The following is a 144,179-nucleotide window of genomic DNA, read 5'->3' on the forward strand; positions in this document are numbered from 1 at the left end:
CTCCTCACTGTATATCACAGGGATGTCTTCCTCACAGTCCAAGACATATAAGCACTCTCCATAGTTCACCACAGGGATATCCTTCAGACTGTTCACTACAAAGAATTCCTCCACACTTTCCACCACATGGAAGTCCTCCCCAATATCCACCACAGGGAACTCGTCCTCAAATTCCTCCACAGGGATGTCCTCCTCACTCTCCACCAAAGGACATTCTCATGTGCATCAGAGCAATGTCCTACCCATGGGCCAATACAAGGACGTAATCCCTAATGTCCACCACATTTGAATCCTCCCCACTGTCTACCACAAAGACATCCTCCCGATTTTTCACTACAATGATGTCCTCCTCACTGTCGACAACAGGGGAGTCCTTTCCACTGTCAACCACAGTTATGTGCTAACAAGAGTCTACCACAGGAAGGTCCTCCCCAATGTCTACCACAGGGAAGTCTTCCCCACTGTCCACCACAAATATGTCCTCCCCACTGTTCAACACAGTTATTTCTTTCTCACTGTCAACCACAGGTAAGTCCTACCCACTGTCCACCTGAGGGACGACCTTCCACTCTCCACTACAGAGATGTCCTCCCCACTGTCCAACACAGGTATTTCTTTCTCACTGTCAACCACAGGTAAGTTCTACCCACTGTCCACCTGAGGGATGACCTTCCACTCTCCACTACAGAGATGTCCTCCCCGCTGTCCCCCACAGGGTCATCCTCCCCACTGTCTACCACAGGGATGTCCTTTGCACTGTCCACCACAGGGATGTCCTCCCCACTGTCCACCATTGTGAAGTCCTATTCACTGTCCAATATAGTGAATTCCTCTCCATTGTCCAAAACAGAAATGTCCTCCTAATTGTCCACCACAGGAACATCCTCCCCACAATCCACCACAGAAAATTCCTCCTCACTGTCCACACCGAAAAAGTACTCTTCATTGTCCAACAATGGCAAGTCCTCACCATTCTCCACCAAAGAAATGTCCTTCTCACTGTCCACCACATGAATATCCTCCCCAATGTCCACCACAGAAACATCCTCCTCACTGTCCACCACAAGGACATCCTTCTTACTTTCCACCACAGTGAAGTCCTCCCTACTGTCTACCACATGGAAATTCTACCCAATGTTCACCACAGAAACATCCTCCTCATTGTCCTCCACAGGGATGTCTTCCTCACTTTCCACCAAAAGGACATCCTCCTGTGCATCAGAGCAACATCCTACCCACTGTCCAATACAAGGATGTAGTCCCTAATGTCTACCACATTTGAATCCTCTCCACTGTCTACAACAAAGAGGTTTTCCCCACTGTTCACTACAGGGATGTCCTCCTCCCTGTCAACAACAGGGAAGTCCTTTCCATTGTCAACCACAGGGACATGCTCTCCACTGTCTACCACAGGGAGGTCCTTCCCAATGTCTACCACAGCGATGTCCTTGCCACTGTCTGCCACAAAGACTTCCTATTCACTGTCCACCACAAGGAGGTCCTCTCCAATGTCAACCACAGAGATATCCTTCCCATTGTCCATCACAGGGACATCCTCCCCACTGTCCACCACAAAGATGTCCTCTGCACTGTCCACCACAGGGAAGTCCTCCCCATTTTCCACCACAGGGATGTTCTCATCACTGTCCACCAAAGAAATGTCCTTCCCACTGTCCACCACAGTGACATACTCCCGACTGTCTGCCATTAAAACTTCATCTTGTATCCCACAGAGATGTCTTTTCCATTGTCCACCACAGAGGCATGCTCCCCATTAACACCACAGGGATGTCCTCTATCCTGTACAGCACAGGTACTTCCTCCCTGCTTTGCACCACAGTGATATCCTCCACACTGGCCAACACAGGAATGTCCTATACACTGTACACCATGGGGACATACTCCTGTATACCACTGGGGCGTCCTCCCCACTAACCACAACATGGACGTCCTCCACACTGTCCAAGACAGAAATATCCTCCCGGTTGTCCACCACAAGGAAATCCTCTCCACTGTCTACCACCTGGAATTTCTCCCCACTGTCCATCACAGAGACATCATCCTGGCCACCATAGGGACATTCTCCCCACTGTCCACCACAGAGGCTTCCTCCCCACTGTCCAACACAAGGTCTTCCTCCTGTGCAAGACAGGGACATCTTCTGCACTGTCCACCACAGAGAAATCTGACCCACTGTTCACCACAGGGACATCCTACCCACTGTCAACCACAGGGATATCCTCCTGTACAACACAGGAATGTCCTCCTCACTTTCCACAAGGGCATCCTCTCCACTGTCTACCATAGTTAAAAACTCTCAACAGCCTACCACAGGGACATCCTCTCCATGGTTCACCCAAGGGATATTCTCCTCACATTCCACCATAGAGATGTCCTCCACACTGTTCACCACAGGGATGTTGTCCCCACTGTAAACAACAGGGACATCCTTTCCACTGTCCACAGCAAGGATGTCCTGCTTACTGTCCACAACAAACTAGTCCTCCTCACTGTCCACTACTGGAGTGTCCTCCACACTGTCCACAACAGGCATGTCCTCCCTACGGTTCACCACAGGGACATCCTCCTCAATGTCCACATTAAAGACATCCTCCTCAATGTCCACCACAGGGAAGTCCTCACTTTCCACCACAAAGATGTCTTTCCCACTGTCCACCACAGAGAAGTCCTCCCCACACTCTACTACAGATAAGTACTCCTCAATGACCCCTACAATAATGTCTTCCTCACTGCCCACCACAGGGATGTCTTCTTCAGTGTTCACCACAGGGAAGAAATCCCCACTGCCCAACAAAGGGATGTTCTCCTCAGTGTCCACCACAGAGAGATCCTCTACACTGTCCACTAGAAGGACGTACTCCTGTGCAACACAGCAATGTCCTCCCCACTGTCCACCACAAGTACAATCTTCTGTGCATCACAGGGATGTCCTCCTCACTGTCCACAACAATGACATCCTCCCAGTTGTCCACCACAAAGACATATTCTTCTCAGTCCACCTCAGGGACGTCCTTCTTAATATCAGCCAAAGAAATGTTCTCCTCACTGTCCACCACAGGGACATCCTCCTCAATTTCCACCACCAAGAAATCCTCCCCACTATTGACCACAGGGAAGACCTCCCCACTGTCCACTACAGGGATGTCCTACTCACTGTACATCACAGGGATGTCTTCCCCACAGTCGAAGATATACATGTAGTCTCCCCAGTCCACCACAGTGACATCCTTCCCACTGTCCACCACAGAAATGTCCTCCCGACTGTCCACAACATGGAAGTCCTCCCCAATATTCACCACAGATTCCTCCTCCTCACTGTCTTCCACAGGGATATCCTCCTCACTTTCCACCAAAGGGACATCCTTCTGTTCATCAGATCAACATCCTACCCATGGTCCAATACAAGGACTTAGTCCCTAATGTGCACCACATTTGAATCCTCTCCACTGTCTATGACAAAATGTCCTCCCCACAGTTCAATACAGGGATGTCCTCCTCAATGTCGATGAAAGGAAAGATTTCCCACTGTCCACCACAGGGACCTTCTCCCCACTGTATACCACAATGAGGTCCTCCCTGCCCAATGTCTACAACAGGGAAGTCCTCCACACTGTCTACCAAAAAGACATCCTCCTCACTGTCCACCACAAGGAAGTCCTTTCCAATGTCCACCAAAGGGATGTAATTTTCACTGTCCACCACACTGATGTCCTTCGCACTGTCCACCACAGGGTGTCCTCCTCACTGTCTACCAAATAAACGTCTTTCTCACTGTCCACCACAGGTACATCCTCCCCACTGTCTGCCATAAAGACCTCATCTTTTGTACCACAGAGATGTCCTCCCCACTGTCCACCACAAGGATGTCCTCCACACTGTCCACCACAGGTATGTCTTCCTCACTGTGCACCACAGTGATGTCCTCCACATTGTTCACCACAGCGATGTCCTCCACACTGTACACCATGGGGATGTACTGCTGTATACCACAGGGATTTACTCCCCACTGTCCTCCACAGAAAATTCCTCACCACTGTACACAACAGGGACATCATTTCCACTCTCTGTACACCACGGGGACTTACTCCTGTATACCACAAAGACGTCCTCCCCACTGTCCAACACTGGGGAGTCCTCCCCACTAATCACCCCAAGGACATCCTTTCCACCCTTTACCACAAAGACGTCTTTTTCACTGTCCACCACAGGGATGTCCTCCACACTGTACTCAACAGGGTTTTCCTAATCACTGTACACAACAGGAACATCCTTTCAATAGTCCACAACAAGGATGTACTTCTTACTGTCCTCCTCAGACAAGTCCTCTATACTGTCCACCACAGGAAATCTTCCACACTGTCAACAAAAAAAAATGTTTTCTCCACTGTTCACCACAGAGACATCCTCCCAACTGTCCATCACAAGAATGTCCTCCTCAATTTCCACTACAGGGATGTTTTCCCACCTGTCCAACATAGGGAAATCCTATCCACTGTACACCACAGTGACGTCTTCATGTGCACTACAGGAACATCTTCCCAACTGTCCAACAGAAGGACATCCTCCTCACTGTCCACCACAGTGAAATCCTTCCAACTGTCTACCACAGAAACATACTTCCCACTGTCCACAAAGACGTTCTTCCAACTATTCACCACAGTAAAATCTCCCAAGTCAAATACAGGGACGTCCTTTCCACTGTCCACCACTGCTACGTCCTCCCCACAGTTTACCACAGAGTCGTCCTCTTCAACATCCACCTCAGGTATGTCCTACACACTGTCCACCACAGGGACATTCTCCCCAATATCCATCACAGGGACGTCCTCCAGTGCATTACAGGAACGTCCTCCGCATGGTCCACCACAAGGACATCCTCCATGCTTTCCAGCACACTTAAATCATCTCCACTGTCCACCACAAAGACATACACAGAACTGGCAATCACAGGGATGTTCTTCTCATTGTCAACCACAGGAAAGTCCTCTCTACAGTCTATTACAGGGATGTCCTCCACACTGTCCACCAAAGAGATGACATCACCACTGTCCACCACAGGAACATTATTCCCACTCTCCACTACAGAGATGTCCTTTCAACTATCTACCACAGTGATGTCCTCCCCATTGTCCACCACAGGGACGTACTCCAGTGTACCATAGAAATATAATCACCACTCTCCAGCACAGGGGTGTCCTCCCCACAAACCATCACAGGGACTTTCTCAACATGGGCCACCACAGAGACATCCTCTCCACTGTCTACCAAAGGGACCTCCTCCACACTTCCCACCACAGGGAAGTCCTGTGCACCACAGGTACGTCCTCCCAACTATCTACCACAAAGATGTTCTCCCCACTGTTCCACAGTGATGTCCTCCCCTATCCACCACAGGGAAGACCTCCCAACTGTCCACAACAGGAATATCCTCTACAATGTACACCACAGGGATGTCATCCCCACTGTCCACCTCAGGAAAGTCTTCCCCACTGTCCAACAAAGTGATTTCCTTTTCAGTGTCCACCACAGTGATGTCCTCCCCACTGTCCACCACAGAGATGTCCTCCCCATTGTCTACCAAAGAAAAATCCTTCCTACTGTGCACCACAGGGACGTCCTCCTCATTGTTCAACACAGGGATGTCCTCCACACTCTCCATCACAGAGATGTACTCCCCACTGTCCACCACAATGATGTCCACCACACTGTCCACCAGAGAAATTTTTTTCTACTGTGCACCACAGGACATCCTCCTCATTGTTCACCACATGGATGTCCTTCTCACTGTTACAACAGTGATATCCTCTTCACTGTCCTCCACAGCGATGTCCTCCCCACTGTCCAACACAGGGATGTCCTCTCCATTGTCTACCAAAAAAATCCCCACTGTCCACCACAGAGGCCTCCTCCACACTGCCCACCACAAGAAAGTCCTCCTGTACACCACAGGGATGTTCTTCCAACTATCTACCACAAAGATGTTCTCCCCACTGCCCACCCCAGCAACGTCATCCCCACTGTCCACCACAGGGAAGAACGCCTCACTGTCCCCCACAGGGACATCCTCTTACTGTCCAGCAAAGGGATGTCCTCCTGTGCACCACAGGAACGCCCTCCTCACTAGTCACCACAAGGATATCCTCGACACTGTCCACCACAGTGAAATCCTCCTCACTGTACACCACAGGAACATCCTCTCCAATGTACACCACAGGGATGTCCTCTTCACTGTCAACCTCAGGAAAGTCTTCCCCACAGTCCAACAGAGGGACGTTCTCACCACTGTCCAGCACAGGAATGTCCTCTTGTGTACCACAGGGACGTCCTCACCACTGTCCACCACAGGGGCATCCTCCCCACCGATCACCACAGGGACAACCTCCACACTGTTCACACAGAGATATCCTTTCCACTGTCCACCACAGGGAAATTCTCCCCACTTTCCACTACAGGGATGTCCTCCTTACTGTCCACCAAAGGGACATCCTCCTGTGCATCAGAGTAACGTCCTACCCACGGTCCAATACAAAGACATATTTCCAATGTCCACCACATTTGAATCCTCCACACTGTCTACCACAAAGACATCCTCCCGACTGTTCACTACAAGGATGTCCTCACTGTCAGCAACAGGGAAGTCCTTCTCACTGTTCACTACAGTTACATGCTCACCACAGTCTACCACAAGAATGTCCTTTCCAATGTCTACCACAGAGAAGTCCTCCCCACTGTCTACCACAAAGATATTCTCCCCAGTGTCCAACACAGGGATTTCTTTCTCACTGACAACCACAGCTAAGTCCTACCCACTTTCCACCCAAGGGATGACCTTCCACATTCCACTACAGATATGACCTCCCCACTGTCCACTATAGGGTCGTCTTCTCACCTGTCTACCACAGGGATATCCTTTAAACTGTCCACCACAGTGATGTCTTTTGCACTGTCCACCACTGGGAAGTCCTATATAGCAAAGTCCAATATAGCGAAGTCCACCTCATTGTTCACACAAGGATGTCTTCCTAATTGTCCCCCACAGGGAATCCTCTCTGCTGTCCAACACAGGGAAGTCCTCCCTACTGTCCCCCACAGAAACATCTTCCACACTGTCCAACCCACGGATTATCTCCCCATTCTCTACCCCAGGGACGTCCTCCCCACTGTCCACCACAGGGACGTCCTTATCACTGTCCACCACAGTGAAGTCCTCCTTACTGTCCACAACAGGGGCGTTGTCCTCACATTCTGCCACAGGGATGTCCTCACCACTGTCCACCAAAGTGTTGTAATCCCCACTCTACACCACAGAAACTTCCTCCCTACTGTTCACCATAGAAAATTCCTCCTCAATATCTACCACAAAAAAGTCCTCCCCACTGTCCACAAATAGGAAGTCCTCACCATTGTCCACCATAGGGATGTCTTTCTCATTGCCCACCACTGGAATGGCCTCCCAACTGTCCAACACATGGAAGTCTTTCCCGCTGTCCACCACAGTGATGTCCTCCCCACTGTCCACCACTGGGAAATCCTCCCCACTCTCCAATATTGCAACATCCACTTCATTTTTCACACAGGCATGTCTTTCTAACTGTCCACCACAGAAATGTCTTCTTCAGTTTCGACCACAGGGAAGACCTGCCCACTGTCCAACACAGGGAAGTCCTACCCACTCTCTGCCACATGGACATCCTCCTCATGGTCCACCACAGGCTAGCCTTCCCCAATGTCCACCACAAGAATGTCCTCTCCACATTCCACCACAGAAATATCTTCCCCACTGTCCATCACAGAGACATCCTATCCACTCTTCATCACAGGAAAGTCCTCCCCACTGTTTAATATGGATATCCATCTCATTCTCCACCACAGAAATATCCTTTTAACTGTTTACCACAGGGATGTCTTTTTCAATGTCCACCACAAAGAAGTCCTCCACACTGTTCAACAGAGGGATGTCCTACTCTCTTTCCACCTCAGGGACTTCCTCCACACTGTACACAACAGTGAAAAACTCCTGTGCAACACAGCAACATCCTCCGCACCGTCCAACACAGGGAAGTCTTCCCTATTGTCCACCACAAGGATGTCCTCCCCAGTTTTCACCACAGACACAAGCTCCCCACTGTACACCACAGGGATGTCCTCCCACTGTTCACCACAGGGACATCCTCTCCACTGTCCAATATTGGGACATCCATCTCATTGGCCACCACAGAAATGACCTCCCCAATGTCCATCACAGGAACTTCCTTCTCACTGTCCACCACAGGGATGTTATCCCCACTCTCCACTTCAGGGACATCCTCACCGCTTTTTAATACAGAAATGTTCAGTGCAACAAAGAACCTACTCCCCATGGTTCAACACAGGAACATCCTTTACACTTTCCATGACAATGAAATCCTCCCTACTCTTCACCACAAAGAAGTCCTCTTCACTGTTTACTATAGTCATTTTCTCCCCCTGTCAGCTACAGAAAAGTCCTCCCCTCTGTCCACCAAAGGGACATCCACCCAACTGTCCACCACAGGGACATTCTCCCAACTGTCCACTACAGTGATGTCCTCCCAGCTGTCTACCACAGAGATGTCCTCTCCTTGGTCCACAAGAGGAACTTTTTTCTCACTGTCCATCACAGGGATGTCCTCTCCACTGTCCACTACAGTAAATTCTCCCCAATGTCTACCACCTGAATGTTCTCCCCACCGTCCATCACAGGGACATCCTCCTGTGCACCATAGGGATGTCCTCCACATTGTCCACCACAAGGATGTCCTCCCCACTGTCCACCACAGGGGTTTCCTCCCCACTGTCCACCACAAGGTCTTCATTCTGTGGACAACAGGGACGTCTTTCCCACTGTTCACCACAGGGATATTCTATGCACTTTCCAGCACAGGGATGGCATCCTGTGCAACACAGGAATGTCCTCCTCATTTTCCACAAAGGCATCCTCTCCACTGTCTATCATAGTTAAATCCTTTCAACAGTCTACCACAGTTATGTCCTCCCCACTTTGCACCACAGGAACATCCTTGTCACCTTCCACAATAAAGATGTCCTCCCCACTGTCCACCACAGAGAAATCCTGCCCACTCTCCAGTACAAGGACATCCTTCTCAGTGTCCACCACAGGGATGTTCTTTCCACTGTACACAACAGTGTTGTCCTCCCCACTGTACACATCAGGGATACCCTTACCACTGTCCACAACAAAGATGTCCTTCTTACTGTCCATGACAAAGAAGTTCTCCCCACTGTCCACCACAGGAAAGTCCTCCACACTGTCAAGAACAGGGATGTTTTCCCCACTGTTCACCACAGGGACATCCTCCCAACTGTCCACCAAATAGATGTCCTCCTCAATGTCCACCACAGGGATGTACTCCCACCTGTCCAACATAGAGAAGTCCTATCCACTGTCCACGAGAGTTACATCCTCATGTGCACCACAGAAACATCTTTCCAACTGTCCAAAAGAAGGACATCCTCCCCACTGTCCACCACAAGAACGTTTTTTTTGTGCACCACAGGAACATACTTCCCACTGTCTACAAGGACGTCCTCCCCACTGTTCACCACAGTAAAATCCTCCCAAGTCAAACACAGGGAGGTCCTCCCCACTGTCCACCACAGTTGTGTCCTCCCCACTGTTTAACACAGATTCATCCTCCTCAATGTCCACCACAGGGATGTCCTACATACAGTCCACCACATTGACATTCTCCGCAACGTCCACCACAGGGATGTCCTCAAGTGTATTACAGGAACGTCGTCCCCATGGTCTAACACAAAGATGTCTCTTTGTTGTCCACCACAGTTTAATCCTCTCCACTGTCCACCACAAAGACGTCCTCTGCACTGGCCATAACAGGGATGTTCTTCTTACTGTCAACCACAGGAAAGTCCTCCCTACTGTCCACTACAGGGATGCATTTCCCACTGTCCACCAAAGGGATATCCTCCCAAATGTCCAACACAATGACATCATCCTCATTGTCCACCACAGTGAAGTCCTCCCTAACTTCCACCACTGGGACGTCCTTCTCATTGATCACTATGGGAATGTTCTCCCCACTGTCCACCACAGGGATGTCCTCCCCACTGTCAACCATAGAGAATTCTTTCCCATTGTCCACCACAGGGATGTCCTCTTCACTGTCCACCACAGGGATGTCCTCCTCACTGTCCACCACAGTGATATCCTCCCCACTGTGTACCACAGGGATCTCCTCCCCACTGTCCAACACAGGGATATCCTGTCCACTGTCCATCACAGGGATGTCCTCCTCACTGTCAACCACAGCGATGTCCTTCCCACTGTCAACCACAGGAACGTCCACATCATGGTCCAACACTGGTATGTCCCCCCAACTGTCCACAACAGACATGTCCTATCTTCTGTCCACCACAGAGACATTTTCCTGTGCACAACAGGAAATGTTATGCCCATGGTGCACCACAAGGACATTCTCTCCACCACCCAATACAGTGAAATCCTCCCCACTGTCCAGCACAGAGACTTCCTCCCCACTGTCTATTACAGTGATGTCCTTCTGTGCACCACAGCAACATCCTTCCCATAGTCCACAAGAACATTTTTGCCACTGTCCACCACAGTGAAATCCTTTCCACTGTCCACCACAAAGACTTCCTTTCCACTGTGCACCACAGGGATGTCCCTTTGTTCACCACAGAAATGTCCTCCTGATTGCATAGCAGAAGGATGTCCTTTTTACTGTCCACCACAGGGACATCTTTCCCACTGTCCACCACAGGGATGTCTTCCCCACTATGCATCACAGGTACATAGATTGTAATTTCCACCACAGTGATGTCCTTTTATCTGTCCTCCACAGGGATGTCCTCCCAACTGTCGACAACAGTGAAATTTCCCCCTGCTCTTCAACACATGGAAGTCTTCTCTACTGTCCACCACAGGGTAGTCCTCCCCACTGTTCACAAATGAATGTCTACCCTACTGTAGACCACCCGGATGTCCTCCCCACTGTTTACCACAGGGATGTTCTTCTCACTCTCCACCACAGTGAAGTCCATGCCACTGTCAACTACACGGACGTCCTCCCAATTCTCCACCATAGGAACATCCTCCTCACTTTCCACCACAGAAATGTCCTCCACTCTGTCCACCACAAGGACATCCTTCTCACTGTCCTACACAGGGACATCCTTCTCACTGTCCACCACAGGGACATCCTTCTGTTCACAACAGGGACATCCTCCCAACTGTCTACAAAATACATGTTCTCCCCACTGTCAACTACAAAGATGTCCTCCCCATTGTCCACCAAAGAGATGTCCTCTCCATTTTGCACCAAAGGGGCCTCCTCCCAATTGACCACCACAGGGACATCATCCACACTGCCCACCAGAGAAATGTCCTTCCCAATGTCCAACTCAGGGATGTTCTCACCACTGTCCACCACAGGAAAGTCCTCTTGTGTACCACAGGGATGTTCCCACCACTGTCCAACACAGGGGCATCCTCCCCACTGACCACCACAGGGACGACCTCTACACAGTGCACCACAGAGATATTCTCACCAATGTCTACCACAGGAACATCCTCCACACTTTTCAACCAGAGATCATTCTCCTGTGCACCACAGGGTCTTCCTCCCAAAAGTAAAGAAAGAGAAATGTCCTACCCACTGTCCAACAAAGAGAAATTCTCCACAATGACCACCACAGGGTCTTCCTCTTGTGCAACACAGGGATGTCCTCCCCACTGTCCACCACAGAGATATACTCCCCACTGTCCACCACAGGAATGTCCTTTTGTCTACCACAGATATGTCCTTCACAGTGTCCACAACAGGGGCCTCCTACTTACTGACCACTACAGGGATGTCCTCCAAACTGTCCACCAGAAAAACGTCCTCCTCACTGTCCACAACAAGAACATCTTCCTGTGCAACACAGGGACGTCCTCCCAACTTTCCAACACAGGAAAATTATTCCCACTGTCCACCACAGAGATGTCCTTTCAACTATCTACCACAGGGATGTCCTCCCCATTCTCCACCACAGGGATGTACTCCAGTGTACCACAGAAATGTCGTAACCACTCTCCACCACAGGGGTGTCCTCCCCAAAGACCAACACAGGTACTTTCTCAACACTGGCCACCACAGATACATCCTCTTCACGGTCCACCACAGGGACCTCCTCCACACTGTCCACCACAGGGAACTCCTCCTGTACACCACAGAGATGTCTTTCCAACTATCTACCACAAAGATGTTCTCCCCACTGCCCACCACAGTGACATCCTCCCCACTGTCCACCACAGGAAAGACCTCCCCACTGTTCATCACAGAGATGTCCTCTTACGGTCCACTATAGGAACGTCCTCCAGTGCACCACAGGAATGTCCTCCCCAATGCCCATCACAAGAATGTCCTCACCACTGTCCACCACATTGTAATACTCCTCACTTCCCACCAAAGAAACATCCTCTCCAATGTACATCACAGGGATGTCCTCCCCACTGTCCATCTCAGGAAAGTCTTCCCCACTGTCCAAAAAAGTGATTTTCTTTTCACTGTCCACCACAGTGATGTCCTCCACACTGTGCACCACAGAGATGTGCTCCCCACTCTCCACCACAGGGATGTCCTTTCCACTATTTACCAAGAAATATCCTCCCCACTATGCACCCCAGGGACATCCTCCTCATTGTTCACCACAGGGATGTCCTCTTGTGTACCACAGGGACGTCCTTCCCACTGTCCACCAAAGGTTCGTTGTCTTTACTGACCACCAGAGGGACGTCCTCCTGTGCACCACAGTAACGTTATTCCCACTGCCCACAACAAGGACATCCTTCCCACTGTCCACCACAACGAAAACCTCCCCACAGTCAACCACAGGGACATCCTTCCTACTGTCCACCACAGGGAAATCCTCCCCATTGTTCACTACAGGGACAACCTCACCACTGTCCATCACAGAGACATCCTTCTCCTTGTCCACCACATGGATGTCCTACCCACTGTCCACCACATGGATGTCATCCCACTGACCACCACAGAAACATCTTCCTCACTGTCCACCACAGGGATGTCCTTCTCACTGTCCACCTAAGTGATGTCCTCCTCACTGTTTACCACAAAGATGTCCTAACAACAGTCCACCACAGGGATGACCTCCACACTGTCCACCACAGAAAAGTCTTCCCCACTGTCCACCAAAGGGACATCTTACTCACTGTCCAACACAGGGATGTCTTCCCACTCTCCACCAAAGAGATGTGCTTGCCACTGTCCAAAACAGGGATGTCTTCCCCATTTTCCACCACAGAAAATTCCTCCACACTGTCCTCCACAAGGACGTCCTTCTCATTGATCACCACAGATATGTCTTCCTCACTATCTCCACAGGGATGTTCTCTTCACTTTCCACCAGAGGGAATCTCCCCACTGTCCACTACAGGGGAATCCTAATTACTGACCACCACAGGGACTTCCTCCCCACTGCATACCAACAGAATGTCCTCCCTACTGTCTACCACAATGAAATCCTCCTCAATATCTACCACAGGAACATCCTCTCCAATGTACATCACAGGTATGTCCTCCCCACTGTCCACCTCAGGAAAGTCTTCCCCACTGTCTAACAAAGTGATTTCCTTTACACTGTCCACCACAGTGATGTCCACCACACTGTCCACTACAGAAATGTGCTCCCCAATCTCCTCCACAGGGATGTCCTCCCCACTGACCACCACATGGGCATCCTCCCCATTGACCACCACAGGGATGTCCTACACACTGTACACCACAGGTATGTCCTCGCCACTGTGCACCACAGTGATGTCCTCCACACTGTCCTCCACAGCGACGTTTTCCACACTGTACACCATGGGGACATAACCCTGTATACCACAGGGATGTCCTCCCCACTGTCCACGACAGGGACATCCGCTACACTAACCACAACAAGGACATCCTCCACACTGTCCAAGACAGGGATATCTTCCCCCCTGTCCACCACAGGTAAAATCTCCTCACTGTCTACCACCTGGATATTCTCCCCACTGTCCATCACAGGGACATCCAACTGTGAACCATAAGGATGTTCTCCAAACTTTCCACCACAAGGATGTCTTCCTCAATGTCCACCACAGGGATGTCCTCCCACCTGTCCAACATAGTGAAGTCCTATCCACTGTCCACCACAGTGACATCCTCATGTGCACCACAGGAACTTCTTTCCAACTGTCCATCAAAAGGACATCCTCTTCACTATCCACCACAGTGAAATCCTCCCCACTGTCTACCATAGGGACATTTTTCTGTGCACCACAAGAACATCCTTCCCACCATCCACAAGGACGTCCTCCCCACTGTTCACCACAGTAAAATCCTCCCCACTGTCAAGCACAGGGACGTCCTCCACACTGTCCACCACAGGTATGTCCTCCCCACAGTTTACCACAGAGTCGTCATCCTCAACATCCACCTCAGGGATGTTCTACACACTGTCCATCACAGGGACATTCTCCTCAATGTCCACCACAGGGACATCCTCCAGTGCATTACAGGAACGTCCTCCCCATGGTCTACCACAAGGACATCCTCTGCACTGTCCACCACAGTTAAATCGTCTTCACTGTCCACCACAAAGACATCCTCAGCACTAGCCATTACAGGGATGTTCTTCTCACTGCCAACCACAGGAAAGTCCTCCCTACTGTCTAATACAGGAACATCCTCCCCACTGTCCACCGAAGGGATATCCTCCCATCTGTCCAACACAATGACATTGTCCTCATTGTCCACCACAGTGAAGTTCTCCCTAACTTTTACCACTGGGACGTCCTTCTCACTGATCACCATGGGGATATCCTCCCCACAGTCCACCACAGGGATGTCCTCCCCACTGTCAACCACAGGGAAGTCTTTCCCACTGTCCACCTCAAGGATGTCCTCCTCACTGTCCACCACAGTGATGTCCTCCCATCTGTGCACCACAGGGATATCCTCCCCATTGTCCAACACAAAGAAGTCCTCCCACTGTTAACCACAGGGATGTACTCCCCACTGTCCACCACAGGGAAATCCTCCCCACTGTCTACAACAGGGATCCTTTACACTGTCCACCAAAGAGTTGTCCTCCCCACTGTCAACCACAGGGACATCCTTCTCATGGTCCAACACTGGGATGTCCTCCCAACTGTCCACCACAGACATGTCCTTTCCACTGTCCACCACAAGGACGTTTTTCTGTGCACAACAGGAACATTCTGCCCACTGTCCACCACAAGGACATCCTCTCCACTGTCCTCTACAGTGAAATCCTCCCCACTGTCCAGCACAGAGACATCCTCCCCACTGTCAATTACAGGGACATCCTTCTGTGTAACACAGAAACATCCTTCCCATAGTCCACAAGGACGTTTTTGCCACTGTCCAACACAGTGAAATATTTTACACTGTCCACCACAGGGACGTCCTCCCTACAGTGCACAACAAGGACGTCTTCTCCACTGTCCACCATAAGGATGTCCTTATCATTGTCCAACATAGTAACATCCTCTAAACTGTCCACCAGTTAGACTTCCTCCTGTGCAACATAAGAAAATTCTTCATGACATCATTCTGGTGGACAGTTGGGAGGACATCCCTGTGGATGACAGTTGCAAGGACTTCCCTGTGATGGACAGTGAGGAGGACATCCCTGTGGTGGACAGTGGGTAAGATGTCCCTGTGGTGGACAATTGGACAGTGTGTAGGACATATTTGTGGGGGGCTGTGGAAAGGATGTTCCTGTGATTGACAGTGGAAAGAATGTCTCTGTGGTGGACAGAGGGGAGGCCTTCACTCTGGTGGAGAGTGGGGAGGATGTCCCTTTGATGAACAGTAGGATGTCCTTGCTGTGGACAGAGGGGAGGATGTCCCTGTGGTGGACAGTGGAAAGGACATCTCTGTGGTGGAGAGTGGGGTGATTTTGCTGTGTTGCACAGTAGGTCATCACTGTGGTGAACAGTGTGGAGAATGTTTCTGAGGTGAACAGTGAAAAGGATGTCCCCATTGTGGACACTGGGGTGGACTTCCCTGTGGTGAACAGTGAAGAGGACATCCCTCTGGTGACAGATAGGAGGATATCCCAGTTGTGGTCAATGAGGAGGACGTCCCTGTGGTGGACAGTAGTGATGATGTCCCTGTTGTGTACAGTCGTGCGGACATTTCTGTGATGCACAGAAAAACATCCCTTTGGTGGACCGTGGGATGTATGTCTTTGTAGTGGAGAGTGGGTAGGATATCTCTGGGGTGGACAGTGGTGAGGAAGTCCCTGGAGTGCACCAGAGGATGTTCCTGTAGAGCAAAGTGGGGAGGATGTCACTGTGGTGAACAGTGAGAAGGACATCACTGTACTGGAGATTGGTGAGAACAACCCTGTGGTGGACAGTGGTAAAGACATCCCTGTACTGGACAATGGGGAGGAACTTTCTCTGGTGTACAGTGGTGAGGACGTCCCTGTGATGGAGAGTGGAGAGGACGTCCCTGATGTGAACAGTTAGAAGAACATCTCTGTTGTGGGTTGTGGACAGTTGGGACAACCTCCCTGTGTTGGAAATTGGGGAGGATGTACCTGTTGTGTAAAGTGGAAAAAACGTCCCTGTGGTGGACAATGGGCAAGAAGTTTCTGTGGTGGACAGTGGAAAAGACATCCCTGTGGTGGACAGTGATGAGGACATTTTTGTGGTAGAGAGTGGAGAGAACGTCCCTGTGGTCTACACTGAAGAGGACCTCCCTGTAGTGGACAGTGGGAAGGAAGTCCCAGTGGTGGACAGTGGGAAGGATGTCACTGTGGTGGACAGTGGTAGGACGTCCCTTTGGTGGACAGTGGGAAGGAGGTTTCTTTGGTGTACAGTGGATAGGATGTTTCTGTGGAGGACAGTGGAGAGGATCTCCCTGTGGTAAACAGTGGTTAGGAAGTCTCTGTGGTGGACAGTGGGTAGGACATCACATTTTTGAACAGTTGGGGGGGACGTTTCTGTGGTAGACTGTGGGAAAGGTGTCCCTGTGGTGGACAGTGGGTAGGATGTTTCTATGGTAAACTATGGAGGGGACGTCCCTGTGGTAGACAGTGAAGAGGATCTCCCTGTGGTGGACAGTGGGATGAACATCCCTGTGGTAAAAAGGGGAGAGGATGTCACTATTGTCGACTTTAGGAGAATTTTTCTTTTGTGGACAGTGGGAAGTATGTCCCTTTGGTGGACAATGAGGAGGACCTCCCTCTGCTGGACAGTGGGGAGGACATCCTTGTGGTGGACAGTGGGAAGGATGTCCCTGTGGTGGACAGTGGATAGGATATACCTGTAGTGGACAGTAGGGAGGACATCCCTGAGGTTGACTGTGAGGAAGATTTCTTTGTGTTGTACAATGGGGAGGACATCACTGTAGTGCACAGTGATGAGGACAACATTGTGGTAAAGAGTGGGGAAGACATCTCTGTGGTGGACAGTGAGGAGGACTTCTCTGTGGTGGACAGTGGGAAGTTCTTTCCTGTTGAGGACCATGGGGAGGACGTCCCTGTGGTGGACGGTGGAGAGGACCATACTGTTGTGGACAGTTGGAACAACATCACTGTGGTGGACAGTGGTTAGGGTGTCCCTGTTGTAGACAATGGGAAGGACGATGCTGTGGTGGACAGTGGGGAGGATGTCCTTGTGGTGGACAGTTTGGCAGATGTCTCTATGGTCAACAAATGAAGGATGTCCCATTGTTTGACAATGAGAAGGAGGTCCCTGTGGTGGACAGTGGGAAGTACGTCTCTTTGGTGGACATTCAAGAATATGTCCCTATGGTGGATGGTGGAAAGGATGTCCCTTTGGTGGACAGTGGAAAGGACATCTTTGTGGTGGACAGCAGGGAGAACCTCTCTGTAGTGCACAGTGAAGAGTACATCCCTGTTGTGCACAGAAGGATGTCCCTGTGTTACACAGTGGTGAGGACTTCCCTGTTGTGCACAGGAAGATGTCCCTATGGTGCACAGTGGGGAGGATGTCCCTGTGGTGAACAGTGGAAAGGATATCACTGTGCTGGACATTGGTGTGGATGACTTTGTTGTGGAGAAAGGTAAGGATGTCCTTGGGGTACACAGGGGGGCGTCCCTGTAGTGGAAAGTGAGGAGGACCTTCCTCTGGTGAACACTGGGTAGGAAGTCATTGTGGTGGACAGTGGGTACAATGTCCATGTGGTGGACAGTGGGAAGGACATCCCTGTGGTGGACAGTGTGTAGATTCGTCCCTTTTGTGGAGAGTGGGAAGGATGTTCCTGTGGTGAACAGTGGTGAGGAGGTCCTCATGGTGGACAGAGGGAAGGACATCCCTGTGGTAAACATCTCTGTGGTGGACAGTGGGGAGGACGTTTCTGTGTTAGGCTGTGGGAAGGATGTCCCTGTGGTGCAAAGTGAGGAGGATTTCTCTATGGAGGACAGTCAGAAAGATGTCCCTGTGGTTGACAGTGGTGAGATGTTTCTTTGGTGGACAGTTAAAAGAATGTCCCTGTGGTAGACAGTGGAGAGGACCTTCCTGTGGTGGACAGTGGGAAGGATGTCTATGTGGTGGACAGTGGGAAAGATGTCACAGTGGTGGACAGTGGAGAGGATCTTCCTGTGGTGGACAATGGGAAGGACATCCCTGTGGTGAGCAGCGGGGAAGACATCTCTGTGGTGGACAGTGGGAAGGACATCCTTGTGGTGGACAGTGGAAAGGTTGTCCCTGTGATGCACAGTGGTGAGGACGTCTCTGTTATGCACAGGAGGATGTCCCTGTGGTACACAATGGTGAGGATGTCCCTGTTGTGCTCAGGAGGATGTTCCTATGGTGCACAGTGGGAAGGATGTCCCTGTGGTGGACAGTGGGTAGGAAGTCTCTGTGGTGGACAGTGGGGAAGATGTCCCTGTGGTGGACAGTGAGAAGGATGTATGTTTGGTGGACAGTGGAAAGGATGTCCTTGTGGTGGACGGTGGGGAGGACATTCCTGTGGTGGAAGGTGGGGAAGACCTCCCTGTGGTAGACACTGGGTAGGACATCCCTGTGGTGGACAGTGGGGGGAAGTCTCTGTTGTGGACAGTGGAAAAGATATTCCTCTGGTGGACAGTGATGAGGACGTATCTGTGGTGGACAGTTGAAAGGACATCACTGTGGTGAACAGTGGAGTGGACCTTCCTGTGGTGGAGTGTAGGAAGGATGTCCCAGTGGTGGACAGTGGGGAAGACATTCCAGTTGTGGACAGTGGAGAGGACCTCCCTGTGGTGGACAGTGAAAAGGATGTCACCATGGTGGACAGTGGTTAGAATGTCCCTGTTTTGGATAGTTGGAAAGGCATTCCTGTGGAGGAGAGTGGGGAGGATGTCCTTGTGGTGGACAATTTGGCAGATGTTCCTGTGGTGGACAGAGGGAAGTAAGTTCTTTCGTTCAAGATGGGAAGGAGGTCCTTGTGGTGAACAGTGGGAATTACATCTCTTTGTTGGACATTCGGAAGGACGTCCCTATGGTGGACAGTGAAAAGTACATCCCTGTGGTGGACAGTGGGGAGGACTTCTCTGTGGTGGACAGTTGAGAGGACGTCCCTGTTGTGGACAGTGGACAAAATGTTCCTGTAATGCACAGTGGTGAGGAAGTCCCTATTATGTACAGGAGGATGTCCCTGTGGTACACAGTGGTGAGGAAGTCCCTGTTGTGCACAGAAGAATGTCCCTCTGGTTCACAGTGGGGATGATTTTCCTGTGGAGAACAGTGAAAGAATGTCACAGTGCTGGACATTGGTAAGGATGAGACTATAGTGATCAGTGGAGAGGAGCTCCCTGTTGTGCACAGTGGTAAGGACATTTCTAAGGTGCACAGGAGATCATCCATTTGTTGGACCGGGGAAAGTATGTTCCTGTAGTGGAGAGTGTGTAGGACCTCTTTGGAGTGGACAGTGGTGAGGACGTCTCTGGTGTGCACAGGAGGATGTTCCTGTGGTGCACAGAGGTAAGAATTTCCCTGTTTTACACAGGAGAATGTTCCTGTGGAGCACAGTGGGAAGGATGTCTCTGTGGTGGACAGTGGAAAACATGTCAGTGTGGTGTTCAGTTGAGAGTATGTCCCTGTGATAGACAGTGGGAAGGATGTCCCTTTGGAGGACAGTAGAAAGGATGTCACTGTGGTTGACAGTGGTGAAGACATCCCTGTGGTGGACAGTAGGGAGGAAATCTCTGTGGTGGACTGTGGGAAAATATCCCTATGGTGGACAGTGAAGAGGCTGTTTCTGTGGTGGACATTTGAAAAGACATCACAGTGTTGGACAGTGGAGAGAACCTTCCTGTGGTGTACAGTGGGAAGGAAGTCCCAGTGGTGGATTGTGGGGAGGACATCCCTGTGATGGACAGTGGAGAAGACCTCCCTGTGTTTGACAGTGGGAAGGATGTCCCTGTGCTGAACAGTAGTTAGGACATCCCTGTTTTGGACAGTGGGTAAGATGTCCCTGTGGTTGGCAGTTGGGAGAATGTCCCTCTTTTGGACAGTGGGAAGTACATCCCTTTGGTGAACAGTGGTGAGGACATCCCTGTGGTGGACAGTGGGGATGACCTCACTCTTCTGGACAGTGGGGAGGACGTTCCTGTGGTGGACAGTGAGGAGTATGTTCCTGTGGTGGACAGTGGGTAGATCATCCCTTTGGTGGACAGTGGGAAGGATATTTCTTTGGTGGACACTGGGGAGGACATCCTCATGCTGGACAGTGGGGAGGAACTCTCTCTTGTGGACAGTGGGAAGGACATCACTGTGGTGGACAGTTAGGAGGACATCCCTGTGGTGAACAGAGGGAAGGATGTCCTTGTTGTGGACAGGTGGGAGGACACTCTCTGTTGTACCTGTTGTGGACACTGGGCAGGATGACCCTGTGGTAGACATTGGGGATGATGTTCCTGTGTTGGACAGTTTGGAGGATGTCCTTGAGGTTGAGAGTACAAAGGATGTCCCTTTGGTGTACAGTGGAAAGGATATCCCTATGTTGGACAGTGGGGAGGATGTCCCTGTTGTGGACATTAGGAAGGACTTCCCTGTGGTGGACAGTAGGAAGGATATACAATTGGTAGACAGTGGGAAGGACATTTATGTGGTGGACAGTGGAGAGGAGGTTTCTGTGGTGGACAGTGAAAAGAATGTTTCTGTAGTGAAGAGTGGGATAAATGGCTCATTTGTGGACAGCGGGGAGAAGGTTTCTGTGTTGGCCAGTTGGAAGTATGTCACTGTGGTGGACAGTGAAGAGCATGTCCCTGTAATGGACAGTACAGAGGATGTACCTGTAGTGGACATTGTGAAGGACATCCATGTGGTGGACAGAGGTGAGGATGTCCCTGAATTGGACAGTGTGGAGGATGTCCATGTGGTGGACAGTGGTGATGAGGTTTCTGTGGTGGACAGTGTGTAGGATCTTCCTGTGGTAGACAGTTGGGAGGATATCTCTATGGTGGGCCGTGGGTAGAATATCCCTGTGGTGGACATCGTGGAAGATATTTCTCTGGTGAAATGTGAAAAATACGTCTCTGTGGTGGTCAGGAGGGAGGGCCTCTCTTTGGTGGACAGTGGGAAAGACATCCCTTCATGGACAGTGGTGAGGACCTCCCTGTGGTGGATAGTGGGAAGAACGTTTCTGTGGTGGACAGTGGGCAGGATGTCAATATTTTGGACAGTGGGAATGACATCCCTGTGGTGGACAGTGGGGATTACCTACTTGTGGTGGACAGTGGGGAAGACATAACTTTGGTGGACAGTTTGAAGGGCGTTCCTTGGTGGACAGTGGGGAGGACGTTTCTATGGTGGATATTGGAAAGGACATTTCAGGGGTGGATGGCAGAAAGGACAGTGTGAAGGACAACTTTGTTGTGCACTGGAGAATGTCCCTGTGTTGCACAGTTGTGAAGACATTTCTGTTTTGCACTGGAGGATGCCCATGTAGTGCACAGTAGGGAGGATGTCCCTATGGTGAACAGTGGGAAAAACATCACAATGCTGGACATTGGGCATGATGACCCTATGGTGGACAGTGGTAAGGACGTCCTTCAGGTACACAGGAGGATGTCTTTGTCATGGACAGTATGGAAAATATCCCTGTGGTGGCCAGTGGGGTGGACATCTCTATGATGGATGGTGGGACGAAGGTACCTGTGGTGGACATTGGGTAGGATGTCCCTGTGGTGGACAGTGGAAAGGACGTCCCTGTGGTGGACAGTGGGGAGGATATTCCTGTGGTGCAAAGTTAAGAGGATGTCCATGTGGTGGACAGTGGGAATGGCATCATTGTGGTGGACAGTGGGAAGGAAGTCCCTCTTGTGGACAGTGGAAAAGATGTCCCTGTGGTGGACAGTGGGAAGGATGTTTCTTGGTGGACTGTGTGAAGGATGTCCCTTTGGTGGACTGTGAGATGGATGTTTCTGTGGTGGACAGTGGGGAGGAGGTTTCTGTGGTTGACAGTTTGAAGGACGTCCCTGTGGTGGACACCAGGAAGTGCATCTCAGTGGTGTAAAGTGGAAAAGACGTCCCTGTGGTGGACAGTGATGAGGACCTTCCTGTGGTAGACAGTGGGAAGGAAGTCCCAGTGGTTGACAGTGAGAAGGATGTCACTGTGGTGGACAGTTGGAAGGATGTCCTTGTGGTAGACAGTAAGGAGGACATCTCTGTGGTGGACTTTTGGGAGGATGTCCCTGTGGTGGACAGTGGAGAGGATTTCAATGTTGTGATCAGTGGGGATGACGGGCTTGTGTACAGTGGGGTGGGCGTTCCTGTGGTATACAAGAGAACATCACTTTGGTGGACAGTGGTAAGCATGTCCCTGTAGTGGAGAGAACAGAGGACATCTCTGTAGTGGACAGTGGTAAGAACATCCCTGTTGTGCACAGGAAGATGTCCCTGTAGTGCACAGTGTGGAGGATATATCCGTTGTGCAGAGGAGGATGTTCCTGTCATGCACAGTGGGAAGATTGTCCCTGTGATGAACAGTGAAAGGGATGTCCATTTGGTAGACATTGATGAGGACGACCCTGTGTTGGACAGTGATAGGGATGTCCCTGTGTTGGAAACCAGGGAGAACCTCTCTAAGATGAACAGTGAGAAGGGTTTCCCTTTGGTGGGCACTGGGAAGGACATTCTTTTGTTGGACAGTGGAAAGGATGTCCATTAGTGGACAGTTGGGAGGACATCCCTGTTGTGGGAAGGTGGGGTGGACCTCCCTGTGGTGGACAGTGGGGAGTCGTCCCCATGGTTGACAGTATGAAAGATGTTTCCATGGTGGACAGTGGAGAGCAAGTCTCTGTTGTGGACAGTGGGAAAGACATCCCTGTGGTGGACAGTGATGACGACATTTCTCTGGTGGACAGTAAAGGGCTTTCCCTGTGCTCGACAATAAAGAGAACCTTCTGTGGCGGACAGTGGGAAAGAAATGCCAGTAGTGGACAGTGGGAAGGACGTCCCTGTGGTGGATGATGGGGAGGATGTCCCTGTGGTGAACAGTGGGAAAAACATCCCTGTTGTGGACAGTCGGAAGTACGTCACTGTGGTAGACAGTGGAAAGAATCTTCCTGTGGTGGACAGTAGGGAGGCTGTCCCTGTGGTTGACAGTGGGGAGGACATCCCTTTGATGGACAGTGGAAAGGATATCCCTGTGCTTGACAGTGGAGAGAACCTTCTGTGACAGACAGTGGGAAGGAAGTCTCAGTGGTGGACAGTGAGGAGGACATCCCTGTAGTGGATGATGGGGAAGATGTCCCTATGGTGAACAGTGGGAAGGGCGTCCCTGTTGTGGATGGTCAGAAGGACATCACTCTGGTGGACAGTGGAAAAAATGTCCCTGTGGTTGACAGTGGGGAGGATGTCACTTTGTTGGACAGTGGGAAGGGCATCTCTGTGGTGGAAAGTGGGAAGGATATCCTTGTGGTGGAGAATGGGGAGGATGTCCCTTTGTTGGACAGTGGAAAAGATGTCCCTGTTATGGACAGTGGGGAGGATGTCCCTGTGGTAAAAGTTGGAAAGGACGTCCCTGTGTTGCACGGTGGGAAAACAATGGGGTAGACAGCAGGGAAGAAATCTCTGTGGGGGACATTGGGAAAGACATCCCTGTGGTTGACAGTGGAGAGGACCTTCCTGTGGTAGACAGTGGGAAGAAAGTCCCAGTGTTGAGGATGTCTCTGTTTTACACAGAAAGATGCCCCTGTGGTACACATTGTGGAGGACATCGCAGTGGTGGACAGTAGGGAGCATGTCCCTTTGGTGGACCATTGGAGGATGTCCTTGTGGTGGACAGTTGAAAGGACATCCCTGTGGTAGACAGTGAAGAGGACATTCCTTTGGTGGACAATAGGAAGGAAGTCCCAGTAGTGGACACTGGTGAGGACGTCCTTGTTGTGGACAGTGGAGAGGACCTCCCTGTGGTGGACAGTGGGAAGGACGTCACTGTGGTTGACAGTGGTTAGGACGTTTCTCTTGTGGACAGTTGGAAGGACGTCCCTGTGGTGGAGAGTGGGGAGGATGACCTTGTGGTAGACAGTTTGGCAGATGTAACTGTGGTGGACAATGGGAAGGCAGTCCCTGTGATGGACAGTGCTATATTCGTCTCTTTTGTGGACAGTGGAAAAGATGACTCTGTGGTGGACAGGGGGAAAGACATCCCTGTGGTGGACAGTGGGGAGGATGTCCCTGTTGTGGTCAGTGGAAAGATGTCGTTGTGGTGGACAGTGTGGAGGATGTCGTGGTGGATAGTATGGCTGATGTCCCTTGGTGGGCAGAGGGAAGGACGTCCCTTTGTTGGACAATGAAAAGGAGGTCCTTGTGGTGGACAGTGGGTAGTACATCTCGTTGGACAGTTGGAATGATGTCCCTATGGTTGGCTGTGAAAAGGAAGATCCTGTGGTGAAGAGTGGTGAGGAAGTCCCTGTGGTTGACTGTGCTGAGGAAGTCTCAGTGGTTGAAAGTAAGTAGGACATCCCTGTGGTGGACAGTGGGTAGGACCTCTCTGTGACGGACAGTGGGAAGAACATCCCTGTGGTGAACAGTGTGGAGAATGTCCCTGTTGTGGACAGTGGGAAAGACTTCCCTCTGGTGGACAGTGAGGAGGCAGTCACTGTGTTGTACAGTTGCGAAGACATCCCTGTGGTGGAAAATGGGTAGTACATCCTTTGGTAGACACTCGGAAGGATGTCCCTGTGGTGGAGAGCAAGGAGGATCTCTCTATGGAGGACAGTGGGAAAGATGTCCCTGTGGTGGACAGTGGTGAGATGATTCTGTGGTGGAAAGTATAAAGGACTTCACTGTGGTGGAAATTGGGGAGGACGTCCTTGTTGTGGACAGTGGGAAGGGAGTCCCATTGGTGGACAATGGTAAGGATGTCGCTGTGGTGGACAGTGGAGAGGACATTTCTGTTTTGGACAGTGGTAAGGACATCCCTGTGTTTGGCAGTGGGAAGGACGTCACTGTTGTGGAAAGTGTGGAGGATGTCCCTGTGGTGTTCAGTTGGGAGGACGTCTCTGTGGTGGACCTTGCAAAAGATATCACTCTGGGGTACAGTGATGAGGACATTTCTCTGGTGGACAGTTGAAAGGATGTCACTGTGGTGGACAGTGGAGAGGACCTTCCTGTGGTGGACAGAGGGAAGGAAGTTCCAGTGATGGACAGTGGAAAGTACATCCCTGTGATGGACAGTGGAGAGGACCTCCTTGTGGTCGACAGTGGTTAAGATGTCCCTGTTGTGGTTAGTGGGAAAGATGTACCTGTGTTGGACAGTGGGGAGGTTGTCCTTGTGGTGGACACTTTGGCAGATGTCCCTGTGGTGGACAGAGGGAAGGATGTTCCTTTTTTGGACAATGAAAAGGAGGTCCTTGTGGTGGACAGTGGGAAGTATATCTCATTGGTGGACAGTTGGAAAGATGTCACAATGGTTGACTGTGAAAAAGAGGACCATATTGTGAACAGTGGCAAGGACGTCCCTGTGGTGGACAGTGGGAAGAACATCACTGGGATGGACATTGGTTTGGACGACCATGTGGTAGACAGAGGTAATAAAGATCCTGTGCTACACAGGAGGAAGTCCCTGTCATGGACAGTGAGGAGGACCTCCCTCTGGTGAACAATGGGTAGGAAGTTTCTGTGGTGGACATTAGAGAGGATGTCCCTGTGGTAAACAGTGGGAAGGACGCCATGGGGTGGATAATGTGTAGATGGTTCCTTTGGTGGACAGTTGGAAGGATATCCCTGTGGTGGACAGTGTTGAGGAGGTCCTCATTTTGGACAGTGGAGAGGATCTTTCTGTGGTGGACAGTGGGGAGGACATCCCTGTGGTGGACAGTCAGGAGGATGTCCCTGTTGTGGACAGTGTGAAGGAGTTCCCTGTGGTGGACAGTGGGGATTATGTCCCTGTGGTAAACAGTTGTGCTGGCTTCCATGAGGTGGTCAGTGGGAAGGATGTTTCTTTGGTGGACAGTGGAAAGGACGTCCCTGTGGTGGAGGTGGAGAGAAAATTTCTGTTATGGATAGTGAGAAGGACGTCCCTGTGTTGGGTAGTGGGAAGGACATCTCTGTGGTGGACAGTGAGGAGGATGTCCCTGTGGTATTCAGTTAAGAGTACGTCCCTGTGGTGGACACTGGGGAGGACATCCCTGTGGTGGAAGGTGGGAAAGACCTCTTTGTGGTTCACAGTGAGGAGGATGTCCCTGTGGTGAACAGTGGGAAGAACCTCACTGTGCTGGACATTGGTGTGGATGACTCTGTGGTGGACAGAGGTAAGGACATCCCTGTGGTGGACTATGGGGAGGACGTCCCTGTGGTGGACTGTGGGGAGGACGTCCCTGTGGTGAACAGTGGGAAGGACGTTTCTGTGGGGAAGAAATCTCGCAGGCGGGGGGGAGGGAGTTCGGCGGCAGAGTCCCAGGGCGGTCCGACATCAGGGTCCCGGGCGGGCTTCCTGTGCCGCCAGCGGAGGATCCCACATTCATGCAGCTGTCAGTGGATGGGCCAGCGGCTGCATCGGCAAGGTTCCAGGGTTCCAAAAGCTGGGAATCAGGCGGAGAGACCATGGACACATGGAGTCCGGTTTTCCAAAGCTTTTATTGTTCATGGCATGGTGAATGGACGCAAGTGGTATACGCTTCCCCCGCCAAAAGCCAGGGGAGACCAATCTTATAGGGAAGGGAGAAAGGGGAGGGAATAACTTAATTAGCTATGCCCCTGGCCTTTTGATAATTCATTAATATTTAAATCTCTGGAGGTGGAGACTTGTTAGTCACGCCCTCTACCTGTGCCCTACGTGACTGAAGGTAACAGGTTAAATGGTGTTATCTCGTCCAAGGCCCAACACGTTTCTGTGGTGGACAGTGGAGAGGCTGTCTCTGTGGTGGACAGTTAGGAGGATGTCCCTGTGTTGGACAGTGGGGAGGTTGTCAATTTTGTGGACAGTGAGAAGGGTGTCCCTGTGGTGGACAGTGGTAAGGAAGTCCGTGTGGTGGATATTTGAGAGGACCTCCCTCTGGTAGACTGTGGGGTGTATGTCCCTGTGGTGGACATTGTGAAAAACATCCCTTTGTTGGACTGAGAAAGGAAGTCCCTGTGGTGGATAGTGTGGAGGACGTCACTGTGGTGGAATGTGGGGAAGACCTCACTGTGGTGGACAGTGTGGAGGACATCACTACTGTGGACAGTGAGAAAAACGTCCTTGTGGTGGACAATGGGGAAGAAGTCATTGTGTTGGACAGTGGAAAAACATCTCTGTGGTGGACAGTGATAATAATGTTTCTGTAGTAAAGAGTAGAAATAACGTCCCTGTGGTCAACAGTGAAGAGGACCTTTCTGTCATGGACAGTGGGAAGGATGTACCCGTGGTAGACTGTGGAAAGGACATTACTGTGGTGGACTGTGGTTAGGACGATCCTGTTGTGAACAGTGGGAAGGACGTGCCTGTGTTGTAAAGTGAAAAAGATGTCCTGTGTTGGACAGTTTGGCAGATATCCCTTTGGGGGACAGTGTGAAGGACCACCCTTTGGTGGACAGTGGGAAGGAGGTTCCTTGGGTGGACAGTGGGAAAGACGTCACTATGGTGGACAGTAGAAAAAATAATGCTGTTTAGACAGTGGGGAGGACATCCCTGTGGTGGTCTGTGGGGTGACCTCCCTGTGGTTGACAGTGGGTAGGACGTTCCTGTGGTGGACAGTGGGAAGGACCTCTCTGTGGTGGACATTGGGGAGGAAGTCTCTGTTGTGGACAGTGGGGAGGATGTCACTGTTGTGGACAGTGAGAAAAACTTCATTGTGGTGGACAGTGGGGATTATGTCTCTGTGGTGACCAGTTGCGAGGATGTTTCTATGGTGGACAATGGGAAGGACATCCCTTTGGTGGACAGTTAGAATAACATCCCTGTGGTGGAAAGTGGAGAGGACATTTTTGTTGTGGACTCTGGGAAGGACGTCCCTGTGTAGGGCAGTGGGGAGAATGTCCCTCTGATGTTCAGTTGGGAGGACGTCCCTGTGGTGGACAGTGGTAAGGATGTACCTTTGGTGGATAGTTGAAATGTCATCCCTCTGGTAAACAGTGGGGAGGACATCTTTGTGGTGGAATGTGGGGAAGATCTCCGTGTGGTACACTGTGGGTAGGACAGCCCTGTGGTGGAATGTGGGAAGCACGTAACTGTCATGGACAGCAGGGAGGAAGTATCTGTGGTGGACAGTGGGAAAATATTCCTCTGATGGATAGTGATGAGGACGTTTCTGTGGTGGACAGTTGAAAGGACGTAACTGTGGTGGACAGTAGAGAGGACCTTACTTTGGTGGACAGTGGGAAGGACATCCCTGTGGTGGACAGTGGAAAGGATGTCCCTGTAGTGCACAGTGGTGAGGACGTCCTTGTTTTGCACAGGAGGATGTCCCTGTGGTACACAGTGGTGAGGACGTCCCTGTTGTGCACAGGATGATGTCCCTGTGGTGAACAGTGGGAAGGACATCACTGTGCTGGACATTAGTGTGGATGACCTTGTGTTGGACAGAGGTAAGGACAACTTTGTGGTACAAAGGAGAACATCCCTGTCATAGACAGTGATGAGGACCTCCCTCTGGTTAACAATGGGTAGGAAGTCCCTGTGGTGGACAGTGTGGTAGACATCCCTCTGGTGGACAGCGGGAAAAATGTCCATTTGTTGGACAATGAGAAGGAGGTCCCTGTGGTGGACAGTGGGAAGTACATCTCTTTGGTGGACAGTGAAAAGGACGTCACTTTGTTAAACAGTGGGAAGGACATCCCTGTGGTGGACAGCGGGGAGGACATCTCTGTGGTGGACAGTAGGGAGGACATCCCTGTTGTGAACAGTGGAAAGGATGTCCCTGTAGTGCACAGAGGTGAGGATGTCCCTGTTGTGCACAGGAGGATGTCCCTGTGGTACACAGAGGTGAGGACTTCCCTGTTGTGCACAGGAAGAGTTCCCTGTAGTGCACAGTGGGGTGGATGTCCCTGTGATGAACAGTGGAAAGAACATCACTGTGCTGGACATGAATGTGGATGACCTTGTTGTGAAAAGAGGTAAGGACGTCCTTGTAATTCACAGGAGGATGTCTCTGTTTTGGACAGTGAGGAGGACTTCCCTCTGGTGAACAGTGGGTAAGAAGTCCCTGTGGTGGACAGTGGGGAGGATGTCTCTGTGGTGGACAGTAGGAAGGACGTGCCTGTGGTGGACAGATTGTAGATCGTCCCTTTGGTGGAGAGTGGGAAAGATGTCCCTGTGGTGAACAGTGGTGAGCAGGTCCTCATGGTGGACAATGGAGAGGATCTTTCCATGGTGGGCAGTGGGGAGGATGTCCCTGTGGTGGGCAGTAGTGACAATGTCCCTGTTGTGGACAGTGGTGAGGATGTTTCTGTGGTGCACAGGTAAATTTCCCTTTGGTGGACTGTGGGAAGTATGTTTCTGTAGTGGAGAGTGTGTAGGACATCTCTGGGGTGGACAGTGTTGAGGACGTCCCTGGTGTGTGCAGGAGGATATTCCTGTGGTCCACAGTGGTAAAAAGTCCCTATTTTGCAAAGGAGGATGTCCCTGTGGTGAACAGTGGAAAGAATGTCCCAGTGATGAACAGTGGGGAAGACATCCCTGTGGTGGAAGGTGTAAAAGACCTCCCTGTGGTAGACAGTGGTTAGGACATCCCTGTGGTGGACAGTGGGAAGGACGTCCCTCTGGTAGACAGTGGTGAGGATGTCCCTGTAGTGAACAGTGGTGAGGAACTCAGTCTGGTGTACAGTGGGAAGGACATCACTGTGGTGGACAACGAGGAGGACATCCCTGTGTTGAAAAGTGGGAAGGATGTCCCTGTGGTGGACATCAGGGAGGAAGTCTCTGTGGTGGACAGTGGCAAAGATATCCCTCTGGTGGACAGTGATGAGTATATTTCTGTGGTGGACAGTAGAGAGGACCTTACTGTGGTGGAAAGTGGGAAGGAAGTCCCAGTGGTGGACAGTGGGGAGGATGTCCCTGTGGTGGACAGTGAGGAGGATGTTCCTGTGTTCGACAGTTTGGAGAAAGTCCCTTTTGTGGACAGTGGGAAATTCGTCCCTTTGGAAGACAGTGGTGAGGACATCCCTGTGGTGGACAATCAGGAGGACCTCCCTCTGCTCAACAATGGGGAGGACATCCATGCTGTGGACACTAGGGAGGAACTCCCTCTGGTGGACAGTGGGGAGGACATCACTGTGGTGGACAGCAAGGAGGACATCGCTGTGGTGAACAGTGGGAAGGATGTCCCTGTTGTGGAGTGTCAGGAGGATGTCCCTGTGATGAACAGGTGTTAAGATGTTTCTGTGTTGGACAGTTTGGAGGACATTTTGTGGTTAAGAGTGGGAAGGATATCCCTTTGGTGGACAGTGGAAAGGACATCCTTGTGGTGGACAGTGGAAAGGACCTCTCTCTGGTGGACAGTGGGAAGCACATCCCTGTTGTGGACAGTGTAAAGGGTATCTCTGTGACTCACAGTGGTGAGGGTGTCCTTGTTGTACACAGTAGGATGTCCCTGTGGTTCACAGTGGGAAGGATGTCCATGTTGTGAACAGTGGGAATGATGTCACTGTGTTGGACATTGGTCAGGACGACCCTGTGTTGGACAGTAGTAAAGAAGTCCCTGTGGTGGACTGTTGGGAGGACATCCCTGTGGTGGACAGCAGTGATGATGTCCCTGTTGTGCACAGTGGTGAGGATGTTTCTGTGGTGCACAGAAGAACGTCCCTTTGGTGGACCTTGGGAAGAATGTCTCTGTAGTGGAGAGTGTGTAGGACATCTCTGGGGTGGACAGTGGTGAGGACATCCCTCTTGTGCACAGGATGATGTTCTTTTGTTGCATAGCAATAAGGATGTGCCTGTTTTGCACAGGATAATGTCCCTGTGGTGTACAGTGGGGAAGATGTTTCTGTGGTGAATGTGGGAAGGACATCCCTTTGGTGGACAGTGGGAGGATGTCGCTGTGGTAGAGAGTGGGGAGGCCCTCCCTCTGGTGGACAGTGGGGAGGATGTCCCTGTGGTGGACAGTGGGTAGATCATCTTTTTGGTGAACATTGGGAAGGACGTCTTTTGTGGACAGTGGAAAGGACATTCTTGTGGTGGACAGTGGGTAGGAACTCTTCCCGCTTGGACAGTGGGAAGGATGTCCCTGTGGATTACAGTGGAAAGGATATCTCTGTGGTGAACAGTAGGGAGGATGTTTCTGTAGTGGACAGTGGGAAGGATGTCCCTGTGGTGAACAGTAGCGAGGATGTTTCTGTGGTGATCAGTGGGAAGGACGTCACTGTGGGGAACATTGGGAAGGACTTCCATGTTGTGGACAGTGGAAAGGATGTCCCTGTGGTCCACAATTGTGCTGACATCCCTGTTATACACAGAAGGATATCCCTGTGGTGCACAGTGAGAAGGATGTCACTGTTCTGGACATTGGTGAAAATGACCCTGTAGTGGAGAGTGGTAAGGAAGTCCCTGTGGTGGGCAGTGGGGAGGAACTCCCTCTGGTGGACACTGGGGAGGACATCCCTTTGGTGAGAGTGGGGAGGACGTTCCTGTTGTGAACAGTTAGAAGGATGTCTCTGTTGTGGACAGTTCAGAGGATGTCCCAGTGGTGGACATGGGAAAGGATGTCACTTTGGTGGACAGTGGGAAGGGTGTCCCTGTGGTGCACAGTGGAAAGGACATCCCTGTGGTGGATAGTGGAAAGGATGTCCCTGTGGTGGACAGTGTGGAGGATGTTTCTGTGGTGGACAGGTTGAAAGACATCCCTGTTTTTGACAGTGGGAAGGACGTCCCTTTTGTGGTCAGTGGAAAGAACATCCCTGTGGTTTACAGTGGGGAGGACCTCTCTGTGGTGAACAGTGGGACAGATGTCCCTGTTGTAAACAGAGGGGAGAACATCAGTTTTTTGGACAGTGGGAAAGGCATCTCTATGGTGGACAGTGTGAAGGAATTTCCTGTGTTGGACAATAGGGTGGACCTCCCTGTGGTGGACAGTGGAGAGTATGTCCATGTGGTGGACATTGGAAAGGACATCCCATTGTTGAACAGAGAAAAGAACGTCCCTGTGGTGGACAGTGGGGAGGACGTCCCTGTGGTAAAAGGAGGGGAAGACTTCCCTGTGGTGGACAGTTGGGAGGACGTCCCTGTTGTGTACAGTGGAAAAAACATCCCTGTGGTGGACAGTGGGGAAGAAGTCTCTGTATTTGAGAGTGGGAAGGAAGTCCCAGTGGTGGACAGTGGGAAGGATGTCACTGTAGTGAACAGTGGTTAGGACGTCTCTTTGGTGGACAGTGAGAAGGACATACCTTTGGTGTACAGAGGACAGGACTTTTCTCTGGTGGAAAGTGGAGAGGATCTTCCTGTGGTACACAGTGGGTAGGAAGTCCCTGTGGTGGACAGTGGGGAGGACGTCCCTTTTTTGGATAGTGGGGAGGACATTTCTGTGGTAGACTGGGGAAGGATGTCCCTGTGGTAGAAAGTGGTGAGGATGTCCCTGTGGTGGACAGTGGTGAGGACCTCCCTCTGCTGGACAGTGGGGAGGACGTCCCTGTGGTGGACATTGGGAGGAATTTGTCTGGTGGACATTGGGAAGGACATCACTGTGGTGGACAGTGAGGAGGACATTCCTGTGTTGAAATGTGGGAAGGATGTCCCTGTGGTGGACAGCAGGGAGGAAGTCTCTGTGGTGGACAGTGGGAAAGATATCCCTCTGGTGGACAGTGATGAGTATGTTTCTGTGGTGTACATTTGAAAGGATGTCACTGTGGTGGACAGTGGAGAGGATCTTACTGTGGTGAACAGTGGGAAGGAAGTCCCAGTGGTGGACAGTGGGGAGGATGTCCCTGTGTTGGACAGAGGAGAGGACCTTCCTGTGGTAAACAGTTTGTAGGATGTCTCTGTGGTGGACAGTGGGGAGGATGTCCCTGTGGTGGACTGTGGAGAGTCCCTTCCTGTTGTGGACAGTGGGGAGGATGTCCCTGTGGTGGACAGTGGAGAGTCCCTTCCTGTGGTGGACAGTGAAAGGATATCCCTGTGGTGGACAGTGGGGAGGATGTTACTATTGACGACAGTGGGAGAACTTTTCTCTTGTGGACAGTGGGAAGTACATCTCTTTGGTGGACATTGATGAGTACATTCCTGTGGTGGACAGTGAGGAGCATCTCCCTCTGCTGAACAGTAGGGAGGACATCCCTGTGTTGGACATTTAGGAGAAGGTCCCTTTGGTGGACAGTTGGTAGGTCATCACTCTGGTGGACCGTGGAAAGGAGGTCCCTGTGGTGGACAGTGGGGTGGACATCCCTGTGGTGGATAGTAGTGATGATGTCCCTGTTGTGTACAGTGGTGAGGACATTTGTGGTGCACAGAAGAATGGCCCTTTGGTGGACCTTGGGAAGTATGTCCCTGTAGTGGAGAGTGCATGGGAGATCTCTCTGGTGGACAGTGGTGAGGATGTCCCTGGTGTGCACAGGAGGGTGTTCCTTTGTTGCACAGCAGTAAGGATGTCCATGGTGTGCACAGGAGGATGTTCCTTTGTTGCACAGCAGTAAGGATGTCCCTGTTTTGCACAGGAGAATGTTTTTATGGTGCACAGTGGGGAAGATGTTTCTGTGGAGAACAGTGGGAAGGACGTCCCTCTGGTGGACAGTGGGGAGGATGTCCCTGTGTTGGACAGTGTGACGGACGGCACTGTGGTGGACAGTGTTTAGGATGTCCCTGTTGTGGTCAGTGGGAAAGACATCCCTGTGGTGGACAGTGGGGAGGTTGTCCTTGTGGTGGACACTTTGGCAGATGTCCCTGTGGTGGACAGAGGGAAGGATATCCCTTTGTTGGACAATGAGAAGGAGGTCCTTGTGGTGGACAGTGGGAAGTACATTTCATTGGTGGACAATCGGAAAGACATCCCTATGAGTTATTGTGAAAAGGACGACCCTATTGTGAACAGTGGCAAGAACATCCCTGTGGTGGACGGTGCGGAAGACATCCCAGTCGTTGACAGTGGGTAGCACGTCCCGGTGGTGGACAGTGGGTAAGAGCTCTCTGTGATGAAAAGTGGGAAGGACATCCCTGTGGTGGACAGTGAGGAGGAAGTCCCTGTGGTACACAGTTGCGAGAATGTCTCTGTGGTGGACAATGGGAAGGAGGCCCTTTGGTGGACAGTGGGAAGGACATCACTTTGGTGGACAGTGGAGAGGACGTTTCTGTGGTGGACAGTGGAGAGAATTTCCTTTTGGTAGACAGTGGGTAGGAAGTCCCTGTGTTGGACAATGGAAAGGATGTTTCTGTGGTGGACAGTCGGAAGTACGCCCCTGTGGTGGACAGTAGGGACCATGTCCCTGTTGTGGACAGTGGTGAGGACGTTTCTGTCGTGCACAGGAGAATGTCCGTTTGGTGGACCGTGTGAAATATGTCCCTGAAGTGGAGAGTGTGTAGGACATCTTTGGGGTGGACAGTGGTGAGGATGTCCCTGTTTTGCACAGGAGGATGTCCCTGTGGTGCACAGTCGGAAGAATGTCTCTGTGGTGGACATTAGAAAAGATGTCAGTGTGGTGTTCAGTTGGGAGGATGTCTCTCTGGTGGACAGTGGGAAGGCTGTCCCTTTGGAGGACCATAGAAAGGATGTCCCTGTGGTGGACTGTGGGAAGGACATGGCTGTGGAGGACAAGGGAAAGAACCTCCCTGTGGTGAACAGTGGGGAGGAAGTCTCTGTGGTGGACAGTGGGAATGATATCCCTATGGTAGATAGTGATGAGGATGTTTCTGTGGTTGACATTTGAAAAGACATCACTGTGGTGGACAGTAGAGAGGACCTTCCTGTGGTGGTCAGTGAAAAGGAAGTCCCAGTGGTGGACAGTGGGGAGGATGTCCCTGTGGTAGACAGTGAAGCAGACCTCCCTGTGGTGGACAGTGGGAAGGATTTCACTGGGGTGGACAGTGGGTAGGACGTTTCTTTGGTGGACAGTGGGTAGGACATTCCCTTGGTGGACAGTGGGAAGGATGTCACTGGGGTGGACAGTGGGTAGGACGTTTCTTTGGTGGACAATGGGTAGGACATTCCTTTGGTGGACAGTGGTGAGGATGTTCATGTGGTGGACAGTTGGGAGGACCTACCTCTTCTGTACAGAGGGGAGGATGTCCCTCTATTGGACAGTCGGGAGGATGTCCCTGTGGTGGACAGTGGATAGATCATCCCTTTGGTGGATAGTGGGAAGGATATTTCTTTGGTGGAGAGTGGGAAGGATTTCCTCATGGTGGACCGTGGAAAGGAACTTCCTCTGGTGGACAGTGGGAAGGACATCACTGTGGTGGACAGTGGGGAGGACATCCCTGTGGTGAACAGTGGGAAGGATGTCCCTGTTGTGGACAGTGGGGAGGATGTCCCTGTGGTGGACAGTGGGCAGGATGACCCTGTTGTTGACATTAGTAACGATGTTTTTGCGGTGGACTGTTTCGAGGACCTCCTTGTGGTTGAGAGTGGAAAAGACGTCTCTTTGGTGGACAGTGGAAAGGACATCCCTGTGGTGGACAGTGGGGAGGACCTCTCTGTTGTGGACAGTGGGAAGGACGTCCCAGTTTTGGACAGTGGAAAGGATGTCTCTGTGATCCACTATGGTAAGTACATCCTTGTTGTACACAGAAGAATGTCCCTGTGGTTAACTGTGGAGAGGATGTCCATGTGGTTAACAGTGCGAAGGATGTCACTGTGCTGGAAATTGGTGAGGATGACCCTGTGGTGGACAGTGGTAATAAAAGGCCCTGTTGGGTGACAGTGGGGAGGGCATCCCTGTGGTGGACAGTAGTGACAATGTACCTGTTGTGGACAGTGGTGAGGATGTTTATGTGGTGCACAGAAGATTGTCCCTTTGGTGGACCGTGGAAAGTATGGAGAGTGCGTAGGACATCTCTGGGGTGGACAGTGGTGAGGATGTCCCTCTTGTGCACAGGAGGATGCTCCTTTGTTGCACAGCAAAATGATGTGCCTGTTTTGCACAAATGATGTCCCTGTGGTGCACAGTGGTGAAGATGTCCCTGTGGTGAAGAGTGGGGAGGATGTCCCTGTTGTTGACAGTGGGTAGATAGTCCCTTTGATGGAGACTGAGAAGGACATCCCTTTTGTTGATAGTGGGAAGGACGTCCCTGTGGTGAGCAGTGACCTGACCCATGGGCCTTAGTAATTCGTGGGCACAAGGAGGACATCATCCTGAAAAAAGAACGGGCAAGAGAGAGAATGGACTCAGGGAAGCAAATGCTTGTCAAGAGTCATGTATTTGGGTGAACAGCGCATTTTTATACCTCAGTTTACAAAGGGAGAGGTAAGACGGATCCAGGTGGTGGGAAAGTACAGAATCTTCTCGGCCTGTGCCCTGAAACAATGGCGGTCTAACTGCTTCTCTCAGAAGACACGGTACTCTGCTTTGAATCTACCTGCAGTTGCCAAGCAGGATCTTGTGGTTGCTAGGCAGGATGAAGCTGCAGGGGATATTTTGCAGGTGGGGAGAAGTAGGGGGTGAGGGTAAGAGGCGAGGGTCCTGGCTTCTGATGTTTCTGAGGGGAATGATGTTTCTGAAGGGAGGATGTTTCTGTAGTGGACAGTGGAAAGGACGTCCCTGTGGTTACATTGGGAAGGACGTCCCTGTTGTGGACAGTGGAAAAAATGTCTCTCTGGTCCACAGTGTTGAGGACGTCCCTGTTGTACACAGAAGGATTTCCCTGTGGTGTACAGTGGAAAGGATGTCCCTATGGTGAACAGTGAGAAGGAAGTCACTGTGCTGGACGCTGTAGGATGACCCTGTGGTGGACAGTGATAAGGACGTCCCAATGGTGGACAGTGGGGAGGAACTCCCTCAGGTAAAAAGTGGGAAGGACGTCCCTGTTGTGAACAGTTGGAAGGACGTCCCTGTTGTGAACAGTTGGGAGGATGTCCCTGTGGTGGACAGTGGGAGGGATGTCACTTTGGTGGACAGTGGGAAGGGCATCCCTATGGTGGACAGTGGGAAGGACATCCCTGTGGTATACAGTGGGAAGGATGTTCCTGTGGTGGACAGTTTGGAAAACATCCTTGTAGTTGACAGTGGAAAGAATGTCCCTTTGGTGGACAGTAAAAAGGACATCCCTGTGGTGGACAGTGGGGAGGACCTCTCTATGGTAGACAGTGGGAAGGACGTCCCTGTTTTGGACAGTGAAAAGGATGTCCCTGTGGTCCACAGTGGTGAGGACATCACACTTTTACACAGAAGGATGTCACTGTGGTTGACAGTGTGGAGCATATCCCTGTGGTGAGCAGTGGGAAGGACGTCACTGTGCTGGACATTGGTTCAGACGACCCTGTGGTGGCCAGGTGTAAGGAAGTCCCTGTGGTGGACAGTGGGGAGGAACTCCCTCTGGTGTACAGTAGGGAGGACGTCGCATTCGTGGACTGTGAGGAGGGCTTCCCTCTTGTGATCAGTGGGAAGAATGTTCCTGTTGTGGACAGTAGGAAGGATGTCCCTGTGGTGGACATTTAGGAGGACGTTCCTGTGGTAGACCATGGGGAGGACATCAGTTTTGTGGACAGTGGGAAGGGCGTCCCTGTTGTGGACAGTGAGAAGGAAGTCCCTTTGGTGGACAGTAGGGTGGACCTCCCTGTGGTGGACAGTGGAGAGTACGTCCCTGTGGCGGATATTGGAAAGAACGTCCTGTTTTTGGACAGAGGAAAGGACGAGTCTGTGGTGGACAGTGGGGAGGACGTCCCTGCGGTTAAAGCAGGGGAAGACCTCCCTGTGGTGTACAGTGAGAAAAACATTCCTGTGTTGAACAGTGGGGAAAAAGTCTTGTGGTGGACAGTGGGAAAGACATCCCTGTGGTGGACAGTGATGAGAATGTTTCTGTGTTGGACAGTGGAAAGAACGTCCCTGTGGTCAACACTGGAAAGAACCTTCCTGTGGAGGACAGTGGGAAGGAAGTCCCAGTGGTGGATAGTGGGAAGTATGTCACTGTGGTGGCCAGTGGTTAGGATGTCCCTTTGATGGGCAGTAGGAAGGACCTCCTTTTGGTGGACAGTGGATAGGACATTTCTGTTGTGGACAGTGGTGAGGACTTCCCTGTTGTAAACAGTTGGTAGGAAGTCCCTGTGGGCGACAGTGGGAAGAATGTCCCTTTTTTGGACAGTTGGTTGGACATTTCTGTCGTAGACTGTGGGAAAATGTCCCTGTGGTTGAGAGCGAGGAGTCATCCTCTTTGGAGGACAGTGCGAAAGACTTCCCTGTGGTGGACAGTGCTGAGATGTTTTTGTGCTGGACAGTTAAAAGGACATCCCTGTGGTGGACAGTGGAGAGGACCTTAATGTGGTGGATAGTGGACAGGATGTCTCTGTAGTGGACAGTGGGGAAGACCTCCCTGTAGTGCACAGTGGAAGGACATTCCTGTGGTGGACAGTGGGGAGGATGTCAATGTGGTCCACAGTTGGGAGAACGTCCCTCTTCACAGTGGGAAGTACATCCCCTTGGTGAACAGAGGTGAGGACATCCCTGTGGTGGACAGTGAGGAGGACCTCCCTCTGATGGCCAGTGGGGAGGGCGTCCCATTGCTGGACAGTAGGGAGGATTTTTCTGTGGTGGACAGTAGGTAGATCATCCCTTTGGAGGACAGTGGAAAGGACGTTTCTTTGGTGGACAGTGGAAAGGATGTTATCATAGTGGACAGTGGGGAGGAACTCCCTCTTGTGGACAGTGGGAAGGATGTCACTGTGGTGGACTGCGGGGAGGACATCCTGTGGTGAACTGTGGGAAGGATGTCCCTGTTGTGGACAGTTGGGATGATGTCCCTGTGGTGGACAGTGGGAAGGATGTCACTTTGATAAACAGTGGGAAGGCCATCACTGTGGTGGACTGTGGGCCTGAATTCCCTGTGGTGGAGAGTTTGGTTGAGACTGGGAAGGATGTCCCTTTGGTGGACAGTGGAAAGCACTTTTCTGTTGTGGAAGGTGGGAAGGATGTCCCTGTGATGGACTCTGTGGTGGAGAGTTGGAAAGATATCCCTTTGGTGCACAGTAATGAGGACATTTCTGTGATTGACAGTTGAAAGGACATCACTGTGGTGGACAGTGGAGAGGACCTTCCTGTGATGGACACTGGGAAGGAAGTCTCAGTGGTGAACAGTGGGAAGGAAGTCCCTTTGGTGGACAGTGGAGAGAACTTCCCTTGGAGAACTGTGCGGAGGACGTCCCAGTGGTTGACAGAGGGTAGGATATTCATGTGGAGGACAGTTGTTAGGAAATACCTGTAGTGGACAGAGGGAAGGACGTCCCTTTGTTGGACAATGGGAAGGAGGTCCTTGTGGTGGACTGTGGGAAGTACATCTCATTGGTGGACAGTCAGAAGGACGTCCTATGGTTGATTGTGAAAAGGACGACTCTGTGGTGAACAGTGGTGAGAACATCCCTGTGGTGGACTGTGCAGAGGACGTCCCAGTGGTTGACAGTGGGTAGGACGTCCCTGTAGTGGACAGTGTGTAGAACCTCTCTATCTATCCTTTGGTGAATGGTGGGAAGAATGTCCCTTTGGTGGGCAGTGGAGAGGACATTTCTGTGGTGGACATTGGGGAGGAGTTTTTGTGGTAGACAATGGGTAGGAAGTCCCTGAGGTGAACAATGGGGAGAACCTCCCTTTTTTGGACAGTGGGGAGGACGATTTTTGGAAGACTGTAGGAAGGATGTTCTTGTGGTGGAGAATGAGGAGGATCTCTCTTTGGAGGACAGTGGGAATGACATACCTGTGGTGGACAGTATAAAGGATGTCACTGTGGTGGACAGTGGGGAGGAAGTCCCTATTGTGGACAGTGCCAAGGACTTCCCTGTGGTGGACAGTGGGGATAATGTCCCTGTGGTGGTGAGTTGCAAGGACAAATCTGTGGTGGAAGTAGGAAGGATGTCTCTTTGGTGGACAGTGGGAAGAGCATCCCTGTGGTGGACAGTGGAGAGGACATACCTGTGCTGGACAGTTGGAAGAAAGTCCCAGTGGAAGACAGTGGGGAGGCCTTCCTGTTGTGGACAGTGGAGAGGACCTCCCTGTGGTGTACAGTGGGAAGGATGTCACTATGGTGGCCAGCAGGGAGGACCGCTCTGGAGTGGAGAGTGGGGAGGACGTCCCTGTGGGGAACTGTGGGAAGGGCATACCTGTGGTGAACAGTAGAAAGGACATTTCTGTGCTGGGCAGTGCAAAAAAATCCCTGTGGTGGACATTGTAAAGGACATCCCTGTGGTGGACAGTGGAGAGGACCTTCCTGATGTGGCCAGTGGTAAGGAAGTTCTAGTGGTGGACAGTGGTTAGAACGTCACTGTGGTGGACTGTGGGGAGTACGTCCCTGCAGTGAACAGTGGGAAGAATGTCGCTGTTGTGGACAATGGGAAGGATGTCCCTGTCATTGACAGTGGGGAGCATGTCCCTGTGGTGGACAGTTTAGAGTACGTCTCTGTGGTGGATGGTGGTCTCTGTGGTAGAGTTGTCTGTGGTGGTCAGTGGAAAAAATGTCCCTGTGTTGGACAGCGGGGAAGAAATCTCTGTGGTGGACTGTGGGAACTACATACCTGTGGTGGACAGTGATGAGGCTATTTCTGTGGTGGACAGTGTAAAGAACGTCCCTGTGGTCAACAGTGGAGAGTACCTTCCTGTGGTGGACAGTGTGAAGGAAGTCCCATTGGTGGATAGTGGAAAGGACATCACTGTGGTGGACAGTTGTTCGGATTTCCCTGTTGTGAACAGTGGGAAGGACGTCCCTTTGGTGGACAGTGGGGATGGTGTCCTTGTGCTGGACAGTTTGACAGATGTCCCTTTGGTGGACCTTGGGAAGGACATCCCTATGGTTGACAGTGGAAAAATATCTCTGTTATGGACAGTAAGGATGATGTCCCTGTGGTGGACTGTGGGGTGACCTCCCTGTGGTTGACAGTGTGTAGGACGTACCTGTGGTGGACAGTGGGTAGGACCTCTCTGTGGTGGACATTGGGAAAGACGTTCCTGTTGTGGACAGAGGGAAGGATGTCTCTGTTGTGTACAGTTAAAAGATTTCCCTGTGGTGGACAGTGAGGATTATGTCCCTGTGGTGAAGAGTTACAAGGATGTCCCTGTGGTGGACAGTTGGAAGGAAGTCCCTGATGTGGACAGTGGAAAGAATATTTATGTTGTGGACCGTGGGAAGGACATCCCTGTGTTGGGCAATGGAAAGGACGTCCCTGTGGTGGACAGTAAGAAGGATGTCTCTGTGGTGTTCAGTTGGGAGGATGTCCCTGTGGTGTACAGTAGGAAGGACGTCCCTTTGGTGGACAGTGGAAAGGATGTCCCTGATGTAAACTGTGGTGAGGACATCGTTGTGGTAGAAGGTGGGGAAGACCTCAATGTTGTAGACAGTTGGTAGGACTTCCCTGTGATGGACAATGGAAAGGATGTACCTGTAGTGGAGAGCAACGAGGATCTCTCTTTAGAGGACAGTGGGAAAGACATCCCTGTGGTGGACAGTTGTAAGATGATTCTGTGGTGGAGAGTATAAAGGACATCACTGTGGTGAACAGTGGGGAGAATGTTTCTTTTGTGCACAGTGTGAAGAACTTCCTTGTAGTGGAGAGTGAGGATTATGTCCCTGTGGTGAAGAGTTGTGAGGACATCTCTGTGGTGGTCAGTGGGAAGGATGTCCCTTTAGTGGACAGTGGGAAGGACATCCCTGTGGTGTACAGTAGAGAGGACATTTCTGTTTTGGACAGTGGAAATCACGTCCATGTGTTGGGCAGTGGGAAGGATGTCCCTGTGGTGGAAAGTGAGGAGGATGTCCTTGTGGTGTTCAGTTGGGAGTATGTTCCTGTGGTGGACAGTGGGAAGGATGTTCTTTTGGTAGACAGTGTAAAGAACTTTTCCATGGTGGACAGTGGGAAGGATGTCCCTGTAATGGACAGCAGGGAGGAAGTCTCTTTGGTGGAGAGTTGGAAAGATATCCCTCTGGTGGACAGTGATGAGGACATTTCTGTGGTGGACAGTGGGAAGGATGTCCCTTTGTTGGACAATAGGAAGGAGGTCCCTGTGGTGGACTCTGGAATTGACATCCCTGTAGTAAAAAGCAGGGAGGACATCTTTATGGTGGACAGTGTGGAGGACATCCCTTTGTGGACAGTGGAAAGGATGTCCCTGTAGTGCACCGTGGTGAGGACCACCCTGTTGTGCACAGAAGGATGTCCTTATGATTCACTGTGTTGAGCATGTAGCTGTGGTGAACAGTGGGTAGGATGTCACTGTGCTGGACATTGGTGAGGACAACCCTGTGGAGGACAGTGGTAAGGAAGTCCCTCGGGTGTACAGGGGAAAGGAACTCCCTCTAGTACACAGTGGGGAAAACATCCCTGTGGTGGACAGTAGGAATTATGTCCCTGTGGTGGACCATGGGGAGGATATCCCTGTGGTGGACAGTTGTGAGGATGTCCCTGTTGTGGACAGTTGGAAGGACTTCCCTTTGTTGGACAGTGAAAAGGATGTCATTGTGGTGGATAGTGGGGAGGACGTTACTCTTTTGGAAGGTGGAGAGGAGATCCCTGTGGTGGAGTGTGTCTAGGACGTCCCTGTGGTGGAAAGTGGAAAGGACATCCCTGTGGTCAACAGTAGAGAGGGCCTTCCTGAGGTGTACAGTGGTAAGGAGGTCCTAGTGGTGGACAGTGGTTAGAACATCACTTTTGTGGACTGTAGGGAGAACGTCTCTGCAGTGAACAGTGGGAAGTAAGTCACTGTTGTAGACAGTGAGAAGGACGTCCCTGTGGTTGACAGTGGGGAGGATGTCCCTGTGGTTGACAGTGGGGAGGATGTCCCTGTGGTGGACATTTGGGAGGACGTCCATGTCGTGGAAATGGGAAGGACATCACTTTGGTGGACAGTGAAAAGGGCGTTCCTGTGGTTGACAGTGGAAAGGACGTCCCTGTGATTGACATTGGAGAGGACCTTCCTGTGGTAGACAGTAGGAAGAAAGTCCCAGTGGTTGACAGTGGTTAGGACATTATTGTGGACAGTGTTGAGGATATTTCTGTGGTGAAGCATGGGAAGGATGTCCCTGTAGTGGACAGTGGGGAGAATGTCATAGTGGTGGATAGTGGGTAGGTGTGGTGGACAATGGGAAGGATGTCCCTGTGGTTTACATTTGGGAGAACGACCCTGCTGTGGACAGTGAGAAGGAAGTCCTTTTGGTGGAAAGTGGGGAGGACTTCCCTTTGGTGGACAGTTGTGAGGACCTCCCTTTGGAGGACAGTTGGGAAGACATCCCTGTGGAGGACAGTGGAAAGGATGTCCCCGTCATGTACAGTGGGGAGGATGTCTCTGTGGTGAACAGAGGGAAGGATGTCACTGTGCAGGACGTTGTTGAGGACTACTCTGTGTTGGACAGTGGTAAGGAGATCCTAGTGGTACCCAGAAGGACGTCCCTGTGTTGGAGAGTGGGAAAAAATTCGCTATGGTGGACAGTGGGGAGGACGTTTCTGTGGTGTATAGTGGGGAGGACCTTTTTGTGGTGGACATTGGGGAGGACATCCATGTGGCAGACAGCAAGGAGGTGCTCTTTTTGGTTGAGAGTGGGAAGGATGTCCTTATGGTGGACAGTGGAGAAGACCTCTTTGTGCTGGGTAGTGGGCTGGACATCCCTGTGGTGGACATAGGAAAGAATATCCATGTTGTGGACTGTAGAAAGGACGTCCTTTGGTGGACATTGCAGAGGAACTCCTTGTGGTGGGCAGTGGGAAAGACGCACCTTTGATAGACAGTGGAAAGGACGTACCTGTGGTGGACAGTGAGGAGGACTTCCCTGTGGTTGACAGTTAAGAGGACATCCCTGTGGTGGACAGTGTGGAGGACCCCCCTGTGGTGGACAGTAGGAAAGACATCCCTGTGGTGGACAGAGGGGAGGATGTCACTTAGGTGGACAGTGGGAAGGATATCTCTGTAGTAAAGAGTGGGGAAGGCTTCTCTGTAGTGAACCATGAGGAGGCCATCCTTGTGGTTTACAGTGCAGAGGACACCCATGTGGTGGACATTGGTGAGGTCATCCCTGTTTTTCACAGGTAGATGTCCTTGTGGTGCACAGTTGGGAGGATGTCACTGTGGTTTACAGTGGAAAGAACGTTACTGTGTTTGACATTTGGGAGGACATCCCTGTGGTAGACAGGTGGGAAGACGTCCCTGTGGTGGACAGTAGAGAGGATTTCACTGTGGTGGACAGTGGGGATGATGGCTTGTGTACAGTGAAAAGGATGTTCCTGTGGTGCACATGAGGACATCACTTTGGTGGATAGTGGAAAGCATGTCCCTGTAGTGAAGAGTTCAGAGGACATCTCTGTAGTGGACAGTGGTAAGCACATCCCTGTTGTGCACATGATGATGTCCCTGTGGTGCACAGTGTGGAGGAAGTCTCTGTTGTGCGAGGGAGGATGTTCCTGTTGTGCACAGTGGAAAGAATGTCCCTGTGGTGAACAGTGGGAAGGATGTCCTTGTGGTGGAATTTGGAGAGGACAACCCTGTGGTGGACAGTAGGAAGGGCGTCCTTGTGTTGGACAGCAGGGAGAACCTCTCTGTGGTGGACAGTGGGTAGGACGACCCTGTGGTGGACAGAGGGGAGGATGTCACTGTGGTGGACTGTGGGAAGGATATCCCTGTGGTGGACAGTGCAGAGGACTCCTCTCTAGTGGACAGTGAGGAGGCCATCCCTGTGGATTACACTGCAGAGGACATCTGTGTGGTAGACAGTGGGAAGGATGTTCCTGTGGTGGACTGGAGAATCTCCCTGTGGTGGATAGTGGGAAGGATGTCCATATGGTGGAGAGTGTGGAAGACATCTCTGTGGTGGACAGTGGTGAGCACATCCCTGGTGTGCAAAGGAGGATGTCCCTGTGGTGCACTGTGGGGAGGATGTCCCTGTGGTGAACAGTGGGAAGGACATTCCTGTGGTGGACATTGGTGAGGATATCCCTGTAGTGGAAACTGAGAAGGATGTCCCTGTTTTGGACTGTGGGGAGGATGTCCCTGTGGCGGACATTTGAAAGAACTTACCTGTGGTGGACAGTGGAGAGGACCTCCCTGTGGTGGACAGTGGGAAGGATGTCTCTGTGGTGGACAGTGGAATGTACATCACTGTGTTGGATAGTGTAGACGATCTTCCTGTGGTGGACAGTGGGAAAGATGTCCCTGTGGTGGACAGTGGGAAAACGTCCCTCTTGTGGAAAGTGGTAAGGACGTCCCGTGGTGGATAGTTGGGAGAATGTCCGTGTGGTGGACAGTTGGAAGGATGTCCCTGTGGTGGACTGTGGGAAGGACGTCTCTGTGGTGGACAGTGGAACGTACATCACTGTGGTGGATAGTATAGAGGATATTCCTGTGGTGGACAGTGGGAGTGATGTCCCTGTTTTGGACAATGTGAAAATGTCCCTGTGGTGGAAAGTGATAAGGACGTCCCTTGGTGGATAGTTTGGAGGATGTCCGTGTGGTGGACAATTGGAAGGATATCTCTGTGGTAGATTGTGGGAAGGACGTCCCTTTGGTAGACAGTGGGAATGACATCCCTGTGGTGGACAGTAGGAAAGATGTCCCTCTGGAGGACAGTTGGAAGGGTGTCCCTGTGGTGAACAGTGGGAATGATGTCCCTTTGGTGGTCAGTGGGAAGGACATCACTGTGGTGGACACTAAAAAGGATGTCCCTGTGATGGACAGAAGGGAGAACCTCTCTGTGGTAGAGAGTGGGTAGGATGTCCCTGTGTTGGACAGAGGGGATGATGTCACTGATGTGGTCCATGGGAAGGACATCCATGTGGTGGATAGTGCAAAGTACTTCTCTCTAGTGGACGGTGAGGAGGACATCCCTGTGGATTACACTGTGTGTTGGACAGTGGGAAGGATGTTCCTGTGGTGGACTGGAGAACCTCCCTGTGGTAGATAGTGGGAAAGATGTCCATGTGATGAAGAGTGCAGAGGACATCTTTGTTCTGGACAATGGTTAGGATGTCCCTGGTGTGCACAGTAGGATGTCCATGTTGTGCACTGTGGGGAGAATGTCACTGTGGTGAACAGTGGGAAGGATGTCCCTGTGGTGGACATTGGTGAGGATGATCTTTTGTGGACAGTGGTAAGGATGTCCTGCTGGTACTCAGGAGGAAGTTCCTGTGGTGACCATTGGGGTAGACATCTCTTTGGTGGATGGTGGGAAGAATGTACCTGTGGTGAACTGTAGGAAAAACATCCCTGTGGTGGACAGTGTGAGGGATGCCCCTGTTTTGGACTGTGGAGAGGGCCTTCTTGTGGTGGACAGTGGGAAGGATGTCCTTGTGGTGGACAGTGGGGAGCATGTCTTTTTTGTGGATAGTGGGAAGGACGTTTCTGTGGTGGACAGTGGGGGAGGATGTCCCTTTGCTGGACAGTTGGGAGTACATCCCTGTTGAGGACAGTGGGAATGATGTCCCTTTGGTGGACAGTGGGCAGGAGGTCCCTTTGGTGGACAGTGGAAAAGATGTCCCTGTAGTGCAAAGTGGAGAGCATGTCCCTGTTCTGCACAGGAGGATGTTCTTCTTGTGCACAATGGGGAGAATGTCCCTGTGATGAACTGTGAGACAGACATCACTATGCTGGAAATTGTTGAAGATGACCCTGTGGTTGAAAGTGGTAAGGACATCCTTGTGGTACACTGTATGACTTCCCTGTGGAGGACAGTATGTAAAACATCACTGTGGTGTCCAGTGGGAATGACATCTCTGGTGGATGGTGAGAAGAATGTACCTGTTGTGGACTGTGGAGAAGAAATTCCTGTGGTGGATAGTGAAAAAGATGTCCTTGTGGTGGACATTGGTGAGGATGTCCCTGTGGTGGACAGTGGAAAGGACATCCCTCTGGTGGACAATGGAGAGAATTTCCTTGTGGTGGAGAGTGAAAAGTATGTCCCTGTTGTGGACAGTGGTGAGGTTGTCCCTGTGGTGGAGAATTGAAAGGACATCCCTGTGGTGGACAGTGGAGAGAAATTCCCTGTGGTGGATAGTGGGAAGGACATCTCTGTGGTGGACAGTGGAACGTACATCACTGTGTTGGATAGTGTAGAGGATCTCATTGTGGTGGACAGTAGGAAGGATGTTGCTGTGGTGGACAGTAGTGAAAATATTTTTATTGTGGAAAGTGGAAAGGATGTCCCTGTGGTGGATAGTTGGGAGGATGTCCCTGTCATGGACAGATTGGAGGATGTCCCTGTGGTGGACATGGGGAAGGACATTCCTTTGGTGGACAGTGGGAAAGACATTCCTGTGGTGGAGAGTGGGGAGGACGTCCCTATGGAGGACAGTGGGGAGGACGTCCATGTGGTGGACAGTTGGAAGGATGTCCCAATGGTGGACAGTGGGAAGGATGTCCCTTTGGTGGACAGTGAGGAGGACATCCCTGTGGTGGACAGGCAGAAGGACCTTTCTGTGGTGGACAGTGTGGAGGACCTCCCTGTGGTGGACAGTAGGAAAGACATCCCTGTGGTGGACAGAGGGGAGGACGTCACTGAGGTGGACAGTGGGAATGACATCCCTGTGGTGGACAGTGGAGAGGACTTCTTTGTAGCGAACTGTGAGGAGTATATTTCTGTGGTTTACAATGCAGAGGACATCCATGTGTTGGGCAGTGGAGAGAAAGCTCTAGGGTAGACAGTGGGGAGGATTTCACTGTGGTGGACTGTGGGGTGGATGTCCTTGTGGACAGTTGGGATTAAGTTTCTGTGGTGCAGGAGAGAATGTCCCTCTGTGGATAGTGGGAAGGATTTCCATCTGGTGGTGAGTGTGGAGGACATCTCTGTGGTGGACATTGGTGAGGTCATCCCTGTTTTTCACAGGAGGATGTTTTTGTGTTGCACAGTGGGAGGATGTCACTGTGGTTTACAGTGGGAAGAATGTTACTGTGTTTGCCAGTTGGGAGGACATCCTGTGGTGGACAGTTGGGAGGACATCCCTATGGTGGACAGTGGAGAGGATTTCACTGTGGTGGACAGTGGGGATGATGGCTTGTGTACAGTAGGGGAGGACGTTCCTGTGGTGCACACAAGAACATCACTTTGGTGGATAGTGGTAATGATGTCCCTGTAGTGGAGAGTGGTTAGAACATCCCTGTTGTGCACAGGAGAATATCCCTGTGGTACATAGTGTGGAGGACATCTTTGTTTTGTGGAGGAGGATTTCCCTGTCATGGACAGTGGAAAGAATTTCCCTGTGGTGAACAGTGGGAAGGACATCCCTGTGGTGGAATTTGGAGAGGACAACCCTGTGGTGGACAGTAGGAAGGACGTCCCTGTGGTGGACAGCAGGGAGAAACTCTCTGTGGTGGACAGTGGGTAGAATGACCTTTGGAGGACAGAGGGAAGGACATCTCTGTGGTGGACAGTGGAACGTACATCACTGTGGTGGATAATGTAGAGGATCTTCCTGTTGTGGACAGTGGGAAGGATGTCCCTGTGGTGGACTGTGGGAAAATGTCCCTCTGGTGGACAGTTGGAAGGAGGTCCCTGTGGTGGACAGTGGGAAGGATGTCCCTTTGATGGTCAGTGGGCGGGACATCTCTGTGGTTTACAGGTGGAAGGACATCCTTGTGGTGGACAGTCTGGAGGATCTCCTGTGGTGGACAGTAGAAAAGACTTCCCTGTGATGGACAGAAGGGAGGATGTCACTGAAGTGGACAGTGAGAAGGACGTCCCTGTGGTTGACAGTGGGGAGGACTTCTCTGTAGTGAACTGTGAGGAAGACATTGCTGTGTTTTATAGTGCAGAAGGACATCCGTGTGGTGGACAGTGAGGAGGAAGTCTCTTTGGTGGACAGTGGGGAGAATTTCACTGTGGTGGACTGTGGAGAGGACTTCCTTGTGGACAGTTGGGAAGAAGTTTCTATGGTGCAGTGGAGAACATCCCTGTGGTGGATAGTGAGAAGGATTTCTGTATGGTGTTGGGTGTGGAGGACATCTTTGTGTTGGACATTGGTGAGGTCATCCCTGTTGTGCAAAGGAGGATGTCCTTGTGGTGCACAATTGGGAGGATGGCACTGTTGTTTACAGTGGGAAGGACATTACTGTGTTTTCATTTGGGAGGACATCCCTGTGGTAGACAGTGGAAAAATGTCCCTGTGGTGCACAGTGGTGAGGATGTCCCTGTTGTGCACAGTAGCATGTCCTTGTGGTGCACAGTGGGGAAGATGTCTCTTTGGTTAACAGTGGGAAGAATGTCACTCTGCTGAATATTTTTGAAAACGTGCCTATGGTCGACAGTGGTAAGGACATCCTTGTGGTATACATGAGGGCAACCCTGTGGTGGAGAGTGGGCAAAACATTTCTGTGGAGTCCACTGAGGTGGATGTCTCTGTGGTGGATGGTGGGAAGAATGTACCTGTTGTGGACTGTGGGGAAAACATCATTGTGGTGGACAGGGGAAGGGATGTCCCTGTAGAAAACATTGGAGAGGACGTCCCTGTGGTGGAAAGTGGAAAGGACATTTCTGTGGTGGATAGTGGGGAGAACATTCTTGGTGTGGACAGTGGGAAGTGCATGCCTCTGGTGGACAGTGGGAAGGACATCAAGGTGTTGGACACTGGGGAGGATGTTTCTGTGGTGGATATTGGAAAGAAAATCTCTTTGGAGGACAGCAGGGAGGACCTCTGTGGTGGATAGCCCTAGCCTCTTGTTGTCATGGTAATTCCACTCCTGGGAGGGGCTAGGAAGGAGGAGTGAGACTTGCAAACCTTCTGTCCAATCAAATTTGTTAAATAAAGGCTACAGCCAGTGATTGGGCAGTGGAAGAGGAGTAGGAGGAGTGAGAGGCAGGGAAAGAGGATAAGAGGAGAAGAGCCGTTGGGGAGTTGGCGGTTAGTGGAAGAAGAGAAGATGTAGAAGACTTTGACCTAGGAAACTGCAAGTTGTTAAGAGCTCTCATAGCCGGGGAATAGTGTAGTTTAATGGTAAATCTGCCGAATCCAGGCATGTAGCATTCACTTGATATTTATTGACTTGTGTCTTTTCATCTATGGACCCCCTATGGGCAAGAGATTTACCGCAACAAATTGGCACCCATCATATTATTTAGAACTCAACTAACTTGAGATGAAATTGTATTGAAAGCTGAATGGGTCTGAGGACCTACAAAGAACAAAAAGTTACAAAGTACAAAAACTTCCCCAACGGACAAGGTCAGGAGCAGCACTCAGCTTACAGCTGGGCTTGCTCACTGCCCTGTGAAAACTGAAAGAAGGGTCTTCTGAAAATTCAACAGTGAAACAAAAGTTATTGTAACCAGACCAGTAGGTCATTTAAATTAAAAAATTAAAAAATTAAATTAAAAAAAGGTGAATAGTCACAAATACATAGATGTAAAAGGTTTTAAAGTTGTGAGGAGTAAATTGCAAGCTGCTCTGAGTCAAGAGAGCCAAACAGATAAATAGAAAGGTTGTAGTAATGAATTGTAAGGAGGGAACTGGTGATCCTAGAACATAACTGCCTGCGAGGTAGTTTTCAGGTAGAAACAGTGAATTGAGGGCTCCAGAGCAGATAATTTTTTAATATAAAAAAAGAAACATATTTTGATACTTAAAGATGACAAAACAATGGATATCTTTTGGGCTTTATATGATGATATTTCAAATGGTTTGACAGAAATCAACTTAGGGAACACTTTATTATTTATCAGTATTGCTATATTTATTTTTTTGATATTCTATGTCTTCTCAAAAGACAGAGCTCTAGATAAAAAATTCTTTGCCTTAGAAAAGATGATAGAACAGAGCATGCAACAGCTCACAGATCAGATGGAGAAACAGATAGAAAATAATGAGGAATGGAAGCAGGGCTTCTAACAGAAGTTACAGGAGCTAGAAAAGATGATCAAACAGAGCATACAAGAGCTCACAGATCAGATGGAGAAACAGATAGAAAATAATGAGGAATGGAAACAATTACAATATAAAGAAACATATGAAGCATGTATACAAACCTTAAGGGAGGAATTTAAATTTTCAGCTGAGGAAAATACTGAGGTTAAGACAGAAGTAAATAGAGAAAATCAACCAAGAGTTATTAGAAAACACACCTTGGTCTATCCGGTTACTATACAACAAAGACCTCCAAACGTAGTTTACCCACAGGGTTATGAAGAATTTGAATGGCAACCTGTGGATGTGTTAGATCTGAGAAAATTTAAGGAAAGTGTGACTAATTTTGGTATGCACTCACCATTTGTTAAACAAATTCTGACTTCTTGGGCTATTAAAAATAGAATAATTACCCAAGACTGGAAAGATATGGCAAAAGCTATATTAGAACCTGCTGCAAATTTACAATGGGTTGCATGGTGGAAAGATGAGGCGAGGAAGATAGCATGACAAAATAGAGCCAGAGGAAGAGAGATTTCCATAGACCAACTGCTTGGTGAAGGTCGTTTTGCTGAAATAGAGGTGCAGGCTGTATATGATGAAGAAACTCTAGCATTGTGTAGATTGTCAGCTTTAAATGCCTGGGACAAAGTTGCAGAATCCAGGAAGAGACTTGAACCATTTACTCAAGTCATACAAGGGCCAAAAGAAACCTTCCCTGACTTTTTACAAAGGCTAACCTCAGCTGTTGAAAGGAGTATATCAGATTCAGTAGCAAGAAAGGCAATAATTGAGTCTTTAGCCTTTGAAAATGCAACTGCTGAATGCAAGGAAGTAATCAGACCACTGAGGGCAAGGTCAGCATCAATAGATGAATGGATTAGATACACAGCTGATGTTGGATCTCACTCAGCTGATATGTCAGTAATAGGAAAAACTGCAACTAGAAACCTAGAGATGACCCAAGATTTCAAATGTTTTAATTGTGGTAAATGGGGTCGTCACAGAAATGACAACAGGACAAATAAAAATAATACTAAATGGGGGCCTAAGCTTTCTGGAATTTGTCAAAGATGTGGCAAAGGCCGACATCTGATTAATTATTGTAGAGCAACAACAGACAAATGGGGAAATACCCTGCCAACAAACATTCAGGGGGCCTCCTGCAGGCCCCAATGCCAGACAAAGAGAGTTCTCTTTCCCAGGAAAATTAAATGTCACTGCTTCAACAACAAATGTTGTAAGAACTGATAAGCCTGAGGAAGGTTTTATAGATAATTCAGAAGGCATCACAGGGAGTCAAAAGCAAATATTTTGGCAAACTTCTATAGAAGATCAAAGACCAAAACTAAGAATACTAGTGAATAATATTGAGATTGAGGGGATGGTTGACACTGGAGCAGATGTCACTGTTATTTCTCCAAATTCTTGGCCTGAAAGTTGGCCACTTTATAAAGTAGACATCCAGTTTCAAGGACTTGGAACTTTATCCAAAATAAAACAAAGCACCAGATGGCTTAAATGTATAGGACTAGAAGGTCAGCTAGGAAAATTGAGGCCATACGTGGCTGATATAGCCATTAACTTATGGGGAAGAGATCTATTACAACAGTGGAAAACCCAGATTAATATCCACTCAGTATCAATGTTTAATCATGAAATTCATCAGGCTCCTAATAAAAATTTAAAATTTGTTAAGAAATATTATTTAAGGCAGTCTCACACTGTCCAAGCTGTTCATAAACAACATATGGTAGAGGCCCACAATTTAGCTCTACCCCAAAGAGCCATTGCTACCAAGACACCAACAACATTATCACTAAAGTGGTTGTCGAATCAACCCATTTGGATTGAGCAGTGGTCTATGACAAAAAAAATTACAGGTATTAGAACAGCTGGTCCAGGAACAACTGGAGGCTCAGCATATTGAAGAGTCTAACAGTCCTTGGAATTCTCCAGTATTTGTCATTAAAAAGAAATCTGGCAAATGGAGGATGTTGAGAGATCTCAGAGCAATTAATAAGATTATTCAGCCTATGGGTTCTTTGTAGCCTGGTATCCCATTGCCTTTCTTGTTGCCTAAGGATTGGCCCATTATAGTGATTGATCTGAAAGATTGTTTCTTCACAATTCCTCTACATGAATGTGATAGGGAAAGGTTTGCTTTCTCAGTACCTACCTTTAATAAAGGTTGCCCAGTAAAGAGATATCATTGGAAAGTCTTACCACAAGGAATGGTAAATAGTCCTACCTTGTGTCAATACTTTGTACAACAGCCATTGGAGATAATTCGCAAAAGGTTTCCCAAATCCATTATTTATCATTATATGAATGATATTTTATTGGCTGATTCAGATATTAATATTGTGGAAAAAATGTTTAATGAAGTAAAGAAATTCTTGCCTTGCTGGGGATTGCAAATAGCCCCCAAAAATACAAAGAGGAGATTCTATTAATTATCTAGGGTATAAGATAAGTCTGCAAACAGTTAAGCCACAAAAGGTACAAATTAGAAGAAACCAGTTAAGAACCCTAAATGATTTTCAGAAGCTACTTGGAGATATAAATTGGCTGCAACCAGCAATTGGCTTGACCACTCAAGAACTAAGTAATTTATTTCAAACCTTACAAGGTGATAAAGATTTAAATAGTCCTAGGAAATTAGCTCCTGATGCTGAGAAGGAGTTAGCCTTGGTAGAAAGAAAACTGCAGGTTACACATCTAGATTGTATTGACCCAAAAATGGCCTGCATCTTAGTTATTTTACCTTCTACTCACTCTCCTACTGGAATTCTTATGCAGAGAGAAAATTATATCCTAGAGTGGATATTTTTAGCTCATAAACAGAGTAAAAAGTTAAAAACCTACATTGAGAAGGTTTCTGAATTAATCCTGAAAGGAAAAATGAGACTTAGACAATTAGTTGGGATGGACCTGGCTGAAATTGTTGTACCTTTTACTAATGCAGAAATTACTTCGTTATGGGCACAAGATGAACATTGGCAAAGAGCATGTAGTAATTTTTTGGGAGAGATTAACAACAAATATCCTAAAGGCAAGTGGCTTCAGTTCATAAAAAGAACTAATTGGATTATCCCTCGTATTTTAAAAGGAACTCCGATATCTGGAGCCCCTACATTTTACACTGATGCTAGTAAATCAGGAAAGGCAGGATATAAATCAGAAGACATAAGTAAGGTGGCTGAGAGTCCCGATAAGTCAGTTAAAAAATCTGAATTATATGCAATAATCATGGTATTGTCAGATTTTCAAGAATCCCTTAATATAGTAACCGACTCTCAATATGCCGAAAGGGTTGTTTTACACATAGAGACTGCTGAACTTATTCAAGATAATTCTGAATTGACCTCATTATTTATTCAACTACAAAAAATTATTAGAAATAGAAGTAACCCAATATATATAACACACATAAGATCCCATACAGGTCCGCCAGGCCCTCTAGCACAAGGTAATAATGATATCAACCAGCTATTGATAGGAAGCATGCTAGAGGCTTCAGAATTTCATTAAAAAAATCTGTTAATAGCAAAGGTTTAAAGAAAGAGTTTTCTATTACTTGGCAACAAGCCAAGGAAATTGTGAGGCAATGCCCTACTTGCTCATTATATAACCAAACTCCATTGCCTACAGGAACTAACTCTAAGAGTACCCAAAGAAATGACATTTGGCAAATGGATGTCTTTCATTTTACAGAGTTTGGTAAACTGAAATATGTGCACCATACTATAGACACATATTCAGGATTTCAATGGGCAACTGCCTTGGCATCAGAAAAGGCTGATTCTATAATTACACATTTGTTAGAAGTCATGGCCATTATTGGAATACCCATACAAATTAAAACAGACAATGGTCCAGAATATATCTCTAATAAGATGAAGAAGTTTTTTACATATTATAATATAAAACATGTTACAGGCATATCACATAATCCTACGGGACAAGCAGTTGTGGAGAGATCTAATTGAACTCTAAAGGAGATGCTTAATAGGCAAAAGAGATCAATAAGAACCCCCCAAAGATAGATTACATAGTGCTTTATTAATTCTAAATTTTTAAATGCTAGTGAACAAAACACCACAGCTGCTGAGAGACATTGGATGGTGGAAAAAACTACTGAACTAAATGAATCTGTTTATATTAAGTATATTATGATGTCAGAATGGAAAGTGGGAAATGTGTTACGCTGTGGGAGAGGTTATGTTTATGTTTCCACAGGAAAAGAAAAGCTGTGGGTTCCCTCCAAGTTGATAAAGATCAGAAATGACAAAGGGAGACCCCCTGAAGCACTAGTCGACACAGAAGAAAAGGGAGACTAACTCAACCAACCAAATGGGTGATGTATATATGGTGTTATGTCTCTTATATGGACTTAACTGGCTGGGACTAAAATGTCAATACAAAGCCAAGATCATTTAATTGGGTAATAATTTCTCATGACTTAATACATGCCATCCTTTATGAGGGCATGTATATAAGTTATATATAGTTTGATTAAGTAATCAAACTAACCTGAAGAGGGCAGTGGCCTTTCTTTAGTGATCTTCATTCACAAAGCTGTGTGCCCTACATGTTCCACGTGAATGTTTTTATAAAACTACCTGTTGCTTTTAAGTTTTATATGTTACAGGATGAAAGAAGAGAAACTCAGCCCTAGCGTGATTTATACTTGGGGATGCTGAGTCTCTGGGACCTCCTATTCCAGCTTTGTGCTTGATTCTACTGCAACTGCATCGAAGCTGCTTCTTTTAAGGACTTGCTTCCAGAACTTTTCCAGAACATCTAGCTTGCCTGTCCAGCCTTTCTGACTGTAACAGTTATGGTGTCAGCTAAACAATGAACTTTCTCAGTACATAGAGACTTCAAGGCAAATGATGCCAGCTAGCTCTCCTTTGACTAAGCCAATTTTCCTGTTTCCCTTTGGGCCCCCAGATGGCAATTCTTCTCCCCAATTCAGCAGGAAGCAGACAAAAGGAGATCATCGCCCCAGTTCCTTATGTTGGGGTGGATGGTTTTGGTTACTTTGTAAGTTATACATGTGTTGTAATTTAAGGAATACTGTACAAATTTAGCTTCAGACAGGAAGGGAATTAGAGAGCTAAATCTCAGGAATTAAGTGGGATTAATATATTATTCTCATGTAGGCATTGTGCCTATATATCTTATTTAGAAATACAAGGCTTAGACCCAGTCCTTTTTAATCAAAAAAAAAAAAAACACCTGATTTTAGTTGGTTGGCTTATGAGTCAGAGGCCTATGGTAATTGCATGGCTCATTGCTTACTGTTAGGATGTTTTCTAGATTTTAATTAGAAATAGTGGAAAGGAATTAACAGACAACTGTTCAGATTGCCTTACATAGTTGATTTTCAAAAATGTCAGAAATCCATAGACTTGACGTTACAAACATTCTTATATAAACATTTATTTTATTGGAGACCTATCTGATCCTGACAGCTTTCCAGTATTGGATTCAAAGAAGAATTTGAGCATCTTTGGAGATACTCCAGTTGTGGTATGACAGCCACTAGGCAAGAATTACCTCTTTTCATCTACAGACAAAATATTGTGCAAAAAAGAAACACACTTGCGGAATAGTCGACTGATTATATCTGCCAAGCAGAGTAATCAGCCCTTAGTAATTCTGCATTACTAGGTCTGTCAGATGATCCTGGGCCAGAAGGCTGAAGACCAGATGCTCCAACGTTTTGAAGTAAGGAACTGTCTAGATGTTCAGTGGTCTATTTAAATTGGTTGAGTTTTAGAAGCCACGCTTTGTGCTTCCCATATCTTTAACTGAGTCATTCTGGATTTCTGATGGGGTTGGAGATTTATAATCTCACAGCCAACCCAGGCTATTTACTTTGAGAGGATGGTTTTCAGATGCTATTCATTCTAAAGACAGGACATAAGCCAGGTTCAGAACTAAGTTTTTTTAATTGAGAGTGATGGCAAGGTTCTACTTAGTTAACAAAAATGATGGACTGGCTATTAGGTTTATCTTGTTCTTTAACAATCACAACATGGTAATACAGTTAGTGTTCAATTAATATGTGAAAAGAAAAAAATTTATTGGACAAAAAGGGCGAAATGTGGTGGATAGCCTTAGCCTCTTGTTGTCATGGTAATTCCACTCTTGGGAGGGGCTTCGAAGGAGGAGTGAATCTTGTAAACCTTCTGTCCAATCAAATTTGTTAAATAAAGACTACAGCCAGTGATTGGGCAGTGGAAGAGGAATGGGAGGAGCGAGAGGCAGGGAAAGAGGATAAGAGGAGAAGAGCCGTTGGGGAGTTGGCGGTTGGTGGAAGGAGAGAAGAAGTAGAAGACCTTGATCTAGGAAACTGCAAGTTGTTAAGAGCTCTCATAGCCGGGAAATAGTGTAGTTTAATGGTAAATCTGCCGAATCTAGGCATGTAGCATTCATTTGATATTTATTGACTTGTGTCTTTTCTTCTATGGACTCCCTATGGGCAAGAGATTTACTGCAACTGACCTCTCTGTGGTGGACTGTATGAAGGATATTCTTGTGGTGGACAGTGGGAAGGATGTCCCTTTTTTGGACAGTGGAAGGATGTCCCTGTGTTGGACAGTGTGGAGGATGTCCCTATGATTGACAGTTGGAAGGATATCCCTGTGGTGGACAGTTGGAAGGACGTCCATGTGATGGACAGTGGAAAGACCTGTCCATGGTCTAGAGTGGGGAGGACCTTCCTGTGGTGGACAGTGGTAGGATGTCCCTGTGGTGAACAGTGGGTAGTACGTTCCTGTGGTGGACAGTGGAAAGGACGTCCCTTTGGTGGACAGTGTGGAGGATGTCCCTTTGGTGGACAGTTGAGACGACATCACTGTGTTGGACAGTGGAGAGGACCTCCATATTTTGGACAGTGGAATGGACATCACTGTGGTGGACAGTTGAAAAGACATCACTCTTGTGGACAGTGGCAAAATATCTCTGTTTTTGAAAGTGAGATGCGTGTACCTATGGTGGATAGTGGGGAGAATGTCCCTGTGGTGGACAATTTGGAGGATGATCCTGTGGTGAACAGTGGGAAGAAAATCACTTTGGTGGACAGTGGGAAGGACGTCCCTGTGGTAGAGATTGGGGAGGATGTCCATGTGGTGGACAGATGGAAGGACGTCCCTTTGGTGGACTATGAGATGGGCATCTCTGTGGTGGACAGTGGGGAGGACATCCCTGTGGTGGACCTTGGGCCAGATTTCACTGGGGTGGATATTGAAGTGGACGTGCCTGTGGTGGACAGTGGTAAGGGCGTATCTGTGTTTCACAGGAGAACTATACTTTGATGTACCATGGGAAGGATGGCCTTGTTGCAGAAAGTGCAGAGGACATCTCTGGTGTGGACAGTGGTGAGGACATCCTTGGTGTGTATTGGAAGATGTCCTTGTGGTGCACAGTGTTAAGGATGCTCCTGTTGTGCACAGGGGGATGTCCTTGTGGTACACAGTGGGGAGGATGTCCCTGTGGTGAACAATTGGAATGATACCCCTGTGTTGGACATTGGTGAGGAAGTCCCTGTTGTGGACAGTGGGGAGGACATCTCTGTTTTGGAAAGTGAGAATGAGGTTTCTGTGGAGGACAGTGGGAAAGACATTCCTGTTGTGGACATTGGCAAGGATATCCCTTTGGTGGAGAGTGGAAAGGACATTACTTTGGTGGAAATTAGAGAAGACGTCCCTGTGGTGGACAGTGGAAAGGAAGTCCCTGTGGTGAACAGTGGGAAGGACATCCCTGTTGAGGACATTGGGAAGGACTTCGTTGTGGTGAACAGTGGGACAGTTTCTCTGGTGGACAGTGGAAGAACCTCCCTTTGGTAGACAGAGGAAAGGTCATCACTGAGATGGACAGTGAGAAGGATGTCACTTTGGTGGACAACAGAGAGGACCTCTCTGTGGGATGATGCCCCTGTGGTGAACAGTGGATGATATCCCTGTGGTGGACAGAGGGGAGGATGTCACATAGGTGGACAGTTGAAAGTACATGCCTTTGGTGGACAGTGGGGAGGACCTTTCTGTGGTCGACAGTGGGAAGGACATCCCTGTTGTGGACAATGGGGAGGATGTCCCTGGTCTGGACTGTGGAAAGGACCTCCCTGTGGTGAAGTGGGAAGAAGGTCCCTGTGGTGGACAGGGGATAGGACATTTATGTTGTGGACCGTGGGAAGGACATCCATGTTGTGGACATTGGGAAGGACCACACTGTGGAGAACAGTGGGAAGGACGTCCCTTTGTTGGACAGAGGGGAGGACATCATTCAGGTGAACATTGAAAAGTATGTTCCTGTTGTAGACAGCAGGGTGTACCTTTCTGTGGTGAACAGTAAGAAGGACATGCTTGTTGTGGACAGTGTGGAGGATGCCCCTGTGGATGACAGTAGAAAGGACATTTCTGTGGTGGACATTTGAGAGGACTTCCTTGTGGTGGACAGTGGGAAGGAGGTCCCTGTGGTGGACCGACATAAGGATGTCCCTGTGGTGGACAGAGGGGAGGATCTCCCCGTGGTGAACAGTGGGAAGGATGTCCCTGTTGTGGAGAGTGGGAAGGATGTTTATGTTGTGGACAGAGGAAAGGATGTCCCTGTTGTGGACATTGGGAAGTACCTCCTTGTGGTGAACAGTGGGAAGTATATCCCTCTGTTGGACATCTGGGAGAACATCCCTGTGGTAGACAGTAGAGAGGACTTACCTGTGGTGGACAGTGGGAAGTTCCCTGTGGTGGATAGTGTGAAGGACATATATGTTGTGGACAGTGAGAAGGACGTCCCTGTTGTGGAAATTGGGAAAGAATTCCTGGTGGTGGACAGGGGGAAGGACCTCCCTTTTATGGTCTGAGGGGAGGATTTCACTGAGGTGGACAGTGGGAATGACGTCCCTGTGGTGGACAGTGGGGAGGAATTTTCTGTTGTGAATAGTAGGAAGGACATCGCAGTTGTAGACAGTGGAGAGCACATCACTGTGGTAGGCAGTGGGGAGGATTTAACTGTGGTGGACAGTGGGGAGGATATTACTGTGGTGCACTGGAGAACGTCTCTGTGGTGCATAGTCGGAAGGATGTCCATATGGTGGAGAGTGCGGAGAACATCTCTGTGGTAGACAGTGTTTAGGACATCCCTGTTGTGCACAGGAGGATGTCCCTGTGGTGCACAGTGGGGAGGATGTCCCTGTTGTTTACAGTGGGAAGGACTTCACTGTGTTTGATACTTGGGAGGACATCCCTATTGTAGACAGTTTGGAGGACGTCCCTGTTGTGGAGAGTTGAGAGGATATCACTGTAGTGGACAATGCAGATGAAGGATTCGTGGACAGTAAGGACAACGTTCCTGTGGTGCACAAGAGAATGTCTCTTTGGTGGAAAGTGAGAAGGATGTTCTTGTAGTTGGGAGTGCAGAGGACATATCTTGGATAGACAGTGGTAAGAACATCCCTGTTATGCACAGGAGGATGTCCCTGTGGTGTGCAGTGCGGAGGATATTTGTGTGGTGGACAGTTGTGAGGACATTCCTCTAGTGGATATTTGTGAGAACAACCAGGTTGTGGACAGTGGTAAGGATGTCTTTGTGGTACACAGGAAGATGTCCCTGTGGTGGACAGTGGGAAGGACATCTATTTGGTGAACAGTGGGGAGGAGGTTTCTGTGGTGAACAGTGGGGAGGAGGTTTATGTGGTAGACAGTGAGGAGGATGTCATGTGGTGGACAGTGGAAAGGACATCATGGTGGTGGACGCTAGAGAGGACCTTCCTGTGATGGACAGTGGGAAGGACGTCCCTGTTGTGGATATTGGGAAGGACCTCCTTGTGGTGAACAGTGTGAAGGATATCCCTCTGGTGGACAGTTGGGAGAACATCCCTGTGGTGGAGAGTGAAGAGGAATTCTGTGTGTTGGGGAGTTGGGATGACATTCCTGTGGTGGAGAGTAGGAAGGATGTCTTTTTGGTGGACTGTGGGGAGGACATCCCTTTGGTAGACAGGCAGAAGTATGTCCCTGTTGTGGACAGTTTGGAGGACCTCCCTATGGTGGACACTGGTAAGGACGTCCCTGTGGTGGACAGTGGTGAGGACGTCCCTGTGGTGGACAGTGGTGAGGATGTTTCTGTGGTGCACAGGAAAACGTCCCTTTGGTGGACGGTGGGAAGTATGTCCCTGTTATGGAGAGTGCAGAGGGCATCTCTGGGGTGGACAGTAGTTAGGACGTCTCTGGTGTGCACCAGAAGATGTCCCTGTGGTGCACATTCGTGAGGACGTTTCTGTTGTGCACAGAAGGATGTCCCTCTGGTGCACAGTGAAGAGGATGTTCTTGTGGTGACCAGTGGGAAGGACACCCCTGTGGTGGACATTGCTGAGGATGCCTCTGTGGTGGAAAGTGGGGAAAACATTCCTGTGGTGGATAGTGGGGTAAAGGTCTCTGTGGTAGACGGGACAAGGAAATCACTGTGGTGAAGAGTGCTGAATACAACTCTGTGTTGGACATTGGTGAGGATGTCCCTGTGGTGTACAGTGGGCAGGACAACCCTGTTGTGGACAGAGGGTAGGACCTCACTGTGGTGGACAGTGGGAAGGACATCCCTGCGGTGGACTGAGGGGATGACATAACTGGGTTGAACAGTGGGAGCGACATTCTTGTGGTGGACAGTGGTGAGGAATTCTTTGTAGTGAAAAGTGAGAAGGACATCTCTGTGGTTTACTGTGTGGAGGACATCCGTGTGGTGGACAGTGGGAAGGACATCCCTGTGGTCGACAGTGGGGAGGATTTCACTGTGGTGGACAGTGTGGAGGACGTCCTCATGGACAGAGGGGAAGACATTATGGTGGTTTACTAGAGAACGTTTCTGTGGTGGATAGTGGGAAGGATATTCATATGGTGGAGAGTGAGGTGGACATCTCTGTGGTGGACAGTGCTGAGGACGTCCCAGTTGTGCACAGGAAGAATTCTCTGTACTGCACAGTGGGGGGATGTCCTTGTAATTTACAGTGGGAAGGATGTCCCTGTGTTTGAAAGTTGAAAGGAAATCCCAGTGGTGGACTGTGGCAAGGACGTCTCTGTGGTGGACATTGGTGATAGGATTTCACTGTGTTGGACAGTGGGGATGATGGCCTTGTGGGCAGTGGGGAGGACATTACTGTGTTGCACAAGAAAACATCTCTAGGGTGGACAGTGGTAAGAACATCCCTGTTGTGCACAGGAGAATGTCCCTGTGGTGCAAAATGGAAAGGTTGTTCCTGTGTTTAACAGTGGAAAGGATTTCCCTGTGGTGGACATTGGTGAGGACGACCCTGTGGTAAACAGTGGTAAGGATGTCCCTGTGGTGGACAGAAGGGAGAACCTCTCTGTGGTGGACAGTGAGTAGGACGTCCCTGTGATGGACAGAGGGGAGGTTGTCACTGAGGTGGTCAGTGGGAAGGACATCCCTGTGGTAAATTGTGGTGAGTACTTCTCTGTAGTGCACAGTGATGAGGACATCCCTGTGGATTACACTGTGGAGAACATCCATGTGGTGGACAGTTGTGAGGACCTCCCTGTGGTGGACGGTGGTGAGGAAGTCCCTGTGGTGGACAGTGGGGAGGATGTCCATGTTTTTGACAGTTGAAAGGATGACCCTATGGTGGACATTGGGAAGGACTTTTTTTGGTTAACAGTGGGAAGGAAGACCATATTGTGGACAGTGGGAAGAACCTCCCTGTGAAGGACATTGGGAAGGATGTTACTGTGATGGACATTGGTGAGTATGTCCCTGTGGTGGACATTGGTGAGGACACCCCTGTGTTGGATCATGCAAAAATCAACCCTGTGGTAGACATTTCAGTGGACATCCCTGTGGTTGACACAGGGGAAAATGTTCCTGTGGTAGACAGTTGGAAGGACATCTTTCTGGTGGACAGTGGGAAGGATGTCCCTGTGGTGGACAGTGGGAAAGATGTCCCTTGTGGTGGACCGTTGGAAGGATGTCTCTGTTTTGGACAGTGGAGAGGACTTTCCTTTGGTTAACAGTGGGGATTACGTCCCTTTGGTGGAGAGTGGGGAGGACGTCCTGTGGTTCACAGTGGTGAGGATGTTTCTTTGGTGCAAATGAGAACGTCCCTTTAGTTGACAGTGGGAATGATGTCACTGTCATGGAGACTGTGGAGGAAATCTCTGGGATAGACAGTGGTGAGGACGTCCCTGGTGTGCACAGGAGGATGTCCCTGTGGTGCACAGTGGAAAGGATATTCTTGTGGTGAACAGTGAGAAGGACATCACTGTGGTGAACAGCTGGGAGGACCTCCCTTTGGTGGACAGTGGAAAGGACCTTTCTGTGATGGACAGTGTGGAGGACGTTACTCTTTTGGACAGTGGGAAGAACCTATCTGTGGTGACAGTCGGAAAGATGTCCCTGTAATGGACAGTGATGAGTATGTTACTGTGGTGGACAGTAGATTGGATGTTTCTGTGGAGGATAGTGGAGAGAACATTCCTGTGGTGGGCAGTGTGGTGGACATGCTCGTGGTGGACAGTGGAGAGGACCTCCCTGTGGTAGACTGTGGGGAGGATGTCCCTCTGGTGGACAATGTTGATGATGTCCCTCTGATGGACACTGAGGAGGAAGTTTCTGTGGTGGTCAGTAAACAGGATGTCCCTGAGGTGGACAGAGGAGAGGACTTCCTTGTTTTATACAGTGAAGAAGAAATTGCTGTGGTTGACAGTGGTGAGGACACCCCTGTGTTGGACATTTGAGAGTAGGTCCCTCTGGTGGTCTGTGTGAAGGACATCCCTGTTGTAAATAGTGGGGAAGATATCCCTGTGATAGAAACTGATGTATGTGTCTTTTAAATAAACAATATGTAGGACTTTTCTCTGGTGCACCGTGGGAAGAAAATCCCTTTGGTGGACAGTGGGGAGGACTTCCCTCTGGTAGACAGTGAGGCAGAAATCCCTGAGGTGGACAGTTGAAAGGATGTAATTGTGGTGGACAATGAGGAGGATTTTAGTGGGGTGGACAGTGGGGAAAACATCCCTGTGGTGGACAGTAGGGTGGACGTCTTTGTGTTGGATGGTGGGAAGAACATACCTGTGGTGGACAGTAATGAGGATGTCTTTTGGTGGACAGTGGTAATGATATCTCTTTGGTGGACAGTGGCTATGATGTCTCTGTGGTGGACAGTGGGGAGGATGTTGCTCTTCTGGACACTGGGGTGTAAGTTTCTGTTGTGGTTAGTAAAGTGGATGTCCCTGAGGTGGACAGTGTGGAGGACTTTTCTGTTGTGCACAGTGAGAAGGAAGTTTTTGTGGAGGACAGTGGGAACAACGTCCCTGTGTTGGATGGTGGAGAGGACTTCCCTGTTGTATACAGTGAGAAGGACATCACTTTGGTTGACAGTGGTGTGGACACCCCTGTTGTGGACAGTTGAGAGAAGGTCTCTATGGTGGACTATGTGAAAGACATCCCTGTTGTAAACAGTGGGGAAGATAGCTCTGTGGTAGACAGTGAGGTATGTGTCTTTTACATAAACAATGTGGAGGACTTTTCTCTGGTGGACAGTGAAGAGGATGTCCCTGTGGTGGACAGTGGGGAGGACTTTCTCTGGTGGACAGTGAGGAGGAAATCCTTGAGGTGAACAGTGGGAAGAAAATACCTATGGTGCACAGTGGGGAGGATTTCAGTAATATGGACAATGTGGAAGATGTCCTTGTGGTGGATAGTGGGCAGAATGTTCCTGTGGTGCATAGTAGAATGTCCTTGTGGTGAACAATAAGGAGGATGTTCCAGTGGTGGACAGTGCAGAGGACATTTCTGTGGTAGCAGTGAGAAGGACGTCCCTGTGGTAGCCAGTGGAAAGGACATCCCTGGGGGGGGACAGTGTGGAGCATGTCCCTGTGGTAGACAGTGAGGAGGTTGTCCCTGTCGTGGACATTTGGAAAGACGCACCTTTGGTGGACAGTGGGAAAGATATATCTGTGTTGGACACTAGGGAGGATATTTCTCTGGTGGACTCAGGGGAGGAATTCCTTGTGGACAACAAGGAGGACATCCCAGAAGTGGACATTTGGGGGGGACTTTCTTGTTGTGGACAATGAGAATGAAGAGGACAGCCTTGTGGTTAACAGTGGCAAAGATACCCCAGTGGTGGACAGTGCAGAGGACATCTCTTTAGTTGACAGTGTGGAGTATGTCACTGTAGTGGTCAATAAGAAGGAAGCCTCTGTGGAGGAAAGTGAAGAGGATGTCTCTGTGGTACACAGGAGGACATCTTTGTAGTGGACAGTGGGGAAGATGTTTCTGTGGTAGAAAGAGAGGAGGACATATCTGTATAAATACCAAAAAAGAGAAAGATATGTACTACATGAGTTAAAGGCAACTGTTAGAGAGGAGAAAACAATAACTGCATGTTATTTTACAGTTAGAGTTAAGAAGTGTTCTTTTATTTTTGTATATACACTTAAGAAGCCAGCCGAGCACTGTGCTTTCTTTTGTATAATATGTAAAATAAGTACCTGTATTGCAGCTTAAATGCATGATACAATATAAAGCAGTTCCCATCTGTATAAATACCCAAGGAGAAAAGAATGTGTACTACCTGAGTTAAAGACAACTATTAGAGAGCTGAAAACACTAAATGCACGTTGCTGGTGCAATTTGAGTTAAGATGTGTTCTTTTGATTTTGGTATAAACACTATTAGCAGGCCATATATTGTCCCTTTGTTGGACAGTGGGAAGGACATCCCTGTGCTGGACAGTGGGTATGACGTTTCTGTGGAGGAATGTGGGAAGGATGTCCCTGTGCTGGACACTGTGGAAGACGTCCCTATAGTGGACAGTAAGGAGGACATCCCTGAGTGTACAGTGTGGAGGACTTCTGTGTTGAGGACCGTGAGAAGGACATTCCTGTGCTGGACAGCAGGGAGGATGTCCCTGTCATGGACAGTGTGGAGGATATCACTGTGGGGGACTGTGGGGAGGATGTCCTTGTGGTGGACAGTGAGGAGGACATTTTTATGGTAGACAGTGAGAAGGATATCCCTGTGGTAAACAGTGGGGAGGATATCACTTTGGTGAACAGTGAGGTGGGTGTCCCTTAGGTAAACAGTGTGTAGAACATCCCTCTGGTGGACAGTGAGGAGAAAATCCCTGTGATAGACACTGGGGTGGATGTCTCTTTGGTGGAGAGTGGGAAGGTTTTCAATGTGGTGGGCATTGAAGAGGACGTCCCTTTGGTGGACAATAAAGAGGAGGTCCCTGTGGTGGATAGTGCAGAGGACAACTCTTTTTTGACAGTGAGGAGGATGTCTCAGTGTTGGACACTGGGGAAGATTTCTCTGTGGTGGACAGTGGAAACGATGTCCTCATGGTGAATAGTAGTGAGCACATCTCTGGTGGACAGTAAGGAGGTGGCACATGTTGTGGACAGTGGGGATGACCTACCTGTGTTGAACAGTGGGAAGGACGTTCCTAAGGTGGACAGTGGGGAAGACTTACCTGTGGTGGAGAGTGAGGAAGAAAATTTTGTGGTGGACAGTGGGGAGGACATCTTTGTGTTAATCAGGAGGACGTCCCTGTGGTTGACAGTATTGAGAATTTCACTTTTTTACACAGTGGGGAGGATGTCCCTGTGGTTGACAGTATTAAGGATGTCCCTGTGGTGGACACTAAGAAGGTTGTCCCTGTGGTGGACTGTGAGGATGACGGGCCTGTTGTGGAAAGTGAGGAGTACATCCCTGTTGTGAACAGTGGGGAGGATGTCCCTGTTGTGGACAGTGGAAAGGACATTTCTGTGGTGGACAGAGGGTATGATGTCCCTTTGGTGGACACTGTGGAGGACGTCTTCTAGGTGGACAATGGGAATGATATCTCTTTGGTGGACAGTGGTTATTACGTCCCTGTTGTGGACAGTGCAGATGATGTCACTCTGGTGGTTACTGGGGAGGAAGTTTCTGTGGTGGACAGTAAGAAGGACGTCTCTGAGGTGGACAGTGGAGAAGACTTCCCTCTTGTGCACAGTGAGGAGGACACCCTTGTGGAAGACAGTGGGGAGGAAGTCCTTGTGTTGGACAGTGGGGAGAACTTCCCTTATGTATACAGTGAGGAGGACATCCCTTTAGTTAACAGTGGCTAGGACAACCCCGTGATGAACAGTCCCTTTGGCGGACAATAAAGAGGATGTCCCTGTGGTGGACCTTTCAGAGGACATCTCTCAGGTCGACACTGAGGAGGATGTCTCAGTGTTTGACACTGGGGAGGACATCTCTTTGGAGGACAGTGGGGAGAATGTCCCTCTGTTGAACAGTGTGGAGGATGTTCTGGTGATGGATAGTGGTAAGAACATTCCATGGGGGGCAGTACTGAGGACATCTCTGTGGATGACAAAGAGGAGGACGTACCTCTTTTGGAAAGTGGGAAGGTCGTCACTGTGGTGGAAAGTGGGGAGGACATCCCTGCCGTGGACAATGGGGAGGATTTCAGTGAGGTGGACTGTGGAGAGGATTCCTTGGGGTGGACAGTGGAAAGAAATTTCCTCTGGTGTACAGGCAGATGTCTCTTTGGTGGACAGTAGGAAAGATGTCCCTGTGCTGGAGAGTTGGGAGGACGTCCCTTTTTTGGAGAGTGGAGAGGACTTCCATGTTGTGGACAGTGAGAAGGATATCCTTGTGGTGGACAGTAGTGAGGACATCTCTGTGGTACACAGGAGGACATCCCTGTGGAGAACAGTGGGGAGAATGTCCCTGTTTTAGACAGTGGAAAGATCGTTGCTGTGGTGGACAGTGGAAATGACGTCACTGTGGTGGAAAATGGAAAAGATGTCCCTGTGGTGGACAGTGAGGAGGCTAGGCCTCTGGTAGACAGTGTGGCAAACATCCCTATGGTGGACAGTGGGGAGGACTTTCCTGTGCTGGACAGTTTCAAGGATGTCCCTGTGGTGGACAATGCGGAGGACATCTCTGTTGTGGACAGTGGTGAGGACACTCCTGTTGTGCACAGGAGAATGTCCCTGTGGTGCACATTGGAGAGGATGTTTCTGTGGTGGACTGTGTGAAGGAAGTCCTTGTGGTGGACAGTGGTAAGGACATCCTTGTGGTATAGAAGAGGACATTCTGGGGGTGGAGAGAGGGGGAAGCATCACTGTGGTGGACAGTGGCATGGACATGTCTGTGGTGGATGGTGGGAAGCACGTCCCCATGGTGCACAGTGGGGAGGACATCCCTAATTTGTACAGGAGTATGACACTGTGGTTGACAGTGTGGAGGACGTCCTTGTGGTGGTCAGTGGAGAGGTCACCCATGTGGTAAACAGTGGGGAGGGTTTCCCTGTGGTACACAGGAGCATGTCACTGTTTAGGGGAATGTGGAGATTGTCTCTGTTGTTTACAGTTTGGAGGACAACTCTGCTGAGGCAGTGGGGAGGACATACTTGTGGTGGACAGTGTGGCGGATGTCCCTGTGGTGGACATTGGAGAGGAATTCTCTCTGGTGAACAGTGGGGAGTACATCGCTGTGGTGCACAGGACACAGTCCCTGTGGTGGACAGTGTGGAGGATGTCACTGTGGTGGACAGTTGGGAGGACATCTCTTTGGTGGACAGTGTGGAGGGCATCCAGTTGTGGTCAATGGGGAGGACGCCACTGTGGAGGAAAGATGAAAAGCTGTCTCTGTGGCATACAGGAGGACATCTTTGTGGTGGACTGTGGTGAGGACGACTTTGTGATGAACAGTGGAAAAGACATATCTGTGGTGGATAGTGAGGAGGACATACCTGTGGTTGACTGTGGGGAGGACATCTGTGGGGGAAATGGGGAGGATGTTGTGATGATACACAGGAGTACGTCCTTGTGGTGGACAGTAAGAAGAATGTCCTTGTGGTGGACAGTTGGGAAAACATAACTGTGGTGGACAGGAGGTCATTTCTGTGGTGGACATTAGGGAGGGTGTCCCTGTGGTGGACAGTGGGAAAAACATCTCTGTACTGGAAAGTGTGGAAGAAGTCCATGTGGTGGTCATTGTTGAGAATGCCCCTTTAAAGGACATTGGTGAGGAAGTCCCTTTGGTAGATAGGAGCACTTCCCTCTGGTAGACAGTGTGGATGACGTTGCTGTGATGGACAGTGGAAAGAATGTCCTTGTGGTGGACAGTGGGGAGAATGTCCTTGTGTTGGACAGTGAGAAGAACTTCACTGTAGTTGACAGTGAGGGGTACATATGTATTGTGGACAGTGGGGGGATGTTTCTATTGTTGACAGTGTTAAGGACATCACTGTGGTAGACTGGAAGATGTCCCTGTGGTGGACATTGGGGAGGTTGTCCCTTTGTTGAGAAGGAGGACATCTTTGTGGCGGACAGTGGGGGAGGATGTCTCTGTGTTGGACAGTGGATAGTAGGTTCCTGTGGTGGACAGTGAAGAGGACTACCTGTGATGGACAGTGAAGAGGACATTCCTGTGGTGGAAAGTGGGCAGGACATTTCTAAGGTGGACAGTGTGAAGGAATTACCTGTGATGGACAGTGGGGAGTATGTTTCTGTGGAGAATATTCAGGAGGAGGTCCCTGTGATGGTCAGTGTTCAGGATGCTCCTTTAGAGAACAGTGCTGAGGAAGTCCCTGTGGTACATAGGAGGATGTCCCTGTAGTGGTCAGTGGGAATGACGTCCTTTTGGTGGACAGTGGGGAGTACTTCCCTGTTGTAAACATTGAGAAGGACATGTCTGTGGTAAACATTGGGGAGGATGTCTCTGTGGTGGACAATTGAAAGGACATCCCTCTTTTGGACAGTGGAGAGGACTTCCTGTGGTGGACAGTGAGAAGGACTTCCCTTTGGTAAACAGTGGTGAAGATATTTCTGTGGTGGACAGTATGTTGTGTGGACAGTGTGAAGGACTTCACTCTGGTGTACTTTGAGGAGGACATCTCTGTGGTGGACAGTGGGGAGGACTTTTCTCTTGTAGACAGTGAAAAGGACATCTCTGTGGTGGAGAGTTGGGATGTTTTCAGTGTGGTGGACACTGGAGAGGAAGTCCCTGTGGTACACCTGGGTATGTACCTGTGGTGGACAGTGTAGAGGACGTCCCTCTGGTTTACTTTGTGGAGGACATCTCTGTAGTGGACAGTGGGGAGAATATACCAGTGGCAGACTGTGTGGATGATGTCCCTGTGGTGTACAGTGAGGAGGATTTTTCTGTTGTGGACAGTGTGTAGGACTTCCCTGTGGTGGTCATTGGGGAGGAAGCCTCTTTAGAGGAAACTGAGGAGGACCGCTCTGTGATGGACAGTGGGGAGGATGTTTCTGTGGTGGACAGTGGGGAGGATTTTTTATGGTGTTCAGTTGAGAGAACATCTCTGTGGTACACAGGATGTCGTCTTTGTGGTAGACAGTGGCGAGGACATCTTTGTTGTGGACATTTTGAAGGATGTTTCTGTGGTGGAAAGTGACGAGGACATACCAGTATAAATACAGAAGGAGAAAAGCATGTGTACTACGTGAGTTAAAGACAATTGTTAGAGAGCTAAAAACACTAAATGCATGATAATTTGCAGTTTGAGTTAAAACATGTTCTTCTGATTTTGGTATAAACAGTGTATTAGCTGGCTATGCATTGTTCATTGTTTTGTATACTATGTACAAAAAAGTACCTGTATGGCAGCTAAAACACATGATACAATATAAGGCAGTTCCTGTCTGTAAAAATACCCAAGGAGAAAAGCATGTGTACTATGTGAGTTAAAGACAACTAGTAGAGAGCTAAAAACACTAAATGTGTGTTATTTGTGCAGTTTGAGTTAAGACGTGTTCTTTTTATTTTGGTATAAACACTGCAGTAGCCGGCCAAGCATTGTGCTTAGTTTTGTATACCATGTACACAAAGTACATATATAGCAGGTAAAAAGCACGATACAATGAAAGGCAGTACACATCTGTATAAATACAAAAAAGAAAAGCATGCGTATAACCTGAGTTAAAGGCAACTATTAGAGAGCAAAAAACACTGAATGTGTGTTACTTGTGCAGTTTGAGTTAAGATGTGTTTTTTAAATTTTGGTATAAACACAGTATTAGTCGGCTATGCATTGTCCCTTTGGTGGACAGTGGAAAGAACATTCCTTTGGTAGACAGTGGGTATGACATCCCTGTGATGGACAAAAGGAGGACATCCCTGAGTGGGCAGTAGGAATAACTTCTGTGTTGAGGACAGTGAGAAAAACATCCCTGTGGTTGACAGAGGGGAGGACGTCCCTGTGATGGACAGTGGGGATGATTTCTCTGTTGTGGACAGTGAGGATGAAATCCTTGGTGTGGACAGTAGAAAGTATATCTTTGTTGTGGATGGTGGAGAGGTAGTTCCTGTGCTGCAAAGTGGGGAAGATTTAAGTGGTGTGGACAGTGGGGAGGACATCCTTGTTGTGGAAAGTGGGGAAGATGTTCCTGTGGTGCACAGGAGGATGACCCTATGGTGGACAATATACAGGATGCCACTTTGGTGGACAGTGTGGAGGACATCACTGTTGTGGACAGTAAGAATGACTTCCCTCTGGTGGACAGTAGGGATCACATCACTGTGGTAGACAGTGGGGAGGATGTCTCACTGGTGGACAGTGAAGAGAATGTCCCTGTGGTAGACAGTGGAAAGGATATCCCCATGGTGGACAGTGGTGAGGACATCTCTGTGCTGAACTGTGAGAAGGGCATATTTTTGGTGGACAGTGGGGAGGATGTAACTTTGGTGGACAGTAGGGAGGATATCCTAAAGGTGGACAGTGGGCAGGACATTCCTGTAGTAGACAGTGTGGAGGACGTTTCTGTGGTGGACACTGGGGTGGACGTTTCTGTTGTACACAGGAGGACATGTCCATGGTGGACAATGGCAAAAATGTCCCTGTGGTGTACATTGGGGATGACATCTATTTGATGGACTGTGGGAAGGACATCCGTGTGGTGGATAGTGGGAAAAATGTCCCTGTGATGGACAGTGAGGAGGACGTCTCTGTGTTGGACAGTGGGGAGGATGTTTCTTTTGTGCACAGTGGAAAGGACATCTCTGTGGTGGACATTGGGTTGGATGTCCTTATGGTGCACAGGAGGACGTCCTTGGGGTGGACATTGGAGAGGATTTCAGTGGGGTGGAGAGTGAGGATGTCAGTGGCATTGACATTGGGGAGGATGTCCCTGTGGTGGACAGTGAGGAGGATATCCTTGTGGTGGACAGTGGAAAGGATATCCCTGTGGTGGCCTGTGGGGAGAACATCCCTGTAGTAGATAATGAGGAGGATATCAGTGGTGTAGACAGTGGGGAGGACATCTCTGTGGTGGACTGTGGAAAGGATGTTCATGTGGTGGACAATAAAGAGGGGTCCATTTGGTGGACAGTGCGGAGGACATCTCTGTTGTGGACAGTGAGGAGGACAGCCCTGTTGTGGAAAGTAAGGAGGACGCCACTGTGGTGGACGGGGGAGAAGATGTCCCTGTGCTTGACATTGGAAAAGAGGTACCCATGGTAGAGAGTGGTGAGGACATCTCTATGGTGGAGTATGAAGAGAACATACCTTTGGTGGACTGTGGAGAGGACGTACCTGTGTTAAGCAGTGGCGAGGCAGTCCCTTAGGTGGACAGTGGGGTGGACATCCCTGTCATACACAGGAGGCCATCCCAGTGGTAGACAGTGGCAAAAATGTCCCTGTGGTGGACAGTGAGAAGGATGTTCCCGAGCTGGACAATGAGGAGGAGAGTCCTGTGGTAGACTTTGAAGAGGATGTCCCTGTGGTGGACTGTGTGGATGATGTCACTGTGGTGGACAGTGGGGAGGACATTTCTGTGGTGGACAGTGAGGAGGACATCTCTGTGGTGAATAGTGAGGAGGGCATCCCTGTGGTGGACTGTGGGGAGGACGTCCCTCTGGTGAACAATGGGGAGGACGTCTCTGTCGTACAGAGGAGGACGTCTTTGTGGTGGACAGTTTGAAGGATGTTTCTGTGGTGGAAATTAAGGAGGACATACCTGTATAAATCCAGAAGGAGAAAATCATGTGTACAACATGAGTTAATGACAAGTATTGGAGAATGGAAAACACTAAATGCATGTTACTTGTGCAGTTTGAGTTAAGACATGTTCTTTTCATTTTGGTATAAACACTGTAGTAGCTGGCCAAGCATTACACTCTGTTTTGTATACTATGTACAAATAAGTACCTGTATTCCAGATAAAAAGCATGATACAATGTAAGGAAGTTCCTGTCTGTAAGAATACCGAAGGAGAAAAGCATGTGTATTATGTGAGTTAAAGATAACTATTATAGAGCTGAAAACACTAAATGCATGTTACTTGTGCAGTTTGAGTTAAGATGTGTTCTTCTTATTTTGGTATAAACACTGTAGTAGCAGGCCAAGCATTGTGCTTTGTTTTGTATACTATGTACAAATAAGTACCTGCATTGCAGGTGAAACACCTGATACAATCACAGGCAGTATCTGTCTGTATAAATACAAAATAAGAAAGCATGTGTACTACCTGAGTTAAAGGCGATTATTAGAGATCTGAAAACACTAAATGCACGTTACTTGTGCAGTTTGAGTTAAGACGTATTCTTTTCTATTTGGTATAAACACTGTATTAGCTGGCCAAGTATTATTCTTTGTTTTGTATACCATGTACAAATGAGTTCTTATATTGCAGCTAAAATGCATGATACAATGGATGGCAGTTCCCGTCTGTAAAAAAATCAAGGAGAAAAGCATATGTACTACATGTACATAGTATATGATTTTCACCTTCTGAAGAAGTTCCTGTGGTGCACAGGAGAACATCACTTGTGAAAAATAATGAGGACATTCCTTTGGTGAACAGTGCGGAGGCCATCTATGTGGAGTTCAGTGACAAGGACATCTCTCTGGTGAACAGTAGGGAGTATGTCATTGTGGTGGACAGTGGGGAGGATGTCCCTTAGGTAAATTGTGTGGAGGATTTTGCTTTGGTGGACAGTGAGGAGGAAATCCCTGTGGTTGACTATGGGGAGGACATCCCTGTGGTGGACAGCAGGAAGGGTTTCATTGGAGTGGATAGTGAAGAGTACATCTTTTTGGTGGAGAGGGGGAGGACATTCCTGTGGTGCACAGGAGTACGTCCCTGTCCTGGACAACTAGGATGACATCCCTGTGGTAAACAGTGCAGAGACATGTCTGCCATCAACTGTGAGGACCACGTTCCTGTGATGGACAGTGTGCAGGACATCTGTGTGTTGGACAGTTGGGAGAATGTCATTCTGTTGGAGAGTGGAGAGGATGTCCCTGTGGTAAACAGTGGAAAGGAGGACCCAGTGGTGGACAATAGTGAGGACATCTCTGTGGTGGACAGTGAGAAGGACTGGCCTGTGGTGGACAGTTAGGAGGACATCACTGTGGTGGACAGTGCTGAGGATGTCCCTGTGGTAGACAGTGGAAAGGACATCACTGTGGTGGACTGTGGGTATGACATCCCTGTGGTGGACAGTGGAGAGGGTTTCCCTCTTTGGGACAATGGGGAGAATGGCCCTTTAGTGGAGTGTGGGAATGATATATCTTTGGTGGACAGTGGGTATGATGTCCCTGTGGTGGACAGCAGGGATGTTGTCCCTCTGGTGGGCACTGGGAAGGACATCTCTAAGATTGACTGTGGGGAGCACTTTTCTGTTGTTGACAGTGAGTAAGACATCCCTGTAGTGGACAGTGGGGAGGATGTCCCTGTGGTTGACAGTGGGGAGGACTTCCCTCTGGCAGAGAGTGAGAAAGAAATCTCTGTTGTGGACAGTGGGGTGGACAATAGGGAGGATGTCCTTTTGGTGAACAGTGGGGAGAATGTTCCTGTGGTGCACAGGTTGAGGTCCCTGGGGTGGACAATAAGGAAGACATTTCTGTGGTGAACAGTGCAGAGGATATCTTTGTGGTAGACTGAGGGGAGGAGGTCACTATGGTGGGCAGTGATGAGGAATTAACTGTGGTGGACAGTGGGGAGGACGTCCTTGAGATGGGACGTGGGGAGGATGGTCCTGTCATGCACAGTGGGGAAGATGTCTCTCTGGTGGAGACTGGGGAGGACATCTCTGAGGTAGAGAGTGGAGAGGACTTCCCTGTTGTTGACAGTAAGAAGGATGTCCCTGTAGTAGACAGTGAGGAGGACGTCTCTGTGGTTGACAGTGGGGAGGACGTCTCTGTGGTTGACAGTGAGAAAGAAATCCCTGTTGTGGACAGTGGGAAGGACGTCTCTGTGGTGGACAGTGGGGAGTATTTCAGTGGGATGGTCAGTGTGGAGGACGTCCTTGTGGTGGACAGTGAGAAGAACATTCCTGTGGTGCCAAGGATTAGGTCTCTGTGGAGGACAATAAAGAGGATGTTACTGTGGTGGACAGTGCAGAGGATATCTTTGTGGAGGGCAGAGGGTAGGAGTTCCCTGTGTTGGGCAGTGGGGAGTAATTCAATGTGGTGGAAAGTGGGGAGGACGTCCTTGTGATGGGCAGGGGGGAGGACATACTTGTCATTGACAGTTGGGAGGATGTGCACAGTGAGGAGGAAGTCAATGTGGTAGACAGAAGTGAGGATGTCCCAGTCATGGACAGTGGAGAGGACATTCTTGTGGTACACAGGAGGATGACACAGTGGGGAGGCTGTCAGTGTGATGGACAGTAGGGAGGATGTCCCTGTGCTAGACTGTGGGGAGGACATCCTTGTGGTGCACAGTAGGATGATACTGTGGTGGAGAGTGGAAAGTATGTCCCTGTGGTGGCCATTGGAGAGGACTTTTTATGTTGTGGTCAATGGGGATAATGCCATTGTGATGTACAGTGGGAAGGACCTTTCTTTGGTGGACAGCTGAGAAAATTTTTCTGTGGTGGACAGTGGGGAGGATGTACCTGTGCTGATCAGTGGGGAGGAAGTCCATGTTGTGGACAGTGCAAAGGACATCTGTGGGGGACAGTAAGAAAGATTTTGCTGTGGGGCACAAGAAGACACTCCTGTGGCAGACAGTGGGGAGGACGTCATTGTGGTGGACAGTGAGGAGCACATCCTTGTGGTGGAATGTAAGGATGACATCTCTGTGGTTGACAATGAGGAGGATATAAGTATGGTGGACAATGGGAAGGACATCTTTTTGGTGAACAATATGGCTATGTCCCTGTGGTGGACAGTAGGGAGGACATCCCTCTGGTAAACAGTGGGTAGGCCGTCCCTGTGGTGGACAGTGGGGAGAATGTCCCTGAGGTAAACAGTTGGGAAGACAACCCTGTTGTGGACAGTGGGAAGAACCTCCCTGTGTTAAACATTGGGAGGATTTCACTGCAGTGGACAGGTGGGAGGACGTCCTTGTGGATAGTGGAGAGGATGTTCCTGTGGTGTGCAGGAGGATGACACTGTGGTGAACAGTGGGAAGGGTGTTTCTGTGGTGGAGATTGTGGATGACATCTCTGTGGTAGACAGTGGTAAGGATGTTCCTGTTGTGCACTAGAGAATGTTCCTTTGGTGCACAGTGGGAAGGATGTCCCTGTGGTGGACAGTGGGAAATATGTCCCATTGGTTGACAGTGGGGTAAATATCCCTGTGATGAATTGTGAGGAGGACATCCCTGTGGTGCACAGGAGGACGACACTATGGTGGAAAGTGAGGAAGACATTCCTGTGATGGACAGTGTGGAGGACGTCCATGTGGTGGACAATGAAAAGAATTTCCCTCTGGCAAACTGTGGAAAGTACATCCCTATGGTGGACAGTAGAGAGGACATCTCTGTGATGGACAGTGAGGAGGATATTTCTGTGGTAGACAGTGGGTGGATATCCCCTTGGTGGACAGTAAAAATGACGTCCCTGAGGTGGACAGTGGGGAGGACCTCCCAGTTGTGGACAGTGAGAAGGACATCTCTGTGGTGGACAGTGGGGAAAATGCCCCTGTGGTGGACAGTGGGGAGGACTTCCCTTTTGTACACAGTGAGGAGGTCATCCTTGTTGTGGACAGTGTGGAGGATACCATAATTGTGGACAGTGAGGAGGAAATCCCTGTTGTGGACAGTGGAAAAGACATCCTTGTGATAGACAATGAGTATGACATCCCTGTGGTAGACAGTGGGGAGGACTTCTCTGTTGTGGAGAGTGAGGAGGACATCCTTGTGATGGACAGTGGAAAGGACATTCCTGTGGTGGACAGTGGGGAGGACGCCCCTATGGTGGACAATAAGGAAGATGACCCTCATTGGACAGTGTGGAGGACTTCCCTGTTTTAGACAGTGAGGAGGACATCCTTTTTGTGGATACTGGGGAGGACATTCCTGTCATAGACTGTAAGGATGATGTCCCTGAGTGGACAGTGCAGAGGACTTTTGTGTTGAGGACAGTGAGTAGGATGTCACTGTGGTGGACAGTGGGGAGGACGTCCCTGTGGTGGACAGTGGAAAGGACTTTCCTGTTGTGGATAGTGAGGAGGACATCCCTGTGGTGGACAGTGGAAAGCACATCCTCTGCTGGACAGTGGGGAGGAAGCCCCAGTGGTTGACAGTTGGAAGAATATCCCTGTGGTGGACAGTGTCGTGGGTGTTCCTTAGGTAAGCAGTTTAGAGGACTTCCCTCTGGTGGACAGTGAGAAGGGCATCCCTGTGTTGGATAGTGGAGTGAAATTATCTCTGGTTGACAGTGAGGAGGAAATCCCTGTGGTGGACAATTGGGAGGATGTCACTCTGGTGGACAGCAGGGAGGATTTCAGTGATATGGACAGTGAAGTGTACGTCCTTGTGGTGAATACTGGGGAGGACCTTCCTGTGGTGGACAGTGAAAAGAATGTCTCTCTGGTGTACAGTGTGGATGATGTCCCTGTGGTAGACTGTGGAAAGGACTGCCCCTTGGTTGACAGTAGTGAGGACATCTCTGTGGTGGACAGTGGGGAGGACGTACCTGTGGTGCAAATTTGGAGGACATCTCTGTGAAAGACAGTGGGGAGGACGTCCCTAAGTTGGACAGTGGGGAGGATGTCCCTAAGGTAAACAGTGGGAGGGACTTCCCTGTGATGGAGAATGGGGAGGATATTTCTGTGATGGACTGTGGGGTGGACATCTCTGTGGTACACAGAAGGACGTCCCTGTGGTTGACAGTGGGGAGAATGTCCCTGTTTTAAACAAAGGGGAGGATGTTCCTCTGGTGGATACTGGGGAGGATGTCCCAGTGGTGGAAATTAAGCAGGACATCTCTGAGGTGGAGAGTTGGGAGGACGTCACTGTAGTGGCCACTGGGGAGGGTTTCTTTGTTGTATACAGTGAGGAGGACATCCCTGTGGTGGACAGTGGGAAAGACACCTTTGTGGTGGACAGTGGGGAGGAGGACCTAGTGGTGGATTGTGGGGAGGATATCTCTGTTGTAAACTGTTGTGGTAAAACTCTAGCCCACTGAAGTCCATTCAAGGAAGACACAACTCAATTAATTACAAATGTATACTTCCAGCCTAGATTGGGCAGAATTACCATTGAACTACTCTATTCCCCAGCTAAGAGAGCTCTTACAACTTGCAGTTTCCTAGGTCATGATCTTTTCCATATTCTGTCCTTCCCCCAACTGCCAACTCCCAACGGCTCTTCTTGCTCTTATCTCTCTTCCCCTGCCTCTGGCTCCTCCCTCTCCTCTTCTACTGCCCAATCACTGGTTCTAGCCTTTATTTAACAAATTTGATTGGAAAGAAGGTTCATAAGATTCACTCCTCTTTTGCAGCCCCTCCCAGGAGTGGAATTGCCATGACAACAAGAGGCTAGGGCTATCCACAACAGGTTGCCATTCAAATTCCTCATAACCCTGTGGGTAAACAAAGTTTGGAGGTCTTTGTTCTACAGTAACCGGATAGACCAAAGTGTGTTTTCTAATAACTCTTGGTTGATTTTCTCTATTTACTTCTGTCTTTACCTCAATATTTTCCTCAACTGAAAATTTAAATTCCTCCCTTAAGGTTTGTATATATGCTTCATATGTTTCTTTATATTGTAATTGTTTCTATTCTTCATTATTTTCTATCTGTTTCTCCATCTGATCTGTGAGCTGTTGTATGCTCTGTTTGATCATCTTTTCTAGCTCCTGTCTCCCTCTTTCATTTTCATTTTTCTGTCTCTTATTCTGATCTATATTTTCTTGTGTCTTCAATTCTACTGTTTCCTCTAAGCCTTGTCGCCAAGTCAAAAGCTTCTCTTTCTGAAGTTCATGCTGCTCTATAATTTCCTGTAACTTCTGTTTTAAGCCCTGCTTCCATAATCTTAATTTCTCATTATTTTCTTTATGTTGTATTTGCTTCCATACCTCATTTTTTTTCTATCTGTTTCTCAATCTGATCTGTGAGCTGCTGTACCAAAAGTTCTACTGTTTCTTGTAATCTCTTTTCCAAGGCAAAGAATTTTTTATCTAGAGCTTTGTCTTTTGAGAAGACATAGTATATCAAAAAATATTGCAATACTAAAAAATAATAAAGTGTTCCCTAAATTGATTTCTGTCAAACCATTTGAAATATCATCATATAAAGCCCAAAAGCTATCCATTGTTTTTGTCATCTTTAAGTATCAAAATATGTTTTTTATATTAAAAAATTACCTGGTCTGGAGCCCTCAATTCACTGTTTCTACCTGAAAACTACCTCACAGGGAGTTATGTTCTAGGATCACCAGTTCCTCCTTATAAGTCGTTACTATAACCTTTATTTATTTATCTGTTTGGCTCTCTTGACTTAGAGCAGCCTGCAATTTACTCTTCGCAACTTTAAAAACCTTTTTCATCTATTCATCTTTTTCTATTCACACACACACACACACACACACACACACACACACACACACACACACACACACACATATATATATATAAATTTGTTTTATTATGACCTACTGGTCTCACTACAATCACTTTTGAATTCTTGGCAGACCCTTCTTTCAGTTTTTACAGGGCAGTGAGCAAGCCCAGCTGTAGGCTGAGTGCTGCTCCTGACCTTGGTTGTTGGGGAAGGTTTTGTTCTTTGTAACTTTTTGTTTTTTGTAGGTCCTCAGACCCATTCAGCTTTCAATACACTTTCATCTCAAGTTAGTTGAGTCCTAAATAATACGTTGGGTGCCAATTTGTTGCAGTAAATCTCTAGCCCATTGATGTCCATTCAAGGAAGACACAACTCAATTAATTACAAATGTATGCTGCAAGCCTAGATTGGGCAGATTTACCATGGAACTACTCTATTTCCCAGCTAAGAGAGCTCTTACAACTTGCAGTTTCCTAGGTCATGATCTTCTCCATATTCTCTCCTTCCACCAACTTCCCACTCCCAATGGCTCTTCTCACTCTTATCACTCTTCCCCTGCCTCTGGCTCCTCCCACTCCTCTTCTACTGCCCAATCACTGGCTCTAGCCTTTATTTAACAAATTTGATTGGACTGAAGGTTCACAAGATTCACTCCTCCTTCGCAGCCTCTCCCAGGAGTGGAATTACCATGACAACAAGAGGCTAGGGCTATCCACAATATTTCCCCCTTTTTGTTAAAAACTCTTTAAAAAACTCTTTTTTCTTACATTTCCCCCTTTTGTCCAATTAAAAGACTCTTTTCTCTAGGATATTCAACCTTGTGACAATCAAAAAGATTTCTAAAGTAAAGAGAACCATCCACCCCAACATAAGCAACTGGGGAGATGATCTCCTTTTGTCTGCTTCCTGCTGAATTGGGGCAAAGAATTTCCATCTTGGGGGCCCAAAGGGAAATAGGAAAATTGGCTTAGTCAAAGGAAAGCTAGCTGGTATCATTTGCCTTAAAGTCATTATGTACTAAGAAAGTTCATAGCTTAGCTGACACCATGACTGTGACAACCAGAAAGGCTGGACAGTCAAACTAGCTGTTCTGAAAAAGTTCTGGAAGCAAGTCCTTAAAAGAAGCAGCTTCGATGTAGTTGCAGTAGAAGCAAGGACGAAGCTGAAATAGAAGGTCCCAGAGACTCAGCATCCCTGAGTATGAATCTTGCTAGGGCTGTGTTTCTCTTCTTTCATCCTGTAACATATAAAACTTAAAAGCAGCAGGTAGTTTTATAAAGACATTCACATGGAGCATATAGGGCATACAGCCTGGTCAATGAAGATTAGTTCAGGTTAGTTTGATCACTTAATCAAACTATAATATAACTTTGTATACATGCCCTCATAAAGGATGGCATGCATTAAGTATGAGAAATTAGTACCCACTTAAATGTTCTTGACTTTCTATAGACATTTTAGTCCCAGCCAGTTAAGTCCATATAAGAGATATAAACAACACCATATATACATCACCCATTTGGTTGGTTGTGTTAGTCTCCCTTTTCTTCTGTGTTGAGAGGTCTTCAGGGGGTCTCCCTTTGTCATTTCTGATCATTATCAACTTGGAAGGAACCCACAGTTTTTCTATTCCTGTGGAAACATAAACATAACCTCTCCCCCAGCATAACACATTTCCCACTTTCCATTCTGAAGTCAAAATATCCTTAATATAAACAGGTTGATTTAGTTCAGTAGTTTTTTCCACCATCCAATGTCTCTCAGCTGCTGTGGTGCTTTGTTCATTAGCATTCAAAAAATTTACGGTTAATAATGCAATATGTAAATAGATTACGTTGGGGGTTCTTATTGATTCCTTTTGCCTATTAAGCATCTCCTTTAGTGTTTGATTAGATCTCTCCATTTTTAGGCACTCTTCCTTCTTCTGTGGGGAGGAGGACCTAGTGGTGGATTGTGGGGAGGATATCTCTGTTGTAAACAGTGGGGAGGATATAACTGTGGAGAACAGTGAGGTGGGTGTCTTTTAGGTAAACAATGTGTATGCCTTTTCTCTGGTGGACAGTGAGGAGGACATCACTCTGGTGGACACTGGGGAGGATTTCCCTCTGGTGTACTTTGAGGAAAAATCCCTGTTGTGGACAGTTGTAAGGATGTCCCTGTAGTAGACAGTGGGGAGGATATCATTGGGGTGGAAACTGGGGAGGATATCCTTGTGATAGACAGTGGGGAGAATGTTCCTGTGGTGCACAGGAGAAAGTCACTATGGTGGACAATAAGGAGGACGTCCCTGTGGTGGACAGGGCAAAAAACATCTCTATGGTGGACAGTTGGGAGGAGGTCCCTGTGGTGGATATTGGGAAGGAATTCACTGTGGTGTACAGTGTGGAGGATGTCCTTGTGGTGGGCAGTGTGGAGGATGTCCCTGTGGTGGACAGTGAGGAGGATGTTACTGTGGTGGACAGTGGGGAGGATGTTTTTGTGTTGGATATTAGAGATGAACTTTCAGTGGAGGTCAATGGTGAGGTCCACTGTGTTGGACAGTGGGGAGGACTATTCTTTGGTGGACAGTGAGGAGGATGTTTCTGTGGTGGACATTCGGGAGGTCATACCTGTGCTGGACAGTGGGGAGGATGTCCTTGTTGTTTACAGTGGAAAGGACATCTGTTGGAGACAATGTGGAGGATGTTGCTGTGGAACACAGGAGTAAATTGCTGTGGTGGACAGTGTGGTGTGTGTCCCTTATGTAAACAGTGTGGAGGACTTCCCTCTGGTGGACAATAAGAAGGACTTACCCATGGTTGACAGTGGGGAGGACGTCATTGTGGTGGACAGTGAAAAGGACATCACTGTGGTGGACAGTGTGGATGGCCTCCCTGTGGTGAACAGTAGGGAGGATGTTCCTCTGGTGGACAGTGGGGAGGACATCCCTTTGGTGGATGGTGGGAATGATATCTCTTTGGTGTACTGAGGATATGATGTCCCGGTGGTGGACAGTAAGGAGGAAGTTTCTGAGGAGGACAGATAGGAAAACTTCACTGTTATATACAGTGAGGAGGATATCCCTGTGGTGGAAAGTGAGGAGAATGGCCATTAGGTAAACAATGTGGAGTACTTAGTTTTGGAGGACAGTGGGGAGGACATTTCTGTGGTGGACTGTGGGAAGGATGTCTCTGTGGTGGACAGTGGGGAGGAAACCTTTGCTATGAACAATCCACTGAACAATCCACTGAACAATCCACTGAACAATCCACTGAACAATGAGGAACATGAGGAATTCACTGTGGTTGTCATTGGGGATGATGTCCTTGTGGTGGTCAGTGAAGAGGATGTCCCTGTGGTGGACAGTGGGGAGAAATTCACTGTGGTGCACAGGAGGATGACATTGTGGTGGACAATGGGGAGGACACTGCTGTGATGGACAGTGGAGAGGAAGTTTCTGTGGTGGTAAATGGGGAGGATGCCACTGTGATGGACAGTGGGGAGGACGTTTCTGTGGTGGACAGTGGGGAGGATGTACCAGTGTTGGACAGTGGGGAGGATATCACTGTTGTGGACAGTGGAAGGGACATATGTGGCAGAAAGTGGTGAGGACGTTGCTCTAGAGCACAGGAGGTCATTCATGTGATGGACAATGGGGAGGACAATCCTGTGGTGGACACTAGGAAGGAGGTCGTTGTTTTGGACAGTGGGGAGAAAGTCCTTGTGGTGGATAGTGGGTATGATGTTTTTGTGTTGGACAGTGAGGAGGATGTACACTGTGGTTGAAAGTGAGAAGGACATAAGTACAGTGGACAATGGGGAGGAAGTTGTAGTGGTGTACAGTAGGACATCCCTGTGTTGAACCATAAGAAAGATGTCCATGTGTTGAACAGTGGGGGGGGGGCATCTCTGTGGTGGACAGTTGGGAGGATGTCACTGTGTTGCACAGGAGGTCATCCCTGTATTGTACAGTGGGGAAGATGTCCCTGTGGTGGCCACTGGGAAAAACATCTCTGTACTGGACAGTGTGGGTTACGTCCATGTGGTGTTGAGGATGCCTCTTTGGAGGACATTGGTGAGGAAGTCCCTGTAGTACATAAGAGGACATCCAGGTGGTGGACAGTGGGGGTGATGTTCTTATGGTGGACAGTTGGGGGGACTTCCCTGTTGTGGACAGTGAGGAGGACATTTCTGTGGTTGAAAGTGGAGAGGACATCCCTGTGATGAACCGTGGGGAGGACTTTTCTGAGGTTGACAGTAGGGAGCATGTATCTGTGGTAGACAGTAGGGAGTTCATTCCTGTGGTGTACTGTAAGAAAAAAACTTTTGTGGTGGACAGTGGGAAAAACTTCCCTGTAGTGGACAATGGGAAGGACATCTCTGTCGTGGAAAGTGGGTAGGATGTCCCTGTGGTGGACGTGTGGAGGATGTCCCTGTGTTGGAAGTTAGGAGGACATTCATGTGGTGGACAGCAAGAGGACGACCCTGTGCTGGACAGTTTGGATGATGTCCCAGTGTTGGTCAGTGGAAAGGACGTCTCTGTGGTGGACACTGGAGAAGACATTTCTGTGGTACACAGGAGGACATCTTTCTGGTGGACAGTGGCGAAGATGTCTCTGTGATGGATAGTTAAAAGAACGTCCCTGAGTGGACAGTGGTGAATATTTCTCAGTTAAGGACAGTGAAAAGGATGTGCTTGTTGTGAACAGTTGTGAGAATTTCACTGTGGTGGACAGTTAGGACATCCCTGTGTTGCACAGGAGGACAACAGGGTGGTGGATAGTGGAAAGGACATTTTTGTGTTGGACAGTCGATAGCATGTCTTTTTGGAGAACATTGGTGAGGACATCCCTGTGGTGGACAGTGGGGAGGAGACCCCTTTGCTGGACAGTGGTAAGGACATCCCTGTAGTACAAAAGAGGATGTCCCTGTAGTGGATAGTGAGTTAAACATTCCTGTGATGGACAGTTGTAGCCTGTCTCTGTGGTGGACTGTTCGAAGAATGTAACTGTAGTGGACAGTGGGGAGGACATCCCTGTTGTGGACAGTGAAAAAAATGTCCCTGTGGTGGACAGTGGGAAGGACATCTGTGTTAAGGACAGTGGGGAGGAAGTCCCTGTCATGGACAGTGTGGAGGACATCCCTGTTGTGCACAGGAAAACAACACTGTGGTGGACAGTGGGTAGGATATTCCTGTGGTGGATAGTCGGGAGAGTGTCACTGTGGTTAACAGTGAAGAGGATATCTCTGTCTAGAAAAGCATGAAGGATGTCCTTGTGGTGTACAGTTGGGTGGACACCCCTGTGGTAGAGGTGGGGAGCACATCCCTGTAGTACACAGGAGTAAGTCCCTGTGGTGGACAGTGTGGAGGATGTCTCTGTGGTGGACAGTGAGGTGAATATCTCTGTGGAGGATGATGTGAAGGATGTCCCTGTGGTGTACAGTGGGGAGGACATCGCTGTGGTGGGCAGTGGGGAGAATTTCACTGTGGTGGACAGTGGGGAAGATATCCTTGTGGTAGGCAGTGAGAAGGATGTATTTGTGGTGGACAGTGGGAAGAACATACATTTGGTGGACAGTGGGGAGGTCGTCCCTGTGGCAGACAGTGGGAAGAATATACCTGTGTTGGACAGTGGAAAGGACTTCCCTGTTGCAGACAGTGAGAATTATGTCCCTGTGATGGAGAGTGTGGAGGAAATCTTTGTGGTAGAAAGGGTGTGGAACATCCTGTGGTGCACAGGAGGATGTCGCTGTGGTGCACAGTGGGGAGGATGTCCATATGTTGGACAGTGGGGAGCTCTACCCTGTGGTTGAGAGTGGGGAGAATACCCCTGTGGCAGTCAGTGCTAAAGACTCCCTGTGGTACACAGGAGAAAGTCCCTGTGGGGAAGATGCTTCTTTGGTGGACAGTGGGGAGTATGTCTCTGTGATGGACAGTGGGAAGAACATACCTGTGATAAACAATGGGAAGGATGTCCCTTTGGCAGACTGTGGGAAGTAGGTCCCTGTGGTGGACAGTAGAGAAGACATCTCTGTTGTGGACAGTGGACAGGACACCCCTTGGTGGACAGTGGGGAGTATGTCCCTTTGGTGCACAGGAGGATGTCTTTTTGGTGGACAGTGGGAAGGACATCTCTGTGGTGCCCAGTGGAAAAGATGTTCATGTGGTGGAAAGTGGAGAGGACTTCCCTGTGGTGGAAAGTGAAGAGGACGTCCCTGTGGTACACAAGAGGACGTCTCTGTGGCAGACTTTGAAAAGGACATCCCTGTGGTAGACAGTGAGAAGGATGTACCTGTAGTGGACAGTGTGGAGAACATACCTGTGGCAGACACTGGGGAGGACGTCCCTAGTGTAGACAGTGGGGATGAATTGCCTGTGCTGGGCAATGGGGAGGACGTACCTTTGGTGCAGAGGAGGACATCTTTGTGATAGACAGCAGGGAGGACTTCTCTGTGGTGGACAGTGTGAAGGATTTCCCTGTGGTGGACAGTGAAGAGGATGTCCCTGTGGTGGGCAGCGGGGAGGATGTACTTGTAGTGGACAGTGGGGAGGATGTCCCTGTGGTGGAAAGTGGAAAAACAGTCTATGTGGTGTAGTGTGGGGAGGGCATTTCTGTGGTGGAAAGTGGAGAGGATGTCCTTTTGGTGCACAGGAGGTCATCCATTTGGTGGATAGTGGTGAAGACATATCTGTGGTGGATAGTGAAGAGGAATTTTCTGTGGTGGACATTGGGAAGGATGTTTTTGTGGTGGGCAGTAGAAAAACATCTCTGTGGTAGATAGCAGAGAGGACGTCCTTGTGGTGGACAGTGGGGAGGATGTCCCTGTGTTGGAAATTGGAAAAAAGTATATGTGATGGAGTGCGGGGAGGACATCTCTCTGGTGGACAGTGGAGAGGACTTCTTTATGGTGCACAGGAGGACATCCCATTGGTGGACAGTGGTGAAGACATCTCTGTGGTGGACAGTGAGGAGGACTTTTCTGTGGTGGACAGTTGGATGGAAGTCCCTGTGGTGCACAAGAAGTTGTCCCTGTGGTGGACAGTGGGGAAGATTTTCTTGTGGTGGACAGTGGGTAGGACATCTCTGTTGTGGACAATGAGGAGAATGTCCCTGTGGTAGATAGTGGGAAAAATGTACCTATGGTGGGTAGTAAAAAGATCATCCTTGTGGTTTACAATGGGGAGGACATCCCTGTGGTGGACTATTGGGAGGACTTTCCTATGTGGACAGTTAGGTAGCCCTCTCTATGATGGACAGTGGAAAAGGTGTTCCTATGGTGGACAGTCGGGCAGATATCCCTGTGGTGGGCAATGGGGAAGACATGATGTGGTGGACAGTGGAGAGGATGTACCTGTGTTGGATAGTGTTGAGGATGTCTGTTTTGTACAGAAAGATATTCCTGTGAAGCACGGTGAGGAGGATGTCCCTGTGGTGGATAGTGGAGAGAAAGTCTGTGTGGTGGACAGTGGGGAGCATGCCCCTGTGGTGGAAAGTGGCAAGGAGGTCCCTGTGGTACACAGGAGAACATCCCTATGGTGGACAATGTGGAAAACATCCCTGTGATGGGCAGTGTGGTGGCCATCTCTGCTGGAGAGTAGAAAGAATGTACCTGTGGTGAACAGTGGGATGGACATCCCTGTGGTGGTAAGTGAAGAGGACACCCCTGTGTTGACAGTGGGGAGGACGTCCCTGTTGTACACACGTGTAAGTCCCTGTGGTGGACAGTGTGGAGTATGTCTCAGTGGGGACAGTGTGAGGACATCTCTATGGTAGATAGTGTGGAGGACATACCTGTGGATGTAATGGGGAGGATACTTCTGTGGTAAACAGTGGGGAGGACATCTCTGTGGTACACAGGAAGATGTCTTTTTGGTGGAGAGTGACTAGGACGTCTTTGTGGTGAACAGATAGAAGGACGTTTATATGGTGGAAAGTGAGGAGGACATGCTTGTATAAATACCCAAGTAGAAAAGCATGTGTATACTACGTGAGTTAAAGGCAAGTATTAGAGTGATGAAAACACTAAATACACGTTACTTGTGCAGTTTGAGTTAAGATGTGTGATTTGATTTTGGTATAAATACTGTATTAGCAGGCCATGCATTGTCCATTTGGTGGACAGTGGGAAAGACATCCCTGTGGTGGACAGTTGGTATCATGGCCCTCTGGTGGACAGTGGGGAGGATGTACCTGTGGTGGACAGTGGGGAGGATGTCTCAGTGGTGGACAGGAAGGAGGACATCCATGAGGTGGACCTTGGGGTGGATTTCTCTGTGGTTGACAGTGAGGAGGACGTCCCTGTGGTGGACAGTGGGGAGAAAGTCCCTGTGGTGGTCAGTGGGAATGACATCCCTGTGGTGGAGAGTGGGGAAGACTCCCCTGTGCTGGAAAGAGGGTACAATGTCCCTCTGGAGGACAGTGTGGAGAAGGTCCCGGTGGTTGACTGTGGATAGGATGTCCCTGTGGTGGACAGTGGGAAGGACTTTCCTGTAATGGAATATGGAAAGGACGTCCTTGTGTTGGACAGTGTGGAGGACGTCATTGTGGTAGACAGTGGGAAGTATGTCCCTATGGTGGACATTCCTGTGGTGGACAGTGGGAAGTATTTTTCTGTGGTGGAAATTGGGGAGGATATCCTTGAGGTGGACTGTGGGGAGTAGGTCCAGGTGGTTGACAGTGGGGAGGACATCCATGTGGTAGAAAATGGGAAGGACTTTCTTGTGGTGCACAGTGGGGAGTATGCCCTATGGTGTACACTGGGGAGGACATCCCTGTGGTGAACAGTGAGAAGGACGTCCATGTAGTGGACAGTGGGAAGAATGTTCCAGTGGTGGACACTGAGGAGGATGCCCCTTTGGTGGACAGTGGTAAGGACATCCTTGTGGTACACAGGAGGATGTCCCTGTGATAAATATTGGGGAAAACATTCTCGTGGTGGACAGTGGGGTAGACGTCTCTGTGGTGGATGGTGGGAAGAACGTTCCTGTGGTGGACAATGGGGAGGATGTCCCTTGGTGAACAGGAGGATGACAGTGTGGTGGACAGAGGGGAGGATTTCCATGTGTTTGACAGTGGGGAAATGTCCCTGTGGTGAACAGTGGAGCAGACATCTCTATTTTGGGCAGTTTGAAGGACGTCCTTCTGGTGGTAAGTGGGGAGGACATCCTTGTGGTGGAGGGTGATGAGGTTGTACCTGTGGTGGACAGTGAAAAGGATGTACCTGTGGTGGTCAGTGGCTATGATGACCTGTGGTGGACTGTTGGAAATATGTCTCTGTGGTGGACACTGAGAGAGGTTACTCTGGTGGACAGTGGGGAGAACGTCATTGTGGTGGACAGTGAGGAGGACATCCCTGTGGTAGACAGTGAAGAGGACATATCTGTGGTACAGAGTGGGGAGGGGTCACTCTGGGTAAAGTGGGGAGGAAGTCCCTGCAGTGGACAGTGTAGATAACTTTTCTGTGGTGGACAGTAGGGAGGATTTTACTGTGGTGGACATTGGAATGAGCTCCCAGTTGTAAATAAAGTGAAAGATATACCTGTGGTGCACGGGAGGAGATCCCTTTGGTGGATAGAATGGAGGACATTGCTGTGGTGGACAGAGTGGAAGAATTCTCTGTGGTGGACAGTGGGGAGAAAATTCTTGTTGTGTACATTGGGTAGGACATCTTTGTGGTGGACAGTGAAGAGAACATCCCTGTGGTTGATAGTGGGAAGGATATCACTGTGGTGGATACTGGGGAGGACATCCTTGAGGTTTACAGTGAGGAGGACATCCTTGAATTTTACAGTATTAAGGACTTTCCTGTAGTGGACAGTGCGAAGGATATCCCTGTGGTGGAAAGTGGAGAGGATGCCCTTATGTTGGACAGTAGGAATGATGTCTCTGTTATGGACAGTGGGGAGAATTTAACTGTGGTGGGCACTGGGGAGGACGACTTGTGGACAGTGGGGAGTATGTTCTTTTGGTTCACAGGAGGATATCCCTCTTTTGGACAGTGGGGAGGACACATCTGTTTTGGACAGTGGTATTGACATCTCTGTGGTACACAGGAGGAGGTCCCTGTGGTGAACAGTGTGGAAAATATCTATATGTTGGACAGTGAGGTGGCCCTCACTGTTGTGGATGGTGGAAAGAATGTACCTCTGGTGTACAGTGGGGAGGACTTCCCTGTAGTGGACATTGGGGAGGACGTCCCTGTGGTGGAAAGTGGAAAGGATGTCCCAATGGTGGACAGTGGGGATAATATCCCTGTGGTGAAGAGTCAGAAGGACATCCCTGTGGTGGACAGTGGCAAGGACATCCATATGGTGACAGTGGAGAGGACGCCCCTTTGGTGGAAAGTGGTAAGGATGTCCTTGTAGTACACAGGAGGATGTCCCTGTGGACAGTGGGGATAACATCCCTCTGGTGGACATTGGGGTTGACATCTATTTGGTAAATGGTGGGAAGAATGTACCTTTGGTGGACAGTGAAGTGGACATCATTTTGGAGGACAATGGGAAGGATATCCCTGTGGTGGACAGTAGGGAGGACGTCCCTGTGGTTGTCTGTGGGGAGGACAGGCCTGTAGTGCACAAGATGATGTCTCTGATGTGGTAAGTGTGAAGGATGTCCCTGTGGTAGACAGTGTGGAGGACATCTCTGTGGTGGACAGTGGTGAGGATGTACCTGTTGTGCACAGGAGGATTTCCCTGTGGGGCACAGTGGAAAGGATGTCTCTGTGGTGGAGAGTGGAAAGACGTCCCTGTGGTGGACAGTGGAAAGGATGCCCCTGTGGTGGACAGTGGTAAGGAAGTCCTTGTGGTACACAGGAGAATCTCCCTGTGTTTTACAGTGGGGAAAACATCCCTGTGGAGGACAGTGGGGTGAACTTCTCTGTGGTGGATTGTGGGAAAAACATACCTGTGGTCAACAGTGGGGAGGACATCCCCATTGTGGACAGTTGGAAGTACATCCCTGTGGTGGACAGTGGGGAGGAAGTACCTCTGGTGGACAATGGAGAGAATTTCACTGTGTTGGACAGTGGGGAGGATGACTTTGGGGTGTGCAGTGGGGAGGACATTCCTGTGGTGCACAGGAGGAAGCCTCTGTGGTGGACAGTAAGAAGACTTTTCTATGGTGGACAGTGTTGTGGACATCTCTTTGTCAGTGAGGAGAACGTCCCTCTGGTGGACAGTCAGTATGATGTCCCTGTGTTGGACAGTGGTGAGGACGTCATTGTGGTGAACAGGAGGATGATAGTGTGGTTGACAGTAGGGAGGATTTCCTTGTGTTGAACAGTGGGAAAGATGTCCCTGTGGTGAACTGTTGAGAGGACATCTCTGTCTTGGACAGTGTGGAGGACGTCCTTGTGTTGGTCAGTGGGGAGGACATCCCTTGGTGGACCATTAAGAAGACATACTTGTGATGGACAGTGAAAATGACGTACCGGTGGTGGTCAGTGGGTATGACGTCCCTGTGGTGGACAGTGGGAAGAATTTTCCTGTTGTGGAAAGTAGGGAAGAATTTCCTGTGGTCGACAGTGGAAAAAAAGATGCCTGCTGTGGACAAAGTGAAGGACATCCCTGTGGTAAACGGGAGGACATCTTATTGGTGGATAGAGAGGAGGACATTGCTGTGGTGGACAGTGGGGAAGAATTCTCTGTGGTCGACAGTGGGGAGGACATCCCTTTTGTGAACAGTAGGTAGAACATCTCTGTGGTGGACAGTGAAAAGAACGTTCCTATGGTGGACAGTGGGAAGAATATCTTTGTGGTGGATACTAGGGAGGACATCCTTGAGGTTTACAGTGAGGAGGACATCCCTGTAGTTGACAGTGGGAAGAACTTCCCTGTAGTGGAGAGTGGGAAGGATCTTTGTGGTGGACAGTGGAAAGGATGTCCTTATGTTGGACTATAGGGAGGACATCCCTGTTATGGACAGTGGGGAGGATTTCACTGTGGTGGACACTGGGGAGGATGTCTTTTTGGACAGTGGGAATGGTGTTCCTTTGGTTCACAGGAGGACATCCCTGTGGTGGACAGTGGGGAGAACGCCACTGTTGTGGACAGTGGTAAGAACGTCCCTGTGGTACATAAGAGGATGTCCCTGTGCTGGACAGTGGAAAAAGCATTCATATGTTAAACAGTGGGGTGACTATCACTGTCGTGGATGTTGGGAATGATGTCCCTGTGGTGAACATTGGGGAGGATATCTCTGTTTTGGACAGTGAGGAAAACATTCCTGTGGTACACAGGAGGGCAACATTGTGGTTGACAGTGTCGAGGACATTCCTCTGGTGGACAGTCAGGAGGATGTCTTTGTGGTGAAGAGTGGGGAGAACATCTCTGTCTTGGACTGTGTGGAGGACATTCTTGTGATGGTCAGTGGGGAGGACACTTCTGTGGTAGAGAGTGGGGAGGATTTCCCTGTGGTGGACTGTGGGGAGGAGGTCCTGGTGGTTGACAGTGGGGAGGACTTTCCTGCTGTGGACAGTGGGAAGAAGTTTCCTGTGGTGGATGATGGGGAAGATGTTATTTTGGTGGCCAGTGGAAAGGACAGCCTTGTGGTGGACAGTGGAAAGCACTTCACTGTGGTTGACAGTAAGGAGGTCATACATATGTCTCTATGGTGGACAGTGGGGAGGACATTCCTGTGGTGGACAGTGAGGAGGACGTTACTGTGGTGGACTGTGGGAGAGATGTTCCTGTGGTGGACATTGGTGAGGATTTCATTGTGGTGGACAGTGGGGAGGATGTCCCTCTTGTGGACAGTGGGAAGGATGTGCCTGTGGTAGACAGTGGAGAGGACATCTCTGTGGTGGACAGTGAGAAGAACGTCCTTGTGGTGTATAGAAGGACGACATTGTGTTGGACAGTGGGGAGGACGCTTCTGTGGTGGACAGTGGGGAAGATGTCCCTGTGTTAAACATTTTGTAAGACATCTTTATCTTGGACATTGATGAGGACTTCCTGGTTGTGGTCAGTGGGGAGGGCATCCCTGTTGTGGACAGTGAAGAGGACGTTTCTGTGGTGCACAGTGACGAGGACGTCCTTGTGGTAAAGAGTAAGTACGATGTCCCTGTGCTGGACACCTGACAGGTTGTCTTTGTGGTGAATATGAGGATGACAATGTGGTGGACAGTGGGGAGGATGTCCCCATGGTGGACTGTGGGGAGAACTTTTCTGTGGTGGTCAATGGGGAGGATGCCACTGTGATGGACAGTGGGGAGGATGTTTCTTTGGTGCACAGTGGAGAGGACGTTTCTTTGGTGCACAGTGGAGAGGACGTTTCTTTGGTGCACAGTTGAGAGGACGTTTCTGTGGTGGACAGTTGGGAGGACATACATGTGCTGCACTGTGGGGAGGATGTATGTGTGCTGGACAGTGGGGAGGACACCCCTGTTGTAGACAGTGAAAAGGACAGCTGTGGGGGACAGTGGAGAGGACGTTGCTTTGGGGCACAGGAGGACGTCCCTGTGGTGGACCATGGGAGGATGTCCCTGTGGTGGACAGTGGGGAGGATGTCCTTGTGGTGGACAGTGAGGAGAAAGTCCTTGTGGTGGACTGTGGGAAGACTTCCCTGTTGTTGACTGTAAAGAGGATGTAAGTATGGTGCACAGTGGTGAGGATGTCTTTGTGGTGGACAATATGAATATGTCCCTGTGGAGGACAGTGGGAAGGACATCCCTGAGGTGAACTGTGGGTAGGCCGTCCCTGTGGTTGACAGTGGAGAGGACGTCCCTGAGGTAAATTTTTGGGAGGATGTCCCTTTGGTGGACAGTGGAAAGAACCTCCCCGTTTTGAACATTGGCAGGATTTCACTGCAGTGGACAGTGGGAAGGATGCCGTTGTGGAAAGTGGAGAGGATGTTCCTATGGTACAAAGGAGGATGACCCTGTTTTGGACAGTGGGAATGATGTCCCTTTGTTGAAGAGTGTGGAGGACATCTCTGTGTTGGACAGTGGTGAGGACACCCATGTTGTGCACACAAGGATGTCCCTGTGGTACACAGTGGAGAGGATGTCCCAGGGGTGGACAATGGAAACTATGTCCCTGTGGTTGACACTGGGGAAAACGTCCCTGTGGTGGATAGTGGGGAAGACATCCCTGTTTTGGACATGGGGAAGGATGTCCATGTGGTGGACATTGGTGAGGACATCTCTATTGTGGACAATAGGGAGGAAGTCCCTGTGGCGAACAGTTGGGAGGACGTTCCTGTGATTGTCAGTGGGGAGGATTTCACTGTTGTTGACAGTGCGGAGGATGTTCCTCTGGTGCACACTGGAAAGGATGCCCTAGTGGTGGACAGTGAGGATGACATCCCTGTGGTGGAAAGTGGGGAGGTTATCCCTGTGGTGCACACAAAAATGACACTGTGTTTGACAGTGGGGAGGACGTATCTGTGGTGGACAGTGGGGAAGATGTACCTGTTCTCAACAGTTGGGAGGATATCTTTGTCTTGGACAGTGAAGAGGACTTTCTTGTTGTGGTCAGGTGGGAGGATGCCCTTGTGATGGACAGTGGGGAGGACATTTCTGTGGTGTGCAGTGAGGAGGGCATCCCTGTGGTGGACAGTAGGGAAGATGTCAATTGCTGGACAGTGGGGAGGATGTCCTTGTGGTGAATAGGAGAATGACACTGTGGTGGACACTGGGAAGGACATCCTGTGGTGGACAATGGGGAGGACGTTTCTGGTGTGGTCAAAGGGGAAAATGCCACTGTGATGGACAGTGGGGAGGACATTTCTTTGGTGCAAAGTGAAGATGTTTCTATGGTCTACAGTGGTGAGGACATACCTGTGCTGGAGACTGGGGAGGGCATCCCTGTTGTGGAAAGTGGAAAGAACATCTTTGGGGGACAGTGGGGAGGAAGTTGCTGTGGGGCACAGGAGGATGTCCCTGTGGTGGACCAAGGGGAGGATATCTCTGTGGTGGATAGTGGGGAGGACATCCTTTTGGTGGACAGTGAGGATGACATCCTTGTGGTGGACTGTGGAGAGTAATTCCCTGTGGTTGACAGTGAAGAAGACACAAGTATGGTGGATAGTGGGGAGGACATCTTTGTGGTGAACAGTATGGAGCATGTTTCTGTGGAGGACAGTGGGGAGGACATCCCTGTGGTGGACTGTGGGTAGGACTTCCCTGTGGTGGACAGTTGGGAGGACATCCCTCAGGTAAACAGTTGGAGGATATCCCTGTAGTGGACAGTGGGAAGAACCTCCCTGTGTTGGACATTGGGAGGATTTCACTGTAGTGGACAGTGGGAAGGAGATCCTTGTGGAAAGTGAAGAGGATGTTCCTATTGTGCAAAGGAGGATGACCTTGTGATGGACAGTGTGAAGGATGTTCCTGAGGTGGAGAGTGTGTAGGACATCTCTGTGTTGGACAGTGGTGAGGATGTCCCTGTTGGGCACATGAGAATGTCCCTGTGGTGCAGTGGGGAGGATGTCCCAGGGGTTGACAATGGAAAGTATGTCCCTGTGGTTGACAGTGGGAAAAACATCCCTGTGGTGGACAGTGGTTGGACATCTCTGTGTTAAATGATGGGAAGAATGTACCTGTGGTGGACAGTATAAAGGACTTCCTTGTTGTGGCCAGTGGAAAGGATGTCCCTGTGGTGGATATTGGTAAGGATGTCTCTGTTGTGGACAGTGGGGAGGATGTCCCTGTGGTGGACAGTGGGGAGGAAGTCCCTGTGTTGCACACAAGGAAGAAATTGTGGTGGACAGTGAGGAGTACATCCCTGTGGTGGACAGTGGGGAGGATGTCCCTGTGGTGAACTGTGGAAAAGACATCTCTGTCTTAGACAGTGTGGAGGACATCCTTGTAGTGGTTAGTGGGCAGGACATACCTGTGGTGGATAGTGTGAAGTATGTCCTTGTGGTGAACAGTGGGGAGGATTTTTCTCTGATGGACTGTGGGTATGATGTCCCTGTGGTGGACACAGTGGAGGATTTCTTTCTGGTGGATACTGGGGAGGATGTCTCTGTGGTGGACAGTAAGGTGGACATTTCTGAGTGGAGAGTAGAGAGGACTTCCCTGTTGAGGACAGTGAGGAGGACGTCCCTGTGGTTGACAGTGAAGAAGACATCTTTGTGGTAGATACTAGAGAGGACTTCATTGATGTGGACATTGAGAAGGACATCCTTGTGGTGGACAGTGTAAAGGACATCCCTGGGTTGGAAAGTGGAAACAACATCCCTGTGTTGGCAGTGGGGAGGATTTCAGTGGGGTGGACAATCGGGAAAACACTCTTGTGGCGGACAATGGAGAGGACACTCCTGTAGTTCACAGGAGGAAGACACTGTGGTGAACAATAAGGAGGATGTCCCATTGGTAGGCAGTGTGGTGACACCCCTGTGGTGGACAGTGAGGAGGACATCCCTGTGGTGGACAGTGTGGAGTATGTCTCTGTGGTAGACAGTGGGGAGGATGTTCCAGGGGTGGACAGTGGAAAGGACTTCTCCATGGTGGAGAATTATGAGGACATATCTCTGCGGAAAAGTTAGGAGGACATACCTGTAGTGAACAGTGAGGAAGACATACCTGTGGTGGACAGTTGGGAAGACATCCCTAAGGTGAACAGTAGGGAGGATTTCCCTTTGGTAGACAGTATGGAGGACATTTTGGTGGTGCACAGTGGTGTGGATATCTATGTGGTATAAAAAAGAACGTCCCTGTGGCAAACAGTGGCTAGAATGTCCCTGTGGTGGATATTGTGAAGGAAGTCCCTTTGGTGACAGTTGGAAGGATGTTCCTGTGTTGGACAGTGAGAAGGACGGGCCCGTGGTTGACAGTGGGGAGGAAGTCCCTGTGGTGGACAGTGGAAAGGACATCTCTGTGGTGGACAGTGAGAAAGACGTCCCTGTGGTCATCACTTGGGAGGGTACCCCTGTGTTGGACAGTGGGGAGGATGTCCTTTTGGTGCATGGCAGAACATCACTGTGGTGGACAGTGGGAAAGACGTTCCTGTATTGCACAATAGGAATTCCCTATGGTGGATAGTTTTGAGAACATCTCTGTGGTGGACAGTGAGGAGGATGTACCTGTGGTCAACTGTGGAGAGGACGTACCTGTGGTGGATAATGGGGAGCATGTCCCTAAAATGAACAGTGGTGAGAACATTCCTGTGGTGGAAATTGGGGAGAAATTATTGTGGTGGACAGTGGTGTGGACATCTCTGTGGTACACAGAGGGACAACCCTGTGGTGGACAGTGGGGAGAATGTCTCTGTGGTGGGCAGAGGGAATACATCCCTGTGGTGGCAGGGATGAGGACATCCCTGTGGTGGACAGTGGGGAGGACATCCCTGAGGAGGACTGTGGAAAAAATATTTGTGGTGGACAGAGGGGAGGATGTCCCTGTGTTGGACAGCGGTGAGGATATCCCTGTAAAGGTCAGTGGAGAGGACACCCCTTTAGTGGACAGTGGGTAGGATGTCCTTGTGGTTGACAGTTAGGAGGACATACGTATGATTGACAGTGGGGAGGGTGTTTTTGGTGTGGACAGTGGGGAGTATGTCCCTATGGTGGACAGTGGGTAGGACATCCAAGTGTTTGACAGTGAAGAGGACATCCCTGTGGTGGACAATGGGGAGGACATCCCTGTCGTGGACAGTGGGGAGGACATTCCTGTGGTGGACAGTAGGGAGGGTATCCCTGTAGTGGATATTTGGGAGGATGTATCTGTAGTGGATAGTGGGAAGAACATAACTGTGGTGGACAGTGAGGAGGACATCCCTGTAGCAGATAGTGGGAAGTATATCCCTTTGGTGGACCGTGTTGAGGATATCTCTGTTTTAGATAGTGGAGTATATGTCCCTGTGTTGGACAGTGGAGAGGATGTTCCTGCGGTGGACAGTGAGGAGAATGTCCCTCAGGTGTACAGTAAGGAGGACGTTCTTGTGGTGGACAGTGATGAGGACATATCTGTGGTGGACAGTGGAGAGGATGTTTCTGAGGTGGACTGTGGAAAAAATCTCTGTGGTGGACAGTGGGGAGGACATCCTTGTTGTGCACAGGAGGACATCACTGTGGTGGATAGTGGGGAGAAAATCCCAGTGGTGGACAGTGGGGAGGATGTACCTGTGATGGAAAGTGGTGAGGATGTCCCTGTGTAGGTAAGTGGAGAGGATGCCCCTTTGGTGGAAATTAAAGAGGATTTCCTTGTGGTTGAAAGTGAGGAGGACATAGGTATGGTGGACAGTGGGGAGGCTGATTTAGGGGTGGACAGTGGGGAGTATGTCCCTATGGTGGACAGTGGAAAGGATGTCTCTGTGTTGGACAGTTGGGAGGATGTCCCTGTGTTGAACAGTTGGGAGGACATCTTTTTCTTGGATACTGAGGAGAACTTCTTTGTGGTGGTCAGTGGGGAGGATGCCCTGTGGTGCACAGTGGGGAGGATGTTTCTGTGGTGGACAGTGGTTAGGATATTTCTGTGGAGGTCACTGGAGAGCATGCCCCTTTGGTGGACAGTTGGGAGGACGAACTTGTGGTTGACAGTTAGGAGGATATATGCATGTTGGACAGTTTGGAGGATGTTATTGATGTGAACAGTAAGGAGTATGTCCCAATGGTGGACAGTGGGGAGGCCATCCCTGAGGTGGACAGTGGAGAGGATGTCCCTGTGGTGGATAGTGGAAATAATGATCCTCTGGTGGACACTGGGGAGGATACACCTGGGTAGACAGTGAAGAGAACACTACTGTGGTGGACAGTGAGTAGGACATCCCTGTGGTGCACACTGGGGAGATTGTCCCTGTAGTAGACAGTGAGGAGGACATCTCTGTGGTATGTCCACAGAAGGACAATACTGTGTTGGACAGTGGGGATGATGTACCTGTGGTGGACAGCGGGGAGGTTGTCCCTGTGTTGAACAGTTGGGAGGACATCTTTGTCTTGGACAGTGAGGAGGACTTCCTTGTGGAGGTCAGTGAGGAGGATGCCCCTCTGGTGGACAGTGGGAAGGATGTCACTGTGGTGGACAGTGTGGAGGAGGTCACGTGGTGGACAGTGGGGAGAACATCCCTGTCATAGACAGTGAGGAACATGTCATTTGGTGGGCAGTTGGGAGGATGTCCCTTTGGTGGACAGTGGGGAGATTGTCCCTGTGGTGGACAGGGCAGAGGACATCTTTGTATTGGACAGTAAAAAGGACTTCCTTGTGGTGGTCAGTGTGAGGATGCCCCTGTGGTGGACAATGGGGAGAAAGTACCTGTGGTGGACAGAGGGGAGGACGTCCCTGTGGTGGACAGAGGGGAGGACGTCCCTGTGGTGGACAGTGATATGGGTGTCCCTTAGGTAAACAGTGTGTAGGACTTCCCTCTGGTGTACAGTGAGGAGGACATCCCTGTGGTGAACAATTGGGAGGACTTTCCTCTGTTGGACAGTGAAGAGGAAATTCCTGTGGTGGTTAGTTGGGAGGATGTCCCTGTGGTGGACACTGTAGAGTATGTCCCTGTGATACATAGAAGGATGTCCCTGTGGTGTAGAGTGTAAAAAACATCTCTGTGGTGTACAGTGTGGAGCACGTCCTTGTTGTGCACAGGAGGACATTGCTGTGGTAAATATTGGGGAGGAAATCCCTGTGGTGGACAGTGGGGAGGACGTTTCTTTGGTGGAGACTGGCGAAGATAATTCTTTGGAGGTCACTGTGGAGGACACCCCTTTGGTGGACAGTGGAGAGGATGTCCCTGTGGTGAACAGTGGGAAGAACATTTCTGAGGTAGACAATGGGAAAGATGTTTCTGAGTTAAACAGTGGGAAGGTCACTGTGGTGGACATTGGGGAAGAATTCACTGTGGTGGACAGTAGAGAGGATGTTCCTGTGGTGGACAGTGGTGAGGATATCCCTGTGGATGTTAGTGGGGAGGATACCCCTTTTGTGAACTGTGGAGAGGACGTCTCTGTAGTGGACAGTGGGAAGGACGTTTCTGTGGTTGGCAGTGAGAAAGAGGTTTCGGTGTTGGACAGTGGAGAGGAGGTCCCTGTGGTGGACAGTGGGGAGGAATTCACTGTGGTGGACATTGGCGAGGACATCCTTGTGGTGAGCAGTGGGAAGGACATCCCTGTGGTTGTCAGTGGGGAAGACGTTTCTCTGGTGGACAGTTGGGAGGACATCTCTGTGGTGCAGAGTGAGGAGGAGGTCCCTGTGGTGGAAAGTAGGGAGGATGTCCTTGTGCTGGACAGTGGGGAGGACGTCCCTGTGGTGGACTGTGAGGAGAAGGTTTCTGTTCTGGTCAATAGGGAGGATGCCACTGTGTTGGACAGTGGGGAGAAAGTTTCTTTGGTGGACAGTTTAGAGCATGTCCCTGTGGTGGACTTTGGGGAGGATGTCCCTGTGGTGTCCTGAGGATGAAACTGTGGTGGACAGTGGGAAGGACGTCCATGCAGTGGACAGTGGGAAAAATGTCCCTGTGGTCAACAGTGGGGAGGACATCTCTGTCTTGAACAGTGTGGAGGATGTCGTTGTTGTGGTCAGTGTGGAGGACACCACTGTGGTTGACAGTGGGAAGGATGTTCCTGTGGTACACAGAAGTACATCCGTGTGGTCAACAGTGTTTAGAACATCCTTGTGGTTTATAGTGTCGAGGACATCTCTTTCCTAAACAGAGGGAAGGACATACCTGTGGAAGAGAGTGTGGAGGATGACCCTTTGGTGGACAGTGGGGAGGACAACTCTTTGGTGGACAGTGTGGAGGATGTCCCTGTGGTGATCAATGGGGAGGACTCTTTTGTGGATGAATGTGAGGAGGAGTTCTCTGTGGCCTACAGGAGAAAGTCTTTGTGGTGGACAGTGGTGAGGACATCTCTGTGGTGGAACGTTTGAAGGATGGTTCTGTGTTGAAAGTGAGGAGGATGTGCCTGTGTAAATACCAAAGAAGAAAATCATGTGTACTACGTGAGTTAAAGACAACTATTAGAAAGTGAAAAACACTAAATGCACGTTACTAGTGAAGTTTGAGTTCAGGCATGTTCTTTTGATTTGGGTATAAACTCTGTAGTAGCAGGCCAAGCATTGTGCTTTGTTTTGTATACTATGTACAAATAAGTACCTGATACAATGTAAGGGAGTCTGTATAAATACCAAAGTTGAATGTCCCTGTTGTGGAGGTGAGAAGTAGAATCTTTGGGTGGACAGTGGAAAGGACATCCCTGTGGTAGACAGTGGAGAGGACATTTCTGTGTTAGACAGAAGGGAGGATTTCAGTGGGGTGGACAATCGGGGAGAAATCCTTGTGGAGGACAGTGGAGAGGATATTCCTGTGCTGCACAGGAGGAAGGAACTGTGATGGACAATAAAGAGGACAATAAAGAGCATGTCCCTTTGTTGGACATTTTGGAGGACATCTCTGTGGTGGAAGGTTAGGAAGACATCTCTGTGGTGGACAGTAGGGATGACATCACTATGGTGGACAATGGGGCGGATGTCCCTGTGGAGGACAGTGGACAGAATGTCCCAGTGGTGGACAATGAGGACATCCTTGTGGTGGACATTGAGAAGGATGTACCTGGGGTGGACATTGGGGAGGACATACCTGTGGTGGACACTGGGAATGACATCTCTGTGATGGACACTGGGGAGGATGTCCTTCTGGTGGACACTAAGAAGGACAACCATGTGATGGACATAAAGAAGGACGTCTCAGATTTTTGAAAAAGGGGAGGACTTCCCTTTTGTGGACAGTGAGGAAGACGTCCCTGTGGTGGATAGTGGGGAGGATGTGCCTGTGGTGGAATATAGGGAGGACTTCCCTATTGTATACAGTTAGGAGGACATCCCTGTGGTGGACAGTGTGGAGGAGGTCTCTGGTGGACCGTGGGGAGGATATCCTTGTGGTAAACAATGGGGAGGATATCACTGTGGAGGACAGTGAGTTAGGGGTCCTTTGGGTAAATAGTGTGTAGGACTTCCCTCTGGTGGACAGTGGGAAGGATAGTTTTGTGATGGAAAGTGGGAAGAATGTCCCTTTGGTGGACAGTGGGGAGGAATTCAATGTGGTGGACAGTGGGGAGAACATCCTTGTGGTGACCAGTAATGAGGATGTCCCTGTGATGGACAGTGGGAAGGACATTGCTGTTGAACACATTAGAAGGTCCCTGTGGTGGACAGTGGAGATGAAACCCCTGTGGTAAACAGTGGGACGATATCCCTGTGGTGAACAGTGAGGTCGGTGTCTCTTATGTAATCAGGGTGGAGGACTTCTTTCTAGTGGACAGTGAGTAGGATATCTCTGTGGTGGACAGTGGGGAGGACTTCCCTCTGGTGGACAGTGAGGAAGAAATCATTCTTGTGGACAGTGGGGAGGACATTCCTGTGGTGGACAGTGGGGACAATATCAGTGGGATGGAGAGTGTCAAGGATGTCCTTGTGGTAGACAGTGGGGAGAACATTCCTATGGTGCACAGGAAGAGATCCCTGTGGTGGACAAAAAGGAGGACGTCCCTTTGGAGGACAGTGTGGAGGATATCTTTGTTGAGGAAAGTGAGAAGGACGTCCCTGTGGTAGACAGTTGGGAGGATGTCCCTGTGGAGGACAGTGGGGAGGATATCCCTGTGTTGGATACTGGGGAAGATGTCTCTGTGGTGGACAGTAATGACGACATTCCTGAATGGATAGTGGGGAGGACTTCCGTGTTGAGGACAGTGAGGAGGATGTCCATGTGGTGGACAGTGAAGAGGATGTCACTGTGGTGGACAGTGGGAAGGATATCCTTGTGATAGACAATAAGGAGGATGTCCTTGTGGTGGACAGTGGAGAGAATGCCCTGTGGTGCACAGGAGGATGACACTGTGTTGGACAGTGGGGTGGACTTCCTTGTGGTGGACAGTGAAGAGGATGTCCCTGTGGTGAACAGTAGTGAAGAAATCTCTGTCTTGGACAGTGTGGAGGAAGTCCTTGTGGTGGTCAGTAAGTAAGACACCCTGTGGTGGACAGTGCGGAGGATGACCCTGTGGTACACAGCAGTATGTCCCTGTGGTGGGCCATGTGGAGGATGTCCCTGTGGTTTACAGTGTTGAGGACATAGCTGTGTTGGACAGTGTGGAGGATGTCCCTGTGGTGGACAGTAGGGAGGAATCTTCTGTGGTGGACAATGGTTAGGACGTCACTATGGTGCACAGGATTAAGTCCTCATGGAGTACAGTGGGGAGTTTGTTGCTGTGTTGGACAGTGGGAAGGACATCTCTTTGGTAAACAGTGTGGAGTATGTCCCTGTGGTGGTCAATGGAAAGGATGCCTCTGTGGAGGAAAGTGGGAAGGACATCACTGTGGTACACAAGAGGACGTCTTTGTGGTTAACAGTGGTGAGGATGTCTTTGTGGTAGACAGTGGGGAGGACGTCTCTGTGGTGGACAGTGGGAATATGTCCCTGTGATGGACTGTCAAAAATATCCCTGTGGTGGAGAGTGGAAAGAATGTCCTCGTAGTGGACAGTAGGGAGGATATCTCTGTGATGGACTGTGAGAAAGACATCACTTTGGTGGACAGTTCAGAGGATGTTCCTGTGGTAGACAGTGGGGAGGACATCTCTAAACTGAATAGTGGGGAGGACTTCCCAGTGGTGAACAGTGGGGAGAACATTTCAGTGGTGGACAGTGGGGTGGATGATTTTGTGATACACAGGAGGATGTCCCTGTGGTGGACAGTGGGGAGAATGTCCTGGTGGTGGTAAGTGGGAAGGATATCCCTGTGGTGGACTGTGAGTAGGACTTCACTCTGGCGGACAGTGGGGAGGATGACTGTGTGGTAGACAGTGGAAAGGATATCTCTATGATGTAAAGTGGGGAGGAAATCCTTATGGTGCACAAGAGGATGTCCCTGTGGTGGACAGTGGAGAGGACATCCCTGTGGTGGACAGTGAGTAGGGTGTATGTGTGGTGGACATTAGGGAGGACATACCTGTGGTGGACAGTGGGAAGGATATCTCTGTGGTGGACACTGGAGAGGATGTCCCTAGGGTGGCTACTGGAGAGGAAGTCCCTGTAGTGAATAGTAAGAAGGATGTCCCAGAAGTGGACAGTGGGAAGGACTTCCTTGTTGTGGACAGTGAGGATGATGTCCCTGTTTTGGACAGTAGGAAGGATATCCCTGTGGTGGACAAAGGGGAGGACATCCCTTTGGTGCACATGAGGATGAAAATGTGGTGGACAGTGGGGAGCAATTCTTTGTGGTGGACAGTAGGAAGGATGTTTCTGTGATAAACAGTGGAGCAGACATTTTGGTCGTGGTCAATGGGGAGGACACCACTGTGATGGACAGTGGAAAGGACATTTTTTTAGTGGACAGTGGAAAGGACGTTTCTGTGGTGTACAGTGGGAAGGATATATCGGTGCTTGAAAGTGTAGAAGATGACCCTTTTGTTGACAGTGGAAAAAACATATATTGAGGACAGTGGGTGTACGTTGCTCTGGGGCACACGAGTTCGTCCCTGTGGTAGATAGTGGGGAGGATGTCCCTGTGGTGGACTGTAGGGAGGATATCCTTGTGGTGGACAGTGAGGTGGTTCTATCTTAGGTAAACAGTGCAAAGGACTTCCCTCTGGTAAACAGTGAAAAGGACGTACCTGTGGTGGACACTCGGAAGGATGTCCCTGTGGTGGACAGTGGGGAGGACTTCCCTCTTGTGGAAGATGTCCTCGTAGTGGAGAGCAGTGAGGATATTTCGATGGTGAACAGTGGGGAGGACATCTCTGTGTTACACAAGAGGACATCACTGTGGTAGACAGTGAGAAGGATGTCACTGTGATGTACTGTGAGTAGGATGTCCCTGTAGTGCATAGTGGGTAGGAAGTTCCTATTGTGGACAGTGAAAGGACATTTCTGTGGTGGACTGTTGGTATGATGTCCCTGTGATGTACAGTGGAGAGGACGTTTTTTGGTGGACAGAGGGAATGGTATCTCTCTGGTTGACAGTAGATATGATGTCCCTGAGGTGGACAGTGGGGAGGATGTCCCTCTGGTAGACACTGGGGAGGAAGTTTCTCTGGTGGACAGTAAAAAGGATGTTGCTGAGGTAGACAGTGGAGAGGACTTCCCTCTTGTGCACAGTGAGAATTACATCCTTTTGGTGGACAGTGGGGAGGACATTCCTGTGATGGACTGTATTGAGACTTCCTTGTTCCATACAGTGAGGTTGACAGTGTATCCTTGTGTATCCCTGTGGTTGACAGTGGCAAGGACACCCCTGTGTTGGACAGTGGAGAGGAGGTCCCTGTGGGGGACTGTGTGGAAGATGTCTCTGTTGTAAACAGTGGGGAGGCTATCTCTGTGGTGGACAGTGAGGTAGGTTTCTTTTATGTAAACAGTGTGGTGGACTTTCCTTTGATGAACAGTGAAGAGGATGTCCCTGTGGTGGACAGTAAGGAGAACGTCCCTGAGGTAGACAGTGGGGAGGACTTCCCTCTTGTGCACAGTGAGAATTATGTCCTTGTGGTGGAAGTGAGGAGGACATCCCTGTGGTGGACCATATTGGGACTTCCTTGTTGTATACAGTGAGGATGACATTCCTGTGGTTGACAGTGGCAAAGACACCCTTGTTTTGAACAGTGGAGAGGAAGGCCCTGTGGGGGACTGTGTGGAGGATGTCCCTGTTGTAAACAGTGGGGAGGCTATCTCTGTGGTGGACAGTGAAGTAGGTTTCTTTTATGTAAACAGTGTGGTGGACTTTCCTTTGGTGGACAGTGGGGAGGACTTCTTTCTTGTAGGCAAAGAGGAAGAATTCCTGTGGTGGACAGTGGGAAGGAAGTCCCTGTGGTGGACAGTGGGGAGGTTTTCAGTGGGGTGGACAGTGGGGTAGATGTCCCTTTTGTGGATACTGGGGAGAATGTTGCTGTGGTGCACAGGAGGACGTCCCTGTGGTCTACAATAAGGAGGATGACCCTGTGGTGGATTGTGCAGAGGAAGTTTCTGTGGTAGACAGTGGGGAGGATGTCCCTGAGGTGAACATTGGGGAGGAAGTTTCTGTGGTGGACAGTGGGGAGGATGTCTGTTTCGTGGACATTGGGGAGGACGTTTCTGTGGTAGACAGAGAGGAAGATGTCTGTGTGGTGGACATTGAAGAAGACGTACCTGTGGTGGTCATTTGGAAGTACATCTCTGTGGTGGACACTGTGGAGGATATTTCTCTGGTGGACACTGGGGAGGAAGTCCCAGTGGTGGACAATAAGGAGGACGCTTCAGAAGTGATCAGTGGAAAGGACTTCCTTGTTGTGGACAGTGAGGATGATGTCACTGTGGTGTAAGGTGTGGAGGACGTCCCTGTGGTAGACAGTGGGGAGGACTTACCTGTTGTATACAATGAGGAGGACATCCCTGTGGTGGACAGTGTGGTGGACGCCTCTGTGTTGGATGATGGGAATAACATACCTGTGGTGGACAGTGGGGAGGATGTCCCTGTGGTAGACAATATGGAGGATGTCCCTGTGGTGGACAGAATTAATGGCATCCCTGTGGTGCACAGGAGAATGACACTCTGGTGGACAGTGGGGAGGACATCCCGACATCCCTGTGTTGGAAAGTGAAGAGGATGTCCCTGTGGTGAACAGTAGTGAGGAAAACACTGTCTTGGACAGTGTGAAGGAAGTCCTTGTGGTGGTCCATGTGGAAGACACCCCTGTGGTGGACAGTGGGGAGGACGTCCCTGTGGTACACAGGAGTACATCCCTGTGGTGGACAGCATGAAGGACATTCTTGTGGTTTACAGTGTGGAGGACCTCCCTGTGCAGGACACTGAAGAGGACATACCTGTGGTGGACAGTGTGGAGAATGTCCCTGTGGTGGACAGTTGGGAATTTTTTTCTGTGGTGGACAGTGGGGAAGATGTCACAATGGTGCACAGAATTAAGTCCTCATAGTGGACAGTGGGGAGGATGTCACTGTGGTGGACAGTGTTTAGGACATCTCTTTGGAGGACAGTGTGGTTTATGTCACTGTGGTGGTCAATTTGGAGGATGCCTATGTGGAGGAAAGTGGGAGGACGTCCCTGTGGTACACAGGAGGACATCTTTGTGGTGGACAGTGGCAAGGACATCTTCACAGTGGGCATTGGGGAGGATGTTTCTGTGGTGGAAAGTGAGGAGGACATACCTGTATAAATACCGAAGGAGAAAAGCATGTGTACTACGTGAGTTAAAGTCAACTATCAGAGAGGGGAAAACAATAAATGCACATTACTTTTGTAGTTTGAGTTAAGATGTGTTCTTTGATTTTGGTATATACACTGTAGAAGGTAGCCAAGCATTGGTTTCTGTTTTATACACTATGTACAAATAAGAACTGAATTGCAGCTGAAACATATGATACAATGTAAGACAGTTCCTGACTGTAAAAATACCCAAGGAGAAAAGCATGTGTAATAAGTGCATTAAATACAATGATTAGAGAGCTGAAAACACTAAATGCAAGATACTTGTGCAGTTTGAGTTAAGACATGTTCTTTTGATTTTGGTATAAACACTGTAGTAGCCAGCCAAACATTTTTCATTTTTTTATTCCATGTACAAATAAGTACCTGTATTCCAGCTAAAATGCACGATACAATGTAAGGCAGTTCTTGACTGTAAAAATACCCAAAAAGAAAAGCTTGTGTACTACCTGAGTTAAAGACAACTATTAGAGGGCTGAAAACACTAAATTCATGATACTTGTGAAGTTTGAATTAAGACTTGTTATTTTGATATTTGGTATAAACATTGTAATAGCCAGCCAAGTATTGTGCTTTGTTTTCTATACCATGTATACATAAGTACAGGTATTACAGATAAAAGACATTATACAATGCAAGGCAGTTCCCATCTATAAAAATACCCATGGAGAAAAGCATCTGTACTACATGAGTTAAACACAACTATTAGAGAGCTGAAAACACTAAATGCACGTTACTTGTGCAGTTTGAGTTAAGATGTGTTCTTTTGATTTTGGTATAAACTCTGTATAAATTGTCCATGCATTGTTTCTGTGGTGGACAGTGGGAAGAAAATCCCTGTGGTGAACAGTGGGTATGAAGTCCCTGTGGTGGAATGTGGAAAGGATGTCTCTGTGATGGACACTGGGGAAGAGGTCCCTGTGGTGGACCATAAGTAGGACATCCCAGAGTGGAAAATGGGGAAAACTTCCTTGTTGAGGACAGTGAGGAGGATGTCCTCCTGGTGGACAGTGTGGAGGATGTCCAGTGGTGGTCAACAGGAAGGACACCTCTGTGGAGGAAAGATGAAAGGACATCTCTGTAGTACACAGGAGGATGTTATTGTGGTGGACAGTGGAGAAGTCATATCTGTGGTGGAAATTGAGGTTGACGTACCAGTGTTTGACTGAGGGGAGGACATAGGTGGGGGATAATGGAGAGGACTTTGTGGTGATGCACAGAAGTACATCTCTGTGGTGTACAGTAAAAAGGAAGTCCCTGTGGTGAACACTGGGGAGAATATCTATGTAGTGGACAGAAGAAAAGACATCTCCGTGGTGGACAGTGGGTATGACATTCCTCTGGTAGACTGTGGGAAGGATTTTTTTTGGTGGACAGTGTGGAGGACATCCCTGTGGTGGAAAGTGCGGAGGACAACTTTGTTGAGGACAGTGAAAAGGATGTCCCTGTGGTAGACAGTGGGGAGGATGTCTCTGTTGTGGACAGTGGGGAGAATATCCCTGTGGTGAACACTGTGGAACATGTCTCTGTGTTGGACAGTAAGGAGGAAATCCCTGAATGGATAGTGGGGAGGATTTCCTTGTTGAGGACAGTGAGGAGCACATCCCTGTGGTGTACAGTGAATAGCATGTCCCTGTGGTGAACAGTGTGAAGGACTTCCATGTTGTTGACATTGAGGAGGACATCCTTGTGGTGGACAGTGGAAACGACATCCCTGTGGTCAACAGTGGAGAGGACATCCCTGTCGTGGACAGTAATGTGGGTGTCCCTTAGGTAAACAGTGTGTAGGACTTCCTTCTGGTGGACACTGAGGAGGTCATCCCTGTGGTGGACAGTTGTAAGGACTTCCATCTGTTGGACAGTGAAGAGGATATCACTGTGGTGGACAGTGCGGAAGATATCCCTGTGGTGGACAGTGGGAAGAATTTCAGTGGGGCAGGCAGTGAAGAGGATGTCCCTTTGGTGAACAATAAGGAGGATGTCATTGTGGTGGACAGTGGGGAGGACATCCCTGTTGTCCACAATGAGAGTATTTCAGTGGGGTGGACACTGAAGTGGACATCCTTTTGGTGGACATTGGGGAGGTATTTTCTGTGTTGCACAGAAAGACGTCACATTGGTGGACAATAAAGAGGATATCTCTGTGCTGTACAGTTGTGAGGACATCCCTGTGGTGGTTAGTGAAAAGGACTTCCCTATTCTATACAGTGAGAATGAAATTCCTGGGGTTGACAGTGGCGAGGATAGCACTGTGGTGTACAGTGTGGAAGGGATCCCTGTGGTGGATTGTGTGGAGGATGTCTCAGTTGTAAACAGTGGAGAGGTTCTCCCTGTGGTTGACAGTGAGGTAGGTGTCTTTTACATAAACAGGAGGCCTTGTCTTTGTTGGACATTGAGGAAGATGTCCTTGTGGTGGCAAGTGGTGAGGACTTCCTTCTGGTGGACAATGACGAGGATATTCCTGTGGTGGACAGTGGGCATGATGTCCTTGTGGTGAATATTGGGGAGGATTTCAATGGGGTGGGCAGTGGGGAGGATGTTCTTGTGGTGGATAGTTAGAAGAACATTCATGTGGTGCACAGGAGATGTCCCTGTGGTCAACAATAAGGAGGAATTCCCTGTAGTGGACAGTGTAGAGGATGTCCCTGCAGTGAACATTGGGGAGGATATCCTTTTGGTGGACAGTGGGAAGAACATCTCTGTGGTGGACCCTGGGTTGGATGTTTCTCTCTTGGACACTGGGGAGGAAGTCCCTGTGAGGGATAGTAAGAAGGATGTTCCAGTAGTGGACAGTGAAAAAAACTTCCTTGTTTTGGACAGTGAGGAGGATGTCACTGTGGTAGACAGTGGGGAGGATATCCCTGTGGTGGAAAGTGCTAAGGACTTCCATGTTGTATACAGTGAGGAGAACATTCCTGTGGTAAACAATGGGGTGAATTTCTCTGTGTTGGACGGTGGGAATAAAATACCTGTGGTGGACAGTGGGGAGGACGTCCCTGTGTTAGACAATAAGTAGAATGTCTCTGTGGTGGAAATTGGGTAGGATGTCTCTGTGGTGCACAGGAGGATGACACTGTGTTGGACAGTGGGGAGGATGTCCCTGTGGTGCACAGTGAAGAGGATGTCCCTGTGGAGAACAGTAGAGAGGACATCTCTGTCTTGGACAGTATGGAGGCATTTCTTGTGGTTGTCAGTAAGAAAGACACCCCTGTTGTGGACAGTGGGGAGGACTTCCCTGTAGAACACAGGAGAATGTCCTGTGGTGGACTGTGTGGAGGATGTCCCTGTGGTTTACCCTGTGGAGGACCTCCCTGTGCTAAACAGTGAAGAGGACATACCTGTGGTGGACAGTTTGTAGGATGTCCCTGTGGTGGACAGTGGGGTGGATTCTTCTGTGGTGGACCATGGTGAGGACTTCTCTATGTGCACAGGATTAAATCTTCATGGTGTACAGTGGGGAGGTTGTTGCTGTGGTGGACAGTGGGGAGGACATCCCTGTGGTGGACAGTAAGGAGGATGTACCTGTGGTGGGTATTATGGAGGATGTACCTGTGGTGGACAGTGGGAAGGACATCTCTGTGGTGGACACTGGGGAGGATGTCCCTAGGATGGACACTGGGGAGGAATTCCCTGTGGTGGACAGTAAGGAGGAAGTCCCAGAAATGGACAGTGGGGAGGACTTCCTTGTTGTGGACAGTGAGGATGACATCCATGTGTTGGACAGTAGGGAGGATGTCCCTGTGGTGGAGAAAGGGGAGCACATCCCTGTGGTTCACATGAGGATGAAAATGTTGTGGACATTGGGGAGCCCTTCTCTCTGGTGGACAGTGGGAAGGACGGTTCTTTGATGGACACTGGTGTGGACATTTCACTGGTGGTCAATGAGGAGGAAACCACTGTGATGGACATAGTAAAGAACATATTTTTGGTGGACAGTGGGGAGGACGTATCTGTGGTGTACTGTGGGGAGGATATATCAGTGCGGGAAAGTGAAGAAGGCGTCCTATTTGTTGACAGTGGAAAAAACATCTACTGGGGACAGTAGGTGGTCATTGCTGTGGGGCACAGGAGGTCATCCCTGTGGTGGATAGTGGGGAGGATATCCCTGTGGTGGACAGTGAGGTGGGTCTACATTAGGTAAACAGTGTAACGGAATTTCCTCTGGTAAACAGTGTAAAGGACATCACTGTGGTGAACACTTGGAAGAATGTCCCTGTGATGGACAGTGGGAAAAACTTCCCCCTGGTGGACAGAGAGGAGAAAATCACTGTGATGGACAGTGGGATGGATTTCGGGGTGGAGGACAGTGAAGAGGATGTTCTTGTGGTGGACAATGGGGAGGACGTTCCTGTGGTTCACAGGAGGTTGTCCCTATGGTGGATAATAAGGAGGACTTCCCTGTGGTGGACATTGGGGAGGATGTCCCTGTTGTGGACAGTTGATGGGATGCTTCTCTGGTGAACATTGTGGATCATGTCCCTGTGGTGGACAGTCAAAAGGATGTCCTTGTAGTAGACAGCAGTGACAACATCTCTGTGGTGGACAGTGAAGAAGACATACCTGTGGTGTTGTGGTGGACAGTGGGGAGGATATCTCTGTGGTGGACAGTGGGGAGGATGTTTCTAAAGTGGACAGTTGGAGGACTTCCATGTGGTGGACAGTGAAGAGTACATTTCGATGATGGACAGTGGGGAGAACATCTCTGTGTTACACAGGAGGACGTCCCTGTGGTGTACATTGTGGAGAATTTCCCTTTTATAGACAGAGGAAAGAAGAGCCCTTTGGTGGACAATGGGGAGAATGTTCCTCTTTAAACAAAGGGGAGAACATCCTTGTTGTGGACAGTGGGAAGGATGTCCCTGTGGTGGACAGTGTAAAGGATTTCACTGTGGTGGACTGTGAGGAGAATATCCCTGTGGTGGAATGGAAAGGACATTTCTGTGGTGGACTGTGGGTATGACGTCCCTGTGATATACAGTGGGGAGGACATCTTTTTGGAGGATAGAGGGAATGATATCTCTCTGGTTGACAGTGGGTATGACGTCCCTGTCATGGACACTGGTAGACACTGGGGAGAAAGTTTCTCTGGTGGACAGTAAGGAGCACATCCCTGAGGTAGACAGTGGGGAGGACTTCCCTTTTGTGCACAGTGAGAATTACATCCTTGTGGTGGACAGTGGGGAGGATGTCCCTGTGGTAGACCATATTAAAAACTTCCTTGTTGTATACAGTGAGGATGACATCCCTGTGGTTGACAGTGGCAAAGACAATCCTGTGGTGAACAGTGGAGAGGAATTCCCTGTGGTGGACTGTGTGGAGGACATCCCTGTTGTAAACAGTGGGGAGGATATCCCTGTGGTGGACAGTGAGGAGGATGTCCCTGCAATGGACAGTGGGGAGGACTTCCTTCTTGTTTACAATGAGGAAGAATTCCTGTGGTGGACAGTGGGAAGGAAGTCACTCTGGTGAACAGTGGGGAGAATTTCAGTGGGGTGGACAGTGGGGTGGACGTTCTTGTGGTGGATACTGGGGACAATGTTCCTGTGGTGCACAGGAGGATGTTCCTGTGGTCAACAATAAGGAGGATGACCCTGTGGTGAACAGTGGGGAGGATGTCCCTGAGGTGGACATTGGGGAGGATGTTTCTGTGGTTGACAGTGGGGAGGGTGTCCGTGTGGTGGACATTGCAGAACATGTACATGTAGTGGTCATTGGGAAGGACATCTCTGTGGTGGACACTGTGGAGGATATTTCTCTGGTGGACACTGGGGAGGAAGTCCCAGTGGTGGACAATAAGGAGGACATCCCAGAGGTGGACAGTTGAAAAAACTTTCTTGTTGTGGACAGTGAGGATGATGTCACTGTGGTGGAGAGTGGGGAGGACTTCCCTGTTGTATACAGTGAGGAGGACATCCCCGTGGTGGAATGTGGGATGGACGTCTCTGTGTTGGATGCTGCGAATAATGTACCTGTGGTGGACAGTGTGGAGGACATCCCTGTGGTAGACAATAGGGAGGACGTCCTTGTGGTAGAGAGTGGGGAGGACTTTCCTGTGGTGCACAAGACGATGACAATCTGGTGGACAGTGGGAAGGACATCCCTCTGGAGGACAGTGAAGAGGATGTCCCTATGGAGAACAGTAGGGAGTAGCACTCTGTCGTAGACAGTGTGAAGGAAGTCCTTGTGGTGGTCCATGTGTAAGACACCCCTGTGGTGGACAGTAGGGAGGATGTCCCTGTGGTACACAAGAGTACATCCCTCTGGTGGAGAGTGTGGAGTACGTTCCTGTGGTTTACATTTTAGAGGACCTCCCTGTGCAGGAAAGTGATGAGGAAATACCTGTGGTGGACAGTGTGAAGGATGTCCCTGTTGTGAACAGTTGGGAAAATTCTTCTGTGTTGGACAGTTGGGAGGACATCACAGTGGTGAACAGTAGTGAGGACGTCTTTGTGGTGGACAGTGGAGAGGACGTTTCTGTGGTGGAAAGTGAGGAGGTCGTACCTGTATAAGTACCGAAGGAGAAAACCATGTGTACTATGTGAGTTAAAGACAACTATCAGAGAGAGGAAAACAATAAATTCATGTTAATTTTGCACTTTGAGTTAAGATATGTTCTTTGATTTTGGTATATACACTGTAGGACCCGGCCAAGCATTGGGTTTTGTTTTATATACTATGTACAAATAAGAACTGTTTTGCAGCTGAAACACATGATATAATGTAAGGCAGTTCCTGACTGTAAAAATGCCCAAGCAGAAAAGCAAGTGTAATAAGTGCATTAAATACAACTATTAGAGAGCTGAAAACACTAAACGCAAGATACTTCTGCAGTTTGAGTTAAGACGTGTTCTTTTGATTTTGGTATAAACATTGTAGTAGCTGGCCAAGAATTGTTCAATTTTTTTGTATTCCATGTACAAATAAGTACCTGTATTCCAGCTAAAATGCATGATACAATGTAAGACAGTTCATGACTCTAAAAATACCCAAGGAGAAAAGCATGTGTACTACCTGAGTTAAAGATAACTATTAGATGGCTAAAAAACACTTAATTCATGATACTTGTGAAGTTTGAGTTAAGATGTGTTATTTTGATATTTGGTATAAACACTGTAGTAGCTGGCCAAGCATTGTGCTATGTTTTCTATACCATGTACACGTAAGTACAGGTATTGCAGCTCAAAGAAATTATACAATGCAAGGCAGTTCCCATCTATAAAAATACCCAAGAAGGATGTCCCTGTGTTGGACACTGGGGAAAATGTCTCTGTTGTAAACAGTGGAAAGGACATCTCTGTGGTGGACAGTGGGTATGACGTTCCTCTGGTGGAGAATGGGAAGGATGTTTCTTTGGTGGACAGTGGGGAGGACATCCCTGTGGTGGACAGTGTCAAGGATGTCCCTGTGGAAGACAATGGAGAGGACATCTCTGTTGTGGACAGTGGTGAGGACATCTATGTTGTGCACACAAGGATTACCCTGTGGTGTACAGTGGGGAGGATGTTTCTGTGTTGGACAATGGGAAGCAAGTTTCTGTGGTGGACAGTGGAGAAGATGCCCTTGTTGTGGACAATTGTAAGGATGTCTTTGTGGTACACAGGATGACGTTCCTGGGGTGTAGATTGGGGAAAACATCACTGTGGTGGACAATAAGGTGGACGTCTTTGTGGTGGACTGTGGGATACACGTACCTGTGGTGCACAGTGGGGAGGACATTTCTGTGGTGTACAGAGGGAAGGATGTAGATGTGATAAACATTTGGGTGGATGTCTCTGTTGTTGCAGGGGGGAGGATGTCCATGTTGTGGACAGTGGGGAAGACGTCCCTGTGGTCTTCAGGAGTATGGCACTGTGGTGGACAGTGTAGAGAACACTTTTGTTATGGTCAGTGGGGAGGATGCCCCTGTGGTGAACAGTGGGAAGGACATCCCTGTGGTACACAGGAGTATATCACTGTTGTGGAGCGTGTGGAGAATGTCTCTGTGGTTTACAGTTTGGAGGACATCTCTGTGGAAGAGTGTGGGGAGGACATATCTGTGGTGGACAGTGTGTAGAATGTCCATTGGTGGACTCTGGGAAGGATTTCTCTCTTGTGGACAGTGGAGAGGACGTCACTGTGGTGCACAGGAGGAAGTTCCTGTGGTGGACAGTGTGGAGGACATCTCTTTGGTAGACAGTGTGGAGGACATCTAGTGGTAGTAAATGGGGAGGATGCCTCTGTGGACGGAAGATGAAAGGACATCTCTGTGGTACACAGAAGGATGTCTTTCTTGTGGAGTGTGATGAAGATGACTTGTGGTGGACAGTGAGGCATACATATCTGTTGTGGAAAGTGAGGACTTACCTGCGGTTGACTGTGTAGAGGACATCTGTGGGGAAAAATGGATAGGTCGTTGTGGTGGTGCACAAGAGTAGGTCTCTGTGGAGGACAGTAAAAAAAAGTCCCTGTGGTGGACATTGAGGAGGACATAACTGTTTTGCATAGGAGGTCATCTCTGTGGTGGACAGTGGGGAGCTTGGCCCTGTGGTGGATAGTGGAAGAAATTTCTGTACAGGAAAGTATGGAAGACTTTCATTTGGTGGTCATGGTCGAGGATGCCCCTTTAAAGTACACTGGTGAGGAAGTCCCTGTGGTACATAGGAGGAATTCCCTGTGGTGGTCAGTGAGGATGATGTACCTGTGATGGACAGTGAGGAAGACATCTCTGTTGTGGGCAGTGAGGAGGACATTTCTGTGGTGGACACTGAGGAGGACATCCCTGTGGTGGACAGTGGGGAGAACTTTTCTGTGGTGAAGTGTAGAAAGCACTTCTCTGTGGTAAACAGTTGGGAGGTCATCCCTGTGGTTGACAGTGAGGAAAGCGTTTCTGTGGTGGATAATTGGGAGGACATCCCTGTGATGGACAGTCTGGAGGACTTCTGTAGTGTACAGTGAAGAAGATGTTTCTATCATGAACAGTGGAAAGGATGTTTCTATGGTGCACAGTGTGGAGGACGTCACTGTTGTGGACAGTATGGAGGATATTCCTGTGGCAGACAGTGAAAAGAACATCTCTTTTGTGGACAGTTTGGAGGAGGTCCTTGTTTTGCACAGGAGGAGTCCCTGTGGTGGACAGTGGAGAGGATGCCTCTGTGGTGGACAGTGGGGTGAAAATCTTTGTGGTACACAGGAGTACATCCTTGTGGTGGACAGTATAAAGGAAGTCCCTGTGGTGGACAGTGGGGAGGATGTCCCTGTGGTAGACAGTAGAAAAAAATGTTTCTGTGGTGTAGAGTTGGGTGGATGTGAATGTGATAAATTGAAAGATGTACCTGTGTTGGACAGTGGGGAGGAGGTCCCTGTTGTGGACAGAGTGAAGGACATCTTTGTTGTGCATTGGAGGACATTCCTGTAGTGGACAGAGCGGAGGACTTTCCTGTGGTGGACAGTGGGGGTGACATTCCTGTTGTTGACAGTCTATAGGATGTCCCTGTGGAGGACAGTGGGAAAGACAACATTGTTGTAGACAGTGGAGAGACCATCCCTGTGGTGGACAGTGGGAGGACATCCCTGTGGTGGACAATGGCTATGATGTCCCTGTGGTGGAGAGTAAGGACAACGTCCCTGTGGTGGACAGTTGGGAGGATTTCACTGTTCTGGACAGTGGAGAGTACGTCCTTGTGGACAGTGGGGAGCATGTTTCGGTGGTGCTCAAGAGGTAGTCCCTGTGGTGGACTATTAGGTGAATGTCACCTGGTTGGACAGTGTGGAGGATGTCTCTTTGGTAAACAGTGAAGTGGATGACCTGTGGTGCACAGGAAGATGTCCTGGAGGTTCACAGTGGGAAAGATGTGCATGCGCTTAACAGGGAGGAGCACTACACTGTGGTGGACAGTGGGGAGGGTGATCCTGTGGTGGCCAGTTGTAAAGACTCGCTGAGGTACACAGGAGGATGTCCTGGTATTGGAAAATTAGGAGGAGTCTCTGTGGTGGACAATGGGGAGGAAGTCTCTGTGGTGGACACTGAAAAGAACATACATGTGGTGGACAGTTGTGAGGATGTCCCTGTGACTGACAGTGGAAAGTACGTCCCTGTGGTGTACAGTGGGGACAACGTCTTTGTTGTGTTCAGTGGGGAGGACGTCCCTGTGGTGGAAAGTGGGGAAGACATCCCTTTGGTGGACAGAAAAAAGTCTTTGTGGTGGCCAGTGGGGAGGATGTCTCTGAGGTGGCCAGTGGGGAAGTTTTCCCTGTGGTGGACAGTGAAAAGGATGTCACTGTGGAGGACAGTGGGGAGGCTGTCCCTGTGGTGGACAGTGAAAAGGACTTCCCTGTGGAGGACAATGGGAAAGACATCTCTGTAAAGGACAGTGGGGAGGACGTCTTTGTTGTGCACAGGAGGACGTCCCTGTGGTGGACAGTTGGGAGGACATACCTGTGGTGGACAGTGGGAAGAACATTCTTGTGGTAAACAGTGGGGAGGACATCCTTGTCGTGGACAGTGGAGAGGATGCCCTTGTAGAGTAGACAGTGGGGAGAACTTCCCTGTGGTTGACAGTGAGGAGGACATACATATGGTTGACAGTGGGGAGAACGTCTCTGTTGTAAGCAGTGGTAAGGACGTCAAACTGGTAGATATGAGGACATCCCTGTGGTAGACGGTGAAGAGGACATCTGTGTTGTGTACAGTGAGGAGGATGTCCGTTTGTTGCAAAGGAGGACATCTTTGTGGTAGACAGTCTGGAGGACATCTCACTGTTGGACAGTGGGGAGTATATTTGTGTGGTGGACAGTGGAGAGGGCTTCCTGTAGTAAACAGTGAAGAGGATGTCCCTTTGGTGGAAAGTGGGGAGGATGTCCCTGTGGTGGACAGTCAAAAAATGTCGCTGTGGTGGAGTGTTGGGAGGAAATCTCTGTAGTGGACAGTGGGGAGGATGTCCTTGTAGTACACAGGAGGACATACCTCTGGTGGACAATGATGAGGAAATCTCTGTAGTGGACTTTGGAAAGGAAATCCCTGTGGTGGACAATGGTGTGGATGTCTCTGTGGTGGACAGTGGGAAGGATGGGCCTGCTGTGGAAAGTGGAGAGGACATCCCTAAGGTGGACAGTGAAAAGAAATTCTCTGTGGTCGACAGTGGGGAGTATGTTTCTATGTTGGACAGTGGGGAGGAGGTACCTGTGGTGGTCAGTATTCAGGACGTCCCTGTAAAGTACAGTGGTAAGGAAGTCCTTATGGTACATAGGAGGATGTCCCTATGGTGGTGAGAAGGTATGACGTTTCTGTGGTGGACAATGGGGAGAACTTCTCTGTTGTAAACATTGAGGAGGATATTTCTGTGGTGGACAGTTGGAGGACATCCTTTTGGTGGACAGTGGGGAGGATTTTTTGTGGTGGACAGTGGGAAGACCTCTCTCTGGTACACAGGAGGACATCTTTGTGGTGGACAGTGGTGAGGACATCTTTGTGGTGGAGAGTTTGAAGGATGTTTCTGTGGTGGAAAGTGAGGAGGATGTACCTGTATAAATATGGAAGGAGAAAATCATGTATAGTACATGAGGTAAAGACAACTATTAGAGAGCTGAAAACACTAAATGCACGATACTTTTGCAGTTTGAGTAAAGACATGTTCTTCTGATTTTGGTATAAACAGTGTATTAGTCGCCCATACATTGTTTTTTGTTTTGTATACTATGTACAAATAAGTACATGTATTGCAGTTAAAATGCATGATACAAAGTAAGGCAGTTTCCATTTGTAAAAATACCCAAGGAGAAAAGCATGTTTAGTATGTAAGTTAACCACAACTACTAGAGAGCTGAAAACACTAAATGCACGTTACTTGTACAGTTTGAGTTAAGAGGTGTTCTTTTGATTTTGGTTTAAACACTGTAGTAGCCGGCCAAGAATTGTGCTTTGTTTTGTATACCATGTATACAAATTACAGGTATTGCAGCTAAAATCAGGACACAATGAAAGGCAGTAACCATCTGTTTAAATACAAAAAAGAAAAGCATGTGTACTACCTGAGTTAAAGGTAACTATTAGAGAGCTAAAAACATTAAATGGACATTTCCCGTGTCTTTGAGTTAAGACATGCACTTTTCATTTTGGTATAAACACGGTATTAGTTGGCCATGCATTCTTTGGTGGAAAGTGGAAAGGACATTACTTTGGTGGACAGTGTGTATGACATCCCTGTAGTGGACAGTGGGGAGGATGTTTTGTGGTGGACACTTGGGAGGACATCACAGTGGTGGACAATAAGGAAGACATCCCTGAGTTGAAAATGGGGAGATCTTCCTTATTGAGGACAGTGAGGAGGACATCCCTGTGGTTGACAGTGGAGAGGACGTCCCTGTGGTGGACAAGGGGAGGATTTCCCTGTTCTGGACAGTGAGAAGGACATCCTGGAGAGGATGTTTTTGTGGTGGACAGTGGGGAGGATTTCAGTCGTGTGGACAGTAGGGAGGACATCCTTGTGGTGGAAAGTGGGAAGGACTTACCTTTGGTGCACAGGAGGATGACCCTCTGGTAGACAATAAGGAGGAGGTCCCTTTGGTGGACAGTGCAGAGGACATCACTGTGGTGGACAGTGATGAGGACATCACTACTGTTTAAACAGTAGAAAAGATGTCACTGTGGTGGACAGTGGGAAAAATGTTTCTGTGGTGGACAGTGAAGAGAATGTCCCTGTGGCTGGATAGTGGAAAAGACATTCCCATGGTGGACAGTGGTGAGGACATCCCTGTGGTGGACTATGAGGAGGACATACCTGTGGTGGACAGTGGAAAATGTGTACCTGTTGTGGACAGTGGGGAGAATGTCCTTAAGGTGGACAGTGGGGAGGACATCACTTTGGTGGACAGTGGGGAGGATGTTTCTGTGTTGGACAGTGGAGTGGACAACTCTGTCCTGGACAGTGTGGAGGACAGCCTTGTGGTGGTCAGTGGTTAGGACACCACTCTGGTGTACAGTGTGGAGGATATACATGTGTTTTACAGTGTGGAGGACATCTTTGTACTGGACAGTTGGGAAAACATACCTGTGGTGGACAGTGTGGAGAATGTCCCTGTGGAGAACAGTGGGGATGATTTTTCTTGTGGTGGACAGTGGGGAGGACGTAACTCCGGTGCACAGGATTAATTCCTCGTGGTGGACAAAGGGGAGGATGTCGCTGTGGTGGACAGTGGGAAGGATATCTCTTTGGTGGACAGTGTGGAAGACGTCCCTTTGGTGGTCAAAGGGGAGGATGCATCTGAGCAGGAATATGGGGAGTTCATCTCTGTGGTACACAAGAAGATATCTTGGTGGTGGACAGTGGCAAGGATATCTTTGTGGTGGACAGTTTGAAGGATGTTTCTGTGGTGGAAAGTGAGAAGGACATACATGTATAAACACCGAAGTAGAAAAGCATGTGTACTACATGAGTTAATGACAACTATTAGGGAGCAGAAAGCACTAAATGCACAATACTTGTGCAGTTGAAGTTAAGACATGTTATTTTAATTTTGGTATAAACACTGTATTAGCCTGCCAAGCATTGTTTTTGTATACTATGTTTTTGTATACTATGTACAACCAAGTACCTGTATTGCAGCTAAAATGCATTATACAATGTAAGGCAGTTCCTGTCTGTAAAAATACCCAAGGAGAAAATCATGTGTAGTACATGAGTTAAAGATAACTATTATAAAGATAACTATTATAGAGCTGAAAATACTAAATGCATGTTACTTGTGCAGTTTGAGTTAAGACGTGTTCTTTTGATTTTGGTATAAACACTATATTATCTGGCCAAGCATTGTTCTTTGTTTTGTATACCATGTACAAATAAGTACCTATATTGCAGCTAAAATGCATGGTTCAATTGAAGGCAGACAATGGGGAGGACTTCCCTGTTGTGGACAGTGAGGAGGACATCCGTGTGATGGAAAATGGAACGGACATCCCTGTGTTGGACAGTGAGAAGTATGTCCCTGTGGTGGACAGTGAGAAGGATTTCAGTGGTGTGGACAGTGAGGAAGACATACTTGTGAAGACTGTGAGGAGAATGTTTATGTGGTGCACAGGAGTATGACACTGTTGTGAACAATAAAGAGGATGTTCTTTTGTTGGATGGTGCAAAGGGCATCTCTGTGGTGGACAGTAAGGAGGACATCACTGTGGTGGACAGTAAGAGGACATACCTGTGGTAAACAGTGGAGATCATGTCTCTCTGGTGGACAGTGAGAAGGATGTCTCTGTGGTTGACAGTGGAAAGGAGGTCTTCATGGTGGACAATGGTGAGGAAATCTCTGTGGTGGAGTGTGAGGAGGACATACTAGTGGTGCACAGTGGGGAGGACATTCCTGTGTTGGACAGTGGGGAGGATGTCCCTAAGGTGGACAGTGGGGAGGGCTTCCCTGTGGTGGACAGTAGAAAGGACGTTTTGTGGTGGACAGTGGGGTAGACGTCTCTGTGGTACACAGTAGGATTTACAAGTGGTGGACACCGGCGAGAATGTTTCTGTGGCAGACAGTGGGGATTACGTCTTTGTGGTGGACAGTGGGAAATTCATCTCTGTGGTGGACAGTGAGAAGTATGTGCCTGTGGTGGACAGTGAGGAGCACAGGCCTGTGGTGGACAGTGAGGAGCACAGGCCTTTTGCGGACAGTGGGGGGATGTCCCTGTGGTGGACAGTGGAAAGGACATCTCTGTGGCGGACAATGGGGAGGATGTCATGTGGTGCACAGGAGGAAGTTTCTGTGGTGGACAGTGGGGAGGATTTCAGTGGGGTGTACAGTGAGGAGGATGTCCTGGTGGTGGACAGGGGGAGGACGTTCTTGTGGTACACAGAAGATCGTCCCTGTGTTGGACAGTGGGGAGGATGTCCCTAAGGTGGACAGTGGGGAGGACTTCCATGTGGTAGACAGTGAGGAGGACATCACTGTTCTGGATGTGGGGAGGACATCCCTGTGGTAGACAGTGGGGAAGTAGGTTCTGGTGGTGGACCATGAGGAAGACATCCATGTGGTGGACAGTCAGAAGGACTTTCCTGTGGTGGTCAATGGGGAGTATTCTTGTAGTGGACAGCAGGGAGGATGTCCTTGTAGTAGACAGTGGGTAGGACGTCCTTGTGGTTGACAGTGAGGAGGAAATATATATGGTGGACTATGGGGATGATGTCTCTGTGGTGGATAGTGGGGAGGACGTCCCTTTGGTGCACAGGAGGTCAACACTGTGTTGAACAGTGAAGAGGACGTTTTTGTGGTGGTCAGCGGGAAGGATGCTCCAGTGATGGACAGTGGGGAGGACTTCCCTATGGTGGACAATGGAAAGGACATCTCATTTGTGGACAATGGGGAGAATGTCCTTGTGCAAAGGAGAATGTCCCTGTGGTGAACAGTGGGGAAGACATCCTTGTGGTGGACAGTGTTGAAAATGTCCCTGTGCTAGAGAGTGGGGAGTATATCACTGTGGTGGACAGTGGAAATGACACCACTTTGGTGGACATTAGAAAGGACATACCTGTGGTGGACAGTGGTGAGGATATCTCTGTGTTGGACAGTTTGAAGGATGTTTCTGTGGTGGAAAGTTAGGAGGACTTTCCTGTATAAATACCTAAGGAGAAAAGCATGTGTACTACATGAATAAAGACAACTATTAGAGAGCAAAAAAACACTAAATTCATGTTACTTGTGCAGTTTGAGTTAAGACTTGTTATTTTGATTTTGGTATAAACAGAGTATTAGCCAGCCATGTATTGTTCTTTGTTTTGTATGCTATGTACAAATAAGTACTTGTATTGCAGCTAAAATTCATGATACAATGTAAGGCAGATCCCATATGTAAAAATACCCAAGGACAAAAGCATGTGTCATACATGATTTAAGACAACTATTAGAGAGCTGAAATCACTAAATGCACATTACTTGTTCAGTTTGAGTTAAGACATGTTCTTTTGTTTTTGGTATAAACAGTGTGTTAGCCACCCATGCATTGTTCTTTGTTATGTATACTATGTACAAATAAGTACCTGTATTGAAGCTACAATGCATGATACAATGAAAGGCAGTACTCATCTGTATAAATACAAAAAAGAAAAGCATGTGTACTACCTGAGTTAAAAGCAACTATTAGAGAGCTGAAAACAGTAAATGCATGATACCTGTACAGTTTGAGTTAAGAAATGTCATTTTGATTTTGGTATAAACATTGTATTAGCTGGCCATGCATTGTTCTTTGTTATGTATACTATATACAAATAAGTACCTGTATTGTAGATAAAATGCATGATACAATGTAAAGCAGTCTCCATCTGTAAAAATACTCAAGGTGAAAAGCATGTGTACTATGTGAGTTAAAGACAACAATTAGAGAGCTGAGACACTAAATGCACGTTACTTGTGCAGTTTGAGTTAGGACATGTTCTTTTCATTTTGGTATAAACACTGTATTAGCCGGTGAAGCATTGTTCTTTGTTTTGTATACCATGTACAAATAAGTACCTATATTGCAGCTAAAGCACATTGTACAATGGCAGGCAGTTCCTGTCTGTAAAAATAACCAAGGAAAAAAAGCCTATGTACTACCTGAGTTAAAATCAACTCTTAGAGAGCTGGAAACACTAAATGCATGTTACTTGTGCAGTTTCTGTTAAGACGTAATATTTTGATTTTATTATAAACAGTGTCTTAGCCGGCCATGCATTGTCCCTTTGGTGGACAGTGGGAAGGAATTTTCTTTGGTGGACAGTGGATATGACATTTCTGTGGTGGACACTGGGGAAGATGTCCTTGTGGTGGACACATGGGAGGATGCCCCTGTGGTGGACAGTAAGGTAGATGTCTCTGAGTGGCCAGTAAAAAGGGCGTCCCTGAGTGAAGACTTGGGAGGAGTTCCATGTTGACAACAGTGAGAAGGATGTCCTTGTGGTTGACAGTTGGGAGGACTTATCTGTTGTAGATAGTGAGAAGGATATTTTTGTAGTACACAGTTGAAAGCACATCCCTGGCGTAGACTGCGGGAAGTACATACCTGTGTTGGACAGTGAGAAGGATTTCAGCGGGGTGAACAGTGGGGAGGACATCCTTGTGGTGGACAGTGGGGAGGATGTTCCTGTTATGCACAAGAAGATGACACTGTCGTGGACAATAAGAAGGACGTCCCTTATGTGGGCAGTGTGGAGGAGATCTCTGTGGTGGATAGTGAGGAGGACACTCATGTGGTGGACAGTAGAAGGAATGTCACTCTGATGGACAGTGGGGAGGATATCCCTGTGGCAGACAGTGGTGAGGACATCTCTGTGGTGGACAGTGAAAAGGACATAAGTATGGTGGAGTGTGGGGAGGAAAATACTTGTGGTGGACAGTGGGGAGAATTTCTAAGGTGGGCAGTAGGGAGGACTTTCCTTGGTAGACAGTGAGGATTATATTTCTGTGGTGTACAGTGGGATGGAAGTCTCTGTAGTACACAGGAGAATGTCCCTGTGGTGAACAGTGGAAAAGATGTCCCTGTGGTTGAAATTGGAAAGGATGTCCCTGTGGTGGACAATGAGAAAGACAGTCCTGTGGTGGACAGTGAGGAGAACATTTCTGTGGTGAACAGTGGGGAGAACGTTTCTGTGGTGGACAGTAGAAAGAACATCACTGTGTTGGACAGTGGAAATAATGTCCTTGTGGTGTACAGAAGGATGTCCCTGATGTGGACACTGTGGAGGACATCACTGTGGTGGTCGGTGGGGAAGATGTCCCTCTGGTGGACAGTGGAGAGAACATATCTTTGGTGGACAGTTGAAATGATGTCACTGTGGTGGACAGTGGGGAGGAGGTTCCTGTGGTGAACAGTGGGGAGGAATTCACTGTGGTGGACAGTGGGAAAGACGTCCCTGTGGTGAACAGTAAAAAAAAGTCCCTATGGTGGACAGTTAGAAGGATTGGCCTGTAATGGACAGTGAGGAGTACATCCATGTGGTAGACAGTGGAGAGGACATCCATTTGGTGGACAGTGGAAAGAACATCTCTGTGGTGGACAGTGGGGAGTGCATCCTTGTGGTACACAGGAGAAATTTCTTTGGTGGACAATGGGGAGGATTTCAGTGAGATAGACAGTGAGGAGGATTTACCTGTGTGATTTACAGTGGAAAGGACCTTCCTCTGATGGAACATGAGGAGGAAATCCCTGTGGTGGACAATGGGGAGGACTTCCCTGTGGTGGACAGTGGAGAAGATTTTAGTGGGGTGGACATTGGGTAGGATGTCCTGGTGGTGGACAGTGGGGAGGACATTCCTGTGGAGCACAGGAGAATGTTCCTGTGGTGGACAATAAAGAGGACTCCCTGTGGTGGACAGTGCAGAGGACATCTCTGTGGTGAAAAGTGAAAAGGATTTTCCTGTGATGGACAATGAGGAGGACATCCACGTGTTGGACAGTGGGGAGGAGGTTCCAGTAGTTGACCATGGAAAGGATGTCCCTGTGGTGGACAGTGGGAAGGACTTCCCTGTAGTGGACAATGGGGAGGACTTCATGTGGTGGACAATGGGAGGAAGTCTTTGAGGACAGTGGGGAGGACGTCCTAGAGGTTGGCAGTGAGGAGTAGATATGTAAGGTGCAAAGTGGAAAGGAGGTTTTTGGGGTGGACAGTGGGGAGTATATCTCTATGATGGACAGTGGAAAGGACTTCCCTGTGATGGAAAGTGGTGAGGAGGTTTCTATGGTGAACAGTGAAATGGACACTTCTGTGGTGGACAGTGGGGAGGACATCTTTGTGGTGCACAGGAGGATGTCACTGTGGTCGACAGTGGGGTGGACATCCCTGTGGTGGACTGTGGGTAGAAGGTCACACTGGTGGACACTGGGGAGGATATCACTGTGGTGGTCACTGGGGAGGATGCCTCATTGGTGGACAGTGGGGAGGACATCTCTGCGGTGGACAGTGGAGAGGATATTTCTGTGGTAGACAGAGGGAAGTATGTCCTTGTGGTGGACATTGGGGAGGAGGATTCTGTGGATGACAGTGGGGAGAAATTCACTGTGTTGGACAGTGGGAGGATTTCCTTGTGTTGGGCAGTGGTGACAATGTCACTCTGCTATACAGTGGGGAGGACGTTTTTGTGGTGGATGGTGTGGAGGAAATCACTGTGGTGCACAGTGAGGAGGACGTCCCTGTGGTGAACAGTAGGAAAGACGTTCCTGTGGTGAACAGTGGAAAGTAAGTCTTTGTGGTGCACAGAAGGATGACACTGTAATGGACAGTGAGGAGGACATCTCTGTGGTGGATAGTGGGGTAAAGTGTTCTGTGGTGGTCAATGGGGAGGAAGTTTTTTTGGTGGACAGTGAGGAGTATGTCCATGTTGTGAACAGTGAGAAAGGATCTCCCTGTGGTGAACAGTAGGGAGGATGTCACTGTGGTACACAAAAGTACGTCCCTGGGTGGACAGTGTTGAGGATGTCTCTGGGGTTTACAGTGTGGAGGACATCTCTGTGCTGGACAGTGGGAAAGACTTACCTGTGGTGGACAGTGTGGAGGATTACCCTGTGGTGGACAGTGGGGAGAATTCTTCTGTTTTGGACAGTGGGGAGGACATCACTATTGTGCACTGTCCACTCATGGTGGACAGTGGGGAACATGTCGCTTTGGTGGACAGTGGGTAGGACATCTCTTTGGTGGACAGTGTGGAGGATGTCCCTGTGGTGGTCAAGTGGGAAGACTCCTGTGGGGAGGAAGTCTCTGTGGTCTACACGAGGACATCTTTATAGTGGACAGTGGTGAAGACATCACTTTGGTGGACTTTGTGAAGGATGTTTCTGTGGTGGAACGTGAGAAGTATGTACTTGTATAAATACTGAAGGAGAAAAACATGTGTACTACCTGAGTCAAACACAACTATTAGAGAGCTGAAAACACTAAATGCATGATAATTGTGCAGTTTGAGTTAAAACATGTTCTTCTGATTTTGGTATAAAGACTGTATTAGCCAAGAATCGTTCTTTATTTTGTATACCATTTACAAATAAGTACCTATATTGCAGCTAAAATGCATGATACAATGTAAGGCAGTTCCCATGTATAAAATACCCAAGGAGAATAGCATGTGTACTACGTGCATTAACGACAACTATTACAGAGCTGAAAACACTAAATGCAGGATACTTGTGCATTTTAACTTAAGAGGTTTCTTTGAATTTTGGTATAAACAGTGTATTATCTGGCCATGCATTGTTCTTTTTTATGTATACTATGTCCAAATAAGTACCTGTATTGGAGCTAAAATGCAAGATACAATGTAAGGCAGTTCCCATCAGTACAAATACCCAAGGAGAAATTAACATATACCTTGTACAAATAAGTACCTGTATTGTAGCTAAAACACATAATACAATGTAAGACAGTACCCATCTGTATAAATACACAAAAAGAAAAGCATGTGTACTACCTGAGATTAAGACAAGTATTTGAGACCTGAAAACACTAAATTTGATTTTGGTATAAACACTGTATTAGCCGGCCATTCATTGTCACTTTGGGGGACAGTGGGAAGGACAATCTTGTGGTGGATAGTGTGGAGGATGTCCCTCTGATGGACAGTGGAAAGAATATCCCTGTTGTTGACAGTAAGGGGGAGGTCCCGGAGTAGAGAGTGGGAGAACTTCTGTGTTTTTAAGACAGTGAAGAGGACATAGCTGTGGTGGACAGTGGGGATGACGTCCATGTGTTGGACAGTGGGAAGAATGTCCCTGTTGTTGAGAGTGGGGGGTATGTCCCTGTGGTGGACAATGGGGATAATGGGCCTGTGGTGGACAGTTAGGAGGATGTTGCAGTGGTGGACAGTGGGGAGGACGTCCCTTTTGGTAGACAGTCAAATGGACATCTCTGTGGTGTACAGTGGAAAGGACATCCTTGTGGTGTATATGAGGATGTCTCTGTGGTGGACAATGGTGAGGACATCCATGTGGTGAACAGTGGGGAGGACATCCCTGTGGTAAACATTGTGGAGGATATCAATGTGGTGGACAGTGGAAAGAACAAAACTTTGGTGGTCAGTGGGAAGGACATCCCTGTGGTGGACAGTGAGAAGGTTGTCCCAGTGGTGGACATTGGGGAGTATGTTCCTGTCATGGACCGTTGGAAGGACACTCCCTGTGGTAAACATTGTGAAGGACGTCCTTTTGGTGGACAGTTGGAAGGACACCCCTGTTGTTGAAATTGGGGAGGATATCACTGTAGTGGAGAGTGAAGGGGACATCCTTATGGTGCACAGGAGAATGACACTTTGTTGGACAGTGTGCAGGACGTCCCTATGGTGGACAGTTTGAAAATGTCCCTCTGGTGGTCCATGGGGAGGAATTCACTGTGGTTGACAGTGGGGAAGATGTCCCTGTGAAGGACAGTGGGAAGGATGTCCCTGTGGTAGACAGTGGAGAAGACATTTCTGTTGTGGGCAGTGAGGAAGACATCCCTGTGGTGGACAGTGGGAAACATGTTTTCATGGTGAACATTAGGAAGGATATCTCTGTTGTGAACAGTGGGGAGGACATTTATGTGGTGGACAGTGGGAAGCACTTTCTTGTGGTGGACAATGTGGAGGACGTCCTTGTGGTTGACAACGAGGAGGACATTACGTATGGTGGAGAGATTGGAGGACGTCTTTGGGTGGATAGTGGGGAGCTTGTCCCTATAATGGAAAGTGGGGATGACAAAACTGTGGTGGACAGGAAGCAGGACATTTCTGTGGGGGACAGTGGAGAGTATGTCCCTGTGATGGACAGTGGGGAGGATTTCACTATGGTGGATTGTGGGAAGGACATCCCTGTGGTGGACAGTGGGAAGGACATCCCTGTGGTGGACAGTGGGGAAGATGTACCTGAGGTGGACAGTGGAGAGGACATATCTGTGGTGTACCCTCGGGAGGATGTCCCTGTGGTGTACAGTGGTTAGGAGCTTCCTGTGGTGTACAGGAGGACAATACTGTGTTTGACAGTGGTGAGGACATTCATTTGGTGGACAGTGGAAAGGATGTCCCTGAGGTGAACAGCGGGGAGGACATTTTTTCTTGGACTGTGAGGAGGATGTTCTTGAGGTGGTCAGTGAGGAGGATGCTCTTGTGGTGCACAGTGGGGAGGACATATGGTGGACTGTGGGAAGGACATTTCTGTTGTGGACAGTGCAAAGATGTCCCTGTGGTAGAGAGTAAGGAGGAGGTCTCTGTTGTGGACAGTGGAGAGGACATTCCTGTGTTGGACAGTGGGGAGGAGGTCCCTGTGGTGCACTGGAGAATGGCACTGTGTTGTACAGCAGGGAGGACGTCCCTGTGGTGAACAGTGGCCAGGAAATCTTTGTCATGGACAGTGAGGAGAACGTCCTTGTGGTGGTCAGTGGGATGATGCCCCTGTGGTGGACAGTGAGAAGGATGTTTCTGTCGTGCAGAGTGGGAAGAATTTCCCTGTGTTGGACCGTGGTGTGGAGGTCCCCTTGGTGAAAATTGGGGAGGACATCTCTGTTGTGGAAAGTGGGGAGGACATCCCTGTGTTTGACTGTGGGGAGGAGGTCCCTGCGGAGAACAGTTTGGAGGATGTCCCTGTGGTGGACAGTAGAAAAAATTTCACTGTGGTAGACAGTTGGGAGGATATCCTTGTGGGCAGCCGGGTGGACATTCCTATGTTCCTCAGGAGGACATCCCTGTGATGCACGGTGTGGAGAATGTCCTTGTGGTGGACAGTGCAGAAAACAACTCTATGGTAGACAGTGTGAGGATGTGCACAGGAGGGTGTCCTTGTAGTGCACAGTGGTGAGGATGTCCTTGTTGTGGACAGTAGCAAGGACACCCCTGTGGTGGACAGTGGTAAGGATGTCCCTGCGGTACACAGGAGGACTTCCCTGTGGTGGACAGTGTGGAGGTTGTCCCTGTGGTGGACAGTTGGGAGGATGTCTCTGTTGTGGACAGTAGGAAGTACCTGTGGTGGAAAGTGGGGGAGACGTTTCTGTGGTGAACAGGAGGACAACACTGTGGTGGAGAGTGTGGGGGATGTCCCAGTGGTGGACAGTGTGGGGAATGTCTCTGTTCTGGACACTGTGGAAGATTTAAGTGTGGACTATAGTGGGGAGGATCTCCCTGTGGTGGAGAATGGGGAGGATGTCTCTGTGGTGGACAGTGGAGATGAAATCTCTGTGGTGGACTGTGAGGAGGACATCCCTGTTGTGGACAGTGTGGAGGATGTCTGTGTGGTGCACAGATTGACGACACTCTGTTGGGCAGTTGGGAGGACGTTCCTCTCTTAGACAGTGTTTCTGTGGTTGTCCCTGCTGTGGACAGTCAGGAGGATTTTTCTGTGGTGGACAGTGGGGAGGACATCACTATGGTACAAAAGAATTAAGTCCTTGTGTTGGACAGTGGAAAGGATGTCACTGTGGTGAACAGAGGGGAGGACATCTCTTTGGTGGACAGTGTTGAGGACATCCCTTGGTGGTCAATGGGAAGGACACCTCTTGGAGAAAAGCGGAAAGGATATATCTGTGGTACACAGGAGAACATCTTTGTGGTGGACAGTGGTGAGGACTTTTTTATGGTGTACAGTTTGTAGGTTGTTTCTGTAGTGGAGAGTGAGAAGGATGTACCTGTATAAATACTAAAGGAGAAAGAACATGTGTACTATGTGAGATAAAGACAATGATTAGAGAGAGGAAAACACTAAATTTGTGTTACTTGTGCAGTTTGATTTAAGATGCGTTATTTTGATTTTAGTATAAACATTGTATTAGCCGGTCAAGCATTGTTATTTGTTTTGGAAACCATGTACAAATATGTATCTGTATTGCAGCTAAAACGCATGGTTCAATGTAAGGCAGTTCCCGTCTGTAAGACTACCCAAGGAGAAAAGCATGTGTACTGTGTGAGTTTAAAACAACTATTAGAGAGCTGAAAAAACCAAATGCACGATACTTGTGCAGTTTGAGTTAAGAGGTGTTTTTTTTTTTTTTTTTTTTTTTTTTTTTGTATAAACACTGTAGTAGCCAGCCAAGCACTGTTCATTTCTTTGTATACCATGTACAAATAAGTACTTATATTGCAGTTAAAGCAAGTGATAGAATGTAAGGCAGTACCCATCTGTAAAAATACACAAGGAGAAAAGCATGTGTACCACATGAGTTAAAGAAAAAGTATTAGAGAGCTGAAAACACTAAATGCATGTTACTTGTGCAATTTAAGGTAAGACATGATCTTTGATTTTGGTATAAACAGTGTATTAGCCAGTCATGCATTGTCCCTTTTTGGACAGTGGAAAGAACATTCCTTTGGTAGACAGTGGGTATGATGTTCCTGTGGTGGACAGTGGGGAGGATGTTCCTGTGGTGGACACTGAGGAGGACGTTCCTGTTGTGGACAATAAGGTGGACATCCCTGAGTGTACAGTAAGGAAGATATCCCTGAGTGAACAGTAGGGAGGAATTCCGTGTTGAAGACAATGAGGAGGACATAACTGTGGTTGACAGTGGGGAGGATGTACCTGTAGTGGAAAGTGGGGAGGACATCCCTATGTTGGACAGTGGAAAGGAAATCTCTGTGGTGTACAGTGGGTAGGACATCCTTGTGGTGCACAGCAGGACATCCTGTGGTGGACAGTCTGGAGTGTTTCAGTGGTATAGACAGTGAGAAGGATGTCCCTGTGTGATGGAACTGTGGGGAGGATTTTTCTCTGGTGGACAGTGAGGAGGAAATTCATGTTGTGGACTGTGTGGATGATTTCAGTGGGGTGGACAATGGGTAGGACATCCTGGTGGTGAACAGTGAAATGGATATTCCTGTGGTGCACTGGAGGACATCCCTGTGGTAGACAATAAGGAGGACATCCCTGTGGTGGAAAGTGGAAAGGAGGTTATGGTCATGGACAGTGGGGAGGACATCCCTGTTGTGGACAGTGTCGAGGACATCCTTGTGGTAGACAGTGGAAAGGACATCCCTATGGTGGACAGTGAAGAGGACATCCTTGTGGTGGACAGGGGAAAGGATGTCCCTGTTGTGGACAATTGGGAGGATGTCTTGTGGTGGACAGTAGGGAAGAATTCACTGTAGTGACAGTGCGGAGAACATCCCTGTGGTCGACAGTGGGGAGGACATCTTTTTGATGGACCGTGGGGAGGACATCCCTGTGGTGGACAGTAGGGAAGACATCTCTGTGGTGGACTGTGGGGAGGAAGTCTCTGTGGTGGACACTTGGAAGGACGTCCTTGTGGACTGTGGGGAGGATGTTCCTATGGTGCTTAGCAGGACATCACTGTGGTGGACAGTGTGGATTATGTCCCTTTGGTGGACAATGTGTAGAACATTTTTGTGGTAGACAGTGGGAGGATGTCCTGTGGTGCACAGGAGGATGTCCTTGTGTTGCACAGTGGTGAGGATGTTCATGTGTTGGACAGTGGGGAGCAAGAACCTATAGTGGACAGTGGGGAGGACACCACTGAGTTGGACAGTTTTAAGGACGTACTGGTAGTACACAGGAAGACTTCTCTGTGGTGGACAATGTGGAGGAGGTCCCTGTGGTTGACAGTTGGGAAGATGTCTCTGTGGTGGACAGTGGGAAGAACATACCTGTGGTGGACAAGGGAGGATGTCCCAGTGGCAGACAGTGGGAATTATGTCCCTGTGATGGACATGGGGAGGATGCCCCTGTGGTGCACAGGTGGATGTTTCTGTGGTGTACATTGGGGAAGATGTCACTGTGGTGGACAGTGAGGAGGACATCTCTGTGGTGGACTGTGGGGAGGATACCCCTGTGGTGGACAGTGGGGAGGTCGTCTCTGTAGTGGACAGTGTGAAGGATGTTCATATGATGGATATTTGAGAAAACTTCCCTGTGGTGGACAGTGGGGAGGGTGTCCATGTAGTGGACAGTGGGATGGACAAACCTGTGGTGGAAAGTGAGGAGGACATCCCTGTGGTGGGCAGTGGAGAGGATGTCCTTGTGGTATACATAAAAATGTCCCTGTCGTGGAGAGTGGGGAGGACATCCCTGTTGTAGACAGTGGAGAGGATATCCCTGTGGCAGACAGTGGGGAGGATATCACTTTTGTGGACAGTGTGGAGGACGCCCTTTTGGTGGACTGTGAGGAGGACACCTCTGTGGTGGACAGTGGAGAGGACATCTTTGTGGTAGACTGTGAGAATAAAGTCCCTGTGGTGGACAGTGTGGATGATGTCTCTGTGGTGGACAGTGGGGAGTATGTCCCTTTGATGCACAGGAGAATGACACTGGGGTGTACAGTGTGGAGGATGTACCTGTGGTGGACAGTGGGGGATACTGTCCCTGTGGTGGACAGTATGGAGGATTTTACTGTGGTGGGTGGTGGGGTGGATGACTCTGTTGTAGACAGTGAAGACAACATCTCTGTGGTAGACAGTGAGGAGGACTTCCCTGTGGTGGACAGTGGAAAAGATGTCCCTGTGGTGAACATTAGGGATGATGTCTCTGTTGTGGACAGTGTAGAGGACCTCCCTGTGGTGGACAGTGGGGAGGATATCTCTGTGGTGGACTGTGGGGTGGACATCTGTGTGTTACACAGGAGGACATTTCTGTGGTGGATAATTGGGTAAATGTCCCTGTGGTGGACATTGGGGAGGACATATATGTGTTGGACTGTGGGAAGGACGTCCTGGTCATGCACAGGAGGATGACCCTGTGGTAGACAGTGGTGAGGACATCTCTGTGGTGGACAGTAAGTAGGACGTACCTGTGGCGGACAGTTGGGAGTACTTCCCTGTGGTGGACAGTGGGGTGGACATCTGTGTGGTACACAGGAGGACGTTTCTGTGATGGGTAATTACATAAATGTTCCTGTGGTGGACAGTGGGGAACACATCCCTGTGGTTGACAGTGAAGAGAATATCTCTGTGGTGGACACTGGGAAGGACGGGCCTGTGGTGGACAGTGCGAAGGACCTCCCTGTTGTGGAATGTGGAAAGGACTTTCCTGTGGTGGACAATGAGGAGTACATTTCTGTGGTGGACATAGGAAAAGATTTTCCCATGGTGGACATTGGGGAGGAAGTTTCTGTTGTGAACACTGAGGAGTACATCCCTGTAGTGGACAGTGGGGAAGAGTCCCTGTGGTTTACAGTGTGCAGGACATCTCTGTGCATAACAGTGTTGAGGACATACCTGTTGTGGACAGTGTGGAGGATGTCCCTGTCATGGACTGTGGGGAGGATTTTTCTGTGGTGGACAGTTGGGAGGACGTCAATATGGTGCACAGGAGTAATTCCTTATGGTGGACAGTGGGAAGGATGCCTCTGTGGAAGAAACTGGAAAGGACATCTCTGTGGTACAGAGGAGGACATCTTTGTGGTGGATAGTGGCAAGGACGTCTTTGTTTTGTACAGTTTGAGGGATGTTTCTGTGGTAGAAAGTGAAGAGGACGTAGCTGTATAAATACTGAAGGGAAAAACATGTGTACTACATGAGTTAAAGACAACTGTTAAAAAGTGGAAAACACTCAATGTATGTTATTAGTGCAGTCTGAGTTAAGATGTGTTATTTTGATTTTGGTATAAACACTGTAATAGCCGGCAAAGCATTGTTATTTGTTTTGTGTACTATGCACAAATAAGTACCTGTATTGCAGCTAAAACTCATGACACAATGCAAGGCAGTTCCCATCTGCAAAAATACACAAACACAAAAGCATGTGTTCTAAGTGATTTAAACACAACTATTAGAGAACTGAAAACACTAAATGCTTGATACTTGTGCAGTTTGAGACATGTTTTTCTGCTTTTGGAATAAACAATGTATTAGCTGGCCATGCATTGTTCTTTGTTATGTATATTATGTAAAAATAAGTACCTGTATTGCAGCTAAATCACATAATACAGTGTAAGGCAATTCCCGTCTGTAAAATACCCAAGGAGAATAGCATGTATACTACATGAGTTTAACACAACTATTAAAGAGCTGAAAACACAAAACACAAGATACTTGTGCAGTTTGAGTTAAGACGTGTTCTTTTGATTTTCGTATAAACACTGTAGTTGCTGGCCAAGCATTATTCAATTTTTTTGTATACCATGTACAACTAAGTGCCTGTATTGCAGCTAAAATGCATGATTCAATGTAAGGCAGTTCACACCTGTAAAAATACACAAGGAGAAAAGCATGTGTACTACATGAGTTCAACACAACTATTAGAAATATGAAAACACGAAATGCATGTTACTTGTGCAGTTTAAGTTAACAGGTGTTCTTTGATTTTGGTGTAAACAGTGTAATAGAAAGCCATGCATTGTTTATGTTATGTATACTATGTACAAATAAGTACCTCTATTGCAGCTAAAACTCCTGATACGATGTAAGGCAGTGCCAATCTTTATAAATAACCAAGGAAAAAAGCATGTGCACTACGTGAGTTAAACTATTATAGAGCTGAAAACACTAAATACACATTACTTGTGGAGTTTGAGTTAAGATGTCTTATTTTGATTTTGGTATAAACACTGTATTAGCTAGCCACACATTGTTTCTTTGGTGGACATTGGGAAGTACATCCTGGTGGTGGACAGTTGATATGATGTCACTGTGGTGGAATGTATGGAGGACACTGGAGAGGATGTCCCTGTGGTGGAGAGTAAGAAGAACGTCCCAGAGTGGACAGTGGGAAGTACTTCTGTGTTGAGGACAGTGCAGAGGACTTAACTGGGATGGGCAGTGGGGAGGACTTCCCTCTGGAGGACAGTTGGGAGGACTTCCCTGTTGTTGACAGTGAGGAGTACATCTCTGTATTAGACAGTGGAAATTGCATCCCTGTGGTTGACAATGGGGAGGACGTCCCTGTGGTGGACAGTTGTGAGGATGTGCATGAGGTAAACTGTGTGGAGGATATCCCTGTGGTGGACAGTGAGGAGGATGTCCCTTGGTGTCCAGTTGAAAGGACTCTGGAATTCTCTGTGGTGGACACTGGGGACATTTGGACAGTGGGGAAAATGTTCATGTGGTGCACTAGAGGACATCCCTGTGGTGGACAGTGGGAAAGACGTGCCTGTGGTGTACAGTGGTGAAGATGTTTCTGTTGTTCACAGGAGGATGTTCCTGTGGCTCACATTGGGAAGGATGTTCCTGTGGTGGACAGTGGAGAACATTCCTTTGTTGGACAGTGGGTAGGACAGCCCTGTAGTGGACAGTGGTAAGGACATCCCTGTGGTACACAGAACATCCATGTGGTGAACACTGGAAAACATCCCTTTGATGGAAAGTGGGGTGACCATCACTGTCATGGACTGTCGGAAGAACGTACCTGTGGTGGAAAGTGGGAAGGACATTTCTGTGGCTGACAGTGGGAAGGCTGTCCCTGTGGTGGACAGTGGGGAGGATGTCACTGTGTTGGACAGTAGGAAGGATGGCCCTGTGGTGGACTGTGGAAAAAAATGTCCCTGTAGTGGACAGTGGTGAGGACATCTCTGTGGTAGAAAGTTGGGAGGATGTACCAGTGGTGGACAGTGGACAGGAAGCCTCTAATGTGGACAGTGGGGAGGACTTCCCTGTTGTGACAGTGGGAAGGATGTACCTGTGGTGGAAAGTGAGGTGGATGGGCCTGTTGTGGACAGTGAGAAAGACTCAATATGGTTGACAGTGGGGAGGACGTCCCTGTGGTAGACTGTGGAAAGGACATCTCTGTGATGGATAGTGGGGAGGACGTCCTTGTGGTGCACAGGAAAATGTCACTGTGGTGGGCAGTGGGAAGGTAATCCCTATGGTTGACAGAGAGGAGGACACACCTGAGGTGAACATTGTGGAGGACATACTTGTGGTGGACATTTGGAAGAAAGTTTCTGTGGTGGACACTGGAGAGGATGTCCCTCTGGTGAACACTGGGGAGGAAGTCCCTGTATGGAGAGTAAAGAAAACGTTCCAGAGGTGGACAGTGAGGAAGACTTCCCTGTTGTAAGCAGTGAGAAGGACTTCCCTGTGGTAGACTGTGGGATGGACATTTCTGTGGTGGACAGTGGGGAGGACTTTCCTCTTGTATACAGTGAGGAGGACATACCTGTGGTGGACTGTGGGGAGGACACTCCTGTGGTTGACAGTGGGGAGGAGGTCCCCATGGTGGACTCTGGGGATGATATCCCTGTGGAAAACAGCAGAAACAATATTCCTGTGGTGGACAGTGAGATGGGTGTCTCTTAGTTAAACAGTGTGGAGGATTAACCTTTGGTGGACAATGGGCAGGACATTTCTATAGTAGACAGTGGGAAGTATGCAACTGTGTTAGATTGTGAAGAGGAGGTCCTGGTGGTGGACAGTGGGGAGGAATTCACTGTGGGTTAGAGTGAGGAGGATGTATTTGTGGTGGGCATTTGGAAGGACGTCCTTGTGGTGGACAGTGGGGAGGATGTTTCTGGGGTGGACAGTTGGGAGGACATCTCTGTGGTGCACAGTGAGGAGTATGTACCTGTGGTGGACAGTAGGGAGGATGTCCTTGTGATGGACAGTGGGGAGGATGTCCCTGTGGTGCACACGAGGGTGACACTGTGTTGGACAGTGGGAAGTACATTTATGTGGTGGACAATGGAGAGGATGTTTCGGTGGTGGTCAATGAGGAGGACGCCACTGTGATGGACAGTGGAAAGGATGTTTCTTTGGTGGACAGTGGAAAGGACATATGTGTGGTGGACAGTGTGGAGGACATCCATGTTGTGGACAATAGAAAGGACATCTGTGGGGTACAGTGGGGAGGATATTGTTGTAGAGCACAGGAGAATGTCCCTATTTGGGACCATAGTGAGGACGTACCTGTGGTGGACAATTGCAAGGACATCCCTGTGGTAAACAGTGGGGAGGATATCCCTGTGGTGGACAGTGAGGGGGTGTACCTTAGGTAAACAGTGTGGAGGACTTCCCTCTGGTGGACAGTGAGGTGGACATCCCTGTGGTGGACAGTGGAGAGGACTTTCCTGTGCTAAAGAGTAAGGAGGAATTCCCTGTGGGGGACAGTGGGGAGAATGTCCCTGTGGTGGACCGTTGGGAAGATTTCAGTGGGGTGGACAGTGAAGATGATGTCCTTGTGGTGTACATTGAGGAGGATGTCCCTGTGGTACACACAGAGGAGAAGGTCCCTGTGGTGGAAAGTGTGGAAGATGTCCCTGTGGTTGTCAGTGTTTAGGATGCTTCTGTTGAGGACAGTGGTGAGGTAGTCCCTGTGGTTCATAGGAGGACATCAATGTGGTGGACAGTGGGTATGACATCTTTGTTGTGGACAGTAAGAAGAACGTCCCTGTGGTGGACAGTGGGAAAAATATCCCTGTGATGGATAGTGGAGAAGACATCCCTGAGATTTACAGTGGGAAGGATTTCCCTTTGGTGGACAGTGGGGAGTTTATCCCTGTGGTGGACAGTCAAAAGTATGTCCCTATATTGGACAGTAGGGAGTACGACCTTGTGGTGGACAGTGGGTAGGATTTCACTTTGGTGGACACTGGGAGGATGACCTTTTGGACAGTGGGGAGAACGTTCCTGTGGTACACAGGAGGACATCCCTGTGGTGGAAAGTGGGAAAGACATGCCTGTGGTGGACAGTGTGGAGGATATCTCTGTGGTGGATAGTGGGGAGGACGTTTCTGTTGTGCACAAAAGGATGTTCCTCTGGTGCAAAGTGGGGAGGACATCTCTGTGGTGGACAGTGGGTATAATGCCCCTGTAGTGGACAGTGGTAAAGACATCCATGTTGTATACAGGAGGATGTCTCTGTGGTGGACACTGAGAAAAACATCCCTTTGCTGGACAGTGGTGTGGCTGTCACTGTCATGGACGAAAGTAAGAATATACCTTTTGTGGACAGTGAGGAGGATATCTCTGAGGTTGACATTTGGAAGGATGTGCTGTGGTGGACAGTGGGGAGGACATTTTTGTGTCGACTGTGGGGAGAATGTTCCTGTGGTGCACAGGAGGACATCCCTGTATTGGACAATAAGGAGGATGTCCCTGTGGTGGACAGTGTGGAGAAATTTGGGGTGGACAGTGAGGAGGATGTTTTTGTGGTAGACTGTGGGGAGAATGTTTCTGTGGTGCACAGGAGGATGTCCCTGTGATGGACAATAAGGAGGATGTCCCTATGGTGGACAGTGTGGAGGACTTCTTTGTGGTGGATAGTGAGGGGGACATCCCTGTGTTAGACAGTTGTGAGGATATCCCTGTGGAAGTCAGTATGAAGGATGTCCTTGTGGTGGACAGTGGGGAGAACTATACTGTGATGCACAAGAGGATGTCCCTGTGGTGGACTATAAGAAGGATGTCCCTGTGAAGGACAGTGAGGAGAACATCCCTGTAGTAGAGAGTTGTGAGGATGTATCTGTGGTAGACAGTTTTGAGGATGTCCCTGTGGTTGACAGTTTGGAGGATAGCCCTGTGTTGGACATTGGGAGGATGACCCTGTTTAGGACAATGGTGAGAACGTCCCCATGGTGGACAGTGGAAAGGACATCACTGTAGTGGACAGTGGTGAGAACATCTCTGTGGTAAAAAGTGGTGAGGATGTACCGGTATTGGAATGTGTGGAGGAAGTCTCTAATGTAGACAGTAGGGAGGACTTCCCTGTGGTGAACAGTGGGAAGGATGTTTCTCTGGTGGACAGTAGTGTGGACGTCTTTGTGGTACACAGGAGGACGTGCCAGTGTTGGACAGTGGAGAGAATGTCCCTGTTGTAAAAAGTGGGTAGGACATCCCTGTGGTAGACAATGGGAATGATGTCTCAGTGGTGGACAGTGGAAAGGATGTCACTCTGATAGACAGTGAGGTGGACAGGCTTGTGGTGGACAGTGAGGAGGATGTACCTGTGTTGGATAGTGGGGAGAATATCCCTGTGGTAGACAGTGGAAAAGACATCTCTGTGATGGACAGTGGGGAGGACTTTGCTGTTGTATACAGTGAGGAAGATGTACCTGTGGTGGACATTGGGGAAGACGTACTTGTGGACAGTGGGTAGAACATCTCTGTGGTAGACACTGTAGAGGATGTCACTCTTGTGGACACTGGGGAGGAAGTCCCTGTGGTGGACAGTGAGCAGGACATCCTAGAGGTGGACAGTGAAAAGGATTTCCCTGTTGTATACAGTGAGAAGGACGTCCCTGTGGTAGACTGTCGGGAGGATTCCCTGTTTTTGACAGTGGGAGGACTTCCCTGTTGTATACAGTGAGGAGGACATACCTGTGGTGGACTGTGGTGAGGCCACTCCCTTGGTGGACAGTGGAGAGGGGGTCCCTATGGTGGACTCTTGGGAGAATATCCCTGTGGTAAACAGTGTAGAGAATATTCTTGTGGTGGACAGTGAGGTGTGTGTCCCTTAGGTAAACAGTGTGGAGGATTAATCTTTGGTGTACAATGGGGAAACATTTCTATAGTGGACAGTGGGAAGGATGTCCCTGTGTTGGATAGTGAAGAGGAGGTCCTTGTGGTGGACAGTGGGGAGGAATTCACTGTGGTGTACAGTGAGAAGGACGTCCTTGTTGTGGGCATTTGAGAGGAAGTTCTTGTGATGGACAGTGGGAAGGAAGTTTCTGTGGTGGACAGTGGAGAGGATGTTTCAGTGGTGGTCAATGAGGAGGATGCCACTGTGATGGACAGTGGAAAGGATGTTTCTTTGGTGGACAGTGGGAAGGACATAAGTGTGGTGGACAGTGGGGAGGACATCACTGTTGTGGACACTGGAAAGGACATCTGTGGGGTACAGTGGGGAGGACATTGCTGTAGAGTACAGGAGGATGTCCCTGTGGAGGACAGTTGTGAGGAAATCCCTGTGGTGGACAGTGAGGGGGTGTACCTTAGTTAAACAGTGTGGAGGACTTCCCTCTGGTGGACAGTGAGAAGGAAATCCCTGTGGTGGATACTGGAGAGGACTTCCCTCTGCTATACAGTGAGGAGGAAATCCCTGTGGTGGAGGGTGGGAAGGATGTCCCTGTAGTGGACTGTTGGGAGGATTTCAGTGGGGTGGACAGTGACGAGGATATCCTTGTGGTGGACAGTGAGGAGGACATTCCTGCAGTGCAGAGGAGGATGTCCCATTGGTGGACAGAGGTTAGAATGTCCCTGTGGTGGAAAGTGTGTAAGATGTCCTTGGGGTGGTCAGTGTTTAGGATGCCCCTGTTGAGGACAGTGGTTAGGTAGTCCCTGTGGTTCATAGAAGGAGGTTTTTGTGGTTGACAGTGAAGATGATATCCCTGTGGTGAACCTGGGGAGAACTTTCCTTTCGTGGAAAGTGAGGAGGACATTTCTGTGGTGGACAGTGGGGAGAACATCCCTGTGTTGGACAGTAGGGAGGACGTCTCTGTGGTGGACAGTGGGGATAATGCCCCTGTAGTGGAAAGTGGTAAGGACGTCCCTGTTGTACACAGGAGGATGTTCCTGTGGTGGACACTGAGGAAAACACCCCTTTGATGGACAGTGGGGTGCCCATCACTGTTATGGATGATGGCAAGAGCATACCTTTTGTGGACAGTGGGGAGGCCATCTCTGTCACTGACAGTTGGAAGGATGTGCTGTGGTGGACAGTGGAGAGGACAGTAGGGAGGAATTTTGTGGTGGACTGTGGGGAGAATGTTCCTGTGGTGCACAGGAAGATGTCCCTGTGGTGGACAATAAGGAGGATGTCCCTGTGGTGTATGGTGTGTAGGACTTCTTTGTGGTGGACAGTGAGGAGAACATCCCTGTAGTAGACAGTTGTAAGGATGTCCCTATGGTAGACAGTTGTGAGGATTTCCCTGTGGTGGACAGTGTGGAGAATTTCCCTGTGTTGGACAGTAGGGGGGATGGCCCTGTGTTGGACATTGGGAGGATGTCCCTGTGTTGGACAGTGGAAGGATGTCCCTGTTTGGGTCAGTGGAAAGGACGCCACTGTAGTAGACAGTGGTGAGGACATCTTTGTGGTAAAAAGTGGTGAGGATGTTGTAACGAGCGCCCCCAAAATCCCTTTTCGCCCGCGAATAAGGATAGGGAGGTGGTAATCGGGTGTACTGCGACGAGGACCTTTTATTACTCCACACGATAAAGCGGAAAGACGGAAGAAACTGGAAGAGGCTCCCTTAAATACACCCTAGAGTGACGTATTCACTTCTGAATGGCTGTTCGCTCACCACCCAATATTACGCCTCGGGATAGGCCAGTGACTTGGCGCTCTTTCTGCCTAGCAGCTGCGCAGAATGATTGTTTACTGCTGGGGAAACATGAGACCAGCGCCATCTTGGAAAATGCACGTGTGTAGCCACTGAAACAGCAGCTCACTACATCTCTCCTTGTTTAAATTATTAATATAAAACAGCCTTTCGCCCATTAAATGCAGCACCAACTCAGTGAGGGAAAGCAGAGGCCTGATCCCCTGTGCAAAATGAGATATTGTAATGGGTTTAATTCCCATACCCAATCTCGATGACTTTTGACGGGGAAAGGAAGTCTCTACCCTGGGGCGCCACCAGGGGAGGTTTTTGGCATCAAACCTTTGTGCAATCAGGCATACTTTCGGGAAATCTATCCACACTCGTGGAACATTCCCTGTCGAGTACACACTCGCAAACACCTCTAACTGCTCAGGTACCGGTTATTCAGGCAAGGGCTGACTGGACTTAGACCTCTCATCTGCCCAGTGCAATGGGACGAACCCCTGGGGTGCATAGACTGAGGGTTGCAGTCATCGGCTACTTTCCAGCCAAGATAGTCAAATTTCAGGGAGGAATGCTTGCTCCAAGGCTGCGAGTGCTTAGGCTTTAAGCTACCTTGTCACGTTTTTGTTGGGCTTTGAGCTTACAAACCAACCATCTATGAATACTAATTCACATCATAGGGCTATATCAAGCAGGCCTATTCCGGCTCTTTGGAAAGAAAGAAAGAAAGAAAGAAAGAAAGAAAGAAAGAAAGAAAGAAAGAAAGAAAGAAAGAAAGAAGGAAGGAAGGAAGGAAGGAAGGAAGGAAAAGGCAGAAGAAATTTAAGAAGTAAAATCTCCACAGGCAGCAGATTCCATCCGCTGGAAATCTGGGCTTGCAATTACTGCTGTACCTGGTCCAACTTCCCATTCCACTTTCCTTTTAAATAAGCAGAAAGATTATGGCTTTAAATAAATGTATCATTCACAAATCTCAGAGGTGAAATACCTGGATGTGGGGTCACTGAGACACAGCTCATTTGAACCACATCTGCGAGCTGTTTTACATGGGCTTGGAGCGAATTAACTCTCTGATTGACCAACACATCCACTTTCTGTGGGAGGGTCAAAGCCTCAGAGGTTTTTTCTGAAATTTGATTAACAACAGTAGCTGCTGTATCTTGATTAACCATGTCTGAGTCAGCTGTCACAGCTGCAATTGTAGGGATGGTAATAGCAGCGATAAGGGCTGCAGTTATATCAAAATCTCCTTTCTTGTCAGGATAAAATCAAGGTCTCAGACATCTGAACGGGGATAGGGATCAGAGTGGTAAACTGGCTATTAGGCCTGCTTATAGAAAAGCAGACCAGCACTGGAATATAAAGCGAGTTACATTGGTACAAGTTAGCAGCAGCAACACCTTTTAAGAAGGCAAGGGCATAGGTTTTTGAGAAGCAGATAGGTTAACCATCTAAATTCACTGTATATACTAGGAACCCGATTTAGGAGAGTCCAAATGGGAGCTGAGAGCGTCTGCAGATGAATCCTTCGGGGGGGTCTTTTTCAGGAACCGCGAGTCGCCGTGTCAGTCACTCTGGCAGCCAAAATGGATTGTCTTCCCCCTGTGGAAACACACAGACCGCTCCCCGGGATCTTATTAAAATAGGATCCGGGCCTTTCCATAGACCAGTCAAAACATCTTTCCGTTTTACCATTTCTTTTGGCCTAGTTGGTTCCAGGCAATGGCGATCAGCCGCTGTATTGCCCTGACTGTCCAAATTCAGAAAGTTGAGGGTAAAAAGTGCCAGAGAAATGGTAGCTCGTGGCACCG

Source organism: Arvicanthis niloticus, chromosome 1 (assembly GCF_011762505.2).
Source record: "Arvicanthis niloticus isolate mArvNil1 chromosome 1, mArvNil1.pat.X, whole genome shotgun sequence".
In the NCBI taxonomy this organism is placed as follows: Eukaryota; Metazoa; Chordata; class Mammalia; order Rodentia; family Muridae; genus Arvicanthis; species Arvicanthis niloticus.